We start from the raw sequence: 144,179 nt of genomic DNA on the forward strand, positions 1-144,179 counted from the left end.
CATTCTCATTTTAGTTGAGTGCATGGTAAGATATACGGGTCTAGGTTTAATCTTTGGCATATGGAAAGCCAGTTTTCCCAGCATCACTTATTAAAGAGGCTTTTTTCCAGTGAAGGTGTTTGGGTCCTTTGGCAAAGATAAGGTATCTGAGTATGCTTGGAATTATTTTTGCATCTTCTATTCTGTTTCCTTGATCCTCAGATCTTTTTTTTTTTTTTTCCAGTACCATGCTGTTTTTACCACAATAAATTTGTAGTATAATTTCAAGTTGGAGATTGTGATGCCCCCTGCCTTACCTTTTTACCCAGAATTGCTTTTGCTATTCTATGTCTCTTCTTCTGGTTCCATATACATTTTTTTCATCTTTTTTTTTTTTTGGTACCAGGGATTGAATTCAGGTCCTTGCAGTTGCAAGGTAGGTGGCGGAACCACTGAGCTAAATCCTGGGCCCCCCATATACATTTTAAGATTGTTTTCTCTACTTCTGTGAGGTTTTTCTGTTGGTATTTTGATTGTGATTGTATTAAATCTGTAAAACAGTTTTGGAAGTATGGCGATTTTCACTATATTAGTTCTGCCTATCCAGGAACAGGGGATATCTTTCTCTTTCTGATATCCTCTTCCATCTCCTTTTTCAGATTACTGTAGTTTTAAGTGTATAGGTCTTTTACTTCTTTTGTCAGATTGATTCCTAAATATTTCATTTTTTCTCAATGCTACTGTTAAAGGTGTGGTTTCCTATTTTCTCCTTCAGTGAGTTTGTTATTTGTGTACAAGAAGGCTACTGAGTTTTGAATGTTGACTTTGTATCTTTCTATGCTGCCAATTTTGGTTATTAAATCTAAGAGTCTTTTGGTGGAGTTTTGGGGTCTTTTATGTAGAGTATCATGTCATCAGCAAATAATGAAATTTTAACTTTTTCCTTTCCTATCCATATTCCTTTTATTTCTTTCTCTTGTCTAATTGCTCTGGCTAATGTTTCCAGAACTATATTGAACAGGAGTGGTGATAGTGGACATCCTTGTCTCACTCCTGATGTTAGAGTGAAAGCTTTCAGTTTTTGTCCATTTACCATGATGTTGGCTGTTGACTTGTTATACATGGCTTTTATCAGATTGAGATTGGATCTCTTTTGTAAGAACACTAAGCCATTCATAGGACCACTTTCTAAGACCATCACCTTGAAGGTTGGGATTTCAACATGCATTTCGGGGTGTCACAAACTTTTAGACCATAGCACCTTCTGCTACATGCTGGGACCGTTCTCACCTTAAACCAAGTTTATAGCTTGAGGTTCCCCCAGCCGTGTAGAATATGACTATAGGCACTGCAATCTTATGTGAATTTTGAACTACAATTACTGTCTCACAATGACTTTTTCCCCCCATTGCATTTATAACACAGCTATCTTTCTTAGTGTTGGAAAGCAAGAGGTTCAGTTTTTGTTTAGTCATATGTCAATGGCTTCATCCATTTGCTTTTCATTCTATGTGTTTCCCTGAAAAATTCTATCCATTCATTGTGAAAACCAATAATGAGTAACAATCAGATATAAATCCTTTTTCCTCTCCCTCCTCTTGATTGCTGGACTCTTGTTTCTAACCAATTTGTGAACATATCTATTTTGAGTTCACCGTTGTCCTCAACCTGAGTCATTTATTTTCTCCCCATCCTACCTTTTTCACTAACAATTTTATCTCCTCTTGTATTGCCAATTTGCTCACTACCTTCAGCATCCAGTTGGTTATTAAATTCTGTCTACTCTTATACTTTCCGTGTTTTTCCCTTTGATTTTTTTAGGCACTAGTGCCTAAGTTCAGCTTCATATAAATTACACAGCATAAAGGTCTATTTTCCATTTGCCATTCCAGAACAGCTGTCCCTCTGTCTCCAGAGTTCCACTGTACTCTCTTTGCTCTGGATACTGACATGTATGGAATATACAGGCCCCTTGTCCTCCAGTTCCTCATAGGCTTAGCCAGAGGGACACCCTGGTAGAATGTTGGGACATGGGAGGAGAGTGGGGGCAGCCTTTTATTCTTTTTCTCCTCTTCTTCAGGTTGCCTGTAGCCCTTTCCTAAAGACCATAACTCCTTGGAGATGGCGACTTTCTGTCTTCTACCTAGGTACTATGTTGGGTGGCATTCTAGCACAGGTGGAGGCCTTTTGGCCTATTTGAATCATTGTCTCTTTTGCCTCTTTAGACCAGGGGTGAAAGGAGCTCTCAGCTATTACTTTTCTAAGATTACTTTTTTTATCATTGTTATTTCCCTTAAAGTCATTTCACACATTTGTAAATCTTTTACTTACTCTCCTCAGTAATCTCCTTTAATTGGGGCATCTGGTTAACCCTGACTGATGCAGTGACACAAGAAGTCCTCTGTATGTGCTCTCATTTTTCATCTGTATACCTCACTAATTTCCTCCATCCATATAGCCAGCCACATGGGATATGCTGTTCCTAAGACACAAGGTGTTCTTTCACAACTCACTGCCTTTGCACATGACATTAATGTTCCTCAATGTTCCTCCTTTCTCCCTATGTATTTCTCTACCTGAAAAAACTGTCTTCCATTCTTTTAGACCCAAATCAACAGTGAATTCCTGAGGGAGATTTAATATTGTCAAAATTGTTGTTACTTCTCCAGCTAGGATCATTCCCAGAGGTTTCCACAATTCCCTGAAAGAAAATTGATATCAATCTTGTCTGTATGGATGCTTTGGTCAATAAAATATGAATGACAGTGATGGGTACAATTTCTTAGCAGGAGCTTTCAGGAGCATTGCATGGCTTTGCAGTCTTTCCTTTCTTTTGCTGTGAAAATTGTAATGACCTTGTCAGGGGTCCTTCTCCAGCCTTTGTCGAGAACCATTCTGTATAATTTTTTTTGGAAAAATCATTTTATAATTAAAGTATGACTATAGCTTTCTAAGGCCCAATGTCATCTTGCCCAAGAGTTAGCTATGGCATGTGAAAAACAACTCTGTGTACCTCCAGTCACAAGTTGAGGCCTTAATGGTCCTGTGATACTGTGAGGCTCAAGGGCAAGAGTACATCAACTGAAGACATCCTGGTTCTTTAAGAACCAAGTAATAATAAAAAAGAGAAAGGTTTCCTGTGGGAAAAGGACAAATTCTTTATTAGCCTGCTATCTGGTCCTACCTACTATTGTAAGAATGCTCTCCTTACCAGCCTCATCAATTTAAGATTATCACTCCCTCTGAATCCTAAGCCACTGGATACTCCCTCTAATTATTGTGTGCACCCAATAAATGATGGCTAGCTCCAGAGTGTTTTTGTCTTTGCCCACTCTGAGGCACTGAACTCCCAGACCCCCATGTATTATGAAATTATGTCTTTAAGGGACCACTAGGAGATGTGTCAAAGCTGGGCCATCTGTGGACACAATCCCCTCGTTTAGTGCAGTCACTCTATGGGGCTTCATTATACAATAATAAATCATCATAGACAATGATCCTTGTGCCACAGGGCCTGCAAGACCACCCAGAATGTTTTGTCTTACTATGTCTTAGTAAGCTGATAAAAACTATTCTAAGTGCTTTGTTGAAAAATAAAGCTGGGTTTCTGCTTTGTAATGTTTGCTTCACATATGTTCTTTTCTTTGGGAATCTCGCCTGACCAGGCCTCACTTCATCTCACCAGCCCTGGCAATGTCTCTATTGTCTTTCTTTAGCCATCGCTATCTCCCTTCTTGGCAGATTAGAGGACTGATCGGCCCCTGATAAGCCTTGATCCTGGAGGTAGAGCAGAGCTTCATCTAATCCATTATAAACTGACTATTGATGTGAATATGAGCAAGAAAACAAAGTTCCCCTCATACTTTGTTTTATAAGCTGCTGAATTTGTAATGTTTTTGTTATTGCAGCATAACTTGAGCTGAGCTGATGGATATACCTTCCCCATAATGAGAAAGATATGCAAGAATTTTTATTTGAGAGCTGTTCTCTGCCACTATTTTATATGCAAAAGGAATTTGGTTGAATTAACAAGATTTTTCAAAATACTGAATCATTTATCAATAGGACAAAGTACTAAAAATTTATTAAAAACGGAGTTTGAAGAATATTTAATTATGAAAGTGAAGTTTCATGATAATTATTAATTGAAAAGAACTTTACCAGGTAGTATATTCTACATGTTTAAATGCATATTTAAATACATAATTAAATGCATATTTCCTTTTCATTGTTTTCTACACTTTCCAATTGTATAATAGTCATGCATCTATTTTATGTGCAGAAATAATTTCCAATTTCAATATTACTTGGTTTCTAATGCCTTCCTCAATTTTCCTAGGCAATATTTAGTCTTCTTTTCTCTGAATAGATGCTGTTCTTTATCACTTTTTTGGCTTCTTGTTTTTTGAGACAGGCTCTCACTGTATAGTCTGGTCTTGAATCCATTATGTAGCCCAGGGTGGCCTCGAACTCATGGTGATCCTCTTGCCTCAACCTCCCAAGTGCTGCGATTATAGGTGTGTGCCACTACACCCAGCCTATCACTTTGTTTAGTGATACTATTTTATTTTTGCCTGTCAATCTCTCCCTTTAAACAAACCATCCATATCTAACCCATAATATAATTGAAAGTGTTAAAACTGATAATTCATGTAAAGGAATTAGCATAATGCCTTTATGTAGTAATCACTCAGTGAGTGTTATCTTTTTTAATGACAGATATTTATTTATTGTTAGAAATTTTTAGAAATATACTTTTTTCCCTTTGGAGACAAAAGTTTTTTGGCAGAATGATTTCTTTTATAATCATTGATTTCTGTTGTCCCTCAAAGTTGTCATCTCTTGTGCATGAATCCCCATTTTCTCATGTGGAGTTTCAGGGTCCAGATTCTAGATGTATACGTGTACTGTCTGTTCCTGACATGCTCCACTGGAAGGTGCTATTAGAGTAAAACTCATGACTACTTATAGGAGGCTGCTGTGAGATGTGTCAAAACCGAGGCATTTGAGGACGTCAGAGGGCCCTTGAGGGCAGAACTCTGTCATTTAGCTCAGGTACATGACAGACTTTGTTATAACAAATCAGCATGGATGATCACACATATATCACATGGCCATGCAAGTTCACGTGGCTGTTTTGTCTTACTGTGTCTCAGAAAGGCTGAAAAAGACATACAACTCTTGAGTGGTAGAGCTGCAGCTCCAACTCTTATGCTCTGATGTTGCCCTGATGCTGGAAATTAAAGCTTGATTCCTGCTTTTTTTTAATCTCTGCTCCATGCATGTTCTTTTCTGTGGGAACCTCACCTGACCAGATCTTCCTTCAGCCTACTGGCCCTGACACCACCATACAATTCATAGGAGATGAATCCAAAACATTGTATATATATGTGTGTGTGTGTGTGTGTGTGTGTGTGTGTGTGTGTGTGTGTTTTCAATGGTTTCTTTGCTATTCACTCAGGATAGATTTTTCTCCTACCACTGAATTACTTTTCTTCTAACTCTTACATAATAGATAATTTCAGTTTAAACACATTTTAAACTCAGAGAATTTCAGTGTGCCATCCAACATGAATCAATACTTTGTTAAGGAAAGGCTTCTTCATGTTCCTCCAAAATTAAGATGAATGCCTGACTTTGTAGATGGTCACCATGCTCACCACTTTTCTTCTAACAACCGTACATGCTACTTTTCAGACTCCACTAAGACTGGTGACTGGAAGGGAAGAAGAGGCCAAGAGACAGCATGGAAAAGTTCCCCCTATGTTGGTATCTCGTTTCTTTCCCGAATTTGTATTCTTTGACACAGTAGAGGATTAAAATGAATGTTTTCATGTTGGAGACTATTTAGTACTTTCCTGGGGTTCTTTCTGGGTCCCCTTTGATCAGCTACCATAACTTGGATGGGTCCTTTATTTGCTGCTCATGATTTTCAACCCTCTGTTTCTCTATAATCCACCCAGTATAGACAGCTAAGTTAGGCAGTCAGACAGGGGTAGGCCCTTGAGAATGTCAGTACAAAAGATGAAAACACATTACAACTATAGCCACGGATGCATTTTTTGGAGGCCAGGCCTCAAGATAAAGATGAAATGACCTGGCCTACATACTTCCCCAAGGGATAAGTGGTAATACCAGGCCCAGTAAAGTTTAGATAAATATCATTCACCCCAGTAGATGACCAAGACCTCTGGATCCATCCCTACCTTAAAATGTTCTTTGTTTTCCCATATATACTTGCTATGTGACCTGCATTACCATTCAGTCATTATTACCAAAGTGCTTATACTTACAATCTTATTGGTTGATCAGAGTTTTGTCCCATATTGTACCCACCCTGTGATTTTGTACCCACCTCATGATTTTGCTCTGTAAAATTTCCTTTGTGAAGTAAGGTCTGCAGCAACCTACTCAGGTCCCCTCTTCTCTCTCAGGAGCTATATCTGTCCTCCTCAACAAATATTTCCTACCCTTAACCTCTGTTGTTCCTTAGAATTCATTCTTCAGTTTTGGGAAAAGTGAACTCTGTGTATCTGACATCTAGCAGGTTGGGAGTTACATTTATTTCCCCTATATCATTTGGAGGTCCTATATCACACCAACTCAGGCTCTTTATAGTAGAGTCCCCTCTGTTTTGCAAGAGCTCACTTGGGCCAGACCAACTCCCCATGTGGCCCATGTTTAGTCTATGGGAAAGCTCCATGAATAACTAACTTCAATATGGGTGTTAACATAGTTATTTATGGGGAAAAGAAAGAATGGAAAGGAAAAATTATGGGAAAAGAAAACAAATGGAAACTAAGTCTTTGTAAATAGGGAAGGGTGGAGGGGTGAAGGGCACACAGGTAGTAGGGGAAAAATAAGAACCAAGATACATCATGTACAGGTACAAGCACCCAATGATAAATGTAAATGTATTGTATACCTAAAATGTACCAATAAAAGAATTTAAGCAATGCCCCCCCCCCCAAACCAGTTATTTATCACATGAGGTCCTGCCTTCAGTTCCCCAACTATAAAGAAGCTGTATGAGGCTCTTGGAGTAACTCAGGTCAAGGTCTGTTTTTGCTAGGCTTAAATTAAAGGGCCAGGAAGCCGCTGCATTCCCTATACTAGGAGAGTTTTATAATCTATTTTTTTCCATAATCCCCTTTTGAAAATTCTTTTCTACTCCCTGAGTACTTTTTAGTCTTGATCAAGCTAAGGGGTACCAAAAATATACAAATGTCTGTTAGCTTATTTCTTTGTAAATTATGCATTTTGGCCTACCACCTCTTCATTATGCAAAGATGATTATGTCTGGATAACGAGGTAAACATTTTATTGCTGACATTTTGTTAAACTAATTTTTAAGCAAATTTTGGAGCCCAGCAGTAAGATAGAATTGTTGAAAAGAACAGCACTCTTCCATTACTTAAAGCCAACTGGAGTTAGTATCCTTCCTTGTTAAAAGCAAATGTCTTAGAACTCAGAAAAGTTCTGCCACAGACTAGCTATAAATTTGAAAAAATAAAATCAACTTTAGGTTTGTCATCTATAAATTAAGATAGCAAGGTTATTTATTTTTTAGTTTGTTGTGGGGATTAAATGAGACAGTTCATCTAAAGAATATAGTACAATATCTAGCTTATAATGTGGTAATAAGCCAACTAAAAATATTACTAAAGTAGCATGATCATGATAGGAAATGATATAGAACCTCCAAATGACATAGGGGAAATATTGTAACTCCCATTTCTAGATGTCTGACATGCTGAATTTGTAGTAGCCAAAATCAAAGAATGAATTCTCGAGCACAGAGGAGGTGAGCCTCTCCCAGGGCAGAGGAGGAGGCATCTGGGCCATGATACCACCCCCACCAGTACAGAGGAGGTGAGTCACATGGTCACCAGCAGCAACCCCCATTGAAATGAGAAGACATGTAAACAAGTTTCAAAACCAGACTTCCAGATCACCTAAAACAACCCCAAAGGGAAAGGAGATGGCACACTGTGATACCCAATCACCTGGACTCCCTGAACTGGCAACAAAAGAAGATCTGGAAAAAATGAAATCAGAAATAATTTCTCAGATAACAGCAGAGATTGTGGCCATAGTGCAAGACATGATTAATAAATCTAGAGAGGACACAGATTAAAAAAATAGAGGAACTGAGGAACATGATGGAATCCCAACCTAGGAAACAAATGGAATCCATAAAACAGATGTAAACAGATCTCCAGGAGATTAAAAACTCCAACAAAAGTTTATTCAGCAGAATGAGCCAATGTGAGGACAGAATTTCAGATATAGAAGATAAGATTGCTATTAGTGACCAGGAAAAGAAAAATTTCTTTAAAATAGTAAGGAACCATGAGAAATCAATCCAGCAGCTGCTAGATGATGCAAAGAAGAATAACATAAGACTAATTGGAGTCAATGAAGAAAGAGGAGAGAGTGCAGATGACATAAAAAAACTGTTCACAGAAGTGATGGCAGAAAACTTCCCAAACAGGGGAAAAGAACTTGACATAAAGATAAGTGAGGCATATAGGACTCCAAATAGCCATGATCAAAAAAAAAAAAAAATCTACACATAAGCATGTAATATTTAAGAATCCAGAAACCCAACAGGAGAACAAAATTCTAAAAGCAGTTAGAGAAAAGAAACAAATCACATACAAAGGAAAGTCCATCAGAATCACAGCAGACTTCTCATTGCAAACCCTCAAGGGAAGAAGAGCATGGAGTGATGTATTTCAAGCCCTAAAGGAAAAAAGCCTCCAATCCAGATTGATGTACCCTGCAAAACTATCTTCAAAATTGATGGAGAAACAAGATACTTTCATGACAAAGAGCACCTTAGGAACTTCATGAATACCAAACCAGCACTCCAAAAAATTTTAGACAATATCCTACGAAAAGGCAATGAGGATCACAGCCACAGGGAGCCCAGCAGAATTAATCCACTGGGTGTGACAAGAAATAAATGCAAACGGGGAGAATCCAATAAACAGAAAATGTCATGACAATGAAAAGTCAATACGTATATAGCCATCAATGTTAATGGTCTCAATTCACCAATCAAAAGAAATAGACTTACAGAATGTGTCAAGAAGCAAAATCCAACAATATACTGCATACAAGAAACACATTTAATTAAAAAAACCCTCATAGACTGAAAGTTAAGGGGTGGAAAACAATACTCCATGTGACAGGAACCTGAAAAAGAAAAAGCAGGAGTAGCTATCCTCTTTGCAGATCAAGTGGATTTCAAATGAAAACCTGAAACACTCTGGTCACAAGAATTTCAGATAAGGGATACTCAACTTGTATGTACAAATCTATTGTGAAAATGTGTTTTCTTTCTTCTTAAGTAAAAATTTAAGAACAGACCTGTTGATTCTTAATAGTAATACAAGAAATTTTTATATTGTTTTCCAAAACGGTTTTATCATTTTACGTTCACATTGGCAGTATTAGTAAGTTCTGACTGGTTCACACCTAAGCTGACATTTGTTCTCTTCAAAGTTTTAACTTCATCACCCTAATGAGTGTATAATTCAATCTTGTTATTATACTGATTAGTATTTTTCTGATTCTAGTGTTGCACACCTTTCCTTGTGTTGTACTGGCTATTTATCATCTTCTTGTGTCTACTTTTTAATTGGGTTGTCTATTAATGAGCTGTAAGAATTCTTTATATATCCTGGACATAGGTTATATACATTATAAATATGGTCTGTTTAAGGACTATTTTTCATTTTCTTAACGATATTATTTAAAGTTCCAAATTTTGACAGAATCTCATTTGTCAATTTTTTTCTTTTATACATTATGTTTTTTATATCCTAGGAATTTCTTGCCTTCCCTAAATTCATAAACATTTTCCCTTATAATTTCTTCTTAAAGTTTTGTAGTTTTAGTCTTTCATATTTAGGTTAATAGATTCTTTCAAGTTATTTTTATGTGTGGATATAAATGGTTGAGGTTAATTTTTTACCTATGGATACGAGGTGTTCTGGTGCCATTTGCTGAAAACACTATCTTTTCCTCAGCTCTTGAATTGAGTTTATGTTGTATAAAATGTTAATGTTAAATGATCTTTCAAAACTCAGTGGACCATATATGTGTGGTTTTATTTCTAGATTCTCTGTTTTATTCCAATGATCTATATGTCTTTCCTTACACCAACACTGTCTTGATTACTGTAGATTTACAGGAAGTCTTAAAATTAGGTACTAAATGTCTCTTCCAACACTGTTTTTTCTTTTCCTTTTCCTTTTCTAGGTCTTTTGTAGCCCTACATAACTTTTAAATTTCAATATCCAATTCTTCATTTATAGCAAGTACACATAGACCTGAATTTTTATATATACCTTCAGTTTTCTAATCCTGCTAAATTCAAATAAAAGTTCTAGGGGCTCCTAGAGATTTCTTAGTATTTTCTCTGTAGATGATCATTTCATCTACATACAAAGATTTTACTTGCCAATCCTATCCTAATTGTGTCATCTTATTGCCAGACAATTTTGGTTTGGGCCTATGTTTCAAAGTTTAATAGAGAGATGAAGAGTGGGCATATCTGCCCTTGTTCCCCACCTTAGGGAGAAAGCATTGTATCGTCTCCATTCATATGAGGTGTTCTCACTGGCAGTATGGAGTACGTGTCTTTAATCTGTTGAGAAGGTTCTGTTCTACTTCTAGTCTCCTGATAGTTTTTACCATGAACAGCTGTGGAGTTAATCCAATACTTTTTCGCCAACTAGTGACAGGATCATATGGCTTTTTCCTTTCCTCGGTTAAAAGGATGACTTTTGGGGGCGGATCTTCCAATGCTGAACCAACATTGCCAACCCTATAACAAAACCACTTTCTACATACTGCCAGATCTGACTTCTAGTAGTTTGTTTTGTTAAACAAATTTCTATCTATGTTCATACTTTTTTCTTCTATTATCTTTATCTAGTTTTAGGATTAACACAATGAGGGGAGAAGTGTTCCTTCTTTCTTCTGCTTTAAATATCTGATATAATTTATCAGTTAAAATGTATATGAGCCTGTTGTTGCCATATAGGTAGGTTTTAAAGCTAGGAATATACTGTCTTTAATTGGTGCTATTCAATTTTATATTTCCTCCAGAGTTAGTTTCATTAATTTGTCTTCCAAGGTACTTCTTAGAAGTTGTCAAATTTATTTCAAAAAAGATTTTTGAAATATGCTTTCTATATCCTTTTAAATTCTGTAAAATCTGTGGTAATGTCTCCTAGATCTTGATGTTGTAATTTCAAAGATGTATAATTGATACTGTGTAATAGGAAGAAAAGGTCTAAAAGAGTAGGGGAAGTGGGAGGAGTAGGGGAAAGGAAAGAAGGGAAAAGGAAAAATATGAGAAAAGGAAAAAATTGGTAACAAAGTCTTTGCAAATAGGGAAGGGTGGAGGGGGTGAAGGGAGGGCATGAGAATGGGGAAAAAAATACGAACCAAGATACTCATGTAATGGTACAAGATCCCAATGATGAATGTAACTGTATTTTATACCTAAAATGTACCAATAAACTTAATGGAAAAAAAAAGAATGAATTCTCAGGAGCTACAGAGATTAAGAGTAGGAAATATTTATTGAGGGGAAAGATATAGCTCCTGAGAGGCAGGAGGGGGCCCAAAAGTGGATTGCCAAGGACTCCACTTCTCAGCTGACATTTTATAGAGCACAACCATGTGGGTACAACGTGGGTTACAGCGATGATCAAGTAATAAGGTTATAAGTATAATTCCTTAGATAACATCGATCCAATGGGAAAGCAAGTCATGTAGCAAGTATACACGGAAGGAATAAAGAACTTTTCAGGAGGGAATAAGTCCAAGGATCTTGGTCATCCACTAAGGTAACTGATGTCCATCTAGACTTCATTAGACCAAGTGTTAGCACTTATCTTAGGCCTGATCATTTTGTCTTTATCTTTAGGCCTGGCCTCCAAGAGATGCACCACTGGCCATGGTTTTAATGTGTTTTTACCTTTGCCCTGACACTCTCAAGTGCCTAGGCCTATCTGATGCCTATAATATTTCTGCCTCAGTTAGCTGTCTCTGATAATAGCTTTATGGCTTCAAAGCTATTTTAGGTGCATCTTAGGGCCCCACTCTGCCTGTTATATCCATGCCTCTCCTCCCATTGTTTTTCTGACCTTGTCATTTATACTTCTTGTCACATGGAATAAATTTGAACACTATAAGATGGATCCAGAATATAGACTCTTGTGTATGATGGACAAAGAATTGCAAATGTACATCAAATGTTTAAAAAAAAGCAGCTATTTTTGTTGAAGATCATGGGAAGATGTGCTCAGGGCAAGTTTGTGCCAATAAAAAAGTAGCATGAACAGAAAAGTGGTGCCAGAACTACAGAAAAATAAACAGCACACCATACACAGATAAATCAGTTTTTCAGAGTTTTAAGAAGTGCACCCAAGGCCTGGTGTTTCTCATTGGATCTCCAGGTGAGATTGACAAGAATGAATGACATGTTACTGAGTCACCTCAGGGGCTTTCAATGAGCGTGCATGACCCAGAGTTCACTTTGATTAAACTACATGTAGGAGACATAGTCTATATTTTTGAACCATTAATAAGGTTCCGGAGTGGGGAAAGCTTACTGAAGATCAGGCCAGGAGATCTAACCTGCTTGTGCTCTGGCCTGGAACTTCAGAGATTTTCTGGTTCTTTGTTATTTTATTTTATTTTCTTTCCATTAAGTTTATTGGTACATTTTAGTATACAATACAGTTACATTCATCATTGGAATCTTGTACCTTTACATGATGTACCTTGGTTCTTATTTTTTCCCCATTCCTCTGCCCTCCCTTCACCCCCTCCACCCTTCCCTATTTACAAAGACTTTGTTTCCATTTTTTTCTTTTCTCATATTTTTTTCTTTTCCCTTCTGTCCTTTCCCTTACCCCTCCCATTTTTCCTATTCCTTTAGAACTTTTTGCCCTATATCACATTATCAATTATACATCTTGATCCTTATTTATACTTTTAGTTTTTCACACCAGAGAAACTATTCGGCATTTACAGATGTGTGCCCTTACCTCTCAGAGCAATGGAAGTTAAGATTGGCCCTGTGGTGTTTCCCCAACTCGAGTGGGTGGAAAGCCTCCGTTGTACTGCTGGTCCTAAAAGCACTCCATTTAGTTTTCAGCCCGAGGTGAGACTTGAGACTTGGTATGAGTGTCCAGAGACTCATCTTGTTGTTTTATTAAGACCGTAATCTCCACATAAACACAATTTCCTATTTCAGACTGTCCCTCTGGCTATGATCTGTGCAATTCCCTTTGCAGCCTTGATGCTCAAATGACTTTGGATAACTTTTCTATCCTGCCTTTTTCTGCATTCTGTCTTCCTGTCTAATACAATGCCACATTGATTTTGACTAAGATGACAGCTTTGTCATTAGGAGAAAAAATTTTACATGTTTCTGTAATGCTCTTTATAAAGCACAAAGCAATTTTGCCATTAAGTCTTGAGTGCTCTCTTTAGCTGTATTTCAAGGTGGCTTTCCAGGCCCAGAAGAAAGTCTTCAAAATTACTTCTGACAACTATCAAATGACAATGACATTCTTGCCACCATGCTGTTTCTGATCTATTAGTAAGTGGAGACAGGCATTAAAAAGAGAATGTAACCATTTAAACTAGAGAATTGTTAATTTTATAAGGTTATCAAAACCTCAAAATCAGCATTTTGAGTGACTTTCATTCAAAATTTATACTATCTGACTTGTTTCACAGTGTATATGTATATTTATATTAGTTTCTCATCTCCAAATAATCAAGTATCTATTAACACTAAATTGGATTGCCCTATATTCAGTACACTGGTATTGCAAAGTAGCTTGTTTTCACTTTAAAAACTGTCGAATGGTTATTAGATATGATGGTTTGATTCTGTTTTTATATACTTGAAAAAATGTTGTCAAACTACTGTTCCCCTTCTATGTGACCCGCTAGAAATCTGCAAAATTTTGAATTTTACCTTTGTATTAAAGCACACATCTATATTTAGGATGTGTGAACTAGACCAAGCTATTTGGGATATTTTTTTCTATACTTTTTCATTGATGTTGTTGAGAGAGAGAACTTTGGGCATTTGGGTACACTACAGTTGTCTCTGTTGTATGCCTCAGGGTAATCAATGAAAAACTAGTCTATATTGGTACCACTAACCTCATAGAATTGAACAGAAGGCTTAAAGACTTGTAGAATATTAAATTTTTATAGAGCAGTCAATATTTTATAAATGAATGACATTATTTACCTAAATAATTGCTTACCTACAATTTGTGTAAATAATATGAGAAGTGTTGCTCAAAAGTCCTTAATATTTTGGGAATCTTGTTTTATCCAGCAAGGAACTGTAGCATTTTATCCTTAAACTTGTGTCTCTTTGGTGTGTGAATTTCTGCAAATGAAGAGAGGCAAAACAAAAGCCTGCAGAATTGAGTGGGAGTAATACATTACATAGCACCTTTTCTTTCAAGATAGTGACCCTTAATATGAGTAAAGATTTTTCTCTCAAATTTTATTTCACTCCAATATGCTTAAGTGTAGTTTTTAGGTTTTCATATTTACAGTGCTTAAGTTTTGTGACACTTTTTTTTTTTTATCTGGGGCTTGACGTTTTCCTTCATTTTTGGAAATTTCTGAGATGTTGTCCCCTCAGATATAGAACTTACCGCTTCCTTTGCTCCCTCTGGGTCCTGGGACTCCAAATATATTTTTCCAACATCTTTTTATTGTTTCCCACAGATCTCTATTTCTTTATAATTTCTAATCTCCTTTCTTTGTATGTTTTGATATGTGTCATTTTTCCTTGTTTGTGGGACAAAAATACCTGATATCCACCCTTCAGAGGAAGAGAGGTTTATTTTGGCTCATGTTTCAGTCTGGCTCCAAGGCAGGAAGGCATGGCAGAAGGGCATGGTAGAGGAGAGTTGCTAATGGTGTGGACAGGAAGCAGAGAGTGAAGGGAGGAGCCAGGGAGGAAGATAAACCCTTCTGGGCCACATATTCCAGTGACTCACCTCTTCAGACCATATTCCATTAACTAAAAGCAAGTCAGCTATAAGCCCCCATAATTCAATGACCTTCCCAAAGCCTGGCCTATGAGCATGTGAGGTTCTTGAGGACATCCAAGTATACCATAACATAGCACATTGGCCCCCCAGAAAACTTATGTACATCCCTTTATGAAAAATTCATTTAGTCCCTCTCTAAGAGTTGCCAAAATCTTAAAAGTTCCAGCACTACTGGAAAAATCCAAGTCCAAAGTCTTTTCTTAAGTCTTAACTCTTAAGTCAAACTCTTAGGTGTGAGCCCCTATAAAAATAAAGTTAAACACTTCCAATGTGTAATGGTACTGGAAAAACTTTCTTATTCCAAAAGGGAGAAATAGCCAGATAGAAAAAAAATCAGACTGAAACAAGACCAAAGCCAAGAAGGGCAAACGTAAAATCTTCTAGTTCCATGTCCAACATCCAGGGCAAGCTGTAGCAAGATGTGAATTCCAAAGGAATTGGAGTTCCACCCCTATAGTATTGCCAGTGATTGTAGCCTTCATGGCTTCTCTCTTCTCCTTGTAACTTTCCTCAGACATACCACATTCCTGGCTTCTCTAACTTTTTAGAGTCTCCACTGCACTTTCAGATTCACTGTTATAGCTTCATTCACTGCCCTCTCAGGAGCATGCTGCCTGACTTCTCAGGCCTTCTTAGGAAATCTGGGTGGAAGACTCCCTGACATACAGCTCTTGCATTCTTCATGCCAGTAAATCCAGCACCATGCGGATGATGTCAAGGTCTGCCACCAGGTTGAACAGTAGCCAGGCCCCCTTGAATTAAAGTTGCAGATGCTTCTGAGTGCTTGGATGGCTGAGCATTTTAAACCCAATCACAGGAAATCAATTCCCTAGGTGGCACTTCTCAGAGTAGGGTGCCCTGGGACTTCCTTCGCAAAGCAAAGTATACTATTTCACTTTTGTAATTCTGAGTCTGTGAAGGGTGAGGTCTTGCTGATTTCTCACATGCCGTGAAGGGATCTTCTTCTTGCCCTGTTGTAACAGCACATTTTTTTAAATGCTACTTTTCAGCAACCAATCTCCCCTTTGCTCCATCTTTGCAGGTGCTTCCTGTCTGGCAAAACTGAAAATTTAAAATCATTCACCTGTGCCATTTGTTCTGGATTCTCAATGTTGAGCTCACTAAAAGCCCCCAACAGTACCCAAGCCACATTCTAAATGTTGGACTGCCTTGAAATTTTCTCTGACAGATTGATTAGTTTCCAGCCCTTAATCTCCGTCTCCCAGAAAGTCTCAGGATATGTTCAAAATATAGACAATTTTTTTTGTAGAGCATAATACATATGGTCTTAAGTTCAACTGCAGCTGTTCCCAGAAGAAACCTGGCTTTGACCAGCTGCATTTCTATCTGTATTCTGATCCTCTGAGCTCTGACTAGAATAATATAGCACTCTAGGGCTTCTTCTCTAGCTGGCACCTTTGAGTTTTTCCAAACTCTTTCTGTGAATCACTTCTAAAGGCTTTTGAACTACATGATCAGATAATATCACAGCGATGACCCCACTCCTATGGTACCAAAATCTCACTTAGTCACTTTCTCGTCACTGAGACACAATTCCTGAGACCCACAACTAAAAGGAAGGGAGGTTTATTTTGGCTCACAGTTTGTAGAGGTTTAAATCCATAGTCCAATGGTTCCAAAGCAAGACAGCATGGCAGAAGGGCATGGCATAGGAATAGCTGCTCATGTCATGGTATTTGGGAAGCAGAGAGTGAAGAAAGGGGCCAGAGAGTGAGATAAACATTTCTAGGCCATACCCTCCAGTGACCTGCTTTTTTAGGCCACACCCCACTGTCTAACAGCAAGCCAGCTATAAACCTCCACAATCCAATCATCCTCCAAATGCCCCAGCCATGAGTGCATGAGGCTTTGAGGGACATCTAGATATAAACCATAGCAATATGCATATCCAGTTCACTGACCTCTTCTTTTTTCTTTTTTTTTTGTATATCCTTTTATTGGTACATTTTAGGTGTACAATATAATGACATTTATCATTGGAGATATGAACCTTTACATACTCTCTTGGTTCTTATTTTTCCCCCTTCCCCTGCCCTCCCTTCAAACCCTCCATCTCTCCCTATTTACAAAGACTTTGTTTCCATTTTTTCATTTTCTCATAGTAATTCCATTCCCTTCTTGCCTTGCCCCTAACCCTCCCACTTTCCCTTCCCCTTTGCCCCTTTTCTTCCTATTTCATATTATCTATTGTACCTTTTAGTCTTTGTGTACACTCTCAGTTTCTCACACTAGAGAAACTATTTGGTATTTACACATGTGTGTCCTATTTATTTCACTTAAGAGTATCGCCTCAATATACATCCATTTAGCAATAAATGTCTCTAATTTCTCATTTTTGATGGCTGAGTAGTACTCCATTTTATTAAAAAACCCACATTTTCTTTTTGCAGAAACGAATTTTAATTTTAAATCTTTAGTTTGATTTCAACATTGGTTTTAGTGTGATGCTGACACCAGCTGTGCAGAAAGGGATCTGGAGAGATGTTCATAGCAGCACACACCTGCAGCTCTTCTTTGGTTCTGGAGGTTCCAGGGCAGCCAATATTGCTTCATCAAACACATTTTTTAGGCCTTTCTGTGTGAGTGCAGAACACTCCACATACTTGATAGCCTTCAGATCTCGGGCCAGCTTTTCAGCAGTCTCTGGAGTGATAGGTTTCTGTTTGTTCTTGGCAAGTTTCTCAATAGTAGAGGGGTCATCTCTGAGGTCAATTTGGTTCCCAACAAGCAAGAAAGGAGTCTTTGGACAGTGGTGAGTTATCTCAGGCACCCACTTTTCTTTCACATTTTCAAATGAGGATGGAGAGACCATTGAAAAACAGACTAGAAATACATCTGTTTGTGGATAACTCAATGGTCATAGTCTGTCATAATCCTCTTGTCCTGCAGTATCAAAAAGCCCAAGAGTATATGGCTCTCCACCAATCATAATTGTAACTGAATAATTGTCAAAAACGGTTGGTACATATTCAGATGGAAATTTGTTTGTTGTATAAGATATCAGGAGACATGTTTTACCAACAGCAGCATCGCCCACAACAATGCACTTAATTGTCTGCATTGTGGAAATAGTTTAAATATTTCAAATTTGATGTTGACCTCAGCTTCTCTGCTGGGGCGTTGGCAGCAGTGCACTAAAAAAACCCCACATTTTCTTGATCCAGTCTCCAGTTGATGGGCATTTGGGCTGTTTCCAAGTTTTAGCTATTACAAACTGTGCTGCTATGAACATGGGTGCACATATATCACTGTGGTATGATTCTTTAAATTCTTTGGAGAAGATACCCAGCAGGGGAATAGCTGTGACCTCTTCTTTTTTCAAGAATTCATTCATTCATTTATTCCTGCCCTTGTGAAACTTACATTCTATAGAAGGAGATAGACTAAACAAAAAGATAATAAATAAATTTATTATGCGGTATTTAAAAAGTGTTTAGTACTGTAGAAAAATAAAGCAGAGTAAATGTGGTAATTTGGCTCATCAAGAAATTTACTTTTGAGCAGAGGATTTAAAACAGGTGATAAAGTGAGCTAGGAGGAGACAAACAGGGCAGAAATCTTGTGATCTCACAGGACCAGTATGTTTACTGTTGAGAAGCAGGGTCTAGACTGACAGCATCAAGCCTGATAGCCCATACTGAAATGACACCAGCGCTGTTGAGGGTGGAAGCACAGGGGCTTGTAAGAAGGCATTGGATTCTAGGATTATTTCTCTTGTTGGACTGACAGGATGTGTTAATGGACCTGACAGATCATGCAGAGAGATGCCAAGGGAAATTTTAGGCTTTTTTTCTAGTTGCCGCGATGAGGGAGAGATGAAAGGAAGTCATGAATTCAGTTTAGGGCAAGATTAGAAAACATTCAAATGCCAGTGTTATTAGGCAAATTATTGTATTGTCAACAACTGTATTCACTTTTATCACTCATGTTACCATGTTTTTTGCATGTTGTTTGTTGTCTGTTTCCCCTATTAGATTGTGAACTCTGAGAAAGCAGGAATATTTTCCAACTTGGGCACTATTAGATTTTAGACGAATGCAATTTTAAGATTTCTTATTTATTGGCAAAAAGTATGCATTTTATAAATACTTTTAAATGAATTAATGAATGTATATAGCTTTTCAAATTTGCAGAGATAAGACAAATTACTACATTGACACTTTTCCTGCATAGTTCTTCAGGGCAGTTTGAGGGTAAGATGTTATAAAAAAATACAAGAATATAAATACAAGTGCCTCTATGTATCTGTGACTTTTCGAGTTAATATAAGTGTTTATAAGACTTAAGAAGCAGGCTAGCATAACGATTAACAACACAGGCTCTGGAGCCAGCAAGACTTTGTTGGAATCCCTATGGAGCTAATTTCTAGTTGAATGACTTTGGAAAAATTACTTAATTTCTCTGTGCCTCCATTCTTCTATAACTTGGGAATAATAATATTATCCTTACAGGTTTGTTGTGATTATGTAATAAAATTATTTTCATAAAGGGTATGAGGGACACAATAAGTGCTCAGAGTTGTTATTCTGGTTGATATATAACTAAATATTTATAATGTTTCTAAAAGCACCTATTATATATTTCACTTTTTATGTCTCCTATGCAAACCTCATGTCCTGTCCATCATATCTTACTGTTTTCTACCTAGTGAATTCTTCTTTGCCACTAGCCTGTTCTTTTCAAAATTAACTCCATACTGCACATTTTTGGATTCTAATGTTTTCCAATGACTAAAGATTAATTGGAATGATATGGGAAATAGGAGCCAGATACATTAACAATAACATTGGACATCATCAATTACCTCACTGTTTAAACTTGCTTATAGGATCTTTTCATTTCAAAGAAGGTAACCCATTAGAATTCTTAAGGAAAAAGAAGTCTCAAAGGTGAAGTTCTGTCTTTATGGCTTCATACAATTACAGATGGGAAAATCAATAATGTGATATAGTAACTCAAAAAGAATTAATGCCACAGGACAGTCTCCTGTGATTGTATAGCTGGTAACCCTCCTCATGCTAATTCTTGGAACTCTGTCGGGTTAACTTTGTCTTTTGAACCTAGAATGAGTGAGTAAGAAAGAATGAAGGGAAGAAGGAGGGAGCAGGAAGTGAAGGTTTCTATACTGTCAAGGAGTAGCTAACTCTTCCCCATTGGGAGTCTGCAGAAAAGCACATTAGGGTTTTTTTCTGTGGGGTAAGCTATAAACCTGTAGGTACAGCTGCATTAAATGACTATCAACCACCTCCAGTGCCACCTTTGTCTTTTTGAAGGGAGATTATTTTTAGTTTAAGGTGTTGGGTAGTAAAATCACTCATAATGTGGTATGTAAATGAAGTAGTAAAACTGACTTTGGCATCCAACAGTTTGGTAGAAAGTAGTGAGTATTATAAATGTTATTTGGCACTTTATCTGGAAGGTCACTGTCAAGGGACTTTAGAATTCAAAAAAATAAAAAAGTTTAAATTCTCTGTGCCTCCATTTTTTCTACAATTTAGGAATATTATCTTAACAGATTTGTTGTGATTATGCAATAAAATTATTCTCATTTCTCATAAAGAATATGGGCTCAAGGTCAGAGTTATTCTGGATGATATATGTGACTGAATATTTATAATGTTTTTTAAAGGCTCCATTATATCCTTTTGTATCTTTCTCTGTCTCTTTAAATGGTATTTTAGTGAACTTTCTTGTGAGATTTTAAACACTTCTCAGCTGCCAAGGAAAACAGTATTAGGAGCTAGATACACTGTACAGCTGGGATGCTCCTGCTTTTAGTAGAGGGTGCTCTGAAGCTCTCAAAGTGTCTGTCCTTCAGACAGAAATGAAGGTGTCCAAACAGTGTGGGCTTCTAGAGTGTGGTAGTTTTTAAATAGAGCACCACAGAATGATACAACAGGTTGCATTGTGTCAAAGGACGACGTTCCTACTCTGTGGAGCAAAGCCTTGAGGGGTAGGTACATGGGGGAAAGAGAGCAAATGCTAGGTCGTTATGAATTTGTTGAACTTAACAGTCCTAGCGAGGAATAGAGAAATACAATGTGATGCCAGGAGAGAATTTTATATTCAACTTGGAATGGCTTGGCCTAGGTACTCAGTGATTTTGCAGGAAATAGATTAAGGAAGAGCTGCTCTGTTAGCCACTGCAATTCCCCACTTGTCCTTTTCCTTCCTCCCCCTGACCCCAATATGCCTCATCTTACTAAGACAAAGGGCATTCATATATGGGCCCATCAAGTTGGACACAGAAGTTACTGGTTTCCTGGCACTTCTGCTATTTATTTAGGGAAGTGATGGCTGGTGTTGGGTGGTTTCTGAGATCATGTTGTTTGGTTGGAAGAGATAAAATGATCATTATGCTGACTGACTCCTAAAGGTACTGAATATGATCCACTTGGGGTTGGGAACCCATATGTTTAGAGTTCTAAGAACCCTGTGAAATTACACACAGTATTTCAGTCTCTGTGCATGTTTGTGTTTTTCTGGAGAGGTTTTAGCTTTCAGTATATTTTCAAATGTCTCCATAAGCTGGTGAAGCTAATAAATCTGGTTTGGATATCTCCACTCCTCTTTCCCATCCACTCAAATCCCATCCATCTTTCAACAACAAATCCTATTGCTACGAGTTTTCTCTAACTGTTTTGTCTTATAAGAAACCCTTCTATGACTGAACTTAGGTAAAAAAAAAAATCATAGCTATAGAGAGTGTCACAAAAGGTGGTTATTTGTTGTGTGAGGGGAATTAGATGGGAAGGCAATATGGTGAAGAGGTAAGGAAAGGCTTCCTGAGGATGTGATGCAGGCTGGGGCTGAGGTCCAAGAAAAGAGAGCAAGAAATGAGTCAAAGAGGGAGAGGGAAGAGCTTGCTTAATATATACTTCTAATTGCCAAATAAAACTGATTTGTTTGTGGTTCTCTGAAGAAATTTCTCAGGTACTCATTATAATAATGTCCATTGCATTTGAGCATATGGAAACTAAGGCTAGAGTCTAGGTCATGACCAAGAGATCTTTGCCTAGAATTTTCTGTGAGGATTTTCCCAAACCAGGGTTATTTCTCATTCTAAAATTGAGAATATATTGCATGACCATATCTTTCTTTAGGTTTGTAGTTTCTTTTAAACAAACATCTAGACTCTGCTTCTGAGATTCTGTGTTGTTTTTCTGGATGAGAGATCAGATATTAATTCTTCCCCAAAATTTCTCAAGTGATTTTAAACAGTAGCCAATACTGAGACCTACTTTTAGAAAACCATCAAAAAAACATTAGCAGGATTTTTAAAAAATAATATTAAGTATGGAAAAAGGAATAGAAAATGGATAATCTTACATACTGCTACTGAGAGTTTAAAATCATTTGAAATTTCCAGAAGACCATTTGATAATACATTGCAAATACTTCAAAATTTTGACTATTTTTTCTTGCCCAGAATATTCTTAAATGGTCTATGCTTAAGAAACCATCGATATGTGGACCAAGATTTTATACAAAGTTGCTCTTCAGAGTGATTCTGTGACAAAAATGAATAGGAGCTAACCTAAAAATTTGGCAACAATCTAAGAGATTGGTTAATTTTTGTGTCACTTCTTTTTATGTGGTAAAATTTTTAGAGATAATATAGCAAGATGCTTACTGACATGTTAAAGTGCTTGTTTTGGCTTGGGTCTGGAATGTCCCTCAAAACTCTCAAGCATTCAGAAGTGGGGCCTTTGGAAGGTTGTTGGGTCATGGAAGGGCTGTACTCATTAGTGAGTTCATCTACCAGTATGTTCACCCACTGAGTGTGCTGCTGGGAGGTTTGGCTTGCTTGGAAGGGGCCGGTCTTTGGGGATATGGCTTGGAAAGGTGTATATTCCTTCCTGGCTCCTCCCTTCTTTTTCTGTTCTCTAGTCACCTTAACTGAGCAGCTTTTTGTCTGCCAGACCCTTCTACCATGCTGTTTCTGCATTTGAGCCTGCCTACCATGGACTGAAACTTCTGAAACTTTGAGCCAAAATTTATATTTCCTCCTTTAAATTATAGGTGTCAGGTACTGTGTCTCAGAGACAGGAAGGTACTAAGATAGTGTTTCAGAGATAAATCATGAAAAGTAGGTACAAAGAAATATGTAAAAAAAAGAAGTATTAAAGAAAAAAACTTAGAAAAAACATATAACAAAGTATTTAACTAGATCACTGTTAAACAGCACTGTGGAAATTTTTAGTTTTCTTTTGGCTTTTTTTAATTCTCTAAAAATCTTTCAGGCAACCATGCATTATTTTCATACAGAATTTTGTTTGTTGTTTGTTTGTTTGAGACAGAGTCCTGCTATGCAGCCCAGGCTGGCCTTGAACACATGGGCGTCCTCCTGCCTCAGCCTCTCACGTTCTGGGATTTCAGGCATGTGCCACCATGCCTAGCTGTTCATACAGAATTTTAATAAGAGAGCTGGGGATCTTCCCAAAAGAATTAAAAGAATCATAGCACAGTGATATATTCTCACCCATGTTCATAGCAGTACAGTTTGTAATAGCTAAAGCTTGCAAGCAGCCCAAGTGCCCACCAACTGGAAACTGGACAAAGAAAATGTGGTTTTTTAATAAAATGGAGTACCACTCAGCTGTAAAGAAAGAAAAACTAGAGTCATTTATAGCTAAATGGATGCATATCGAGGCCATACGCTTAAGTGAAATACATAGGACACACATGTGTAAATACCGAATAGTTTCACTAGCGTGAGAAACTGATAGTGTAAACAAGGGTTAAAATGATTAAAATGAATAACTGATAATTTGAAATAGGAAAAAAGGTCCAAAGACAAAGGAGTGAAGGGAAGGGAATGGGAAAGGAAAAGAAGGAAAGGAAAAACTATGAGAAAAGAAAAAAAGAAATGAAATCTATGTAAATAGGTAAGGGCAGAGGGGGTGAAAGGCTCACAGGTAATGGGGAAAAAAATAAGAACCAAGATATATCATGTACAGGTACAAACACCCAATGATAAATGTAAATGAATTGTATACCTAAAATGTACCAATAAAAAGTATCAATAAAATTAATTTAAAACAAAAGAATTTTAACAAGAGCGTTAATAAAGGAATTTAGGTGTTGTTAGACAGGTGCTTCACCTCATGAGATAGACCTCAGAGGACAGGGAAAAAGAAAAATCCCAGTGGAAATGAATCTCGGACAATCTGGGTGCTTGATAAACATACCAAATCCTATACTCCTTCTTTATTGAATTCTTCAGGCAGTTCCAATGTAAGCATTAACTAATAGATGTGGTGAATTCTGAGGAAAGTTTAGTACTGCAACATCTCTGTGGTCTTAATGTTCTTCCCTTTCCTAAGTCTCTCTTGTTTTTGGATATAGTCTCAGAGAATCTCAGTTAATGTAGTTTTATTTTAAAGAATGAGGGAAGGTAAGTCTCAAATCTTTGTGATTTTGAGTTTAGAGATAACTACACCATTGGACTTCTTGGATAAATAGATAGCCATGGGTACAAAAAGCATATGGAGTATCCAGGGCACCTTCCCCAGAAGCAGGTTCTGAGCTCTCTCTCCTGATTTCATTAAAAATCACTCAGTGCTCCCTTCATCCTTTAAATCAAGTATCTTCCACATCCTTCTGTCTTGTCTTCTTAAAAGCTTCCTTTTGCTTCTTCTCTTTGTTTTTTCTCCTCATATGTTTCTGCTATTTCTACTTAATCTCTTTCACCTTCTAGTACTGAAGGCTGGATAGTTACCCTGCCAGACCTCTCCTATACCTTATACCAGCCTAGACATATTTGCTTCTCGGACACTTTTTTATGGTCCAGTCCTGTGGCCAGGGCAGTGGGACCATATGTTACTCCAGTAGGCTATGCTGAAGAAGCTACAAATCCATTCATCCCATCCCATCCCATCTCATTCCATCCCAACTCATTCCATTCCATTCCATCCCATCCCATGCATAGATGTGTAATTGTGCAATCACTATGTGCCAGGTACCTCTCAGAAGCAACTGTAGCTCTGGAAAGTCCTCCAAGCATTTTAGAATTTTCTGTCCTAATGTCTTGTATCTAGGGTCAACATTTAGACTAAGTCTGTAAGGCTTAATTTATGGTTGCTGAAGAGAGTCACTTCTTAACTTTCTTCTCTCTCCTGTTGAGCTTCTGCTCTGAGGTCACCTGGTTCCTCCTGGGGAGAGACTGCTAAGCAACTTCCTGCTCATTTCCATCGCAGCCTAGTTTGATCCTGGGAACAAACACTCCTGTCTGCAGCGGCCTTCTTTCCGATACTTAGTGGCTTGATTATGGAAGCAATTAAAGGATTTTCCCCCTCTTGTTTGCCTACTTAGTATATTTTAATATCGTAATGCAAATAAGTTTTATTTGTTCATTTCCGTTCAGCTGTCTAACATAGGCCTAATCTGCTGGAAAGATAGGGCATTGTTTTTTCCTTTGTGGCTGTCAGGGCTGCCAGCATCAGTCATGTGACAGTCTGATGAAGTGAGAGCCCAGCTATGGAGGAAAGAGAAATTGCCAATGAGGAAAAGGTACAAGAGCCTTTGTTCTACTCTTATTCTACTCTTCCACTGCATTTGTGTGGGTCTTACTGACTCCTACTCTGGGGCAATGATACTCTCTTCATATCGCCGATGTGAATTGAATGCTTAGAGAATCAGTGTCTCATCATCCAGTGCAAAAGTTGTGCTGTTTGACCTTGAAGCTTGGAATCTTACTAGCTGGGCTTTCTGTTGCTCAGAGAGAGGATCCTGGGGAACCTGCCTTTCTTCTCTGACTTGACACTGCATTTGGCTGTGGTCCATGCAGCCCCAGAAGACCTCCTTGAGTAGAAGGCAGGGCCCAATTCCTCTTGCAGGAGTACAGAATGTGCTTTCTTTGTATTTTCCTTCTAAGCAATGGATTGGGAAATTTCTGGTTCTTGCTCAGATAATTGCTCTCCTTAGAGATGTGCAGTGAGGCATAGAGCTCAAAGAAGTTCCCAGGATCTTCTTTAGTGGTGAAGCTCTGGGAAGCAGGCAGAAGAAGAAAACATTATTCCAGCCATGCCTAGGAAAAGGTAGGTATTCAGTATAAAAAACATTAACACTTTAATCTGCCAGTTCTGGATTCTACTCATGCGTATTCCATTTACTACCTGGTGATCTATAGCATGTTATTAATCCATCTAAACCTAAGTTTTCTTAATTCTTAAATGTAAATAATAATAATGCCCCTCTTGGTAGCCAAAGAGATTGTCTATTACATTGCCTAGCAGCTAAGGAATGTGCAATAAATGTTAACTATTTTGTCACATAATAAAAGGTATTATGAGTCTTAACCATAACAACTATCTTCATTACTTCTACTTGCAATCAAGTGGTTTAAGAACCTTACTTTTGCCTAATTTATTTCATTTACTGCCTCAGCCTCAAAATATGTTCTTTGTTTAGGAATTTCTACCTTAGAATGATGTTTCACTTATTCACTAAAGCATATGCCAGCCACTGAGTCTAAACTTATCTCCAGGCATTCCTTTTTCTTTTCTTCCATATCTCTAAATTTACTTAGGACATATAAGTTCTGTGCACATACACTTGTTAATTGATTCATTGTTTTCCCCACAACAGAAAGCAAACTATAACAGACATGGGATCTAGTACATTTATTCAACACAGTGTCCACAGGTCTTAAAATGTTTCTTGTATACTTTAACTTGTACATTCAATTTGTGTTAAATGAATAAATAAGTGTATGACCAAACAAGAAAAAAACAAACACATGAATGGACAATACAAGGCCTTAATGTAAGTACTGTGGGTAAACAAAGGTTAATTTGATGGCTCCTTGTAAGGAGCCTGAAGTCTAGTAGTAGAGGTATGAGAAAGTATGTGAAATATTAGTAGAGGGGAACAGTGATGATTGCTGTAAAAGAAAGATAAGATTCTATAGAAATTCATGAGAGGAAAAGGTAACTTCCACCTACAGGATCACAGATTTCTTCATGTAGGAAAGGTATTTTTCCTTGTTTGAAGAGCATGAGAGCTTTGGACTTGAACAGGTAGAGGGGATAGCAGCAAAGAAATCAAGCAAGGAAGACTTAAAAGATATTCATGGATAGAAAATGAAACATGTCCCTTGTTATAAGGCCATCCTCATCTCCTCTCATCCCCACCTTTTGCACCTTTTGAGCATTCATTATTCTTAGTATAAGCTTAGCTGAAATTTCTCTTTCCCATTCTTAGCCTATTTGATCCTTACCTGATATAAATTTTTATCATTTTGTGACTCATTTAGAAGTCGCATTGTATATGTATTATTGCCACTTATATTTTTAGTGTATGTTATAGCACAGTAAACAGCTGGTAAGCTGTTGGAAGGGAATAAGGACCTCTTTCTGTGAATTCTAGCTGCATATATTTACATTTAATCATTACTCAGTAGGTAACTGCTGGTTGACTGATTGAGGAAACCTACTCATAAATCTTGCAAGAAGCCCATCTTTTCAACTTCTGCTTCAAATTATATGCCCTAAAAGTTTTAGGTGGACTTTGAAAATCAAGTCCCTTTAGACATAGACTACTTTAGAACTAGCAAGCTTTCCTTATACAGAAACTTATTTAATGGATAATAAAACTGAGGGTCAAAGAACTTGGTGCCTTCTTTATGTCCCAATGCTAATTAGAAGTTCAGTGTGACATTTTAGACTTGAAATCTTAGAAGAGATATGACTTGATGTTGTACTTTAGGCCAAGGAAATCTGCTGCAAAATAAAAACACAGTCTTTTAGAAACTCTTGAATATAAAGAAAGCTCTCATAGACCCTGCAAAAATGAATATTACTGAAATGGCCCTTTTGACTAATATAAGCTATTTTTGGAATTTGAAGCTAGAAGAGAAATTCAGGACAGAAATCTGAGTCATTCCCTGTTACTCTGGTTAATTACTACAGCTCTGCTTGAGGGAAACTGACTATGGCTAAGTAATAAAAATAGATAAGGCCCACAAAGGAAAGTGGGTAGTTGTTAGGAAACTTGAAGGCAGTAGGAAGATAAGACTGAGATGAAAAGGAAAATCTCACAGAAAAGAAAATCTAGTAAGAAAGGAAATACTCTGATATTCTTAATAGCCTACACTCAGAAACCCAACAAACTAATTAAAACAAACATCTTTAATTTATTTGCAATTTGACATTTATTATGATTCTATGTACATGAGTTCAAATACTTTAGAAATTCTGTTTGAAAGCTTTAAATTATTGCTAAATGATGAGACTTCCAAATGGAACAGGCCAATCATACCCAGTAAATTAATGGGGAAAAAAATTCACACCTTTGAATTACTTTCCAGAGTAGCTGTTATAATGGCTACAGTCACAGACCAACTGATTATGCCTTCAGAGCAAAACCCAAGAAGCTATAAGGACTTAAAACACTGAAGATCTGTGAACAATAGTTTATTTACAGTTAGTCTATGCTAAGAAATAACTGCAATCTGAATTGTGTATTCTTGTACTAAGACTTCAGAACTGTTGGATTTTCCTCTTTTTTAAAATCCTAGCTATTCTTTTGCTTTACTTTTATCGTTCTACTGCTAATTTTACCTACGATTTTATATGGATTTCCTTTTGTATTTTCCCCGTCTTCTCGAAACTAACATGACAAAATGGAACTTTGAAAGTTAAATTTTCTTTTTCCTTTAGAAACAACTTGTTTATGTATTGGGCATGACCATCAACCACCCATCCTCTCATCCACTCAGATGAATGACAAAATGTGTGGATTCTGGCCCCAGGAGGACAGGGCCCAGTTTTATTTCACAGGGAAAAAAGAGAGTGATAGATGGCTGAAAGTGATAAAGCAAGTGGAGTCTGGAGATATCTAGTGTCTCATTATATTCCCTTTTCCTCTCTTCCTTTCTATAAAAGAACCTTGCACACTTGTGCATGGTAAGATGTGAATTGAGGCAAGTGAGGCTACTCATTCTCTTCAGAGCTACCTTTGAATAAAGCTTTTTTCCTTTGGACACTTTGGTTTGGTCAGCAATACAAAAAGGTCCTGAGGTTAGGGACCGGTGTGGCTAGTAACACAAAATTTTTCTTACTCCTTCATTATATTTCCTTTATTAGTCTTTCATTTTCTTTTCCTTCCTCTTCTTTTCCCTTTAGCTGTAAAACTAAATGGTCATAAAAAGGTATATTTAGGCATTAATTATTTATTTAATGAAATATGATTTTCCATACTTTAAAATTTTAAATCATTTTACTTTATATTTTTATTTGGTTCCTATTTTTTGAACCTATAATTTTGTTAACTATTCGTGCATATCAAAGAACTTTAGGAGGCAGTACTATGCCTCAGGTACTGCACTAGTTGATGGAGCTAGAAAGATACAATACTTTATAGTCCCAGGCCTTGAATTAACCTGAGGATATTGAAGACTAAAGCTTGTGAGCTAATAATACAATGTGAGGATGTTACGTATTCTAAAACAGGGGTTCTCAGCCTCTGAGCCAAACACTGGTACTAGTCCATGGCCTGTTGGGAACTGGGCCTCAGAGCAGGAGGTGAACAGTGGATGTGAATGAAGCTTCCCCTGTATTTCCAGCTGCTCCCCATTGCTTGTCTCCCTACCTGAGCTCCACCTCCTGTCTCATCAGCAGCTGGCATTAGCTTCTCATAGAGCAAGCACCCTGCAGGGAACTGCCCAAGGGAAGCATGCAGGTTGTGTGGTCCTTTCAACCATCCTGACATTCCCCACCCTCATCTGCGGAAAATTTTTCTTCCATGAAACCAGACTCTGTGGCCAAAAAGGTTGGAGACTGTTGCTCTAAAATGAGTAAGATAGCTGATTGGGGAGAAAAAAATGGAGGAAATTTCCCCAGCAAAGAGGTTCTAGAGGGTAGAAAAGTCTTGAAGTAAGAATAGGGCTGTACATGGGAAAGAAAGAAGAGGCTATTAGTTTTTATTTCCTCAACAGATTTTTTTCTCAGAATGTTTGTGGTTTTTATAAATGGTGTCCTAAGTGATAAGCAGCTGAGACCCTTCAGGGACTTTTCCAGCCCATGCCTTCCGGAAGAAAAGATGAAAAGATGAGTTAACAAGTAAATACCTTCTGCCAGGATTAAACATTTGTAAATATTCTGTTCTGGGCTACATGGTAGCTACAAGACATCATGAAGACACAGAAAATTCTCAGGATCTCCTCTAAAGCAGAATTTCCCAAAATGTTTCAGAAAGATGTTAATAGACACTAAGAAAAGTGAAATTCTATAGTCAAACAGTTTTGGAAACAGTGAGGTTGAAATAAAGGTTATAAGTAATTTTCAGGACTTCTGGTAGGCTAATACAAAAATCTTTTACAGGGATAATTAGGTAGCATTTCCAAAAAGATTGGATCTTTGTCTTTTTTTGTTATTTGTTTTTTCTTTTTCATGAGTTGGAATTTGGGGTTCCTGACACAAAAACCAATGGGTTTTCCACTGAATGATGTCACTAGAATTTCCTCCCTGTGTCCTTCCTGGAAGTCTAGGTTTGAAATAAATACCAGTAGCTCCTCAACGGTGGGCCTGCCTGCTTTGCCCACAGCCAGAGAAGAGAGAGGAATAGAGTCTGAGTTGGTTTCCTGCTCCTTCCAAAGAATAATTGCTCAGCACTACATAGATTTAGACAACGCCATGCTAGGTGACCACAAACAAACCCCAGAACATCTCTGAATTTCTCTTCTTTGCTAGACACTCATCTAGGACATTTAAGGGAATGCAAGTATTACTAATAAACCCTGAAGACTACTTTTCCCAAGGACATTCAGATTTGCTTAGGAAGCTGGAAAAGCACATCTCCTAGAGATAGATCTTTAAGCATTTTGTCTGACAGGAAGAAGCTTGTTTGGAAATATATGGGATAAGAGGGATCCCCAAGTTCCCATAGATCAATTCCAGTGTGAACCTTTGTGACCTTCAACTGAATATTTGGGTGACTTTTGGTTTTCTACTCTCCTTTCTAGACATGGCTACCTAGGGTAGATTGAAGAGTCAAATGAGGACATAGGAATCCAATTAGTACTCACCCCTTCAGAAAAGGGCCATCTGGAGGTTTAATCTTGTTTCTTAAAAATTTGGCAGCTTTTTTCCTAGAAAACTACATTTGGCAGTATTTAAAGAATTTATCCAATGCAGCTTGACTTTTATGGAGTGCTAAACATTTGAGCAAAATTGGAGAAAATGGCAGGCTTAAAATGTTTCTGGGTAATCTCACAGCTATAGTTGTTTTCTTCCCGCTTCTGTGCCTTAAGGAAGAGTCTTCTGAGTAAAACTTGAAACATAGATAAACAATCAAAATAAAAACTTTGGCTTTGTGAAAAAATATACAGTGTTAGCTAAATGACCCATTTAAATTATTTAATACAGCTTATACATCTAAATTATGATGTAAGGTACCTATGACCTTCGTTGTATTGTGTCTCAGCAAGATAAGCTGGTAGAAAAATAACTTGGAGAGTTATAAATACTCGTGTATTTATAAGAATTCTTAATGGCACAAAAGCACAAGGGTCTTTGCTTTGAGGACAAAGGGTTATTGAGAGGTTATCTGCGTATTTTCTTAAGTCTTAAAAGTCCACTGGTGTAGTATTTTTCAGAGCCTCTGATTCATCTAGTGATCAATCTACAAACTCCCAGTTAAATCCAGCTTTGGTGAATAAAGTCCACTGTCAAGACCAGGAAGTTGGGGTGAAATAAAATGAAATGAAATAAATTTGAATGGAACACTGGTTTTACTTTGTTACTCTCAGAAATCCTCAGTTATCACAGAACTCTGAATTCATGGGCATTCCTGGACATTCATGTGTTAACTACATAGCACTGAAATCATGAAAGAAATTCCATCTACTTTCTTCAGATTTCTACTCCACAGCCTACTCTGGTTTCTAACTGTGCTCTGCATGAGCAGAGTACTTGGCTTCCCGAGAACTCAGTGTGTAGATGGAAAGGAGACAGAGGAGCTACATTTTGGGGGTTCTGCGGAGCTTTGTGCATTCAGCCAGGGAATATTTTATGTGTGAGGGGAGATGGCAGTGGGTGCTGGAGGGACTTGTAGGCCAGTAGCTTCACAGACGCACCCTTAGTGTCACAGGAAGATGAATGCTATTTCTGAGACTCCAAATCCATCAGATAACCCTGGGATGGTGGGAAACATGGGTCTCTTACACTTTACTCTAGGTTCTCTTTCTAACCACAGCTACCACGGCTCTTATTTCCCCTTAGCTCTTGTTGAGTGGTAAGGAGTTTAAGGAAAAGCTGTGCAGGGACTGGAGATACTGATTCTCTCTTCTTTCCTTACTTTTCTGAAATGGGAAGTCGAGTCCCTAGCGGGATGTAGGAACTGGGTAGGACGGACCTCATCACTGCCACAGGGCAGAACACAGGGGCAGAGTGCAATCAGGGTGCCGCAGGACCTAGACCTAACATGCCCTCGCGATAAGTGGCAATTTTTTTTTTTTAAGTTAAGAGCACAATTTGCTGTCCGTGAACTCTGACTGATGTGTTATATAAGCATCCAGATTTCTAAGAAGATGCCATGGGGCAACTGTATCAAAATATAACGGGATACATTTTAGTCATTATTGCTAGATAAGAAGTAAAGCAGTTCGTTTTGACTACCGATAAGAAAGAGTGCCATCTAGAGGCCTTGCGTAGAACTTCACTGCAATCTCAAGAAACCTTCATCGCGACCTTGAATTGTGTTTCTCTGCGACCCGCCTGCTCATGATTGAGAAAAGGGAAACAGTAGGGATTGCCATGTGGTGATAGAGTTAGGTAGAGTGAGGACTGGAATGTGTTAACACAGAATGAGGGCGTTACCTTACTTAATTCCTAAACAATGCCTTTCTATCTCTCCTACATTCTTCTAGTCAGTTGATAACTTCTATGGTTTGTTTTTAGTCTTTCTTCTTTAAAGTTATTTTACAGAATTAATATGCTGAATAATCATATTTCCTCTTTTCATTCACATTAAGAAAAAGTAAATTTGGGGGGTTATATAGATCATAAAAAACCAAAAAGGCTCCAAGGGAGAGGAATTGTGGAAAATAAAGAGTAATATGGAAGGAACAAAATCATCTCTAATTCTGCTTTGACTCTCTAACTTGATTAATGGCCATGTTTCTGAATCTTCCTGAGAATTAGTTTCTCTACCTGCCTGTTGAATCGCACTTTTCAAGAGTATTAAACAAAGCACTTCCCAACCTTATACTGATATTCACGCCCAATCTGCTGGACCACAGTAAGCCATATATGGGAACAAGACATCAAATAGAACTTTGAAGTCAACACAGCATGACACCATAATGTTGTAGATTTGTGCTAGTATTTTCTTAGAAAATTACTGAGCATATTGATGATTTCACCATCCTTATGAAAATATAATGGTTAACACCCGTGATTAAGGTGAAAAGTCATTTTCAAAGAAATTAAAATGAAGTTACAACAGACAGTGGAGCATAGACTACCTAGGAAACTGCTTCTAAATGGAATGGCTCTCTTCAAAAGAGAAAATAGGCACATGTGTTTGGTTTAATGTCTTATATTAGATTTTGTTGTTGTGATTTTCGTGTAAGAAGTTTGGATAAGGCTTTTGTTCTTTGAGAAAACTTGGCTCTTACAGTATATGTTTCTGGATTTGGCTGTAGCTGGTGAAATATAGTGAGGCATTGTGGACTCCAAAATCTTCAATGAAAATTTGTTCAGGATGACCCCCACCCAAGAGATGGCGATTAGTAGTATTCAGCTCACCAATGATGCAAAAAATATTATTATATCATTTGTTTCCAAACTTCAGTAACCGCTTGTAAAAGCTGAGTTTGTTTGCCTCATTCTTTCAGTTAATTAAAAAGGATTTTTTATAGCCTCAAGTGTAGTGTAATTTATAATTGGCCTTTCTCTCTCCTGCATTTAATTACCAACTTTGCATGGTGATTTTGGACCTTTTTCTTTTTATTGACTATGCACAGTTTCATGAGACTGGCTCTATGGCTGTTAATTAGAAAAGAAGTTTTATGTGTTGTAGTCACTTTCAGCTAGGCAGAAGAGAAAACCACTTGTTTGGGGTGATTTTCTCCTTCATTTTTCCCAAGTAATAAGGAGAATCTCCCCTACCAGATAATGTTTTCCTTTTCAAAGGATATTACGTACGAAAGTGTAAGAACACTGGAATGAAAGTCCAAATAGAAATTTTAAAATTTTCTTATTTTGGTTATTGCATGGAGAAGACAGAAATTCTTGCAGTTTACAATGCTTTCTAGCAGAGCTTTTGATGTTTCCAATTAATGGAGTGAGTAAATAAATATATTTCTTTGATTACTACTGATCAATATGATGAGAGGAACTAATAACAACACAATCCACTGAGGGGTGGAGAAAACAATAATTACTTAGACATTCTGAAAGCAGAGTTTCAAATAATTGAAACACTAGGGTAGATGCTTGGTATAATTTTGCACAATTGTTAAACAGATGTGCCCTATCAGTAGAAAGTATCACCAAAAACTTGTGTCATTGGCTTCTCTGCTAGCTTCAAGTGTAGAATTGGAGTTGGGAAAAGCTTTCAGAGTGGATAGCAGTACAGTGAGTCTAGGACATCAGGATGCAACTCTCTGATAGATACATGCTTTCCTCCTTATTCCTTCCCTCCCTCCCTTCCTTTTTTTCCTTTCCTTCCCTCCTCACTTCCTCCCTCTCACCCTTAGAAATGAAGAAGAAATTTTAAATAGCACAGAAGTTTGCTTTTAATCCTCACAGCCATCTCCAAGGCAATCTTATAAATAACAAGGTATGCTAATCTTTAAGTGATAAATGCATCTGATTACAGTATTAGAATCATATTGCCCACTTTGCAAGTTCCTCAGAGAAGCAACTGGGAAAATTACATTTTAATTTAATCATAACACTCTGCAGATACTTTTTTTTAATTTTAGAAATTAAAAATCTACTCAGTGAGTGACAGAACTAAGTCAAATCTGCTTTACTTACTTTCAAAGCCTTGTCTGTCCCCTTCTCTCACTGAAATGATAGGTGTGAGCGAGCTTAGGACACTTCCTTTTTCCTTGAGAGGTAAATCAAGTTAAGACTTCACCTTGCCTGAGATTTGCCAATAGTCTCACAAATGTGAATTCACAGATAGTAAGTGGAAATCTCTGGAATCCTCAAGGCAGGGCTGGATGGTTTGCAGTCTCCTTCCATGTGGATTTGTTCTACAGCCAGAGCCATGTGTGGATGGGAAGAACTTTCTGTCTCTTTTCTTTTTGCTTTTCCTTCCTTCCCTCCCTCTCTTTCTCTCCTTCCTTCCTTCCTTCCTTCCTTCCTTCCTTCCTTCCTTCCTTTCTTTCTTTCTTTCTTTCTTTCTTTCTTTCTTTCTTTCTTTCTTTCTTTCTTTCTTTCTTTCTTTCTTTCTTTTTTTCTTCCTTTCTTCCTCTCTCTTTTTTCACAGGGGTTGAACCCAAGGCCCTTGAACCGTCCAACATCCCCAGTCCCCATTTCCAAATTTTTATTTTGAGATAAGTTTTCACAAAAATGCTAAGTTGCTCTGACTGGGCTCAAATTTATGATCTGCTTCAGCATCCCAGAATTCTGGGAGGCATGCATCACCATGGTTTTACCAGATGACTTTATTCTCTACAGTATTGTTTATAAAGTTCTCATCTTCATGTTTTTATGAAGTTGTTTTCTGACATCTTGTTACTAACACTTTACTGATATCATAACTCTGTGCTTCTAATATCAAAGAAAATACAACTGAATTCTATCTGATGCCCCTAGGTTTTAGAGATACATTGAGAATGGCAATACATTATCTTTATAAACTAATTGGCTTTGTGGGAAGAAATTCTGGGGATAGGGTTTTTGTCTTGCCCTAGGTTCTAATGTTTTTGAACATGAATTTTAGCATCAATTATTAATTTCTCTAAAAAACAAAACCAAAAACCCACATTGGAATCTTGATAAGGATTATTTTGAATCTGAAAAACAACTAGAGAAGTGTTGTCATTGTCTCAATCTGCTCACATTGCTATTAAAAAAAAAAAGACACCAAGTGGTTTATAAACAACAGAAATTTATTTCTCACAATTCTGGAAGTTGGGAAGTCAATGACCAAGGTGCTGGTAGATTTGTTGTCTGATGGGAGCCTATTTTCTGATTCAAAGATGGCATTGTGTCCTCTCCTGATGAAAGGGTTAGTCAGCTCTCTGGGGTCCTTTTTATAAGGACACTAATCCCTCCCATGAAAGCTCTACTTTCATGACTCAATCACCTTCCAGAGACTTCAACTCCTAATAGAATCACCTTGGAAGTTACTATTTTAGCGTATGGATTTTGTAGGGATATAAAACTTTATACCACAACACTTAACAGTGATAAGTCTTTCAGTCCTTGAAAATGTACTGTTCTGTTTCTTTAGGTCTTCTTTAATGCCTTTCAACAATATTTTGCAGTTTTCAAATGTTTTACTTTTTATTCATTTTAAACTTAATTCATTTATTATTCTAGATGCCATTATAAATGGAATTGCTTTTTAAACTTCATTTTGGATTGTTCATTGATGGTACATTGAAATATAATTCAATATTCCATGTTAACCTTGTATACTACAACTTTTATACTAGGTTTTCCATCACTGGGACAAAATACCAACATCTGCAATTTAAAGACCAAAAAGTTTAATTTGGCTCATGGTCTTGGCATTTCAATTCATGATCAGCCAGCTTCAAGGTAGAAATGCCACAGTGGAAGGGCAGGGCAAAGAAAAGCTGCTCACTTCATGGTATTAAGGAAGCAGAGAATGAAAGGAGGAGCAGGGTAGGGAGATAGACCCTCAAAAGCATGACCATTTACACACCTATTCCAATTGGGCCTCAACTACTTACAGTACTTATACCCTGATGCATACAGTGCCCCACGATATAGTCACCTTCCAAAAGGGTTCACCTCTGAACATGTGAAACTTTTCAGGGATGTAAAGAGCCACTCTACATAAATTTTGGGGAAAAATCATTTCATAATTAAAGTATGACTATAGCTGTCTAAAGCCCAGTGTTGCCTTTCTCTCAAGATGCTATGGCAGGCCAAAAAACAAGTCTGTTTTGCTTCTGGTCACAGCTGAGGCTTCAATGGGCCCATGATGCTGTGGTGCTCAAGGGTAAGATTACATCAGTTGAAGACATCTTGGTTCTTTGAGAAAGGAGTAGTAATGCAAAAAGACAAAGGTTTCACCTGGGAAGGGACAAATTGCTTATCAATTTAACTCATCCCACCTACTGTTGTAGGAATGGTCTCCTTTCCACCCTCATCAGCATGAGATTCACATTGACACAGAATCATCGCTGCCCCCTAAGTCACCTGATACTCCCTACAATTATTGTGTGTACTCAATAAATAATGGCTACCTCTGAGAGTCCTTGACTTTGCCCACTCTGAAGCATTGACCTCCAGGCCCCCCTATATACTTTGAAATTATGCAACTTTTTATTATCTTTTTTCTTTAGCCCTAGGCATCCCTATTTCTAGGCAATTGGAGAACTGATAGGCCTCCAGTACAGGGACATTTTTAATCTAAACCTCACCAATCCACCATTGGCCCCTAAAAGGCTTATGCCCATCTCATTATGTAACATGTATTTAGCCCATATCTAAAAATTGCTACAGTCTTAACAGTTTCAAACAATGCTTAAAAGTCCAAATCCAAAGTCTCCTCTGAAACTCAAGGCAAACTTAGCTGTGGACCCTTGTAAAAATGAAAATGAAAGTTAAATACTTCCAACATACAATGGCACAGTATAGCTGTTTCTATTCTGAAAGAGAGGAATAGAGGGATAGGAAGGAATCAGAGTAAAGTAAGACCAAAACCCAGCAGAACAAACATTAAATCCTGTAGATCTGTGTCCAGAACCCAGGGCAGGTGATGGTCAGATGTAAATTCCAAGATCTTGGGTAGCCCTGGCTCTGTGATCTTACTGGCTGCAGCCTACATGACTTCTCCTTTGGGGTGACTATGCTCACTGCCTGTAACTTTCCTCAGCAGATTACCCTTATTCTTGGCATCTCCAATTTCCTGGGGTCTCTATTATACCCTTGGTTTTATTCCTTCAGCTTCATACATCGGCCCCTCAAACAGACTCCTGGCTGGCCTCCATCTTCCTTTGAAATCTGACTAGAATCTTTTGTGACACCACAACTCTTGTATTCTGCATGCGAGTAAAACCAGCCTCACCTGAGTGACACAAAGATCAGCTGCCAGCTCAAGCCATAGTTAGGCCCCCTTGGATCATGGCTGCAGTAGCTTCTGAGTGCCTGGATGGCTGAGCATGGTGGAAATGAATCCAAAGGGAATTAATTCTCTACGAGACTGCCCTAGAGCAGGAACTCTATTCTCAAATGAAATGTTGACACTTTTGCTTCCTTGAAACAGAAACTACTGGGGTCTTACTTATTTATGAAATGCCCTTGATGCATCTTTCTTTTTATCCCTGTACATAGTACTTGGCTCCTTTTTAATGGTGCTAATCTCTTCAACTAGTACACTTCTTTTGGCCTCAACTTTACACATAGTTCCTTCTCGGCCAAAATTTAAGTTTTTAAAATTTTTATGCTCTGCCTTTTCCCCCATTTCTCACTATAAATCTGACTAAACACAGTCAGCAGTACACATGCCAGAGTCTGAATGTTGGCTGTCTTGAAATTTCCTCCAACAGATAAATTAGTTCACTATCTTTAATATCAGTCTTCTGCAAAGTCTCAGGCACGGGCAAAATGAAGACAAGTTTTTCTGCCTGAGTGTAACACACATGGCCAGTAATCCAACTACCAATGGAGTCTTTGGTCACAACCGAAACCTCTTCAGCTTGACTTTTACTGTCTACATTCTTATTGGCACTCTGCTGTCTGGCCTTTAATCAGAATCACTCATCAAGCTGTGTTCAGAGCATTCTAGGGTTTCTCTAGGCTATATACAAATATTTTCCAAAGTATTTCTACAAACCATTTCAAAGGCTTCTAAACCACATGGTCAGCTACAGTTATAGCAACAGCCTCACTTTTTCAGTGCCAATTTTCTGTATTAGCCAGCTTTCCCATCTCTGGGACAAAATACTTAGCACTCACAGTTTAAAGGAAGAAAGGTTTAATCTGACTAATAGTTTTGGTTTTCAGGCCATAGTCAGCTAGCTTCAAGGCAGAAACAGCTTGGTGGAAGGGCATGGCAGAGGAAAGGTGTTCACCTCATGGCAGATAGGAAGCAGAAAGAAGGAAGAAGCTGGGAAGGAGATAAACCCCCCAAAGGCACAGTTCACTGATATATCTCTTTTAACCAGGCTCTGCCTTCTAACAGCACATTTAGATATATGCATTTAGACATCAGTGGAACAATCTACTTATGAGTACAGTGCCCCCATGATCTAATTACTTTCCAAAATCTTCACCTCTAAACACATGAGATTTTTGGGAGACATTCTAGATTGAAACCACAACAACCTTGTTGAACTCATACATGAGTTGTAATGATTGCTTTCTACAGATTTCTTAGAATTTTCTATATACAAGCTTATGTCATCTACTAATAGTGATGGTTTCTTTCCAATTTAGATAACTTCTTTTTTTGCCTAATTTTTCTGGCTAGCACTTCCAGTTAAATGTTAAATGTGAGTGATGAGAAGGGACATTCTTGGTTTTTCTCTGATCTTAATGGAAAGCATCCAGTCTTTAAACATTAAGTATGCTAGCTGTGGGTTTTTGTAGCAGCCCTTTGTCAGATTAAGGAAGTTTTCTTCCATTACTGTTTTATTAAGTGCTTTCATCATGAAATGATAAAACACTTTTAAAATGGATTTTGTCAAGTGCTTTTCATAGTCTGTTGAGATGATCATATACTTTTTGTCCTATACTAGCATGTATTGAATTGATTGATTTTTTTTTTTTTTTTGGTATGTGTGTGTGAAATCAACCTTGCATTCCTGAAATAAGTCCCATTTGATCATGGTGTATAGTCCTTCTTATATTTTGGTGGATTTGGTTTAATAGTATTTTGTTGAGGATTTAGAAGTCTATATTAGTAAAGAATATTGACCTGTAGTTTGTTTACTTTTTTTTTTTTTGGTACTGGGGATTGAACTTGGGTCCTTGCGCTTGAGCAGCAGGCGGCGAAACCACTGAGTTAAATCCCCAGCCCTAGTTTGCTTACTTTTTATGGTGTCTTGTCTTTAATATCATAGTAATACCTCCTGGGATCAGTTGATCAGTGCTCCTTTTATGTTTTAGAAGAGTTTGTGGATTGTGAGGTTGTTTATTCTCTAATTATAAGGTAGAATTCACCAGTAAAGACACCTAGGTCTAGTTTTTCTTTTAGGAAAGTTATTTTTTTGTTGTTGTTATTCTTATTAATTAAATCTCACTACTTGGAATAGGTCTATTAGGATTATTCTTTATTTTGGGGTAATATTTGGTACTTTGTGTCTTTCTAAGAATTTGTCCATTTCATTTTGGTTAATTTTTATTCCTACCACTGCCCATAGTATTTCTTTATAACCATATTTCATATCTGAAAGATATCTACTTTTCAATTCTTATTTTTGTGACTTGAGGGTTCTTGATTTTTTTCTTATTTAGTCTATGCTAGACTGATTTTACAACCCCTGAGTAGGTTTCAATTTGCAATTTGAAGAACATGCTTTGGGCACATTAAGTAATCTGTCTGGTCGTGTAGTTCCTTTTCATAACATGAGAGCCCCATTAAGGACCTTTCAAATTTTGACAGTTTAAGATTCTATGAGGTTTTATTTTGGAGTATTTTGAGTTTCTTGCTACCTTTCCCCAAAATAGATTCTGATTTAGGAAACTGATATGTCTAGAACTGTGATTCCCAAAATGTAATTCTTTCTCAGCAATATCGGTGTTAGAAATATTAGTTCTCAAAACTTTCCCCAGACCTACTTAAGTCAGGAACTCAGTGGAAGATCCTAACAATTGGTGCTTCCCGTTGATTCTGATGAGTTTGAGAACCTTTGGGCTTGAACAACTATTTCTTTAAAACGTATTCTCTACTTCTCCTTCTTCTGGTTTTAATATATCTGTTTCTACAGCAGTTCCTCCCTCCCCAGGACTTTTATGGGAAAATCTGCTCCAAAAATATCTGGGTGCCAGGACAGAACAGTGAGGCCCAGCTGACAAACCAGAAAGTAACTCCGGTTTACTGCAAGACACACAGTATTCCCAAATCCAATGCTGGTAATTTGAGGACATGTATATACAACTCAATTTGTCCTTCATGCTTTTTTAGAAAGATACTGTTTACCAAAAAGAAACTTCATCAATGTAGGAAAAACTATTTTCCTGTTTTTGTAAATGCCCCAGGGTCTTAGGAAGTTAACAAGTACAACTGAGAAAAGAGAATGTGGGCCCTCTAGTGGACAAAACCACAGTTTTTCTTCACTTTCTACACTGCACACACACGGGAATACTGAGTGGCCGTTTGGTGGTCGTAGTTCACAGATATGCAATGTCAGAATTGTTGCTTTTTGTTTCCATAACATTTAAAAAATTTTGTTACCTCAAGTCTTGCCATTGTAGGTATTTCCCCTTTCCCTGTTCCAGAAAAACCTCAAAATGTCTGTAACGCAAGCAGGATCCCTGGTCTAGGGCACAGTGGTAGTAAATCTTTGTGAGATTTTACTAAGACATGTTTATTATACTTCTCTGTGTCTATTCCCATTGCACTTCTTTTCCTTACAAGTATAGTGTATAAGTAAAATTTTTATAGTAAGCAATGCTAAAGAAAACAAGGAAAATGATTATATTTAGCTCACAATTTTTTTTTTCAGAAAAGGAGACTTGCGTATTCTGTAAATTTAGCTATTTTTATTTTTTAAAGGCGTATTTATAACTCTGTTCATAGCCCTATGGTAGTACTATAGAGTACAAAAAGTCAAGAGACCCAGATTCTAATCTGAAAACTAGAAAAAGGTAAATTAACTTTCACTCTTGAACAAATTGCAAATCATCTTTACTTTCAGTTTCTTTATCTATAAAATACAGATACTGCCTTCTGAAACCTACTTATAGTATTGCTGTTGGAAATTAATTAATCAACTAGCTCAATGCATATAATGCCTCTTTATATTAGGCAATAGGGATAAAACAAAATGTGGCACAGAGACCCTGTCTTTTTGGAACATATATTTCTATTAAGAGGAGACAGACAATAGAAAAATAGCAAGTTAAAAAAATAGACAGGACATCAATTGGTAAGTTCTAAGGAGGAGAAAACAATCTGTGAATTGGGATAGGGAATAGTTCAGGTAAGAGACCACTATGTTAGGGGCCGAGGATTTAGCTTAGTGGTTCTGCTGCTTGCCTCGCAAGCACAAGGACCCGAGTTTGATCCCCGGTACCAAAAAAAGAAATGAAATGATCCACTATATTTTTCAAGTGGATCAGCCATGAAATCCCCCTGAGGAAGTGAATGGGAACAATGACCTGAAGGACATTGTGAGACACCCCTTATCCTATCCAGGAGGCAAAAATTCCAGGTGAAGGGCAGAATGAGCCAAAAGCCCTGTGTTAGAGGCATGCTTGATGTCCTTGGAACCCGATAAAGGACTGGGATAGAGCAAAAGAGGAAGGAGTGTCAGCAAGTGAGGCCAAAACGCTGGCATGGCTCAGGACATTGATTCCTACTCCCAGAGAGGCAGGAACCACCTCAAAGTTGTGAGCAAAGGGCTGGCATAATTTGATGAATTCTCAACGATGATCACCCTATCTTCCTTGTTAGGAAGCAATGATTGGTGCACAAATATTGAAGGAAGAGAACAGTTGAAGGGCAATAGTGTTTTACTTCAGAAAAATAGCCAAGATAGTTGGCAAAGGCAGATCAGCTGCTGGGTACATCTCTGAAATTTGATTTCTGAGATTGGCTAAGTGATTTGAGGGTAAGAAAGGAGTCAAGGATGGCACCAAAATATAGAAGATGAACAGATAAGAGGATGTAGTTGTCTTTTTATTCCTGTCTTCTCCCTTAATCCCACAACTAACCCGAGCAGCAATCTAGATGTCTTCTGTAAAATGTTCTCATCTGTCACTTGTCTCCTTCCCTACTTCAGGTTTCCCTCACTAATCAAAAGCTTGCATCTTGGAGTACCAGTTTCTTAAGCTGTACAATAGAGCAGTGGCCACTTTCAGTATTCAACTAAGTGAGTCTGGGAAGTTCTGTGTTTTCTATCTGCTTGGAAAGCTTCCCAACAGGGGTCTGAGATCTGCAAAATTCACACCAAAACAAAAAGAATAAAAAAGATCACATTGTTTTAGTTAGTATGTCTTTCCTTTATTTAACTTTGAAATATCCTTGTTCACTTGCCTTCTATTTAAATTACAAAGAATATACTAAGATATGTATTGGAAAATGCTGAATTAGACTAGCATCACCTTTTAGACATCCTCTAAGACTTTCATTACCTGTAGCCACATTAAATTTTCTACCTGTCATTCCCTCTGTCATAGCTCCATGGAGGCCAGGCATGGTGGCACATTCCTGTGATCCCAGCACTCTGGGAGGCTTAACCAGGAGGATTGAAAATTTGACCTCAGCCAGGGCAATTTAGTGACTTAGTGGGACATTGGCTCAAAATAAAAATAAAATTAAATGGATGACTAAGTAAATGAAAAACTGGGTATGTAGCTTAGTTGGAAGGCTCTGAATTTATTCACCAGTGCAGTAAGTCCCTGCCTTATGAATGAGTTCTGTTTGAGCAGAACAGTTGTGAGTCAGATTTGTTTGCACATCCAACAGAGTGAGTCTTATACACCTTTGACACAAACACACAATGTAAAGCATAAAAAACCCAAACGATATACTGTAAATAAAATATTTTTACTTTTACAGTTACCTTAAAATGGTGGTACAGTACACTACAATTGTAAATAGACTATAGTACTGCAAAAGGAAGAAAGAAAGAAAGAAAGAGAAAGAAGGAAAGAGGGATGGAGGAAGGAAGGAAGGAAGAAAGGAAGGAAGAGAGGAAGGTTGATTTCCACGGACACCCCCTCTATGGAATTAACTCTGACTCCTCCACTGCACATTCTGCGATGTCATGGTCCAGCCCTGACACTGCTCCAAGTCCATTCCTGGGTGCAGGTGCTGTCAATGGCCTCCAGCTTCTCCAGATGAACTCTGTTCTTTTCTCTGTGCATTCTGGTGACCCTTCCCACAGCTTCTGCACTGAAATCATTTCTGCTCATCAACATAGCCCAGTGCAAGGGCTGTTTCTTCTAGGCAACTCTTGTGACCATTGTTGGCTGTGACAGTCTGCTATGGCACACCCTATGGCACACAGTGATCAAGGTATTCATGTGATTCTTAACATGCATTAGTGGTAAAGCTGTGGGCATTTTTCTCTTAAAATATGTGTCCTTGAGATTATGGATTATTTCTTGCTCATCTTAGTATCACATGATACTTAAAGTAGAACCACTATAAAATACAGGTTTAGAGACATTTAATGATTATTAGTAATTTTAAAGCAAATGATCTTGAATACGTTGTAAGAGTATGATAAAAAGAACTTACTATTTTCTAGTTTTATTATACCCCATATTCTGTCTCCTCCAGACTCATATTCTTTCATTCTGTGTGTGGTGAGCCTGTATAGATTTCACCTCACTCCAGAAAGAATGGCTGCTATCAAGAAATCAACCAATAACATATGCTGGAAGGGCTGTAGGGAAAAAGGAACCCTTCTCCACTGTTGGTGGGAGTGTTGACTGGTGCAACCACTGTGGAAATCAGTATGGAGGTACCTCAAAGAACTAGGACTAGAGTTTCCATTTGACCCAGCTGTTCCCCTGCTGGCTATCTTCCCAAAAGAATTAAAAGCATCATACCACAGCGATATATACACACCCATATATTTTTTTTAATTAAATTCTTTTATTGGTACATTGTAGGTATACAACACAATTACATTTCTCATTGGGAATTGTACCTTTACATAATGAATCTTGGTTCTTATTTTTTCCCCATTCCTAGCCCTCCCTTCACCCCCTCCACCCTTCCCTATTTACAAAGACTTTATTTCCATTTCTCATCATTTTTCCTTTCCCTTCTTTCCTTTCCCCTGCCCCTCCCACTACCCCTACCCCTTTGGACCTTTTCTTCCTATTTTGCATTATCGATTATTCGTTCTAATAATTGGTACATTTTAGGTATACAATATAATGACATTCATCATTGGAAATTTGCACCTTTACATAGTCTCTCTTGGTTCTTATTTTTCACCCTTGCCCAGCCCTCCCTTCCACCCCTCCAGCCCTCCCTATTTACAAAAATTTTGTTCCTATTTTTCCATTTTCTCATATTAATCTCATTCCCTTCTATCCTTTCCCCTAGCCCTCCCACTTCCTTCCCCTTTGACCCTTTTCTTCCTATTTCACATGACCTATTATACATTTAGTCCTTATTTACACTTTCAGTTTCTCACACCAGAGAAACTATTTGGAATTTATTCGTGTGTGTCCTATTTATTTCACTTAAGAGTATCACCTCAATGTGCATCCACTTAGCTATAAATGTCTCTAATTTCTCATTTTTTATGACTGAGTAGTACTCCATTTTATTAAAAAACCCACATTTTCTTTATCCAGTCTCCAGGTGATGGGCATTTGGGCTGTTTCCAAATTTTAGCTATTACAAACTGTGCTGTTATGAACATGAGTGCACATATATCACTGTGGTATGATTCTTTTAATTCTTTGGGGAAGATCCCCAGCAATGGAATAGTGGGGTCAAATGGGACTTCCAGTCCTAGTTCTTTCAGGTATCTCCATATTGATTTCCACAGTGGTTGCACCAGTCTACACTCCCACCAGCAGTGGAGCAGGGTTCCTCTTTCCCCACAGAGCCCCCCCAGCTTTTGTTATTGGTTGATTTCATGATAGCAGCCATTCTTTCTGGAGTGAAGTGGAATCTCAGCATTGTTTTCATTTGCATCTCTCGAATGACCAGTGATGTTGAACATTTTTTCATGTATTTATTTGCTATTTCTATTTCTTTGTCTGAGAAATGTCTGTTTGCAGATGCCCATTTTTCGATTGGGTCTTTAAATTTGTTAGGTCTGATCTTTTGAAGTTCTTAATAGATTCGAGATAGTAGACCTTTGTCTGAGGAAGAGCAGGTGAAGATTTTTTCCCACATTGTGGATTGTCTCTTCACACTGCTGGTGGTTTCTCTTGCTGTGCAGAAGCCTTTTAATAAGAAGAGATCCCACTTCTTGATTGTTTGTGCTAGTTCACAGGCAACTGAGGTTTTGTTCATAAGATCTTTTCCTACACTGATGTCTTCAAGGGTTCTACCTAACCTCTGTTCCAACTGGTTCAGAGTTTCTATTTTAATATTTAGATCTTTAATCCATTTTGGTTTTAGTTGAGTGCATGATGAGAGATACAGGTCTAGTTTTAATCTTTGGCAAGTTGAAGCCCAATTTTTCCAGCACCATTTATTAAAGAGGCTATCTTTCCTCCAGTGAGGGTGTTTGGCTCCTTTGTCAAAGATGAGATGGCTGAGTGTGTCTGGTGTTGTTTCTGCATCTTCTAATCTGTTCCACTGGTCCTCAAGCCTGTTTCTTTGCCAGTACCATGCTGTTTTTATCACAGTAGCTTTGTAGTATAGTTGCAGGTTGGGGATTGTGATACCCCCTGCCATGTCTCTGTTACCTAGAATTGCTTTTGCTATTCTGGCTCTCTTCTTGTTCCAAATGAATTTTTGGATTGTTTTCTTGAGGTCTATGAAGTATGCTGCTGGGATCTCAGTTGGATTTGCATTAAATCTATATAGCAGTTTTGGAAGTATGGCCATTTTCACTATATTAATCCTTCCTTCCCAGGAGCAGGGGATGTCTGTCCATTTTCTGATACCATCTTCAATCTCTCTTTTCAGAGTGCTGTAGTTTTCAGAGAAGAGGTCTTTGATTTCTTTTGTTAGGATGATTCCTAGGTATTTCAGTTTTTTGGATGCTATTGTGAAAGGAATTATTTGCCCTATTTCTCTCTCAGTGAGTCTTCTGTTTGTGTAGAGGAAAGCTATTGATTTTTGTGTGTTCACCTTGTAACCAGCTACTTGACTGAATTTGGTTTTTAAGTCTAGAAGACTTTTGGTGGAGTTCTTGGGGTCTTCTATATAGAGTATCATGTCCTCTGCAAATAATGACCATTTGACTTCTTCATTACTTATCTTTATTCCTTTTATTTCTTTCTCTTGTCTAATTGCTGTGGCTAATGTTTCCAGAACTATATTGAACAAGATACACACCCATATTTGTAATGGCATGTTTGTAATAGCTAAATCTTAGAAACAGCATGGGAGGTTTTCTGTGGTGTGTTTCTTCTCACAGAATGCTGATAAGATCATAACTTGACAAGACTGAGGCCTCAGCACCTTCAGATAGTGGGAAACAGGAGAAACCTGCAATCAGGAAAGAATAGATTTCTGGAGGAACTGAGGCACTAATAGTCCTGGTCTTTATGAAAAGGATAGCCAGTAGTTGTGTGCATGTATTTCTGAGGCTTGAAGACGCAGCTATTGTGGAGGTAGAAGAACTCACAGGAGGATTTCACTGGAAGGGATTGCAGAAGGGCTGCAGTAGTGAATAGTGCTTGATGTCAGATGAGCTGCCTGATGACTCCCTAGGACAGCAGGGATGAGGTTCCATCTATTCAGACCAGCTTACTTGCTAAGAACAAGGAATGCACGTGATAGGATTCAGCTTCCATGGGAGAGAGTTGCATGTGGTAGGCAAAGCATACCGGAGAAGCAGGCCCATTTGCTGCACCAATGAGGACTTGTACCCTTGGAAGAATCTCCATGTGCACAAACTGGACCATAGTAGCAGTTAAGAGTAGCAGGCTCCCAGGGCCCAGAGGCTGTCACTGGAGCAATTCATCATTAGGGCTTTGCAACCATCCAGGGAAGTGAGTCATGTACACCTGTACCTCTAGAAGACTCAGCTCCCTCCTGTTGCTAAATTGGTGAATTTGGAGTATTGGGAAAGGTAAGTGAAATAATGTATACAAAAAGCCTTACTCAGCAGTAGTTTCTAAGAGGTCATGAAGAAATATTTCTGTCCATTCCATGTATCTACTTGTTGGAGGACTGAAGCTTCTGTTGTAGTCAGTATTACTTTGAAAATGAATGTTCTGAGCTTTTAGTTAAAGTGTTTTTGCAACAATAAGGGCTGAACAGGTTTGGGGGAGGTAGGACAAAGAGATGAGATGTCTAGCTGGATATCAAGTCCTAAGTCCACCATGATTATTATATTCAAGCAAATGAAAGTGAGGCAAGTGAGCTGAAAAAGCAACCAGAGAAAGGAATAGTAAATGTAACACAAGTAACTAACATTTTTAGTGCTTACTAAGCAACAAGTACTTCTCCAAGCACTTTCCTTTCCCAGTAAATCTGCAGTAAGCACTGCATAGCCTCATTTATAGATGTGACACTGAAATGTTGGAAGGTTAGGAGGTTATACAGCTGATACATATTAGAATTAGGATTCAAAGAAGCAAGAAGAATTATTTGATTGTTTGGGATTTCGGACAATAGAAGATAGGACCAGAAAGATATTTAAAGCTTTTGGAGCCACAAAAAACTACTAGAGCTAGAGTAATTGAAGCACAATGCTGCCTCCAAAAAAAAAAAAAAATGACCTAAACCACTCACAGTTCCCACAAGCCTAGCCTTAGACTCTCACTCCCTCAGAATCAGCCAGCAATCTTTATAGAAAATCTCATAGTCAACCCTTATCCCCGGAGGCTGTAACTCACAAGGTACTGGTGGGCCCAGAAATCAGTGCTTCAATGCTGCCGAGGTGATTCTGAGAACAGCTGCACTTGGAAGCCCCAGAAACGTATAGATTTCCAAGTTACTGTTCAGGTTCCTGGCTCCTCTACACACATTTAACCTCAATTTTCAATTTAGAAAAGCAGGCTGTGAGGTTGAGTTATGCTCTGATTGGAATAATGATTCATTTTACCCCTGGTTAGTTTCTGGACCCAGAGCCTGTGGACAGAGAGCATTCTCACACTCTGAACCTCAGCAGTGCAGTAGGAGCCTAACATCTCACAGGTAGCAAGGCCTCTAGCTGACCACTGGATGGCATCCCTGTCCTTCCTTTCCTTGCAGGATTTTTGCTCAACATTCATAAGCTCTTGTTAGAGTGCTCCTGTGGCCTCTTGCCGGTGTCTGTCCTTAGAACAATGAAAAGCAGTGAGTGGAGCCCACCAAGCCCCTTGGCCATCTGGGATGTGGTTTCAGACCCAGGCAGGCCCTGTGTGAATGCGCAGAACAGCACTTTTTAAGATAAAAGAAGGTCTCATTTTCCAAAGACAACTTCCCCCGTTCCATTATGGGATATGTTTATAGGTCATGCTTTGAGTGATAGAGAATAAGAATACTAATCAGAGGCTAGGACAGGTGATCAAATAAAGATTTTCAGCAAATATCTGAGCCTATAATGTTGGTTAGTGGAAAAACAAAATCTGTTTATATTTGCTTTTATAAGCAATTGTGTTTGCTGAAAGAGGTCGATGGTTTACTTGTGTTTTATTTATTGTCCTGTGGTGGAAGCATGGTAGAAATTTAATTCTTAAGAAGATAGAGGGGAGAAGAGTCCAGTGGTACTTAGAAGATGCAGAGGGTTGCGAAGTTAGAACAAGATTTTTATTTGGAAATACTTTGAAATAGAGTCAGTTGCTTTGTTTGGAAAAACATTAAGCTGAATTTGTCATTGGGTTTAAATTTTTACACTATTCATATGATCAGAGTTCACAAATAGCTTGACTTTAGAAAATGTGGATGTTGGCATGTACTTGACAGAGCTATGATATCCACTTTCCAAGAGTTTTCATTTTGTTTAAGAATGAGCTTAGTGAATATATAAGAGTTTTATTTTATTTTATTTTATTTTTTTGGTACCGGGGATCAAACTCGGGTCCTTGCGCTTGCGCAGCAGGCAGTGAAACCACTGAGCTAAATCCCCGGCCCTAGAGTTTTAAGTTATTTTCATTTCTGATCTTTGTTTTTCCCCCCTCACTCTTCTCTTATTCTACTAAACTTTTCAGCTGTTTTACAAAGCCCGAAATATTCTTTTTTGGGCAACTTTGCTTTGCTGGAAAATACTATGATCATGCTGGTCTTTCTTTGAGGTTGCCTTCTGTCAAGCTGTAGCTCTTGTTAGAGTTTTGCTAATATGCTAGGAGAAAGGCCAAACCCAATTCCTGGAATTGAATCCCAGGTCTGCTATGGAGACATTTGGCTAAATCCTGGACTCAGAGGCAATTTTAGCACTGGGGACTGCATGGTGTGTTGGTGGGAACAGAGTTGGACAGCTCCCAGACCTGTTATCAATGGAGCATTTTATATTCTGCTGTTTTTGCTTGGTGTTTTCAGTTCTGGAACAAAGACAGAGCAAACACCTAGCAAGCAATGGGAAATATTTTATCCCTCATCTTTTCCCTTCCCTAAGCAATTTAAATTTTCTTGCCTTATCTTTCTCTCTCTCTCTCTTTTTCCCTCTTCCTTCCTTCTCTCTTTTTTTCTACTAAATAACTAGGGAGTACTGGGGAGTTTACTTATTTCCTTATAATACGCACATATGTATGGTATAAAAACCGATCTTGCTTACTGTTCCTTTAAGCAATGTAATCCATACCCTTTTTCAATGCCCATATAATCAAGTTACAATACAAATCCTATGGAGATGATAGAAAATAGGCATTAGTTGTTGCTGTGTCTATTTTCTTTCTGTGTATTCTTAGCTCTTGAAGCTCCAGACAATCTTATTTCCATATTTGTGAGGACAATAACTTACCATGTAGGAAGTCTAGAGATGGTCACTTTGATTGTGTCTCTGTGAAGACTAGTAAATTTGCAACTTCTTTGTAGCTCCCAGGTAACATTGGAAAACCCATAACATTTTTTCTTGTAATTTTTGTTGTTTAGGTGCCATTTATTTGAAGTCTCAGAAACTAAAATATTAACTAAATAGGACACTTTTTGAGGTTCTATTGTTGTGTAGTAAGATGTAACAGAAGAGGCCTTGCATGGATAATGACGAAGGGTTACTGCAGCCAGGTGGCATGTATGTGCTTGTAATCCCAGCACTCTGGGATACTCATCTGGGATAATTGCACATTTGAACCCAGCCTGGACAACTTAGTGAAAACCTGTCTCAAAATAAAACATAAAAAATAAAAGACCTGGGCATGTTGCTCAGTGTGAAGGTGTTGGTTTCCATCCAGAGTACCCCACCCCCCAAAATAAAATCCTCCCCACCAAAGAAAGCTTTCTTGAGCACTTGCTGTGAGGCAGATGCTGTTCCCATTTGATTTTCACCACCATTCTGCAAGGTGAGGCCCTTGAGCATATTTACCACTGTGGTAGTTCACAGCAGCTGTGTAACACAGAGAATCAACTCTATCCCTGCACAGAGAAGGACAACAGCCTCCGGATCTGTTCCTCACGTGGTCCCAGGCTCAGCTTCTCCACTCTGCACACCTTACCATTTGGAACAAGGAACATACTGAGAGCAGATCTGAAAAGGACTCCTGCTCACCAGGTGTGGGCATATCTACAAGTACAACCACACACAGCGCCAAGCGATGGTCCTTGGTTTCAGCCTGACACACATGTCATCTTCCTTGAAGCAACCTGTATGGGAAGCTATGGTGGAGGAATCTGCAATTGGTTCTAGAGAAAATTTTGATGATGTAAAATTGTTAAGGAAGCTCTGAATTCTCTCATCCACCATGACACTGGTCTTGCCAAACTCTCTGAGAATATTTAGATTAAAAACTACCACACCAATGTTTTTTTATTCCTCTTTTAATTTCCATTATATTTCCAACACTTCTGTTGTTCACATAATTTTTCTTCCAGTGGCTTAATGAAATTATTTAAATGTATGTGTTAAGTTATAATCTCATTTCAGCCTCACTTCACCTCCTTGAGGTTTCTTCTCTCCTTTCACTCCAGTTGGAGTTTTGGTTACTCCCTGATTCATTGCCACGTTTAAGAATTCTCTGGGTCTCTTCATAGATAGATGGCGGGCTGCAGAGGCATGGTATATGGATTTTGCTGCTTTGACTTTCATTGGCCCACTGTAATTTAAAGCTCTTAGGAGGTAACTCATGGTTTTCCCCATGTTCAAATAATGCCACTCTCATGCTATATATTCTGTCATGAGCTTATTATATAAGACAATGGTCTCTTTAAAAAAGAACAGTCTTAGGGGCCGGGGATTTAGCTCAGTGATTCCGCCGCCTGCCTTGCAGGTGGAAGGATCTGAGTTTGATCCCCGGTACCAAAAAAAAAAAAAAAAAAGAGCAGTCCGTTTTCAGAGCAGGCTGCTCCTGCTATGTTCTGGAAATCAGGAAGAAGCATTAATAAGGAAATCAGTTGTGTGTAGATTTAAATTAATCAGCAAACATTGAGAAACTAAAAACCTAAGGGGAGGAGAGACTCTGTCCTTGAAGGGAGAAAATATATTCCTTTCTCATTGAGAACACACACACACACACACACACATTTGTGGAGAAACAGATGGATAGTGTGGTCATAATCTTTCCTCTTTTGTAGTTTCTGTCAAGCTGTGGGAAAGAAAAAGTTTAAAGCTCTAAAAGAGGAGCTGCCACCCAGAGAGATGAATTCAGATTGGAAAGGATTGAGAAGGCTTATATTCACTACAAAGGCTTATATTCACCATTGTGATGAGAGTTCAACTCCAAGAGTACCGGGAGCTACATTCAAGACTCCAGATGAAATTAGTGGGAGCAGATACATAGAAGTAGGGAGGAAAGAGCGTGGAGCAGGAAGCAGGGACATTGGGGTTTGACTGTCACCACCAACACTGGCAAGGCCCTTTAAAGAAGTTGTACTGATGACAGCTAAGATAATTCTCACTTAGGAGTCCACCCTCTTTACCCAGCACATGTGGAGACTGAAAGCAATGAACATCTAACTGTAGGAGTTTGATAATAGACAAAGATGTATAAGTCTCTCAAAATTTGAATAAATTCTATGTAAGCCCCAAAAGGTTCAAGATAAATTAAAAAGCTGTGTGTTTTGAACTAAGCAAATTGACTGAGAATTGGTGTGACAATCAATTTATCTCCTTACTTTGTTATGAATCCTTTGACTATCATATTCCTAAATATTAGTACTTACATGTTAATATTAATCACTATTTTTTATTTTGAAGGCATGACTTAGTTGAAAAATAGGTGCTTATATCTTTGGACTTAGTTATTTGATACTAAGGAAAAATTTTCCTTATGAGTCATGAGAACATCACACAGTGGATAAATTATTGTTGGCCAGTGTACCAGAGAATCTGCATTCCAAGTCCACTTCTGTCCCTGACAGAAAAAGTTACTTTGTATAAATCCCCTCACCTTCTTGTGCCTCTGTTTTTTAGGAATAACTAGAGATTAGAAAAAAAATCTGCTTTATATGAGCCATAGGCTATTGTAATATTCAATTGAAGTCAAGTCAAATCAATTTAGAAGTGCTAGAACAATTAGAAATTACCCTGAAAGTGCAGTTTTTGTATTTGGCTGAAAAATACATTAACATTTTTTTTGATGCTCATCTCTGCGTCCATCTCTCTGGTCTTGGACAAGTTGCTTCTTTTAAATAGAATGATAAGATAGATCAGCTGCTGCTAAGCTAGCTCTGTCTGAGGGAGGAAGGAACTCTTCTGGCTGTGACACCTGCATTGTGCTCCAGGGCCACGCCCCCTGGCTCCAAGCTGCCTGGGAAGGTGTTGGTACCCTTGGGTCACCAGAACAGGTCTACTTTTATCTGATTTAATTGGTCTTCTCAGTAAGCTTTTCTTAATTGAAAGGATTCTACAGCTAAACAGAAGAATAATGTTTGGGGATGATTAGTTAATTTATCTTTTCCTTTCAGAAGTTCCTAATTGTATTTCTAAAATCAGATTTGCCATTGTTATTAATATTAAAGTGGAGGTGCCACCTCGTTCCTGGGAGCACACCTGAAGACCTTGACAGATGTGGGCAGGCCTTGGAAGGTTGGCTGGTTTTGCAAATCTAAATGAGCAGAGTGGTAGAAAACATCCCAACACTTTATTCAGGTTAAGCTAAATGTTGTAGCAAACGTGGGCCTTACTCTATTAAGAAGGTGCGTGTGAGTCAGCATGGCTGGTCATCAAGTGTCTGTGGTTGACCTCAGCGAGTCAGAGGGAACTTACTTTCCTAAGGGGAATCATCCTTCTCCAGATGGCATCACACTCACCTCTACATTCACTCCTCTCCCTGGCTTTACAACGCCAACCTCACAGTGCTGCTAAACTAACAGGACATCTTCTCATCTCTTTTGAAGACACTGACTTTACTTATGTTTGTTTTATAAAATTGTGAAAATCTAATTGTGGATAAAAGATTCCTGCCACGGCCCGAGCCTGAAGATGGCCCTTCATCTCCTCCCTACTCCCTTTCTTCTCCATAGATTAGGTTGTGTCCATTTGACTCCTATTGTAGACCCTGGATGGCACAGCCCGGGAGACAGTTACATTGTGTATCTTTCCCTGTTCCCTTCCTGCGCATGCCCTGATCACGAAACAATCTGCCTAGGCCATGTAGGCCATGTAGCACTATTTGCCCTGCCTTCTCTTCCTACTTGTCTTCCACTATAAATAAAGAGTGCGTAGTGCTCCAGGGGCCCATGGTTCCACCTGGTCCCAAACTTCAAGAATAATCTTGGTCTCTTTGTTCTTTTCTTCATCTCCCATCACTCTCCCTGGTTTCAGACCCTATGCTGGGTCGTGGCAAATTCCACAAACTAATGAGAAATCTGTGGTTAGAGACTGGTAATAAGAGTAAATAGAGATATGACAAGAGGAATGTTTATATCAGGTCCTATGTAACATGTATGATGTGTAATTGAGCTACACAAATATTCTTCATTAAAAAGCTGGGTGGAGATAAAGATTTCAGGGACAAAGGACAGCATGCATATTCCTTTATACCTGTATGCTGTCTCTCCTCTCTCTCTCTCTTTATATATATATATATGTGTGTGTGTGTGTGTGTATCTATCGACATCTAGATATCTCTATGTAGACATATGTGCATTTCTAGATATCTACATATGTTTATATCAATATATTGAGATATCTCTAAATATAAATAACTGTAGATGTCTAGGCAGATAGATATGAATCGAGTTAAAATAATGGTGGAGCAGTTAGTAGTTGAAATAAATCCATATATATAAAGAGAAGGTAAAACAATATAAACTTAGAGAGTAGTGTTACACAAGTTATTACTCCTTTTAGTCATATATCCTCAAAATATCAACATCATTTCAGGCTGGGGATTTAGCTCAGTGTTTCTGTTGCCGGCCCCACAAGTGCAAGAACTTGAGTTCAATCCCCGGTACCAAAAAAAAAAAAAAAAAAAAAAATCATTCCAGGTAGTATCAACCCTCTCAAGTCAATCATAGATTAATTAATATACTAAAATAGAATTTACTATTAAAGTGCCTCACTGAGTGAAATTACTCAGTACCAATTTAAAAATTCTTCAGCCTTCTGAAATCCTCCCCAAGGCTTGTGCCATTCAGACAGAATTCTTCTCCTTTAAGAGAGGATTTACCTGCATAAGACATGCCTTGTGGTTTTCCTGCAGATTAGCCTTCATAATGTTAACTGCTTCTGTTTCTCTAAATCCAGCTTCCTCAGGCTGTTGTAGACAGACATGACAAGTCTGACACTAATAATATTTGGAAACTGTTTCAATACCTTGTTAATCTGAACCACAATGAACATAAATGCAGTCAACATGTAAAATATATTTCATATTTTCTTTAATACTATAATTCAGTATCATATAACTATGTTGTGCTACATTGAAGGTCTTTAATATAGTTTTATCCAAAAAGATGCTAAACCCTTGGGTTAAAACAGTGACAAAGCAGGAGTTGAAATTTTCTTGTTTATTAATATTATGTTCTTATCTCTTTCCTGCAGTCCAATACAACATATAAGGCTGACATGGTAGTTATTTTAAATTGCTTCTTAGTGCCTCTTGTTCTAAGACTTGCAATATCTATTAAAAATCTTAATGAGGGGGATTATAAACCTTCTTGGCAAAGATAAACAATATAAATGTTTTGATTAAAATGGATAAACGGAAATGGGATTTAAAGCTGAGATAACAGCGGCCAGCAGGACAGAGATTTTTTTTTTCCCCTTTAGAAGACAAACTTCCACCATTTCAATGTAGTCTGGAGGCCTGGCCCCAGATTATCTTTAAGAAGTTCACAAGTTTCATTGGATAGTGGAAGCTCTTGGCATATGTCTCTCTAAGAAAGATAACTCCTGCGTGTTCTGAGTGTGGGGACTTTCATATTAAAATTTTGTTATTTCCTGCATTAGTCATATTTTGACTTACCCTGTGTAGGTTATAGGTTAGATGTTACCCCTCAATAATATGTAGGAAAAGTTTGTTTGAATCTCTCTGATCAGCTGTGACCACCATGGGGGTGATGCATGAGGCGAGCACATAAGGAAACCTAATTCATGCTCAGTATTTTTAAATTTTCCTTTTGATTTTATTTTAGGAGATAGTTTTGAACTACACAGTGTGAAAAACAGAGTAGACACAAGGCAAGATTTGAATACAACCTGAATTTTCCTCAATTATGTGTATGAATTATATTTTATATGCTATTTTATAACCTTCTCATCACTATTTTATGGGTTCTTTGCATGCCATTGAACAGAGTTCTGCATCACTTTTGTTTTTTGCACTAGATATTCAATAATTACTTTTCAGTTAAGTTTTAGAGGCAGTGGCCTATATGACTTAGGCATTGTTATACCTTAAAAGCGGGAACGTGTGTGAAATATGTGAACACCAATATTCTGAAACAAAGGTTTTAAAATATATGTACCATATGATATAAATAAAAACTTCTCTCTCTCTGTCTCTCTCTCTCTCTCTCTCCCTGTTTTTCTGTCTCTCTTTCTCTCTCGAAAGATCTTATCTAACACACATCTCATACATACATGATATATATCAGTTCTTATTCATATCAGAGCCATTATATATTTTTAATCAATGATAAATATACACTTTATGAAGTATAGTAAATACATATTTATATATTTATACTTATATCACTAGTACATATATGTATAATCATATAGTATAAATAAAAATTGACATATCACACAAGATCCTTGTAAATCTTTGTAGCACCCTTCAGCATTCTTTCATACCAACAATATTTTGGGATGTATTTTCTTGTACACATTTGGTTATTAGGTGGTTTAAAACCTTGTGAAGATTCAAGACAGGTTTCTGTTAGCATTTGTGGCAATTAGTTGATTAATATGTTAAGTTGTATGTGGATGCCTATCTCATTTTTAGTACTGACATATATTCAAAGAAATATAGAAATCAGGGAGGACATAGTTAAGTCCCTCTTGGGTGATGTGTTTACAGTATCAATGTTACCCATTCTCTAAGGCTCAGCTGATGTCAGATTTGTCAATCCTAGTGATTCTATCTTACTTTACTAGGTCCTCAAAGTCAGCAGTTTTGCTCACCCAACTTCTTTCTATGATATCTTCATGCTTTGGCTCTTGCATCATCATTATAACTACCTAAACCATGTGATTCACTTGGGTTCCATTTAATTCTAAATATTTGAAACAGCTACCTTGATATCTGCATGAGAGATCAGCAAGCTACAGACAGGTAAATGATTTGAACTACCATCTGTTTTTGCAAATACTATCTTATGAATATAAGGCAAAGTCATTCGTTATATATTGTCTATGAAATTTTTCAATGACAGAGTTGAATAGTTGGAACAGAAACCCAGAGATTGTATGGACCACAAAGCCTAAAATACTTACTTTCTGACCACTGATCACCTACCACTTTATGTTTTTCTTCTAGTTCACAATGAATTAAAATGAAGTAAGGGAAGATAAAGTTAATCTTAGAATGGAAGTATTTGATTGAACTATTTGGTTAAAAACATTATTTTTCACTTATTTTCTTCTCTAGATCTTCTCCTGTGCACTCCCCAAGCAGAGCAGCACATCACACTCTTTGTGCAAACATGATAGGGTGTACAAGAGTTTTGGGTGATTGGGCTTTTCATTTCCATACAGGTGCGGGCATGTCAATGCCCTGGAATATTGTGTGTCTTGATGTGAAGTCTAAAGACCCAATAGTAATGTTTCTTATCACAAATACTGAACTTGGAAGTCCTCTTGTTCCTCCTTTCTTCCATGACAGCCATTACTTTACAACATTTCTGGCTCCTGTGGTAGCCTCAATTACTTCAGCTTTAAATGAATTGATTATATCACAGCAAACCAACAAACCTGAGAAGTCCTTTTGCATGCTTGATGAGAATTAGATACTGAGCATATCAATTGTCCCTCTTACCAAAAGTAAGTATGAAGTTTATAGGAGAAATAATTAAAATCTAAACTGGGAAAATAACTGATAAATACACTCCTAATCAATGATATAATTCAACTAAAATTATAAATCCTTAGTCAATCCAAAAAATACCAAAAATGAGTTATCTCTGTTGGCAGAAACATTATGAATCTGTTTAAGAACTTCACTCAGATGTGTAATTTTTATATTTTTGAGAAAGTGGGGAATTTATTTTCATTGTATTCTCATAGTTTACACATATGATTATGCATTATGACTGTTGTTTTTCAGAGTTGTCTCACTCTTTACAATATTAATGCAGCATATCCACCATCACCATTTTCTAAAAATTGAGTATTTTCAATAAGTAGACCTAACTAAACAAATAGCCCTATATTCTTTGACATTTTTTCATGTCTTGGCAGAATTGAGAGCTTTATTATCTCCTTTTGATTTAAACAAACATAAAAGAAAGAAAACCGAAAAAACTAACCTGTCAACAAAAGGAACTAAGGTGTCAAAAATAAAAGCATTCTGATATTCATAAGCATTGTGGAAGCACTGAGGGGTGTTTAATTTAGAAGGCAGATATTTGGAAATGAAAAACCTCAGCATTTTGTGAGGATCACATTTGCCTTGTGATTTTCTTTTCTGTCTCTTTTCCTCTTGTACTTAAAGTGTTGAAGAACCCTCTGTGTTGTCAAGCTCTCCTTTCTGTGACTTTTAAAAAAATGATTCTTTTAGACAAATAGATGTGAGAAGTGAAAGCATTTAAGAAAAGAAACATTAGATCCAAGAAAAGATTATTAAAAATTGAGTTAATATGTGAAATGTATCAAAAATACAATTTGGAACAGACCTTAATCCTCCAGTTGTTGCCTCCGGTTCAAGTTTACCTTGCCAGGTTAGCCATAGTTTGCCTAGAGGCTGGCGTGATGGATGAGCTGGTACCCACCCAATGTAGTTAGGTAAAACCTAGGAGTTCCTGGGTTAGCACAACACATTCATGTAAGGCCATTTTGCCATTTGCCCCATTAGAGAGACTGATTGGTCCAAATCATATCCCACTTTTATCCTTGAAAGACAAAACAGAGTAATTTGAGGGCACTCTCTCAAACTTTGAACTCAATTCTTATTGAAGCAGAAAACTTTGAATTTCTCTCTTTAAAGCAGTATCAGAAACACATGGAGAATTTATAGTGAAGAATACTCTAGGCTCCAAATTCATTACAGACTTTCCCGTCTGGACTGAGATGGCAAATAGAATTGCCTTCATTTCATATGCAAGAAAATAGAGATAGAGAGAGAATAAATGATTTGGGCAAATTGGAAAGGGAGGAAATTGAGCTTCAGTCTCCTGGAATTTGTTTATCTACTGCAGAATAGTAAACTTTCAGGATTTGAAGATTTTTGTTTTGCTTTTTGTTTAGAGAACCCAGATGCCATTGAATGTATCCATTTTATCACATCCTTACATGGACATCAAATCAATAATTAGAAACCTACATTGGGGCAAACTGTTTGATATTTGTTTACTTTTGACTATAGGACTCCCTTTCATATTAAGTAAAATTTCTCTTTTATCTTCCTTTTAATAGTTCTAAATGGTCACTTTTTGGACCCATGTGGAAGATGTCTAGTATCTTCTATCAGAACAGTGGAAGACAGTGATCATCACATTCCCCTTGGATTGGAATGTCTTCAGTCCTTTCATGATTCCTCAGCCAGGGTGGTCTGAAAGCCCATTTTTTTCTGTTTATCTCCCTGGGTTATTTTCTGTTTAACAAAAATCAGTTTTAAATGAAGAATCCAAAGCAAAAATACATTTCTTTAGGAGCTGTCTAGAAGAGTAAACTTACAAATTTCTTCATTCTAGATTGTATGCTTTTATGACTGTAGCTTTGGCTTACTTTCTTTGGAAGGAGAATTACATTAATGTACTTAGTCAAACTCAGTTTGTTGTCAGTTAAGATCCTTAAAGGCTATCTTACATAGTGCTGCTGTGTGTACCTCATTTTTTTTCAGGTTCGGTTGCTTTTTCAGTCTAAAATCCATACACATTTATCTCTTATTTACTTCGTCTTATTAATCTCAAACTTTCATTCCAGTCTAAAAAACATTTTGCAGTTTGATTGTAATGTCTTGAATTTTTTTTATCCATACCAAGTTTTGTGTTCTCTGAAAATGTGAAGACCATACCTTTTTAATACACCATCCAAAAGTTTGAGAACCATTTTGTATAGTCCAGAACATAGAGGAAGAAGCCTTCCTTACTGATGTTTGTTCATTGCTTAGCATCATTTGGGTCTGGATATTTAAAAATTGTAATTTTCCATCTGAAGTATCCTGGTTTCCAATCCAAATCCCCCAATGTTTGATTAAGACTATTGTGACAACCTCATTAAGTCCCTCACTAAAGTCCAGGCATATTGTGTTTATGTTTGCCATGCTTTCTGCATCCTAAGGCTATCCTCTCCAATAATTCTTGTGAAGAAAGAAATTAGATGCATTAGCCATAACTTATTGATAATAAACCTAAATTGAGTCCAGTAGTCCTAACTCTAGTGAAAGTTTATGGAGGGTGAAATGTAGTAAAGACTGAGTAAAACGCATTGACTAGGGCTCAGATATGACCTTATGCTTTGAATTTTCAAGGATTACTCACCCAAATACTGAAATATTCTATTGCACATACTTTGATGAAGGAGAAAATTCAGCTGTAATACTTGTAATACAAGTATTTTAAATAATGCCAATGAAGAGCTCACAATTTTTCTGGGTATTGAAATTCTTTACACAGAAAATTTATTCCAAATATCAAGAAATATGACATCCAGTTCAGAAATTCTTTATACTGAGGAGTCCCTCACTCACCGAGAGAAGACAGGGGAAATCTGTGAAATTTTTGTGACCGATTGGAAGTTTGTCAAAGAATTTCCAGAAAAAAATAAAAGGAAATGTTTTAGGGTGGCCAGAGAAAGATTCTTATTCTGACTCTACATTTTTACAAGAGTAGGGAGGGTTACTGTTTTGCTTTCTTTCTTTTTTTTTCCTATTGAACTTTTTTCTGTCTTTGGGGATTATTTTTAATTTTAATTGTTATTTTTATTTAAAGTACATGTTTGCAGTACATAATGATTACATTCATCATGGAGAGTTTGTACATGTACATAACACATCTCAATTCTTTTTACACCCAGTTCCTCTCTCCTACCTCTCCTGTTCTTACATCTCTTGGTCTGCTTCCCATTTACAAAAGGTCTATCTCTGCAGTCCCTATTATCTATCTTTTATTTTCTCTTTTATTGATTTATATTTTGAGTTTCTTATATAAGAGAAACAATATTATATTTAAGCTTGTGTGTCTGACTTATTTTACTTAACATTGATTGCTTTGTTGTGTGAACATGATATGGAGAACAAAAACTAAGGAACCATATGAGTTTTGGAAAAATCCTTACAGATTATGAAATACAACTTTCAAATAAGATCATATCTCTCTCTACAATATCCCTGACAGCCATTCAGTCTTCACCTGTATATCTCTTGTAACAAGGATCTCATTGCTAACAAAGGAATTTCTCTTTTTAGAAAGTTTTGTGTTAAATGTTTAAAAAATAACAAATGAATATTTGTCTTTTTATAGATTTTGCCTTTTGTCTTTGGTTCTGCCTTCTGTATGAAGATATCATAAGGTTAGTCTTTCTTCTATTTAGCATCTTTTCAGATTTTGAAGATGACAATCTACTAAAGAAATAGTTAGCTATCAACCTTAGATATCTTTCTTCTGTCTGGGCCCAGGAAAAGAGAGAGGTGGGGGCATTGCTGCTCCCATAGGAAGGCGTAGAAGTAAGACAGCTAGCTGGCCCAGAAATTACAGGACTTCTAGCTCTTTCTTTGAATGTAGTTTCATCTCTCATCTGTGTATGCTTTCGTTTCAGGATCTGTAAAATGAGCCTCATTATATATTTTTTCCATTACAGATGAATGTTATTGGGATGTGACAAGAATGTTAAAGATCTTTAAAAATAATATGCACACTTAAAACTTAAGAGAAAAGGAGTAGATGAAGAGGCTGTATCCATGTATACACTGTGTTAATCATCAGCATGTTAAGTTTCCACTTCCTTTTGCTTTCTCAATGCACAGGATTTGTTCTCTCCAGTTCACTCTGTCCTAACTACCTCTCTTTCCTCAGTCTTTTCATCTCCAGGCTTCATTCAAGTTTTTCTTGAGCTTTGGCCAAGATAATTAGAGGCCCTTTTTAAATTGTTCTCTTCCTCCCTGAATCAGCTGTCATATATCTATAAGGCAAATTAAAAATATATATATATCAAATTATAATTACTGTTTTGTTCAGTCTCCTTTTGTTTTATTATGATTTTGTGTTCACAAATACAGTAAGTCCCTAATTAAGATAATTCAAAATAAAGCTTCTGTTGTGTTTTTCATACATTATCTTATTCTTTCTTCTCACTGCTTGCTCTTGCTCTATAATGCATGATCCAAATCCTTCTTTTAGAATACAAAAAGCCACATACCAAGCAAGGCCTTCCTCTGCTCAGATCTCCTTTCTAGTTTTTAAATTTTAGGCCCTGTAATTCCTCACTACCTAGATTCATTTTCAATTTAAGTCAGTCCTTCAATAAGGAAAATTCTATATTAATCTATATATATACAATGAAAATAACTAAAAAGGTTTAAAAAACTAAAAAGCTTTTAGAACTAGTGGAAAAAAGCATCAGTATGTTATAGGGTTGTGAGTCTCTTGCATAAGAAGTACTAAGTCTGGGTACTAAGATGAAATGTAGGGGTTGATTCCAAGTTACTCAAGTCTTACCATGATCATATCAAAGGAAGAAATAAAGTCCAAGGCAAAAAAGAAAATCCATATGTCCTAATAGCCAATATGTTTTTCCTCCCATAATATCATTACTGGTGATGGTAATTACATTGCTCTGCAAAGAAAACAGATTTCATTTTATTTCATGGTCATAATGAATAGATCTCCATTTATGCTACTACAAAGTTGTTTCAGGATATGGGCTCTTCTCTCTCAGAGTAGTTAGAATAATGGATGATCTTTTCTGCAATTACTTGGGTGTAATTAAATCTGTGGATTTTGCTGACTGCTCGAACAGTTGAGCACTGAAGCTTGTTCCTGGAGTTTTATTATATCAATTGAGTGGCAGCTTTCTTGCCCAATTCTGCCCCTATAGATGGATTTAAGAATTTATGACTCATAGTGCCCTTTTCAGAATGTACTGGATACAGTTGATATGAGTTAGAGAGGAAGGGGGAAGCATATTTCTACTGGGATAGATTCTAGTTGTATTTTTTCTTATATTTGAGAAAGACCTGGAGAGGTTTCATATAAGGTAAATCTGTTAGAGACTGAAAACGGGGGCACATCTTAGGAGAAATAAAACATCTGGGCATAGACTCGTAGACTGTAGCTGACCAAAAGCCACTGGTGGGCAGGAACTTTATCTTATTCATTTTTGTATCATTGCTATGTCACATGGTGATTGGCATATAATTAGTCCTCAGTAAGCAATTACTGACCTGAACAGGGCCTAGGAGAAGTCATGATGAAACTCAGCATCTTGATTCCTGTGAAATAATATAATTAAGGCCAAAAAATATATTTACCTTCTGAAATTGTCCTGGTATATTAATGATCACATGAATAAGGTACTTGTTTGCCACATTGATGGACAGTATGCCAATACTGATTTGGTCAGCTTTAATGTTCAATTTTTATCTTAATATTAACATTGGACTAAAAGATTTCCTGACTTCCATTTGGGTGAGTATTACTACATGAATCCAAAGGAAATTTCCTATTTTAGTCTCAAAAAACTTCTCTGAATACTCCTAGAACAGTAAATATTTCTAATAGTTTAACAATTGTTAATAACTAACCCAGAGCTGGTCCCAGCACCTGGAAGGAAGCTCCCCGCCTCCATCCCAGGCTCCTAGGGCAGAGAAGCTGAGCCAGTCCGAGCACCCAGAAGGAAGCTCCCCCTGCCTTCCCAAACTCCTAGGGCAGAGAAGATGAGCCATGTGGGTGCCAGAAGCAACCCCCACCCCGTGGAAATGAGAAGACACATAAAGAAGCCTCAAAAACAGACTTCTGGATCACCTACACCATTCCCAAAGGGAAACGAGATGGAGCACTCTGATACTCAACCACCTGGACTCTCTGAACTGGCAACAAAAGGGGATCTGGGGAAAATGAAATCAGAAATAATTACTCAGATAACAGCAAAGATTTTGCTCATGGTGCAAGACATGATTAACAAATCTAGAGAGGACACAGATAAAAAAATAGAGGATCTGAGGAATATGATGGAATCCCAACATAGGAAACAAATGGAATCCATAAAACAGATACAAACAGATTTCCAAGAGATTAAAAACTCCATTGAATGTCTGCACAGCAGAATGAACCAATGTGAGGACAGAATTTCAGAATAGAAGATAAGATTGCAATTATCTTAAGTGAGGAGGAAAAAAATGCTTTAAAATTGTATAGGAACACAAGAAATCAATCCAGCAGCTGCTAGATGATGCAAAGAAGAATAACATAAGACTGACTGGAGTCAATGAAGAAAGAGCAGAGAGTGCAGATGACATAAAAAACTGTTCACAGAAGTGATGGCAGAAAACTTCCCAAGGAGGGGAAAAGAACTTGACATACAGATAAGTGAGGCATATAGGACTCCAGCTAGATTTAATAAAAAAAACAAAATGTACACATAGGCATATAATAGTTAGGATTCCAGAAATCCAACAGAAGAATAAAATTCTACAAGCAGTGAGAGAAAAGAAACAAATCACATCCAAAGGAAAGCCCATCAGAATCACAGCAGACTTCTCAATGTAAACCCTCAAGGCAAGAAGAGCTTGGAGTGATGTATTTCAAGCCCTAAAGGAAAACAGCCTCCAACCCAGACTGATGTACCCTGCAAAACTATCTTTCAAAATTGATAGAGAAATAAGATACTTTCATGATAAAGAGCACCTCAGGAACTTCATGAATATCAAACTGGCACTCCAAAAAATTTTAGACAATACCCTAGGCAAAGACAGTGAGGATCACAGCCCCAGGAAACCCAGCAGAATGAATCCGTTGGGTGTGACAAATTAAATGCAAAGGGGGAGAATCCAACAAAAAGAAAAAGTCATGACAAGGCTTTTAAAACTTTTGACTTCATCTCCCTAATGAGTGTATAATTCAATCTTATTATTGTACTGATTAGTATGTTTCTGATTCTAGAGTTGCACACCATTCCTTGTGCTATACTGGCTATTTATCATCTTATGTCTACAATTTAATTGGGTTGTCTATGAATGAGCTCTAAGAGTTCTTTATATATTCTGGTCATAGGTTATGTGCATTGTAAATATGGTCTGTTTAAGGACTGCTTTTCATTTTGATGACGTCATTTAAAGTTCTAAATTTTGATGGAATCTCATTTATCAACTTTTTTCTTTTATACATCATGTTTTTTGTATCCTAGGTAGTTCTTGTCTACCCTGAATTCATAAATACTTTCCCTTATAATTTCTTCTTGAAGGTTTATACTTTTAGGCTTTCATATTTAGGTTCATAGATCCTTTCAAGTTATTTTCATGTATGGAAAAAAAGGGTTGAAGTTAATTTTTTATATACTGATACCAGGTGTTCTAGTGCCATTTGCTGAAAACACTATCTCTTCCTTGGTTCTTGAATCGAATTTATATTCTATAAAATGCTAATGTTAAATAATCTTTCAAAACTCAGTGGACCATATATGTGTGGTTCTATTTCTAGATTCTCTGTTTTATTCCAATGATCTATATGTCTTTTCTTACACCAACACTGCCTTGATTACTGTAGCTTTAGAAGAAGTCTTAAAATTGGGTGCTAAATGTCTTCCAGCACTGTTTTTGTTTTTGTTTTTGGCTTTTCTGGGTCCTTTGTACTCCTACATAACTTTTAAATTTTAATATCCAGTTCTCCATTTATAGCAAGTATACACAGACCTGAATTTTTATATATACCTTATGTTTTCTAAACCTGCTAAATTCAAGTACAAGTTCTCAGGGCTCCTAGAGATTTCTTAGTATTTTCTCTGTAGATGATCATTTCATCTACTTATAAAGATTTTGCTTCTGCATTGCCAATCCTATCCTAGTTGTGTCATTTTATTGCCAGACTATTTTGGTGGGGACTAGATTTCAAAGTTTAATGGACAGATAAAGAGTAAGCATATCTGCCCTTATTCCCCACCTTAAGGAGAAAGCATTGTATCTTCTCCATTCTTATAAGGGGTTCTCACTGGAAGTATGGAGGACATGTCTTTCATGTGTTGAGAAGTTTCTGTTCTACTTCTAGGCTCCTGATAGCTTTTACCATGAACAGCTGTAGAATTTGGTCCAATACTTTTTGTCCAGCTAATGACAGGATCATATGGCTTTTTCCTTTCCTCTGTTAAAATGATGACTTTTGGGGGTGGATCTTCCAAGGCTGAACCAGCACTGCCATCCCTACAACAAAACCACTTTCTACATACTGCCAGATCTGACTTCTTATAGTTTGTTTTGTTAAACAAACTTCTATCTATGTTCATACTTTTTTCTTTTATTATCATTATCCAGTTTTAGGATTAGCACAATGTTGAATTCCTAAAATGAGGGGAGAAGTGTTCCTTCTTTTTTCTGCTTTAATTGTTTGATATAATTTATCAGTTAAAATGTTTATGCACCTGCTGTTGTCATATAGGTAGGTTTTCAAGCTAGGAATATACTTTCTTTAATAGGTGCTATTCAAATTTTATATTTCCTCCAGAATTAGTTTCATTAATTTTTCTTCTAAGTTACTTCTTAGAAGTTGTCAAATTTATTTCAAAAAAGATTTTTGTAATATGCTTTCTATATCCTTTTAAATTCTGTAAAATCTGTGGTAATGTCTCCTAGATCTTAATATTGTAAATTTAAAAATGTATAACTGATATTGTGTAACAGGAAGGAAAGGTCTAAAAGAGCAGGGGAATTGGGAGGGGTAGGGGAAGGGAAAAAAGGAAAAGGAAAAAATATGAGAAGAGGAAAGAAATGGAAACAAGGCCTTTGCAAATAGGGAAGGGTAGAGGGGGTGAAGGGAGGGCAAGGGAAGGGGGAAAAAATAAGAACCAAGATACATCATGTAATGGTACAAGATCCCAATGATGAATGTAACTGTATTTTATACCTAAAATGTACCAATAAAGTTAATGGGGGGAAAAAAAAACTAATCCAGATTTGTTACCATATGTGTTCATCATTCTTTTTTGCTTTCACCTTTACTCCAGGAGAAAATGTTTTCCTGCAAATATTACACATGTAAAATTTCTTTACTAGAAAATAAACTATCTAAAAGACTTCTCATTTCTCTTCCCAACTTTTGGAGAACAACATAATCTAAAAACAGAAGATGGGATGATTAGAAATAGAATATAGGAAGAAGGAAGCGAGGAGAAATTAGGCATCTACATGACTTTCTCTTTCTTTGAGCTAGGTGAAAAGGAGAACCTTCCAGAACACTCAATATATGGTACCTTTCCACTCTCTCTGGCTGTATGTCTTTTAGAACAGTGATTGTCAAAGGCTTCCAGGCTCCTCTATTTCTGAGGCAACAGAGTATCAGTTTCTTCCTAAAAATTCCATCGCTATCATCATGCTCATCTTAAATAACAGTGAATTCTGCACATCTTACCTAAAAGGCCTAAAACAGGACAGAGAACACCACAAATATACTTCTATGTTCCTATATCATATATGCCTCGATTCACTGGCTTATCTCCAAATATTACCTTGCCAATTTCAAATTATGTTACTGACTACAGAGTAGACCTCAGTATACATGGGTAATTGTTCTTCAATTTGATTCATTTTTAAGAATTAATTTTTATCTTTATTTTTTACCTATTTTCAATGGTGGTCTAAGATTTTGACAAGAAATAGTACCTGCTCCCCTAAAAAAATGGGTTCCCACTAGAAAACTGGCCTTTTCCCCCCTTTTGCTAGATCTGATATTTGTATTTAGGTCACATCTGAAAGAGTATGATTTCTTTTATTGGCTATTCTCAGGTTTTATTTTTTAGGTAAGTAGGTAGGAATCACATAAAGGAATGGTAGGGAAAAAATTGAGCTTCGAGGGAAAGAGCTCTTATTTAATATCATTTACATGGGTCTTCATATTCTCTCACCTCTTAAAGGAAGATTGAGCAAGTGACTGACAAGCCTACTTTAAGATTACTCATAGTTCTAAATTTATAATAGTATTTATATTTTTTTATTGTTCCTACATTATGGTGGGAATATGAGAGAGGTCCAGAACTATAACATATCAAAATGAGGCCATTCTAGGCTATTTACAAGCCATACTTTTGGGGTACATGTTCTTGATGACAAAACATGTCTCTAGATCTAAAGTTCTCCATGTAGTACTTGGATTGCTGGTATCAGCAGCTTCGGAGAAATTGTTTAAAATGCCGATTCCTGGCCCTGTCTTATACCTCTCCGAATTAGAGATGTGAAGGTAGGGTAAATCTGGTGTGAGAACTGCTGGTCTGGTACAAGAGTCATTGTATAATGTAGTGCTGGATTTAAATAGCAGCTCCATCACTTTCAATCCACCTAACTTTGCATATATCATATGGCCTACTAGAGCCTTGGTTTCCTTACCAGTGAAAAGAGGATAATAACGACTATTGTTTTTTAACCAGAGTTGTTGTGAAGATTATATAACAAGGCAAAGCCAACATTTTATGTAGTTCGTACTGTGCACCAGGCATTTTTCAAAGGCTTTACATGTGATGATTCATTTATTCTTCACAACAACCTGATGAGATATGGCATTTTACAAATTAGGAAACAGAGACAGAGGGAAGCTAAATTTCTTGCCTAATCCAACAAAACTAGTAAGTGTAAAGCCAGATTTAGACCAGTCAGAATCTAGGGCTTTTGTTCAGAACCACTTTCTATTTAGAAAGTAACTGACACATAGTAGCGATTTAATAAATGTTAATACTCTTTCCCATTTGTCTTCTTGAGTTTCCATTATTTTAACTATGAAGAATTCATGTTACTAGTTCAGTCTGGTTATCTTAATAGGCAAAAATTAACTATAATTGAGTGTAAATTGAAAACCAAATCAATAGAGTTTCACATTAAAGCTTATAATATGAATAATTCTTGAGCATTTGGAGGAATCAATGCAAGGAGCCCTGTGATCTTGACCTTTTCTTTCTCTCTCCTTTCTGCTTCATGAGTTTAACACAGAGGAATTAGGTGGCAGGCTAAGTCAACGGTTTTCAAAATCTTGGCTCTGGGTACCCTCTAAACTCTTACAAGGTATTGAAAACCCCAAAGGACATTTCTTTGTAGAGGTTTTATGATTCATAATTTACATTTTTAGGAAGTAAAATAGAATTTGTTGAAATGTTTGCTTTATCTAAAAAATGACCGTGTTTTCAAAACAAAAATGTTAGTGAAAAGAATTGTAATTTTCCAAATTATTACAAATACCCTTACTATGGGGTTTAATGGAAGAAAACTGGATTCTCATACTCCTGCCTTCCATTTTTGTAGTATTACTTCAGGTAATCTGTGGAAAACTCCCTTATCTACTCATGGGAAAATGAAAGTGAAATGGTAAAATAATTCTAATATTATTATAAAATAATTTGGGGCTCACAAACCCCCTGACAGGTTTCTGGGACAACCAGGGGATATTGCATCACAATTTGAGATCTTCAGGGCTAGTTGAAGGTTGGATGGAGGTGCTCAATAAATACCGAATACTCATACTCTTAATCACTCATTTCCTCTTGTTAAAACTTTTGGGGCAGTGATTTATCAGTTAAGAAGTACTTAAACTAAATTAATATTCAGGGAACTATGCTAGGAACTCCAAAGAGTATGATATAAAATAATGTAGCCATCAAGAAAATGAGAACAATCTTTATTTTGATTAGATTATCATTATTAACTTTGACAGCTGAGTAAAACCAGTTAAAGTATCAATGGAAGTGGAGGAGAAATAAGATAGTAGAAAAGAGGGTAGATGAATTTTTAAAGCAAGAAGTAGGATTGTGTATATGTGAATCTGCTCATTGCTCACAAATGGTTTGAAATGACTGAAAAATAGCCCATGTCTGTGACATGTACTTATGCTAGAAGATCTATGAGTATTTAGTATTTCTATTGCTTATTTGAGTGGGTGCTTGAAATTGAGCTGAAGTTATGTGAGTTTACTATTAGTGAAGTAGATCTATTGCAAAGAGTAGTTATTTCAGTGCCAAGCTTTCTTTGCAAGCTCCCCTTTGCCTTCTAGGAACTTATTTTTGTCAACAGAGATGGTGCAAAGTGAGGATGACATGGTAAAGTAAAAGGAATGTTTAGCATCATTTGCTTTATGTCAAGGTGGTTTGCAAAGACATTTAAAGCAGTGATTTTTTTTTTCTGTCAGAGTAAAAACAGGTTTATTTGCATATAGGAGATTTTTCAGAGGATTTATTTATTTAGAAACACAGAATACAATCTGGGGTATTTCTCTTGTTTCTCCTGTGCAAGTGAAGTTGATCTTCTGAAACAGAGATGAGGTTTCTTAAGTATGGTATTCTTAAAAATCAATTAAAATCTTTTGTTTTTGCTTTTGGCTAAATGTTCAAAATTGACTGGTGTAAATATTTCAAACAACTAAGTTCAATAAGTATGTTCCAGTTGGTTGCCTTTAAAGGTATTTAAAAAGACAACTAATTGGCTTAATTTTTTAAGTACATGTTTGAATGACTACTTGGTTGCTAACATTGACACTCCATGAAGATTTAACTAAATTTTGCTAAAGCCCTTCTTTAGTTCTGGAAGTCTTTTTGTTATCTCATTGGGAGAGTGATACTGTTACCTCTATTTAGCAAATATGAAAACTGAGACGAAGGAGTGCCAGGGCAAAATTAGGAGATGGCAGAGCTGGTGTTTAAACCCTGGCCTTGTGACCCTCCGATTTTATCCTAATTCCACTGCAACACTCTAGCTACTTCTCAAACTGTAGTAATCATTTTTTTAAAAAAATTATTCTATTGGTATAATTTAGGTGTACAATATAATGACACTCATCATTGGAAATTTGCACTTTTACATAGTCTCTCTTGGTTCTTATTTTGCCCCATTCCCCTGCCCTCACTTCAACCCCTCCAGCCCTCCCTATTTACAAAGACTTTGTTTCCATTTATTCATTTTCTCATAGTAATTCCACTTCCTTCTTTCCTTTCCCCTACCCCTCTTACTTCGCCTTCCCCATTGCCCCATTTCTTCCTATTTCACATTATCTATTATACTATTTAGTCTTTATTTACACTTTCAGTTTCTCACACTAGAGAAACTATTCAGTATTTACACATTGTGTCCTGTTCATTTCACTTAAGGGTATCACCTCAATATGCATCCATTTAGCTATAAATGCTCAAATTTTTCATTTTTTATGGCTGAGTAGTACTCCATTTTATAAAAAACCCACATTTTCTTTATCCAGTCTCCAGTTGATGGTCAATTGGGCTGCTTCCAAGTTTTAGCTATTACAAATTGTTCTGCTATGAACCTGGGTACACATATATCACTGTGGCATGATTCTTTTAATTCTTTGGGGAAGATACCCAGGAGGGGAATAGCTGGATCAAATGAGACCTATAATCCTAGTTCTTTGAGGTATCTCCATACTGATTTCCACAGTGCTTGCACCAGTCTACACTCCCACCAGGAGTGGAGCAGTGTTCCTTATTCCCCACAGCGCCACCAGCATTTGTTATTGGTTGATTTCATAATAGCAGCCATTCTTTCTGGAGTGAGATGGAATCTCAGCGTTGTTTTCATTTGCATCTCTCGAATGACTAGTGATGTTGAACAGTTTTTCATGTATTTATTTGCTATTTCTACTTCTTTGTCTGAGAAATGTCTGTTCATTTCAGATGCCCATTTTCGGATTGGGTCTTTAAATTTGGGAGGTCTGGTCTTTTTAAGTTCTTTATAGATTCAAGATAGTAGCCCTTTGTCTGAGGAAGAGCAGGTGAAGATTTTTTCCCACATTGTGGGTTGTCTCTTCACACTGTTGGTGGTTTCTGTTGCTGTTCAGAAACTTTATAATAAGAAGAGATCCCACTTGTTGATTGTTGTGCTAGTTCAGAGGCAACTAAGATTTTGTCCATAAAATCTTATCCTACACCAGTATATTCAAAAGTTCTAGCTAACCTCTGCTCCAGGCGATTCAGCATTTCTATTTTAATATTTAGATCCTTAATCCATTTCAATTTTAGTTTAGTGCGTGGTGAGAGATCTATATCTAGTTTTAATCTTTGGCAAGTTGAAACCTAATTTTTTCCAGCACCATTTATTAAAGAGGCTGTCTTTCCTCCAGTGAGGGTGTTTGGCTTCTTTGTCAAAGATGAGATGGCTGAGTGTGTCTGGAGTTGTTTCTGCATCTTCTAATCTGTTCCAGTGGTCCTCGTGTCTCTTTCTTTGCCAGTACCATGCTATTTTTATCATAGTAGCTTTGTAGTATAGTTTCAAGTTGGGGATTGTGATGGTTCCTGCCATGTCTCTTTTACCTAGAAATGCTTTTGCTATTCTGGCTCTCTTCTTGTTCCAAATGAATTTTTGGATTGTTTTCTCAAGGTCTGTGAAGTATGCTCCTGGGATTTCCATTGGGATTGCATTGAATCTATGTAGCAGTTTTGGAAGTATGGCCATTTTCACTATATTGATCCTTGCTACTCAGGAGCATGGGATGTCTTTCCATTTTCTGATATCATCCTCCATCTCTCTTTTCAGAGTGCTATAGTTTTCAGAGAAGAGGCCATTGACTTCTTTCATTAGGTTGATTTCTATGCATTTCAGTTTCTTGGATGCTATTGTGAAAGGAATTATTTGCCCTATTTCTCTCTCAGTGAGTCTGCTATTCGTGTAGAGGAAAGCTATTGATTTTTGTGTGTTGACCTTGTAACCAGCTACTTGACTGAATTTGGTTATTAAGTCTAGAAGACTTTTGGTGGAGTTCTTGGGGTCTTCTATATAGAGTATCATGTCATCTGCAAATAATGACCATTTGACTTCTTCATTTCCTGTCTTTATTCCTTTTATTTCTTTCTCTTGTCTAATTGCTGTGGCTAATGTTTCCAAGACTATATTGAACAAGAGTGGTGATAGTGGACATCCTTGTCTTGTTCCTGATTTAAGTGTGAAGGATTTCAGGTTTTGACCATTTAGTATGATATTAGCTGTTGGTTTTTCATAGATGGCTTTTATCAGATTGAGGTGGAGACCATCTATTCCAATTTTTTGTAGGGTTTTTATCATAAATGCATGTTGGATTTTGTCAAATGCTTTTTCTGTGTCTATGGAAATAATCATATGGTTTTTGTCCTTCACTCTATTGATATAGTGTATTACATTGATTGATTTGCATATGTTAAAACATCCCTGCATCCCTGGGATGAATCCCACTTGGTCAGGGTGCATGATCTTCTTGATGATCTTCTGCATTCTATTTGCCAGTATCTTATTAAGGATTTTTGCATCTATGTTCATTAGTGAGATTGACCTATATTTCTCTTTTTCAGTTGGGTCTTTCTCTGCTTTGGGGATCAAGGTGATGCTTGCTTCCAGGAATGAATTTGGGAGTATTGCTTCCCTTTCAATTGCATTGAAGAGTTTGAACAGTAGTGGCAGTAGTTCTTCTCTAGGTGTCCTGTAGAATTCAGCAGTGAAGCCATCAGGGCCCGGGCTTTTCTTAGGTGATAAGTTTTTAATTACATTTTCAATTTCATTGGTTGATATTGGGTTGTTCAGAATTTTTAGGTCTTCTTCATTCAACTTTGGTAATTCATATGTATCTAGGAATCTGTCCATTTCTTCTGTGTTGTCCATCTTATTGGCATATAGGTTCTGGAAGCAGGTATTGATGATCCTCTGGATTTTTGCTGAGTCTGTTGTAATTTCACCCTTTTCATTCCTAATTGCATGTATTTGGGCCTTTTCTTTCCTTTTTCTGATAAGGTTGGCTATGGGTTTGTCCATTATGTTTATTCTTTTGAAGAACCTACTCTTGTTTTCATTAATTTTTTGTATCATTCTCTTCATCTCCATTTAACTAATTTCTCCTCTGATCTTTATAATTTCATCCCTTGTATGAGCTTTGGGTTTGTCCTCTTCTTTTTCTAGAAGCTTGAGGTTCAGCATCAGGTTGTTTAATTGAGTTCGCTCTGTTTTCCTAATGAGTATTCATTGCTATGAATTTCTCTCATAAGACTGCTTTCATTGTGTCCCATAGATTCTGATATGTTGTATTGTCATTGTCATGTAATTAAAGGAACTGTCTGATTTCTTCTTTAATTTCCCCTGAGACCCATTGGGTATTCAAAAGTGTGTTGTTCAATTTCCATGTGTTTATGAAATTTTTGTGGTTTCTTTTGCTATTGATTTCCAATTTCATTGCACTATGGTCTGATGATATACAGGGGACAAGTTTGGTTTCTTTGCACTTACTGAAACATGTTCTATGAGTGAGTATGTGGTCTATTTTGGAGAACAACCTATGTGCAGCTGAAAAGAATGTGTATTCTGATATTTTGGGGTGGAACACTCTGTAAACATCATTCAAGAGCTCAATTGAGTTCTAGTATTTCATTACTTGCTTTTTGTCTAGTTGATCTATCTATTTGTGACAGTGGGGTATTGATGTACCCCACTGCTATTGTATTAGTGCATATATGACTTTTCATGTCCGTTAGTATTTGTTTTATGTAGTTGGGCACACTAGTGTTTGATGCATAGATATTTATGATTGTCATCTCTTCCTGTTGGATTGTTCCCTTTACAAGGATGTGGTGTGCTTCTTTGTCTCTCTTAATCAGTGTTGGTTTGAAATCTACTTGATCTGCAAAGAGGATAGCTACTCCTGTTTTTTTTCAGGTTCCTGTCACATAGAGTATTGTTTTCCACCCTCTAACTTTCCATCTATGAGTTTCTTTTTGAATTAAGTGTGTTTCTTGTATGCAGCATATTGTTGGATTTTGCTTCTTGACCCATTCTGCCAGTCTACTTCTTTTGATTCGTGAGTTGAGGCCATTAACATTGATGGTTATAACTGATACATATTGACTTTTCATTGTCATTTTTTCTTTTTGTTAGATTCTCCCCCTTTACATTTAATTTCTTGTTGCACCAGATGGATTCATTCTGCTATGCTTCCTGGGGTTGTGATCCTCATTGCCTTTTCCTAGGGTATTGTTTAAAATATTTACGAGTGCTGGTTTGGTATTCATGAAGTGCTAAGGTGCTATTTGTCATGAAAGTATCTTGTTTCTCCATCAATTTTGAAAGATAGTTTTGCAGGGTACATCTCTCTGGATTGTAAGCTGTTTTCCTTTAGGGCTTGAAATACATCACTCCAAGCTCTTCTTGCCTTAAGGGTTTGCACTGAGAAGTCTGCTGTAATTCTGATGGGCTTTCCTTTGTATGTGATTTTTTTTTCTCACACTACTTATAGAATTTTGCTCTTCTGTTGGGTTTCTGGAATCCTAACTATTATATGCCTATGTGTAGATTTTTTTGATCAAGGCTATTTGGAGTCCTATATGCCTCACTCATCTGTATGTCAAGTTCTTTTCCCCTACTTGGAAAGTTTTCTGCCATTACTTCTGTGAACAGTTTTTTATTTCATCTGCACTCTCTCCTGTTTCTTCATTGACTCCAATCAGTCTTATGTTATTCTTCTTTGCATCATCTTGCAGCTGCTGGATTGATTTCTTGTGGTTCCTTACAATTTTGAATTTTCTTTTCCTGGTCACTAATTGCGATCTTATCTTCTATATCTGAAATTCTGTCCTCACATTGGCTCATTCTGCTGGGTAGTCTTTCAAGGGAGTTTTTAATCTCCTGGAAATCTGTTTATATCTGTTTTATGGATTCCATTTGTTTCCCATGTTGGGATTCCATCATGTTCCTCAGCTCCTCGATTTTTTTTGTCTGTGTTCTCTCTAGATTTTTTAATCATGTCTTGCAGTATTGGCACAATCTCTGCTGTTATGTGAGAAATTTTTTCTGATTTTATTTTTTCCAGATCCTCTTTTGTTGCCAGTTCAGGGATTCCAGGTGGTGGAGTATCAGAATGTTCCATCTCCTTTCTCTTTTGGGTTGCTGTATGTGATCTGGAAGTCTGGTTTTGAGACTTGTTTACGTGTCTTCTCATTTCAATGGGGGGGGCGTTGCTGTTGGCACCCACACAGCTCACCTCCTCTGTGGTGGGAATGGTGGAACAGTGGCCTGGTAGCCCCTTCCTCTGGGCTGGGAGTGGTGGAACAGTGGCCCAGAAACCCCTTCCTCTGGGCTGGGAGCCTTGGAATGGCTGGCCGGAAGCCCCTTCCTCTGGACTCTCAAACTGTAGTAATCTGTTCCTCTCCTGTCTTGAGCTGCAGAAGCTGGATCTCAGGGTTGAAGGCAAAACAGAAGCATGACGCCTGAAAGCAGTGATTATTTACTCTTTTCCCTTCTGCTTCTGCTGCATGTCACTTGGAATGGTACTATGTTAAGGAAAAAAAAAAAGTAAACAAATGTACCCTAACATCTTTGTTATTTCACATGCTAAGTTCTTTAAAGTTCATACTTTATATTGAATGCAACATGCTCATCAACACCAATTTTGATGTTCTTTAAAAAAATAGACTATATTTCATTATTGAAGTGCAGAAAAACTTCAGATGCTCTGTACTGTATATATGCATGATATCCCAATTCAATTTCAGTGGCACTGTAAAATTACAATAGGTTAAATAGAATAGCTTTTGCCATAATAATGCACAGTTTAGCCAGAAGTGGTACATAAAATACATACAATGAACATAATGTTTAGTATACTATAGATTATATTTGGTATGTTTGGTAGGTATTTTATAAGCATATCTGAAATTTTATATCATCTCTAGCAGATGGGAAATAAACAGTAACAGGAGTTGTTAATTTTTTTTATTGTACATTGGAAGAAGAGAAGTAATGATGTTAGGAAAAACATACTGAGGCTAAAAACTATATAAAATGTTTTTAAAACCCATTTAAAAATCTTGAAGAAAAAAGAAATAAAAAGTAAGTTGAAATGTTTCAACATCTGTTATCAGTAATGGCAGCTCTAAAAATCAGTCTTTGTCAGGTAAGAAAAACATTTTCTTGTTAAAACATAGCCAGATGGTTTTTGAGATGCTGGAAACAGGTATTTGCATAGTAGATGGACTAAGTGGAGAAAAATCTTAAAAACCAAAGTGATAAGCAAATTAGGATAAGGTTTGAAAATCTAAATACTAGTTTAGAATTAAAAGCCATTGGCAACATACACATGTAGTCTCTTCTGTGAGCAGGGCATTTTGAGGTGGCTTTGGATCTGGGTTGACTCCGGTAAGGACAACTTTCATCCTGCCACTTCTGCTGAGGAATGTTTCAGATTTTATCCTTCTGGTTTTTTTGCTACTTGCTCACTGCCTCCTAACTGGTGTACCAGAGCCTAGTCTTTTCTAGCTGTGACAAAACTTTCATATTTTCTCCACAATAATCCTCTTCAGAATAGAGTCACATCATCTGGAAGTTTATAAGCCTTTGTTGGCTGTAGTCACAGTCCACATTCAAGAACATTCCACTCTGTCACCCCTGACCCAACATTGTTTTAAGGCTTCCTTGACCACCCTCATTGCAACTGCTGATGGCCACTGCTGTTTTTCACTCTTCTCTACATACTAAACAGTTTTAAATCTCTGTGTCCATTGCATATGTTCTTGTGTTCTGGACAGATATGTTGTCCATGAAGTGCTCTCTTTATGGAGATCCTATTCAGTTTGTATGGTACTGGTCAATATTTCTTCTCAATATATCCAGAGTTCTCAGAGAGAGTCTTCTACCTCTAGTAGTACCTAGTAGCATTCTACTTACAACTTTGTGGAGTTGTTTATTGGATTGCACTTTCATTACCTGTTTACCGTTGCCTCTGCAGTGTAGACTTCATCTGGAAAGACAGTGTATTTTCATCTCTGTAGATTGGTGATTGAGAAATATCTGTTGATTAACTGGTAAGAATCTCTGAAATGCATGTAACAAATATAGAAGCTTATCATTCCTCAATTAGAAATGAGATTGACATGTAAATTCCCCAAAGAGAATAACTGGACTTGTGGTGGTGGTGAGTAGATTAAATTGAAAGCACAGGTCAAATACCTGCTTGTGAGCACTTCTAGCAAGAAGGCAGACAGAAGCCCAGATTCTTGGGACAAAGGGAAACAGAAGAGTGGGGAAAATTCAGCAAAAAAGGCAAGGCTGATGACAAGGAAAGAAAAAAAAAAGACCCCTTGTTTACACTAAATTTCTTTCTTCCCAAAGGACAACCTGATAAAAGCCTTCAGAATTACAGAGGAAATATTTTTTACATTTTGCTTAAATTTGTTAAGGGCCTTGTTTTTGTAAAAGGCAATGGATCTGAAAAAGAGTTAATGGCATTTTAGAAAGATGATATGAACAGATATCTCTAAATTTTCATCTGGGAGAACAGGGAGGGTTATTCAATGTGGAAGAGAAGCATTTGTGTATGTCAGGCTCATCTCTTGGCTTGGTCAGTTTCTCACTTCTGGCCACTGCTGCCTCCCATGATTGAAGACAGTATTTACTTGGTACTTGTCCCACAGAAAGCAAGAGGCCTGCACTGTCGCTGTAAGGATTTGAAAAAGCTCATCAGATCCCACTTTTAGGATTGACTAATACAATCCCTGGAGTGAAGGTGTGTAGTATCTTCAGTCCTCTGCAGGCTTTCTGCCACCCATCCCCAACCCCCAGCCTCTAGCCTCCTGCCTTTGTTTGGCTTTGTCTTCCCCCAAGGGGAGAATGAATGCACAGCTTCACCAACACTTGACCAAGTAACAGTCAACTGACAGTCAATTAAAATATCAGACTTAGTGTGTTGTGCTGATTATTCTTGATTGTCAACGTGACTGGATCAAGAGACTCCTGGAAAGCTGCCTGGATTGTGAGGACACTCACTCAACAATAACTGAATGGGCTACTAGGAGGTGAGGCCTGGCTGGAGGAAGAGGGTCATAGAGACATGACCTTGGAGACTATGCCTGGTCCTCGATCCCTTCTGTTCTGGTTTTTTCAAACCAACTCAGCTTTCTGGCCTTCATGAGTTAAGTAGCATTCCTCTACCACATCCTTCTGCCTTAATGTCTCTTTCTTGAAGCCAGCCAGCCAGCCATGGACTAAAATCTCTGAAACAGAAAGACAAAATGAACCTCTCTCGTAGCTTGTGGGTGTTAAGTATTTTGTCCCACCAATGGAAAAGAAACTAATCTATGTGTTCAATATCATTCCTTACAAACAAGTTAATCTCTCTCAAAGATGCAGCACTGAAGCTGAGTGTAGTGGCACACACTTGTAACCTCAACACTCCGGAGGCTGAAGCAGGAGTATTGCTCCAAGTTTGAGGTCAGCCTGAATTACAAAGTGAGACTGTCTCCAAAACAAAACTAAAAAAACAAGACAAAGCAAAACAGAACAACAACAAAACAAAACAAACAAAAAACCAGAAAAGATGCAGCACCAGAAAGGAAACAGAAAAAAAAAGAATGAAGTACAAATAATGGGCTGTCAACTATGAACTGTGGGAAAGATTTGCCCTCCAATTATACAATGTGGGTAGTGACTTAGGCATCTCGATAGAGGGCTGATGTTCACTGTCTTTGTATTATCTTTGCACATAGTTCTCATGGGTACCAAAAAGGATGAAAACCTGCTCTCATGTGGGAAAACACTGATCAGATGGAGCTGAGGTGAAATGTAATCCAGTCTCACATATCCAGGCTAATGGGATTCTGCTTAACTAGGGTGAAAAGTGAAAGCACATGAGCAACTCAGTCCACAGAGGGGGGCAGAGGTGGGCTGAACTTAGCATATGTGAGAGACTTATGGGCATTCAGAGCTTTGGACAAGGGGCCTCTGCCCATAGCCCTCTCCTCTCCAAGGCTGTAATGAAGCTCAGAGGGGCACAGCTTTGCACATCCAGTTAAGCTGTACCTCTCCCAACACTAATTCTTGTGAATCTACGAAAGGTAGCTGGGGAAGCAATTAGAGAAGAAAAAATTTTTTCAGTCTTATTGCTATTTGAACAAAATCAGGGTTTTATTTCTTCTGCTGTTATTTTTTTCCAGCATAGAGCCAAAGGAAATAAAGCAGTTCAAGGTTTTTACATCATATTTCTACTTTCAAATTGCCAGAAGAGAATATAAAGTACAGAAAGGGCTCACATACATACCCCAAACATACATATTTCAAATATTCATCATGTCACATTAGTTCATTTTAATTTGACAAATACTGACTACATTCTATGTACAAAACACTGACTTATAGGTATGAAAAGAAGAAAAGGAATTAGCCTGCAGAAGATCAAAAACCTCATGGAGAACAACTATACCTAAGTGTCTCTGATACAGGATTCAGCGGAGATGCATACTAATAATACTTTTAATAATGACAGTAATATAATAATTACAATAACAACAATAATAATAATAATAGTATAATAGTTATCCAGGATAGACAATTCCAAGGCATGTTTTACAATATTCTTCAGAAGGACCAGAGCAAACCATCCCCTGTCACTCTTACTGATGACCAATTGTGTCTTGCGTCCTTCCTTTACTCCTGCACACTAGTAGGGCTTCCCAAACGATGCATCTACCTGCACATAGATGGGGCTTTGCTTCTAGCTGTACTCTTGGGAAACCCAGGACAGGAAAATATTATTAATTAATACTGCTGAGTACTTCCCGAGTAACAAGCATTATGTTGTATACTATGTAGTAGCTCAGTGGACTTCTTGCAGATATCTCCTTAGGTAGAAGGAGCTGTTATTATTCCAACTTTACAAATAAATACAAATGTTTTAAAAGTTCAGTAGCCTTCACAAAATCTTACTGTTGGTAATAACACCAACATTTAGTGCAGGTTTGTTTAATCTTCATATCCAAACTCTCACAACAACAACAAAAAACCTAAAGATATACAGTTTATGTGATGAGCGTTGTGGTGCCCTCACCAGCATCTGCTCCACTCCTCTGTGTTGACCCATGTGGCTTGGGTGGGTTTGGCCTTGCCTCCTTCCCTACAACTTCTGAAGTGACTAAAGCTAATCCCATATTTCCCCCCATAGTGATTGTTTCAGACACATCAGGCCTCTACCTATCTGTACACAACATTGCCCAGGCCCCTGTGACTGGTTCTTGCATGGACATGTGACCCAAGATTCTTCTGCTGAAGGCAGTGAACTGCTTAACATTGGGGCTCAATCCTTGAACCTCTCCCTTATCTGAACTCATCTGGTGACCTCACCTACTCTTGTATCTTTAAATAGCATTGATGCACCATGGTCTCTAAATGTTTATGTCCAGCATAGACCTCTTCTTAGAACCCAGGACTGTCTATGGCCATACTACCCTGAACATACTCAATTTCAGAAGCCAAGCAGGGTAGAGCCTGGTTTGTACTTGGATGGAAGAACTCAGGACTTACAAGTATTTCGTCAATTACCTCTTGCAGTAGATATGTCCACTTGGGTACCTAAGAGATGTATAAAACTGAACATGTCCAAAAGCTAACTATAGACCCCATCTTTTCAGTTTCAGTTAATGTCAACTGCAGCTGTCCAGTTGATCAGAATAGAGTTTGTATTTATCCTTGACTATTTCTTTTTGCTCATATTTACTATCATTCATCCACAAAAGATTGGCTGCACCTTTAGAGTGCTAACAGAATCTATGACTCTGCCTTCTCCTACCACCACCTGCTGAAGCCTCCACAAGCTCATGCCTGGGTTCTTGCCAGCTTTCTCCTCTGCACTCCCACAGCCAGCCTCCCACTTTCATCTATCAGAGAACTTACCTGCTTTAACACCATTTTTATTCTTTGGAAAATGCCTCCATTATTCACACAGAATTTAGTGATCATGAATTCAAAGATGATGGCTAAGTTTATCCATGATTAGCATCTCAATTTGGGCTTTGCTGTAATATAGGGGGATTTTTTTGGGTGATTTTTTAAATGCTCTGGAGGGTTAAAGAGCAGTATTTTAAATAATATTTATGACAGGGAAAGGGAAAGCTATTACTTTCTTGAACTGATGCATATCTGCAGAAGTCAAATCATTTCTTGGGACAATTTTTGTGTCTTCACCTATAACTTGGGCACCTTGATATAGGGAAGGAGCTCCAAGGAACTAGTCAGGGAAGCTGATATTAGTTCTGCCTAATTAACTATTTCCCTTAGAGAAGTCACTTAAGTTTTTGAGTTATTAATCTCCTCATGTGTAAAACAGGATAGATAATAACTGCTTACATACCTCACAAAGTTGTTGTCAGTGGGAAATGTTATAATTTATCAATGAAACATTTTTACCTGGCTCCTTTTAAATCCTCCTAAAAAACACTAATCCCATCTCCAATTTTCCCACAATTGTATGTAAAATTGCCTCTATGTTATGTGCCTAATGCACATATTCCATTTTTATGGAAATAAGGTCCATAGTTTCCTAACACCCTGTTAAAGGGACCCATTACTCAGGAAAGATATGCTAGAGGTTCTTTGAAAACTGTAAAGACTGTTCTAATAAAAGCAGCATCTATTGGACTCATCCTCATCTTTATTTTTCTTTTGTATTAAATTCTTTTATTGGTACATTGTAGGTATACAACACAATTACATTTCTCATTGGGAATTGTACCTTTATATAATGCATCTTTTTTCTTATTTTTCCCCATTCGTAGCCCTCCCTTCACACCCTCCACCCTTACCTATTTACAAAGACTTTATTTCCATTTTTTCCATTTCTCATCATTTTTTCCTTTCCCTTCTTTCTTTTCCCCTGTGCCTCCCACTACCCCTACCCCTTTGGACCTTTTCTTCCTATTTTACATTTTCAATTACTCATTCTAATCATTGGTACATTTTAGGTATACAATATAATGACATTCATCATTGGAAATTTGCACCTTTACATAGTCTCTCTTGGTTCTTGTTTTTCACCCTTGCCCAGCCCTCCCTTCAACCCCTCCATTCCTCCCTATTTACAAAGATTTTGTCCCTATTTTTCCATTTTCTCATATTAATCCCATTCCCTTCTATCCTTTCCCCTAGTCCTCCCACTTCCTTCCCCTTTACCCCCTTTTCTTCCTATTTCACATGACCTATTATACATTTAGTCCTTATTTACACTTTCAGTTTCTCACACCAGAGAAACTATTCAGTATTTACACATGTGTGTCCTATTTATTTCACTTAAGAGTATTGCCTCAATGTGCATCCACTTAGCTATAAATGTCTCTAATTTCTCATTTTTTATGGCTGAGTAGTACTCCCTTTTATAAAAAAAACACATTTTCTTTATCCAGTCTCCAGTTGATGGGCATTTGGGCTGTTTCCAAGTTTTAGCTATTACAAACTGTGCTGCTATGAAGATGGGTGCACATATATCACTGTGGAATGATTCTTTTAATTCTTTGGGGAAGATCCCCAGCAGTGGAATAGTGGGGTCAAATGGGATTTCCAGTCCTAGTTCTTTGAGGAATCTCCATGCTGATTTCCACAGTGGTTGCACCAGTCTACACTCCCACCAGCAGTGGAGCAGGGTTCCTCTTTCCCCACAGACCTGCCAGCATTGGTTATTGGTTAATTTTATGACAGCAGCCATTCTTTCTGGAGTGAAGTGGAATCTCAGCATTGTTTTCATTTGCATCTCTCGAATGACTAGTGATGTTGAACAGTTTTTCATGTATTTATTTGCTATTTCTACTTCTTTGTCTGAGAAATGTCTGTTCATTTCAGATGCCCATTTTTCGATTGGGTCTTTAAATTTGGGAGATCTGATCTTTTGAAGTTCTTAATAGATTCGAGATAGTAGACCTTTGTCTGAGGAAGAGCAGGTGAAGATTTTTTCCCACATTGTGGATTGTCTCTTCACACTGCTGGTGGTTTCTCTTGCTGTGCAGAAGCTTTTTAATAAGAAGAGATCCCATTTGTTGATGGTTTGTGCTAGTTCACGGGCAACTGAAGTTTTGTTCATAAAATCTTTTCCTACACCGATGTCTTCAAGGGTTCTACCTAACCTCTGTTCCAACTGGTTCAGAGTTCCTATTTTAATATTTAGATCTTTAATCCATTTTGACTTTAGTTTAGTGCATGGTGAGAGATACAGGTCTAGTTTTAATCTTTGGTGAGTTGAAACCCAATTTTTCCAGCACCATTTATTAAAGAGGCTATCTTTCCTCCAGTGAGGGTGTTTGGCTCCTTTATCAAAGATGAGATGGCTGAGTGTGTCTGGTGTTGTTTCTGCACCTTCTAATCTGTTCCACTGGTCCTCAGGTCTGTTTCTTTGTCAGTACCATGGTGTTTTTATCACAGTAGCTTTGTAGTATAGTTGTAGGTTGGGGATTGTGATACCCCCTGCCATGTCTCTGTTACCTAGAATTGCTTTTGCTATTCTGGGTCTCTTCTTGCTCCAAATGAATTTTTGGATTTTTTTCTCGAGGTCTATGAAGTATGCTGCTGGGATCTCAATTGGAATTGCATCAAATCTATATAGCAGTTTTGGAAGGATGGCCATTTTCACTATATTAATCCTTCCTACCCAGGAGCAGGGGATGTCTGTCCATTTTCTGATATCATCTTCAATCTCTCTTTTCAGAGTGCTATAGTTTTCAGAGAAGAGGTCTTTGATTTCTTTTGTTAGGATGATTCCTAGGTATTTCAGTTTTTTGGATGCTATTGTGAAAGGAATTATTTGCCCTATTTCTCTCTCAGTGAGTCTTCTGTTCGTGTAGAGGAAAACTATGATTTTTGTGTGTTCACCTTGTAACCAGCTACTTGACTGAATTTGGTTTTTAAGTCTAGAAGACTTTTGGTGGAGTTCTTGGGGTCTTCTATATAGAGTATCATGTCATCTGCAAATAATGACCATTTGACTTCTTCATTACCTATCTTTATTCCTTTTATTTCTTTCTCTTGTCTAATTGCTGTGGCTAATGTTTCCAAGACTATATTGAACAAGAGTGGTGATAGTGGACATCCTTGTCTTGTTCCTGATTTTAGTGTGAAGGATTTCAGTTTTTGACCATTTAGTATGATATTGGCTGTTGGTTTTTCATAGATGGCTTCTATCAGTTTGAGGTGGAGACCATCTATTCCAATTTTTTGTAGGGTTTTTATCATAAATGCATGTTGGATTTTGTCAAATGCTTTTTCTGCATCTATGGAGATAATCATATGGTTTTTGTCCTTGGCCCTATTGATACAGTGTATTACATTGATTGATTTTCATATATTGAACCATCCCTGAATCCCTGGGATGAATCCTACTTGATCAGGGTGTATGATCTTCTTAATGATCTTCTGCATTCTGTTTGGCATTACCTTTTTAAGGATTTTTGCATCTATGTTCATTAGTGGGATTAGCCTATAGTTCTCCTTTTCGTTTGGGTGTTTCTCTGATTTGGGGATCAAGGTGATGCTTGCTTCCAGGAATGAATTTGGGAGTATTGCTTCCCTGTCAATTGCATTGAAGAGTTTAAACAGTAGTGGCAGCAGTTCCTCTCTAAATGTCTTGTAGAATTCAGCAGTGAAGCCATCAGGGCCCGGGCTTTTCTTAGGTGATAAGTTTTTAATTACGTTTTCAATTTCATTGGTTGATATTGGGCTGTTCAGAATTTTTAGGTCTTCTTCATTCAACTTTGGTCATTCATATGTATCTAGGAATCTGTCCATTTCTTCTGTGTTGTCCATCTTATTGGCATATAGGTTCTAGAAGTAGGTATTGATGATCCTCTGGATTTCTGCTGGCTCTTTTGTAGTTTCACCCTTTTCATTCCTAATTGCATGGATTTGGGCCTTTTCTTTCCTTTTTCTGACAAGATTGACTAAGGGTTTATCAATTTTGTTTATTCTTTCAAAGAACCATCTTTTGGCTTCATTGATTTTTTGTATCATTCTCTTAGTCTCCATTGCATTGATTTCTCCTCTGATCTTTATAATTTCTTCCCTTGTATGAGCTTTGGGGTTGTCCTGCTCTTCTTTTTCTAGAAACTTGAGGTTCAGCATTAGGTTGTTTAATTGGGCTTGTTCTGTTTTCCTAATATACGTATTCACTGCTATGAATTTCCCTTGTAAGACTGCTTTCATTATGTCCCATGGATTCCGATATGTTGTATTGTCATTGTCATTTAATTGAAGGAACTGTCTGATTTCTTCTTTAATTTCCTCTGTGACCCATTGGTTATTCAGAAGTGTGTTGTTCAATTTCCAAGTGTTTATGAAATTTTTTGAGTTTCTTTTGCTATGGATCTCCAATTTCTTTGCACTATGGTCTGATAATGTACAGGGGATAACTTCAATTCTTTTGCACTTACGTAAACATGTTCTATGTGTGAGTATGTGGTCTATTTTTGAGAATGACCCATGTGCAGCTGAGAAGAATGTGTATTCTGATTTTGTGGGGTGGAAGACTCTGTAAACATCTGTTAAGTTCATTTGTTCAAGAGTTTGATTGAGTTCTAGTATTTCATTACTTATTTTTAGTCTAGTTGATCTATCTATTTGTGACAGTGTGGTGTTGAGGTCCCCCACTACAATTGTCTTAGTGCATATATGACTTTTCATGTCCATTAGTATTTGTTTTATATAGTTGGGTGCAGTAGTGTTTGGTGCATAGATATTTATGATTTTCATCTCTTCCTCTTGGATTCTTCCCTTTACAAGGACGTAGTGTCCTTCTTCATCTCTCTTAATTAGTGTTAGTTTGAAATCTACTTGATCTGCAAAGAGGATAGCTACTCCTGCTTTTTTTTCGGGTTCCTGTCGCATGGAGTATTGTTTTCCACCCTTTAACTTTCAGTCTATGAGTTTCCTTTTGAATTAAGTGTGTTTCTTGTATGCAGCATATTGTTGGATTTTGCTTCTTGACCCATTCTGCCAGTCTATTTCTTTTGATTGGTGAATTGAGACCATTAACGTTGATGGTTATAACTGAAACGTATTGACTTGTCATTGCCATGACTTTTTCTTTTTGTTGGTTCTCCCCCTTTATATTTAATTTCTTGTCATGCCAGATGGGTTCATTCTGCTTTGCTTCCTGGGGTTGTGATCCTCAATGTCTTTTCCTAGGATATTGTGTAAAATTCTTTGGAGTGCTGGTTTGCTGTTCACGAAGTTCTTAAGGTGCTCTTTGTCATGAAAGTATCTTATTTCTCCATCCATTTTGAAAGATAGTTTTGCAGGGTACATCAATCTGGGTTGGAGGCTGTTTTCTTTTAGGGCTTGGAATATGTCACTCCAAGCTCTTCTTGCCTTGATGGTTTGTGTTGAGAAGTCTGCTGTGATTCTGATGGGCTTTCCTTTGTATGTGATTTGTTTCTTTTCTCTGACTGCTTGGAGAACTTTGTTCTTTTGTTGTGTTTCTGGAATCTTAAGAATTATATGTGTATGGGTAGATTCTTTTTGATCAAGGCTATTTGAAGTCCTATATGCCTCACTTATCTGTATGTCAAGCTCTTTTCCCTTGCTTGGGAAGTTTTCTGCCATTATTTCTGTGAAGAGATATTTTTATGTCATCTGCACTCTCTCCTGTTTCTTCATTGAGCCCAATCAGTCTTATGTTATTCTTTTTTGCATCATCTAGCAGCTGCTGGATTGATTTCTCATGTTCCCTTATAATTTTGAAGCAATTTTTCTTTTCCTGGTCACTAATTGCAATGTTATCTTCTATATCTGAAATTCTGTCCTCACACTGGCTCTTTCTGCTGTGTAGACTTTCAACAGAGTTTTTCATGTCCTGGATATCTATTTGCATCTGTTTTATGGATTCCATTTGTTTCTTATGTTGGGATTCCATCATGTTCCTCAGCTCCTCTCTAGATTTATTAATCATGTCTTGCACTAAGGGCATAATTTCTCCTTTTATCTGAGAAATTATTTCTGATTTCATTTTTTCCAGATCCCCTTTTCTTGCCAGTTCAGTGGGTCCAGGTGGTTGAGTATCAGAGTGTTCCATCTCATTTCCCTTTGGGGTTGCTGTAGGTGATCTGGAAGTCTGGTTTTGAGACTTATTTATGTGTTTTCTCATTTTGACTGGGGTGGGGGGCTGTTAGTGCCTTCAGGGATTACCTCCTCTGAGCTGGGTGAGGTGGGACTGGGGCCGGGAGCAGCAGTAGGGATGGTGGCCAGGAAGCCCCTTCCTCTGGACCAGCAGCAGTGGGATAGTGGCTCAGAAGCCCCTCCCTGTGGACCAGGAGCGGTGGGAGGGATGGTGGCCTGGAAGCCCCTTCCTCTGGGCCAGGAGCGGCGGGACAGAAGGTGGCCCAAAAGCTCTTTCCCCTGGGCTGGGAGCAGCGGGAGGGATGGTAACTGGGAAGCCCCTTCCTCTGGACCAGGAACAGTGGGACGATGGCTCAGAAGCCCCTACCTCTGGGCCGGGAACAGTGGGACTCAGTACCTTGGTCTGGTGCTCTGGTGTCCTCTGCGCCATGGTAATGTGGAATCAGGTGGCTGCCTGTCTGCAGTGGGGTTATTTGGTGTCTTACACGTGACTCAGGACCTCGGCAGGGTGTGGGCAGACCTGCCTGTCTGCAGTGGTGTGATTCGGCATGTTCCGCAGGACTGGGGACCTCGGTAGGGTGTGGGCAGACCTGCCTGTCCGCAGTGGGGTGATTTGGCATCTTCCGTGTGACTCAGGACCTCGGTAGGGCGTGCACAGACCTGCCTGTCTGCAGCAGGCTGATTCGGCGTCTTCCGAGTGACCTAGGACCTCGGTAGGGCGTACCTCATCCTCATTTTTAAATATCCTCAATGACTTTTTATAATATATAGTAACTCTTTTTTTTTTTATGGTACCGGGGATCGAACTCGGGTCCTTGCGCTTGTGCAGCAGGTGGTGAAACCACTGAGCTAAATCTCTGGCCCAAGAAACAACTTTTTAATAAGTGACTTTTGGCCTTCAAAGATCAATGATGAATCACAAGCTTTATGTGCTCATTAGCTAGTTGGCAAGATCAGGAAACACGACTTCACACACACACAAATATCTATATCTATAGATATAGATATAATTAAATATTATATATTACTTCAGCAATCTTGGTACTGTTTTAATCTAGACCTATGAAGTTCTGAAAGCAACTGAGGTAACTACCACTAAAATATCTGAATAGTTCTCCAGACAAAATAGGTCACTACATAGAAAACTTCCTTCTAACCTAGTCCAGTTCTCCTTTTTCTCTTTTCCTCTCTCCCTCTCTCCTTCCTCCCTACCATCCGTCCTCCCCACCCTTCCTCTTTCTGTTTCTCTTCCCAGGCATTGGGCAACACTGAGCTGGAATCAGTTCCCTGAGTAGCCCTGTCCTGTGAGTGAGGAAAGGGGACACACAGGTTCCAGGAAGTAAGTGCAGGATTGAGATTCTGTAGCCTGTCTGGGAGCCCGGTTCTGCTATTAAAATCACTTTGTGACCCTCTGTCGGTCACTTAACCTGCTGTACTACTATTTGCTCATCTGTAAAATTGCTCTCCCTCTTGGGCTCATTGTGAGGATAAAAGAAAATAATAGGTGGCAAAGTGCACTGAATGGTAAAAGTCTAATACTAAATCAAAGTATTATCATTTTAGAAGTTTATCCCTGAGTAGTGCTGACATTGACATACAGAAGTTAAAGCCGCAATTAGGGGCTTGCTTCATCTTTAATCCACCACATTAAGCGTTCTCCAAGCAGTGACCCAATTTCAGGTACCCTATGGTTATTTGCAACTTTTTCTTCTTAGTCTTGGTAGCAGTACAGCAACTCAGAATTTTTTAGGACAATTTCAAAATCACCTAGTCAGCAGCCTTGCTTCTTTGAGTTCAGAAAATGCATTAGTAAGTCTATTAGGGCCCTTATTAATTGGTGTAGGCCTGTGTGATGATTTTGTTTAGGTCAATAAATCTTGACTAAGGCTTGCAATATACTGGGCCTTGAAGATGCGGAGAAGGATAATGGATATCCTAGACCTGAGGGAGCTAACAGTCCAGTATGAGGAGACACATCAAGAAAATTTGTTCAGAGCAATGAGGGAATATTATTAAAGCAGCTCTTATTTTATGAATATGTACTACATGCTTGGCACAGTGCTAGAACTTTTCATAAGTTACTCTTTTAAAACTCCCAACAATTTAATGAGGTAGGCCATTTTACACTCAATTTTAGAGGCGGCACTTATATCTCAGAAATGTTAAGTAACTTGGCCAAAACCACACAGTTAATACATTTCCCCAAGGATGCAATATTTGGTCTGTCTGATTTATGGATACTATTGAAAACAGAAAAGCCTTAGTCTCCAGGGAGGACCAGAAAAGCAAATGTAGGTTTGCACTGGAGGCTAAATTGAGCAATGTATTTGATTAGTTCCAGGACATGGGATATGTTTGCTTTAATAGGAGCAGTTAGAGTGCACCTTGGTTTTGGAAAAAAAAAGTTAAATGTTAATCAAAAATGCTCCATCTGGATAACTCTAAGTTACAAAATGAACTAAGTAACTAGGTAACTCTAAAGTTTTATGGCACAAATTTGAAATCTTAAAAAAAGAGCACACCTTTTACTGTTTAAACCACACGTTCTTCAAGCCAAGCTAATTAAGTATCAGATGGATGAGTAGGTGCCTGTTATATATTCTACTCTGACAATAAAATTAACAAAGACAAGTTTAGGCCAGGACTCTCATTTTTATATTTCTTGCATTTATAATATTCTTTAGTAATAACTTCATGATTTGGAGAAATCAGAAATGTCACCTTATTCTTCTCATAATTACTTACTTTTAAAGTTCTACAGTGAAAGCTTCCTTCTTTTATGGAAGAGCCTTGGACTTTATTAAGTCATAAATGCATTCTGAGAATAGTAAACTTTTAAATTAGTGATTAGCAAACAATGACCTATGGGCACAATCTGAACTGCAACCTGCTTTTTTATAGTTTAAAGAGCTAAAAATAATTTTTATATTTATTTATTTTGATTTTTTGAGACAGGGTCTTGCTATGTAGTTCAGGCAGACCTTGAACTCACTATGTATTCCAGGATGGCCTCCGATTTCAAAGAATCCTCCTATCTCACCCTCTTCTGAGTACTGGGATTATAGATGTGGTGCCACTATGCCCAGCTAGTTTTTATATTTTTAAAATACTGTTTAAGGAATATGTACCAGAGACCATATGTGGCCTATCAAGCTTAAAATATTTACTAGATCCCTTAGGAAATTTTTTGACCCCTACTTTAAATTGCAATGAGTGATTTATTCTTAGGGAATGGCAAGAATAGCAGAGAGAAGCCTTTCAGCTCTAGTTATATATTTCCTAGTTTCTGAGGGGCTATGGGAGCCAGGGAAGTACATCACTCAGATCTCTCTTCAAAAGAGAACTTGGTATTGAAAAGTGTGCAGTTTGCACCTATGAGCCCTCTAAGATCTGCTCCAGTTTTGGCCTCAGGCCATGGTCTTCCTGGCAGCCTCAGTCAATATCTGACATTGAGGCAGGAGATTAGGGTGTGGCAAAACTGACTGGTGAAGTGGGTGTGACCTGCCATTTACAGAATCCCAGGACACATGGGCAGAACTATTCCCAAAACCCTGCACATGGACCCAGTCAGATAGTGCCATCTTCACTTCCTTTTGCAAGAACTCAAGTAAGTTTTTCAAATGATCTCCTAGACCCAGTACCAGCCTGAGGAGTAAAATATACAAAAAGACAATTGCCATTGAAATCTCCACTACTGTATTCTTTCACATGGTAGACTGCTCTCCTGCTATAGAGTGTACTTTTTAACCTACTTTTATTTGTTCTGCACAACTTGTTTCTTCATCTACCTTGAATAAACATAAACCTTGGTACCTTTTGCACTTTCTTGATCAATTCCTTGCTCAGGGCATAAAGAACTTAGAAATCAACCATAGGAGATTCCAGTTCCCCAATACCTGATCACATGTTTGGTAGAGCTGGCCAAGAGTTGAGGCCCTTTTGGAAATTTTTTTTCCCTCTCTCCTTTATATCTATGAAATCAAGCTGAAATAGACTGGATTAGTTTTTTTCCTTTTCTCTCTCTCTCCCGTAAGGTAGAACTCAAGAAGTTTTCTCATAACTCCAAGAACAGTTTCCTAGTGTGTACCATCATATGGGAGGAGGCAGGGAAAGTGCATGGCTTTTGTATTTTTCCCAACTAGTAAGAGTTCCACAGATCCACCTCAAGTTTGTCTCCCCTTTTTGCCCCCCCCCCCTTTTTTTTATACCGAGGATTGAACTCGGGTCCCTGCGCTTGCGTAGCAGGCAGCAAAACCACTGAGCTAAATCCTGGACTCTTTGTTCCCATTTTTGATAACTCATTGTAGGTAGGAGTCAGTTACCAGCTGCCAGAGAGCCTATTATTGACCCAGTTGCAGAACAGATTGTTCAGGTTTTATGTGTGCAAACTACAGTTTAGTATACCTTTTTGTCCTCATGTTTCTGTTAACTATGAAACTTTGCTCAGCTTCTTCATTCTTTTGGAAAATTAGCTATTTGTAACTTGGTCTTCTGCATAAATAGCTGACCCCTTTTGTGCTCAAAGTTGCATCTGTATTTTTCCCCTAGATGGCATTTTATCTGTGGGTGTCATTAGTGAGTGGCTTTTGTAAGGCCTTGTTTTATTCCAGCCCACCTTTTTGCCACGATTGTCAGCCATTTCAGTTTGTCACATGGGCTGGCCACATGAATTTGGCCATTTTATATGGTCATGTGAGTGGGTCACATGGTTCTGCCAAGTTTGTTTGCCATTTTCTTTTTCCAGCTGGCCTCATTTTCACCAGGAACTCTCACCCTTGCAGATAGGAGCTAAGCCTCTGATTTTATGGAACATATGAGCCTCTTTCCCTCTTCTTTCATGAATCACATTACACCCCCCTCCTTTTTGTGATACAATTAATACTTTTAGGCCAGGGATTTAGCTCAGTGGTGCCACTGCCTGCTTCACAAGTGCAAGGTCCCAAGTTCAATCCCCAGTACCAAAAAACAAAACAAAACAAAATACTTTTTAATCCAGAAATTTTATCCACATTTACAAAACTATAAACAATGCTAATTATACAAGCATGTCAGAAAACAACACCCTAGTATATTTGCAAATGAAAATTCAGGTAATTTAGAAACATATGTCAGACAACTGGAGATTAAAGGAACATCCAGTAAAGCTCAACTCAAGTGGTTGTGAGTTTGCAAAAGTAGAGCTATCCTTTTTCTTAGAACTTCTAAAGTATTTATTTTCCTTTTTAAAAAGAATTTTCTGTCTCTACTGCTTTAAACAAAGTACCAAGGTTTTCATTATCAGAGTAAAGGTAAGAGATACTATTTCTCAAGTAGCTCCACCCTGATCTCTTTAGAGTTTATTGTACATAAGAGAATCCCTAGATGAGGGCTCCTCCTTGATCTCTTAAAAGTATTTTAAGTGGCTAAGGGAGTCCTGGATGGGGAGAGGCTCACCCTGATCTCATGGAAGTTTCTCAAGGAGTGGTTAGAGCACTTTACCCTTCTTTCTACGGAGTTAGCAGACCATGGTTGGGAGAGTTCTAAGGCTAAGAGCCTTCAGTGGAGCTTGATTCTTCTAGCAAAGACACTGGTGTTGTAGGGACAGGGCCCCAAATGTAGGGAAAAGATAGGATGATGGCCTCCTTGAGCTTTGTTAGAAGTTAATGGAGAGATTTACTAAGGGTGGCTAGAGGCAGCTTCTGCAGATTAGGCTCAAGCAGTTAGAAAGACAAAGGCAGCTAGACTCAACTTGAAAGAAATGGCAAGAAAAAAACTAAACTTAGGAAGGTCCCAAGTAGTGATCAATATAAACCCCTGTACTTAATACTTAAACCTAAGCTACTTGTCCTTAAGCTACCACCCACAATCCTAGCCTCCACCAAATAACAGGAAAGGTCAAGGGAAAGGAAGAGATCTGTGGGGATGATCAAAGACATCCATGGAGCCAATCAGATTCCAGAAGCCTACATGGGGCAAGGAACTCAATAAAAAGGATGTACAGACAAGAATCCATGAGTATTTCATATTTGAATGCTCCCTACTCATCTAGAGTAGCTTTACTGATACTGGGTTTAAGATTGCAGACCAGAATCATGGGGTGACATGGCACAACATGCTAAGCACCCCTCCTCAGATGTTACAGTGTCACTCCAGTTTCAAGCAGACATCTGCGTAATGAGTACTGAGTCTCACAGGGATGCTTTGTGGACTCAGTGGGTCTCCTCCTTCTGCATGGAATGCCATCTGAAGGACCCACAACCTAGCCCGCCCATCTCTCTCTTTCTCTCAGCCCCAAGACAAGCCATGGGAAACACCATGAACAGCATGCCACAGATCCCACTGACCTTGCCACTGGTCTGTATCTTTGATCAGTGGGAATAGTTTGACCCTATTTGAAAATGACATATGGTTTAGCTCCAGTATGAACTGAGGAATGGGGAGGGATGGGAATAGGATGACAGTTTAAATTATGATACATTTTTTCAATTAAATTGTTTCTGCATAAAGTATAGAAGGTGGAGTGAAATTGGTAATGTTGAGGCTTTTGTGACCTTTTATCTCTGGGAAAACCCAGAAACTATGGTGTTTAGAGTGGTCCATGAGGAAGACAAAGATATCTTTGATCATCCTTTTCTCAGATCTCCACCTATTTCTCAGGGGTATATGAATTTCTCTCAGCCACACTGGGAGGTTGGCTTGTGTCTAGATGTCCCCACAAGAGCTTCATGCTGTCATAGATGGGTTTCTGGAGGTGGTTGTGGTATAGGAAATGATACCAGGACCTCCAATATGATATAAGGAAAATGTTATAACTCTCAACCTGTTAGATATCTGATACACCGAGTTAATGTTCTCTTAAAATATAAGAATGAATTCTAGAAACAACAGAGGTTAAGAGTAGGAAATATTTATTGACGGGGAAAAATACAGCTACTGAGAGGCAGGAGGGGGCCAGAAAGTGAGTTGCTGAGGACCCAGCTTCTCAGGGGAAGTTTAATAGAGCACAATCATGTGAGTACAATGTGGGTTACAGCTATGATCAGCCAATAAGATTATGAGTATAGCTGCTTTGGTAACATTGATCCAATGAGGAAGCAATTCATGTAGCAAGCGTACATGGAAGGAACAAAGAACTTTTAGGAAGGGATGAGTCTGAGGGTCTTGGTCACCCACTGAGGTGACTGATGTAGACACATCTAGACTTCATTAGACCAGGTGTTAGCACTTATTTTAGGCCAGGTGATTTCATCTTTATCTTGAGGCCTGGCCTTCAATAAATATGCCTCTGGCCACAGTTGCAATGTGTTTTTACCTTTGCCCTGACATTCACAAGGGCCAATCCCTGTCTGACTGCCTATAATATTCCTACATAACTTAGCTGTCTGTAATAGCTGGATCTAGGGTGTGTAAATGTGTATCAAGGATATGATATAGGATGAAGGCTATGTGGACTGGATTAGTCTACTGATTACTTTAGCATAGTTCTGGGTGTAGATAATGGAAAGGGCTCCCGAGGCATAAGTGGCACCACCCAAAAGGCTTGTAGCCTGGATGGGATAAAAGAGAAAGGGAAACTTGCTGCTGTGACTTCACTGTCTGCTGCTTTCTGCCTTCTACCTCTTGCCTGCTCTGCCATGGATTGTTTCTCCACTGTCATTCCTCTATGTCATGTTACCCTACCTTGGAGCTAGCCAATTATGGACTGAAAGTTCTGTAAACTATGACCTGAAATACACCTTTCCTCCTTTAAGTTGCGGGTATCACATATTTGTCTCAGCAAGGAGAAAAATAGCCAAGACAGATCTTGGTACTGCAGAAGTGGAGTCATTGCTGTGATGCTACCTGGCCTTGTGGTTTAGAAGCCTTTGGAAGTGGCATACAGAAAGAATTTGGGAGGTCTGGAGGTGGTAACTGATGTAGCAGCCCTAGAATGCTATAAGCTCAACTTGATGAGAGACTCTGGTCAGAACTGAGAAGACTAGAATGCTCATAGAAATGTATCTAATTAAGACCAGGCTCAGGAGGTTTCAGTTAGGAACAAAAGACTGAAGTATTGGCTATTGGACTCCAGACCATGTGTGTTATTCTTGGCAGAAAATTTGTTTGCATTTTGCTTCTGTTCAGACTTTGCAGAATACTGATATTAACTGTGGTGGGCTAATTAATTGGGCAGAAAAAATTTCAAGGCAATCTAATGTTGAAGCATGGCTATTGTTGGGGGCATCTAGCCAAATCTATGTTGAGACTCAAGAGCAAAGAGGCCAGCAGAATGATTTAATATATTTTGCATTTGTCCAGAAAGGAAGATCCAATAAAGTTATAGTCTGCATAGAAGGAGCAGAGGAGAATTTTGTTGCTGAAAAGTAATAGAACAATAGAAAAGATGGCCTGAAGGTATCACAAGAACCAGCAGGACTCTACCCTTTTCAGCCCCCAAATTGCAAAGATGAAAGACTTTGCTTTGAGGAAAGAGTGCCCCAGCGCACCATGTTCTAGAATGGTGGCTACCTAGGGAATTTGTTATTCAGGATTGGGTTCACAGCACTCAGAATCCAGGCACTCAACCATTAAACAGCCAAAAGAGTAGGAAGCCTGGCTACTGCTCCAGTTGGCAGCAAACCTTGCCATCATCCATGGCAAGGTGCATGCAGAATGTAAGAGTTGTGGGGTTAGGAAGACTTCCAATCCATTTCAGAAGAAGGCCTGGGAGGCCAGGCAGTGTGCCTCTGAGAGGGTAATGTGTGAAGCTGTGACTGTGAAGCTGAAGGTGCAATGGAGATCCCAGAAGTTTGTAGAAGCCAGGAACATTAATTGTCTGAGGAAAGCTGCAAGGAGTGAGCAAAGCCATCCCAAAAGGGAATCCTGAGAGCTACAACTACCAACATCATCAGAGGGGCAGAGTCAACCAAGCCCTTTGGAGTTCACATCTTGCCTCAGATCACCAGGACTCTGGACATGTAACTATGGGACTTCATGTTTGCCCTGCTGGAGTTTGTACTTGTTTTGGTCCCATTCCTTTCTATCCTCCCATTTGTACCTTTTGGAATGGAAATTCGTATCTTGTGCCATGGTATTTTTGAAGTATTAAACTTTCTTTTCATTTGTACAGGGGCTCAAAGCTAAGAACTTGCCTTAATTCTCAGAGGAGGCTTTGGATTTTGACGCTTTAGCAATGCTGAAACTTTTAGTACATTGTCAACTCTTAGAAATGAAATAAATGTTTTTCATTGTTTGTTTTAACTTCTTGGAAACCCTTCCTAGATTTATAGTCATAATTGGGGCTGTAGTGCACCCTATTCAGAGCTTCTTTACTCCTTCTCTGACATGTCACTTTGAAGGTAAAATGTTCAACCATCTGTTGAACTATCCCACCATTTCCTATTCCCTTTCTAGGAAGAGATTTACTATCAAAATTGGGGATAATTCCCCAATTCCAGCAAGAGCCAAAGCAGATTTTACTTTTTGGGATTATGCCAGGTTATGCTTCTTAGATACCCCTGAGGTTACTATAAAGGCTTGCACTATTCCTAATTCTGCCTCTTTGATGCCTATAGGCTCAGAGGTTCACCACTCTTATTAACAGGTGATATTCCAGACCTATGTAAGCAGGAAGGACATCAGTGTCCTATCCATCCATGATTCTGAGGTGGCATGGCTCAATGATTGAAGCAGATTTGTCCAAGAGCACATTGAAAGGTAGATTATGCAGTTACCTGTTAACATCAGGTCATTGAGGCAAAACCCTTTCCTGCAGGGACCTCTGCTCAGAAAAGCAGCACTCATAGCCCTTAGGTAGGCATTGACATGCCCATGCAGCAATTTTGACAGAAAGGGCCTGGCTAACTACTGAAATAAAGCACAATCAGGAAATTCTACAACTCATAGATACAGTCTATTTTCCCAAGCAGTTTACTGTCATTCATTGCAAGGAACCCCAAAGAGACATGTCTAAAGTTTCCTTGGGAAATCACAAGGCTGGTAGAGAGACAAAAAGGAAAGCGAGACTTTAGCTTTGCTGTCTGTTCCTGAGGAGCCATTCATACTGGATATTCTTCAAGAGATCCAGTGGAAAATTAGAATCCTACATGGAAGGTGAGCACAGAAGGAAACAATATTAAAATAAGAGAATTTTGGGATAGTAAATATAATTTTACCTCAACATTGTAAGACAGTCAATTGGATAAACTAAGAATTACACCCTGGATTACCAGATTCAAGAAATACAAATATAAGACGCCAAGTTAAATTAAAACTTCAGATAAACATCAAGTGATTTGGTACATGTACCTTTGTTATTATAAATATTTCCCAAAAGAGAGTGTTATAGTATAGATGGCCTTTTAGAGGAGTCCCACAGTGAGTTAAGACAAAAAAGCCTATGTATGTACAAAGTATTTACAGAATGAATGTACACTGAAAAATTATTCACTGTTTACATGAAATTCATGTCTAACTGTATATCCTATATTTTGTATGGCAACTTTACTTGTAATATTATCTACATAAAGAAGATCTATTAAGAAATAAATTATGTCTTAACTCGTCAGAAAAATGAATTTGTAAAAGTTGAATGGACATGTATCACTTTCTAATTTAACACACTTGTCTTTTTGATGAAGAAATTAAGACCCAGAGTAGGTACATATCTTGTTCTCGGTTGCAGAGCAAGGTTGCCTCAGAATTGCTTCTGTATCTGGACTGCTCTTGTCAATGGACTGTGTCCAAAGAGCTCCCCCTAAAGAAAAGTTGGAGAACTCAAATCCACTGGTGCACAGTTCTTGACACACTGTAGCAGAAATGCATTTTGCAAAACATTGGTGAAGGCATAGGCTGATTAGTCAGAGTTCAAAAGAGAGAAAAATACAGTAGGGACTTCAAACTTGAGGAACTGAAGGAGGAGCAGCAATGAGGAGGAAGATTGTACTGACCATCAACAAATGGAAGGACAGAGATTTTAAGGAATCAGTTTGAGCTAAGATCTAGTTGATCATTATCTTACCTGGTTTTGCAAGGTTGCTATAGAGATGTCCTTGTGACTTGTGGAGGCAATCAGTTTTCATAAGATGATCACTTTTGCTTGGGCTAGTCTCAGTCTGCCAGAATCCTAGGTAACTATAGATTTAGGGCAATGACTGGAGACTTCCAGGCATCCTCTGGTAGTTGAATGGCCCTGTAAATCTCTTATCTTGATGTCTTCAATCTTGAACTGGAATGCAATAGATTATGTAAATTTAAAGCTAGTGGTTTTATATTGTCAATTTTTAGACAGACACTTCCTAAATCAGTGGTGGGTAACCTATGGTATGTGTGCTGTAGCAGATTGTTCGTATCATTGAAAGCTCTAAAAAGTTTGGCATAATTGCCCTAAATGATTAACATGCTAATAGGCAGAGCTGATCTCAAACCCAAAGTTTTAAGGTAATAAGGGAAGCAGACATAAAATGAAAGTCAAGCTTTAGTCTGCTTTTAGTTAACCATTGGGCTTTTGTAGGCCCAAGTGAAGAGTCATTGCTTTTTAGGAAAAGCAGCTTTGAAGTCCCTAACTTCTTCAGAAGAAAACACAAATCATGCCTTTAATGAATAAGATATTAAGGGTCTAGGACTGTATCTACTCTCTGCCTGTTGGAATTCTTTCTATCTCATAACCAGTACCCTCCCCCAAAAGACACATTTCTGTGCCTCTGATAGAGCACTATTCTTTTCTTTTCTTTTTCTTTTTCTTTTTTTTTTTTTCCAGTACTGGGGATTGAACCCAGGACCTTGAGCTTGTGAGGCAGGCACAGTGCCACTGAACTAAATCCCTGGGCCCAGCACTATTCTTTTCAGCCTCATTTTCCTCTTCTTTTCCTATCCCTTTCCTTGTCAAATAGATCTTTATCATGAAGTGGCTTTTTGCTTTGTTTACACACAGAATTTTAGTCGTCAGTAGTCTTCAAAATATATTATTTGTGTCTGCTTGGATCTGTACATCTGTATCTATTTCTATTTTCAAGATCAAAATGTTGTAGACAATTCAAAAAACAGTAAAGAGCCCGAAGAAAAAAATAAAACCTACTCATAATTTTCCATTTTTGCAGAAAGCCACTACAAACATTGCATTGGGATCTTTTACTTTTCTCTATATAAAAAGAACAAGGTAGCATTCTTTATATATAATATATTCTGTATAAATACCCTTATATAAAATACATATTTTATACATTTTATTTTATATTTATATATTAGTATAATTAAATTTTATATTTTATTATGTGTATTATTATACATTTAAAATGATGTTTCTAATGTATAAAACTTGTCTATATATTTTGTATCTTGCTCGTATACATTAATAATATCCAAATGTATTCTTTTGTTATTATATGTTTTCTATGCCTGGATACCTAATGGCTGGATAGAGGCTCAATTTTTGAGATGTACTATATTTTATTCAACCACTTTTCTACTGAAATACATTTTTTTCTTCTCTGATAATGATTCACAAAACATTATTATGGACAAAACTTTGAACACATTACTATTTCCACATTTTAAGTGTAGATATGAACATTTGGGTTATAGAAGGAGCTCATTTTACAGGTTATTGATTTATATTACCAAATAATTTTGCTGAAAAGATTGGGCCTGTTAATACCTTACAAGGGATGTAAGAGTGGGCCCCTTTTCAGAATTTTTATCAAGCATGGTTACTGACTATTAGAGAGATAAAAAGGAAGCTTTCCTACAGAATTAACACAATGAGAATGGTGTAAGGTTATCTAGTTTTCCTTTCATTAGTTACAAAGAGAAGTAGAATTATTTTTTCTACGTTTATGGAGCATTTGTACTTTTTCTATAATAAATTGCTTACTTTTCTTTTTTGCACACACATATATATATTTGTTATTCAAATGTTCATTTTCTTACTAACTGGAGTTTAAAAAAATATATTAAGGTTCTTAATCTTTTTTAAATTGTATGCTAGCAGTATTTTTCTAGCTTCTCACTAGCCTTTTAATTTTATTTGTGAATATTTTTATTATATAAAAGTTCTAAGTCTGTATGTAATCAACTTCCTAATTTTTCTTCATAGCCTTTGAAGTTATACTGAGAAAATTATACTAAGAAAGTTAAGCCCTCCTTCATTTGCAAATATAAATACTCATCAGTACTTGCCTTCATTTTTTAATGAACAAATTGAAGCTTTTGCATTTAACTCTCTAACCCAGACCAAATTTATTCTGTGTGTGATTTTCTTCTTGATTTTTGCTATCTGAGCATTTTGAACATATTTAAAGAAAACATTGGTAATAAAAAGAGTATTCCACACAGTCATTTCCTTCATTCTTGCCCAGAAGTAAGTATGCAAAGTATGTGTAAATGTTATGACCCCTGGGGAGATCTCAGGAGAGAAGACTTCTTTAATGTCTTAATGCTTCAAAGGACCTGCTAACAAAGAAGGTTTTTCTCTTTCTATTGACCTATTATATTTGCATAATCTTTTCTGATGTCCCATGGAAAAAGTGAGTAGACTTGTTCTGGCATCAGAAGGCAGATCTAGGACAAATGGGTGAAAGTTATAAGAGACTTCAGCTCAATGCTACCTGAAAGTCAGTGACCTCATCTTCCTGCGCAAGTTTTCCTCATCAGCTTGCCTGGTATACTCTGGAGGTACCTTTAATAGGATACTCTGTTATTCTTTTATTAGGATGCTCTAGGGTGAAAGTTAGTGGACAGGCATCTCATCATCAAGAGTTTGGGGTTAAAACAAAGTCTTACAATTACATAATTTAATCTCATGGATGTTGTTATTATTTATTATCCCCAAATTGGGGACATACAACAACTATTTTATTTTGCTCATGATGTTTTTGTGTGTCAGGAAGGAAGGCAGTTTTGGCTTGGGAGATGTCATGGTGCTGCTGTTAGTTGTTGGCAGTTGTTGCTGGTGGTCAGCTGTGGCGCGGTTATCTGTGAGCTTGACTGGGCGGGACACTGTGGATGGTTCCCTCATGTGGCTGGCAGTGGATGCTGTCTATTGGCATGAGCTCAGCCCAGGTGCTGACTTGGGTTTTTGCATTTGGTCCCTCAAGTATGGCGTCTTAGGGTAACTGGGCTTTTTACAAGGCACCTGGCTTCCTTCAGAGTAGGTACTACAAGAGAATCAAGTAGAAACTAAATGGTTTCTCCTGATCTAGTCTTAGAAGTCATGTAGTATGGCTCTTGCTATACTCTGTACAGATTTGAGAAGAGGAAACATATAACTCCATCTCTTATTGAGAAGAGTAGGAAAAAATTGGAGAACTTTTTTAAAATATTCCTACACCTATTCAGATGTTTTCTAATACCCTGCCTCCTCTTTATCCTATGATTCATGGTTTGTGACTTCTCATCTATATGACTCATCTTTGTCCCAGTGCAGAAATACAATTGAAGGGTAGGAATTTGCCAAAGGGTGACATATAAGATTTTTGTTTGTTTACACAATCCAAGCATATTATCTAGAAAAAAATGTTTATTTAAATTTTGCACTGGGTTACTATATTTAGCTTTGTTGCACATCAAATATATAGTTACACCTTAATTGCAGTATATGTTCATTTATTTCCAGACAACACCTAACTTAGCTAGAGAGAGAGGGTGCTGATACATCACATTGTCCAGGCTTTCTTTACCTATTCTGTGCCAGGGTTTCAAAGTTGACCTTGATTCCTGGCCCACAACTTCCTTGAGTGTCAGGGTGAATCTGTTGCCCCTTCATGGATTTTTGGGATTGACCTTCTGTGATTCCCAGGCTTGGTTCAGCCTTTGGTCAGCACCCCTGGTAGTGAAATAAGAAATGCTACAAGGGATTTCTTTCCTGAGTGAAAAAATTAACTACTTGTCTTCCAAAATTCGAAATTCCTTATATTCTAACATTTGAGAGGTCAGATAGGGAAAGGCCCAATCATTTAAAGTGGAGAACACTGATTTGTAGATGAGTTTATATAATTCCTGTAAACGTTGCTTTGACCTTAAAGCTGAGGAATCAGGCAGGCAGCCCTTTCATTTACTGTCTGGCAGCGACTGCAGAGCTGTTGTGTCTGCGTTAATTAGGGCACGTTTCCAGCTCCAGGAGGGTATGAATGCAGCATCTATTTGTTGGTTTATGTCCCAATAACATCACAATGGCCTAGGGTTTATTTGCATCAACTACTCTGGGGAGTAGATGGCTTTTTGATTGTTACCTTCCTCTGCTCAGCCTGTCAGGGACTCACAGCAGTGGAATAGGGAGGCAGTGAAATTGTGTGACTGCAGTTACACAGAGCTGCAGTTCTGTGCTGCATCTTCAAAGGGGGTGGCTGCGGAGACCATGGGACTTTGTCTAATGAGACAGTGAAACTGGATACGTATGGTGAGTTAAATCTCCCCCTTTTTTTTGACCTGCTTTAGAGGCCATCCTGCTATTCAAGTTAAAAATAAAAGAATAAATGGGCTGGGCAGAAAATAGATATATCCTTCATAGGTTTAATTAACCATTTTGAAGGTCCATTTATTTCAATTGAAACATATATTGCCAGTTTTTTGCTTTATGATATGTAGTCATCATCTAGGGATTGGAATTTGCCTGTGTAAGCGAGAATCATCCTATTTACATTTTGGTTCCTAATCTAGCCTTTTGTTCTCATAGAATATCAAACCTAGCCCTCAAGCTATGCATATTTGGAAATTGGTTCATACCCTAAACAGAAAAGTTATCTAAGATCTCTGGCATTAACAAATATTGGGCTAACATCAGTTCCTTTTTCTGGGGACCTTCCATGACTTCCTGGGTCACAGCTACCCAGATTCCTCTCATGGCTTTCTGGATCAAAGGTCCCCAAACCTCCTTAGTTTCAAATGCTGATCCTGCAGTGGATGCTGAAGCATGCTCAGTACTCCTGTCCCTGCCTCCTTTCATGAGACTATGATTCTCAAGGTGCACTCAGAGGTAGCCACTGAATTCCACTCAGCTGTCAGGTGATTTTAGCATGGAGGAATTCAGGAATACTTTCTTACTAAAGTGTTGAAGAACAGAGTACGCTCTAGTACTGTGTAGAAGCCTGGGACTGGAAAAGATTTTTTATATCCTGTTGAGGTCTATAGTACAATGATTCATTTAACACATTTACTGAGTGCTTAATATGTGCAAAATACCAGGACATAGAAAACAAACTTTACATTATGAAAAATGCTATGAAGACATTTAGAGGAGGCAATGTGATAGAGTGACTGGGGACAAGAGGTTTGGAAAAGCATAAATTTGGTGGGCAGGAAAGATGGTTTTAGGATAGAGAAAGATGACAGGCCCAGATTTGGAGGAAAGACATTCTGGGTAGATGTCATGTATAAAGGTCCTATGAATGGGAGGATCCTAACAAGGGAAAATGAGAAGAGATGAGAAATGAGGTAGAGAGGTTGCAGGGAGACGTTGCAAGGCTTTGGAGGCCAGAGAGAAGCGGTCAGGCTATATCCATAGTGGATATACTAAGCCACTGGAAGGTTCTATGAAGGAGAATGGCATAGTCTTAATTTATGCTGAGAACAAGGCTGCAAGCAGAGAATCCAGCTAAAAGTCCAGAAGAGTTTTAAGGTAAGAGATAATGGGGACATTTGTGAAACTATAATGCCTATACTAGAAGGGAAGGGACAAAAAATGGATAGGACTGGGTGACTGGTGAGAGAAAGAGATTTGAGGATAGCTTCTAGGTTTTCATTTTGAGCAACTGAATGAGATGGCACTGCTTGCTGTGAAGGTAGGCTTCTGTGAGAAGCACATTTGGAGGAGTACTTGGAGTCTAGAGGAAAGGCCAGAGATGGAAATTTACCTTTATATATGGCATTTAAAGCATGGGACTAGAAGCCAAACAGTTCTTTGATTCAAGTGCTAGAAAAATTCAAGAGACAACGTAAGGAAATAATTTCCTAACTTAAAAAATGTCAGAGAAAGAGAAGAGCAAGGAAAATAAGTAGAAGAACAAGAAAAAAATTTTCATATGAAGTAGAAGGAATTTGTTGGAACTACACCGGCCCACGAACCACACTTGGCACCTGAAGGAAAACTGAAATAAACCTCATCATGACTTTTTGAAAATCACATATAGATGAACAACTAAATGCATGTACTGTGTGTATAGCTCACTACTTTTCACAATGTGCAAGTGTCTTCGTAATGCTAAAAATTCTATTTGAGAGACAACTAGACTAGGCTGGCTCTAGCATTTTAAATTACTACACCAAAGAACAAAAAAGTCCAATGTAAAAAGTAAATAATAATTTGAAACTTGCTATTGTACCAGAAATTGTACCAATGAGAAGCCATGGGCTAACCTTGAGCAACTTTCCACTCTAATCAATTAAAACTATTTTCTTTTTCTTGCTTTGCAACACTTTATAAAAATTTCCCCTCTTCCCTCACCTAGCAGAGTGCTAGCCACTTTAGAACTAGTGAATGCTCAATAAATTTTTAAAAATTTAAATGTGCTTCAGTTTTTCTGTTATCAATAATTAGATCAAGAAACATTTGCCAGAACCACAGAGCCGCCCATTAGTAACTTCAAGTAGCATAAATTAATTGTACCTATTTTTAAACTGTATACAGAAGGAATAATATACTAGTTCATACTCTTTTTTGCTTACCATCAATCCATGACAACTTTGTGAGATTGTTTCAGGTTAATGTACGAATACTCTTATTAATGAACTATATCCCGTTGAATAGTTATACTTATAACCATTCTAGTGTTGATGGGAATTTGAGTGTTTTCTCTTTGGGGGCTAGAATGAAAATACTATTATGAGCACTTAGTACATGTTTTTGGAGAGTGTATGTATATATTTCTGCTGGGCACATTAACTAGGAGTGGAATTGTTCTTTCATAGTGTATACTTATTTTCAACCTTAGTAGATACTGCCAAACATTCTCTAAGTTGGTTGTAGCAATTTCTTACATTAGCGGTATAGGAGAGCTAAGCTTGTTCCAAGGCCTCACCCAGCACTTGATATTTTTGTTTTGTTTTTTTCCATTGTAAGCATTTTGATGGGAACATAAGCAGCATCTCATTATAGCTTTAATTAGTATTTCCTGGATGATAAGTTAATCTGAGCACTTTTGAAAAATCTGCTCTTCTCTACCTGAGAAAAAAGCTTTATTTTTGTCAAAAACCAAGTTACTAAATATGTGAATTCATAGAGGTTTTCAACATCTAACTGAAGTATCCCCTTTCTTCCACCACGAGAAACAGATATTGTCAGGACATAACTTGGATGGATGTCTTCTAGTCCAGTGGTGCTTGAAGTGTGGTCCCGGCAACACCACCAGAACACAGGGCCTTGTTACAAATGCAAAGTTTATAGCCCTCCCGATCTCAGACCTACTCAGTAATAAACTATAGAAGCCCAGAATCTACATTTTAACAAATTCTCCAGAAAGTTTGGATATCTTCTGGTGAGCTTGTCTCCTATTTATAGATGAAGGTACTAAGCAAAAACTAAACAGTGACTATTGTTACTTTGGTCAACTAGTTAGAATTAACTCTGAATTTTATTTTTTTTTGTTTAATAATATGGAGTAAATTTAAGACCTTCAAAATATCTACCTTCCTAACCTGAACAAAATCATTAGTATGTTTAGATCCATATGATTTTTTTAATGAATGGAAAACAAGTAAAATCTTTTTTCATGAAACATTCCTAATACTGTTACAAGCCCTCAAGGTCTGTAGGGAAAATGCTACAATGTAATCAGAGTTCTGGGGTGCTCCTTAGAGAGATTCTTTCTAGATTCTTGTCCTGAACAAAGTTTTGGACAAGATGAGTGCAAAAGATAGCTAGGTTTTAGATTTATTAAAGTTAGAAAAAGAAATATGCTCTGTGAGTGAGTGGGAGGAGTTAAAATAAGAAAAGAAGGACACTCTGAAGTGTAAGAGTGGACCACTGTGAAAGAGCACAGTGACCCAGAGGTTAATGGCTGCTGTCCTTTGTATCTCTGCTCCTCAGACTGATGTCAGATCTAAGCTCTCAAAAACCTGTTTGGCTTCTTCTGAGATGAACTGAAGGTAACACTTTCTAATTTGTTCCTGGCGCAGGACTGTGGAAACTGTTTTTCTGTGCTTGTCCTTGATCTCTGATTGACAGGTCATGACAACTTGCACAGCTGGCTGGCCACACCCTAATCTCCTGCCTCACCAAGGCAGAAAAGTGAAGGTAGGGGAAAATTCTCCACAATATTTCAAGCTTTTGTTTATAAAATGCATCCACCTCTCTTGAAAGCTTTTTGAACCCCTTTTAGGAAATTTCATTATCCTTCTCTACCTATCTTAATATTAATTGACCGCAGGCCTTCCTTTCAGAGTCAGAGAGATTGAAGCACTCTTCCATGGTAGGGCTTGTGAGTTGTTGGTCTACTACACAGACCCATTATGATTATGTATTGAGGACCCCTGCTCAGGCTTGCCACCTGCACGGTGGTCACCTTAAGCTACTAAACTGAGCCATCACCTTAGGGACTTCTCATTTGGAGAAGAGATACAGCAGTTGTCTTAGAAAGGTCATACAAGTTATTAGCCACTGATTTTCTTTTTGAAAGCACATGGTAAAGTAGGTGCCTGTCACAAAAGCATTACCTTCTGGAATGTGGAATAAACAATCCAGGAATTCCTTCCAAAATATTTGTAAACTTCCACTGATTAGAATACTCATAGAAAAGAGCAGAGAGGAGTAATTAAAAATTTTCAAACTAAACTCAGTGTCTTCTCTGTTTGCTGGCCAACTGCTAATTTTGTTACTGATTTGCCTTACTCTTAAGCTGGAAAGACAATCTAGGGGAATATGTAATTGCACTGAAAAGTGCTGGGTTCTGGAACTCTTTCAACCTCTGTTTGAGAGTTGGGCCAATCATTAGCGTTATCTTACTTTCTTGTATAAAATTTTTTCTTCACACTTAGCCTCGAGGAGTTTTCTAAAGATAAATGAATATTACTAAGACTGCAAATGAAAAGGAGCCACCAGGTAGTACTAGTATTGTTATTAAATTTTAAATTCTTTTGAAAATTCTCTTTTCTCTGTTTGCTTCTGTTTTAGTATGTTATATTTTCATGACCTTCACATTGTTTGCAGACTAAGCAGAGTTAATGCTTCACACTTAACATAGGACTTTTCATCTTCAAAGAATTCTTCAAATGAGCTAACTGAACAGAAGCTAGAAGATGACTACAAAGTTAATGTAAAAGAGACCTCTAAATACAGACTTGGAAAGATAATGGAAAAAGGCAACTCCACCAAAAATATATTTATGAGAATAGATTTAACAGGTCTGGAGGAGAAAGAGAAAAAATCTGGATGGAAGTTTGGTGCCAAAAAGGACTATGTACATACATGTATGTGGCTGGGTGTATTGGACAGTGTGTGTGTGTGTGTGTGTGTGTGTGTGCATGCATGCGTGTGTGCACACATACTTGCACATGTGAGAATTCTATTGTTATTTACCTAAGTTCATGCGTTTAAACTTTGAAAACATTATTCCTGTGCTATATCAGTTTTTCACCCTCTGGCTATGTGTAGTCACAATTGGATAAATGGAGGTTCATTTTAAGAGAAGCCTTGAAGAACCTCCAAACATGACTTCCATAGAAAGTTAGTGCTCTATTTGGGTGCTCTATTTGATTTGGCTTTTGTCGTCACATCTGGCATTTCTGACTTACGACTTTGATTTTATTAGGAATTCTGTTAGCACCATTTAAAGGTATTTTCCAGCTCTTGATGGAGGGCAATAGCAGGAATAAGATGCCTCCAAAAACTTATAGGTAATATGGAAACAGATACCTTCACTGCTCTACCCTGGTGTCTAGCACAGGATTTCATTCACTGAATACATTCAGTAAACATTTTTTGAGTAGATAAATAAAGAAATCATTTTGCATGCCTTCTAAAGCTCTTGAATGGTGAATGAGAAAGGTACCCCAAACACATCTTTGGTTTGTCGCCCTTTTATTTTTATAGTTGTATTTTAGACAATATAATCCACTTAACATCTAGGTTTCTTCCTGTGTAACATAACAATGGGAAATTATGAATAACATCTATAGTTTGCTCAAATCTCTGTTTGCTTAAAGATTTCTTACATTTGGATACTATCTTCTCCCATCATGCACCAAGGAGAAGACCCATATGGCCTCAGTATTTATTTCAAGCCAGAAAATAAAAATCATCAAACAAGATTTACAAAGTCCAGGTGTGCTGCTAACTCTGTATGAAATATTGATTTTGCACAAGGGTGTCTTCCTTACCTGCAAATCATAGAGTTGTTTATTTTCATATAAGGAAAATAACATCTCATTAACAAAATCTAGATTCTCAGTGGTTAGTGATAATAGACAATGGGAAAAAATTTTTCTAGGCTATCACTTGTCTTCTTGTCTCCTGAATTTCACTTAATTCCTAAAGACCTCAAGTGAATTATTCCTGCTATCTCTATGTTACCCTTCTATGTAATTCTAAGTAGCATTCTGACCAAATGTAATAATCTGATTCCTTCTTATTCCACAATAGCTGAGGCAAAGCCAATAGGGAAGCATCTGTATCTTATGGTTCAGTGAGTTAAGAAGTGAATGTCTCTAGCATCAGCAAGACTTAAGTAAGTGTTCTGGCAATTTTTGGTGCCTGACTTTGGGCAGGTCACTTTATTCCCGAGTCTTACTTTCTTCATATATAATATATATATATATACACATATATATATATACACGCACACACATATATATATATATATATACACATATATATATGTATATATATATATCCAACTTATGGATACATATATCCAATTTCTTGGAACTATTATAATTCAAGGAAAATTTAGCATAGTCTTTTGCACATAGGAAGTACTCAGTACATTCCAGTTATTATTTTTGTTACAAAATACATTAGAAAGTAGTAAAACAAGATAAACACACAAAAAGGAATATGATATGGATAATTGGGTTGCAAGAAAAAATTTACTTCTTAGGTTTATAGAATTTGAACCACTCTTACCCTTGGTCTGCCTTCAAGAGGAGGTCAAAATCTGAGCACACAAAGCCTAGAAACCAGGGCCTAGACATAAGGGAGTGGCGCCAGAACATGACGGGACTTTCCTCTCCCTCCTGCCTAAGACTTTCCTTCCTAGTTTCATTCTTCCAACTGAAAAGCTTCCTCTTCCAAGATAATGGAAAATAGACCTCCCTTTGTCTCTAAAAGAAGAAAGGTCATGCTGATGTGGGAGAGGAATGAGTGTCCTTAGCAGAAAAATAACAGCATACAGCAAAACAAGCTTAATACTCATATAAAAGACACAAATAGCAACATTGGGACATTTCATTACATCTAACACTTGTTCTTATTATCCCATTATTTTCCCTATTACCTTCAAATGTACTCTCCCACACACAATTAAGAGTTATTTTGTGTTCCCTCTCTTTTTAAAATCACATTACCAGCTCCTTTCCTGGCAGTAGAGGTATTCCCTTTCCAGCACTAATGAAGAACCAGGGCAGAGCACTGGGCAATACCAGGAAAAGGCACCAGAGGGCATGTCGGGGGCTAGAGGGTAAGAGGGGAGTGAGAAGGAAAACGATGACAGCAGCAACCATTCTGGCAAACCATTGGACACTCCTGTTCCAGGGCCAGCCCTGAGGCTCAGGGTCTCTAAATAGAGGGAAGGCACTTCCTCTGGGTAGAGCAGATACTTTGAGGATCTTGAGAAATCCTCATGCCACTACCCCAGTCCAGGAAAGGTCAAGGCTATCACAGACTAGAATTCATTGGGAAACTTATTTTGTACCTACCTCAGGGACTACCATAGAAATGAGAAATTTTAGAAAAATAGATTTATGACCCATGGTGGGTTGTTCTACCCAGTCAGGCTGATTTGAAAGGAAGGCTGATGGAGAACTAGATTCCATCACAGTTAATGTCGTGAGTTTGGTTAGCAATGACCTGAGTTCTAACCTCAAAAGTGCTTCTTGTAGCTGTGTAATCTTGGGTACATTCTTTTATCTCTCTAAATTATAGACTTTAAAATGCTGATAGTAATGGTATTTACCTTATAAATTATTATAGATTATATGAAACAGAACATAGCCTCCTGACATGTTTTAGTACTCAATAATATTAATAATTTCTATTTACTTTCTGGAACCCAAATGAATTCCTAGCGGAGAACAGGAACCTTGAATAACTCAGATGCTGAGCGATTCAGCCTATGTTTTTTTCTGATACTAGGGATTAAACCAAAGGAGTATTGAGCCACATACCCAGGCCTTTAAAAATATATTTAAATTTTGAGGGGCTGGGGATTTAGCTCAGTGGTTCTGATGCCTGCCTTGCAAGTGAAAGGTCCCGAGTTCGATCCCCAGAAAAAAAAAAATATATATATTTAAATTTTGAGACAGTCTCACCAAGTTGCGTAGGCTGGCCTCAAACTTGCAATAATTGTGCTTCAGCCTCAAGTAATAGTTTTGATCTGCAAGTAGTAGCTCCAATCTGCAAGTAGTAGCTCCAGCTAGTGGTAGTAACTTCTCAACATACACCCAAATGTTGGTGAGAAAGACAGATATTTTGCTTTCCAATGTCTCCCCTCTCTTTGGCATAGTAATAATTTGAGTAATTTAATTTCTGAAAAATGTTTCAGGGCATGCTTTCAGACAGAATAAATAAACACAGGTAGATTCACCTGGTTCCATCCACGCAGAGAGACCCAAGAATAATTATAATATTTATGAGGTCAGGGTGACAAATGGCAGTTTCTTCTCTAAATAAGGCAGAAGTCATCCTCTGTTTGTGGCTCTCTGAGCTCAGATGTTGCACCTTACTTACATAGATCAGTGCAGCATTTTGCTCTTCCTAATTGTCTATCCTGAGTGTGTCAGGTTCTCATCTGCTAAATCCTTTGGCTGTACCTTCTCTTGGCTCCTCTTTTTCCACAAAGTCTGACTTAGTCAATGTGTCTGTCAGAGTTCGTTTTAGAAAGCAGAAATCTGTGTGTCTTTAAATCACATATTATTTAATACAAATACAAGCATTAGATGCTTTCCTAACCCTCAGAAGTCTGGGATTCTAAGGGATTCTATAAAACACTGGTATTGCCTCTGAGGACTCCACTAGAACACATTGGAAAGATTAAGGTCCAGTGATGAGGCATGTGACAGTTAATCTTGATTGTCAATTTGATTGCCTTGAGAGACTCTTAGGAGATCGGTGAAGCAAACTTCTGGGTTTTGGGGATGGGTGGTGGAGGCATGACCTTGGGGACTACATCTGGTCCATTGTCCCTTGTTGTCTGTGTTCTTCCCCTGTTCTGTTTGCTTTTGCCATCAACAGAGCAACTTTCCCCACCATGATCTTCCACCATGGCTTTTCTGTCTTAGAGCCAGCTGCCTTGGACTGAAACCTCTGCAACCACAAGCCAAAATAAACCTCTTCTTGAATTTATAGGTGTTAAGTATTTGTTCCAGCAACAGAAAACTGATTAACGCAGGGAAGCTGCCACTACAACCACTATTGCCATTGGTGAATGGCCCTTCAACACCTGGTGATGGAATCTGGCCCCTGCTTCCTTTGAAACTGCCTCCTCATTTCCAGGAACCTGAAGAATAGACATTGAAACAGTGTTATGAAAAAAAACTTGACATTTTCATGGGGTTGTTTGATTATCAGTAAGAATAGTCCCAGAGAACTCTATTAAAATCTCATCCAATGTTGTCTGTAAGGTGAACTGCCATGAACATCTTGTACCTTGGGATCATAGAAACTAGGAAACGTAGTAGCTTTTCAGCTTCTGAAATATAGAAAGAGACACCAAAAGAATCTTAAAAGGTAGTACAATCAAAAGAAGGCCGAAGGTTTGGGTAGACCAGTGATTGGGTTCAGGCTGTTCAACAGATAAAAAGAGAGAGAAGAATGATTGCCAAAGAAGAATGATTGTCCAGAGGGGAGGAAATCAGTCAACACCTGTTGAAAAATCAAAAACAAATAAAGAAAAATACTTTTGGGAAATTGAGTGACAGAGTTTATGAGGCTAGGCAAAAATGTCACAATTCAAGCCAACTAGAGAGAAGGTCCCTAGAGAGTATGCCAGCCAATCTTAGAACTATGAGCATCTGGTATCCTCTCTCTTCAAATCTTCAGCTTATGTATAGACAGGCTCATCTGCATGTAGAGGGACACAGGCTTATGCAGCTAGACTAGAGAAGGAGGAAGGCAGAGAGAAAAGCATTCTGGATACCAAGTCCAGATCCCACCTGCCTGTGAACCTCTCTGGCCTCCGTACTGAGCAGAGCAAATTGGTACTTGTAGCTGTACTCAACCCTTCTACTCTTTGCAGTGCTTCCTTTAGGATGCCAAGTCTTAAATATATGATAGTGAGGTCTGTATAATTATATAAATGTGGTCTAACTATATTTTGAGAATACTGGGAGAGGATACTAAAGGCTAGGGTTATATGTGCACCTGACTGATAACTTATATACTATGCAACAAAATATGTTATCCCCTTTACAAAGCATTGTTATGTAAAAATTTCCAAAGCAGGTAAAATAATTTATAACTATAAAACAATAGTAGATATTAAAATGAAAATTCAGGAGATAATTTTAAAAATAAATATATATTTATAAAAATTATATACATATATATAATACCACACAGATGTATACACATACTTGCATGCATCTGGGTGCATGCACACCCATACACATATACACAGAATTGGCCTCATATATACACATATGTATTTTAAGTGAAATTATTTCAAATGATGACAGAGAACAACAATAGAATTCTCATCACCTGATTATCAGGACATACAAGGTTAAAAAGTAGTGAGCAGTTCTCACATGCCAAAAATTACTTTCTTGGCAAAGAAAGGTCTTTTGTGAAAGGATTTTTTTCAGCAAACAGATTTTGACAATTGACACCCCATGAGTACCATTTGTGAAAATTTTTTTTTTTTTGCTGTGATTTGATAAAGCAGGAAGTGGGAATCGATAGGACATTGCCAAATGTGTTCTCTGCCGATCCCCCTGTCTTTCTCTCCTTTGCTCCTGTTCTGCAGTAGATAAGAGATAGGAGGGGCTCAGAACACAATATATGGATTTTTTTTTTTTTAAAAAAAAGCTCAGCAAAGGAAGCTACAGAATACTTTTAAACTCCAGAAATCCTTTCAGCACCCTGTTGTATATTTGCTATGTAGCAAAACAGTCTGATTTCAAGCCCTAAGGTGGGTTGGGAGTTTATACCATGCCCTAGAACTTCAGGGAGAACCTTCCTCACCAGAGTTTGCATCTTTACCTCTCAGCACTGCTGGTTTCCATGACAACCCGGCCAATGTCTAGTTCAGTTTTGCAAATACTTTCCAAAGCCCATTAGGCCTAAAAATCTTCTCTTTAGACTCTCAAATCCGCCTTACTCCCTCCAACCTTTTCTTTTTAATCTTCCTCATCCTGTGAGATGAGAAACACAAGATTTTATAGCAGCAAATATACCTAACAGCCATACAAAAAACAAATGCTAGATAAAACACAAGCAAGAGGGACTAATGTAGTTCCCAGGGTAGCTATACATTGGCTGCCTGATTGTTGCTTGGGGTCTCATCTTGTTTTAGACCCTGGAGTGCTGGTTCTAAGATTATTTGCTTGACTCTGAGTAGGTGCACTCTGGGAAAAAAGAAAAACTACGATGCAGTGCAGTAGCAGAAACGCTGTGCCAGGAGGGGTGACCTCAGCTCTGTGCCTGAGCTTTCGTGTCTGAGACCTTGGGTCATTGTAAAGTGGGATGGGAAAGAGGGTCTCTGGAGAAACTTCCTGGTTTTGTCATTTCATGATCTAGGTGGAACAGGACCCAGTCTGGCCACTTTTGCATAAATTGGTGTTTCTCTGATAAAATATTCTTCCTGCTATTTGGTGATTAGACTAATCCTAGTCTTCAATGAAACTATGACAGAAAAGTGATCTTTTAGTGCTTATAGATAGCACTTCTAAGAATGCTATCAGTTGGGCCCACTTTATTCCACAGTTCAGAGGAAGGATGGAGCTCTTGGGAGTGTCTCTAAGGATACAATATTTATTGGACATCAAGTCTGAGCTCAAATACATGCTGGCATTCACCTCATTTAAATATTTTAAAGTTATCCCCTATCTATGAAGTAGATTGGTCATAAAAATCCTTATAGAAAACTTTCTATGAAACAAAACCACTTTCAGTAGTTTGTTTAAAGTAAAAGTAATTTTATTCTCTGGTAGTTCTGTTCACTCTTGGACATGTCTGACTTTTTAATCATCTTTAGCTACTTGTCCAACTGGACAGCAAAGTCCAGTAAATGACTCCTTTGAACATTGGTCATTTATGCACACAGCAGAACATAGATAGCTATTCCCCAGGCTGAGGCAGGAGGATCGCAAGTTTGAGATTTCTGACTTCCCAGTTGTACTACATTATATGAAGGGAGATCATGAGAAATAGGCAAATTCTAAGTGTGTTTCATAAGACTTGCTACCTATGAGCACTTTGAGAATGTTGGTTTAGGAAAAATTGAACCAGTCCCTTTTTCTAAGCCTAGACTCCCATACTAGTTGGTAATTTGATGTGATGAAATTTTGAGTCTCCTTCCATTTTGATGTGCCGTGTTGCATCTGACAAAGTTACATTTCATCAATGGGAATTTTCAGTCAATGAGAATGAAGAGAGGTCAATAGATATAGCAGTAGCATGACGTTTGGAATCTGGGTGATACATAGACATCTTTTCATTTTGTTATGGTTTCCTGTATTGCCTGAGAATTAGCGGGCATTTTTGTATGCAAGACTAAGGAGTTATCTGAATGCTTCAATTTTTATTTGTCATGTTAGGTCATAAGAACAGCCATTTGATCACATTCAATTCAGTTTCAGTCAACTTTGATTAACTCCTCCCCACCTCCTGGCCTAAAAGTATGGTGCCTGCAGAGGTTTATTTCTAAGTAAAATGAGATCCTTAACAATTGAGCTAAAGGCTCAATAACAATAATGAGTCAGTTTTCAAACAATTGCATTAATCCAAGAGTGAAGCCTTTTTATTCCTAATGTCCCTGAAGAACAGGAGATGCTCAACATTCTGTCACCATCTTGCAGACCTTTGGCTTGGAAGGTACTTTCACAGGCTTTCTCAATGCGTTTGGAGAAAATTCAGAAAGAGGCTTATACATCAAAGTGCAGGAAATCCAATTTAAGCTTCAGAATAAATACCTAAATCTCTTATCTTCTCATATCAGTTACTTGCTGTAATCCTTTCAAAGTAACCTCTGATAATCAGGGGAGGGGCTGAGAAAATGAGGAGGATGGGAAACTATTGGATTTGAATATCTGATTAAAGACAAACAAATAGGAAAATTCTGACAGTCTTAAAATATGAATTGGAGAGTGAAAATATGTAGAGGAAAGAATAAAAGGGTTCAAAATTTGCATAAGCTGTTTGTAATAAAAACGTATCTCCCAGTGAGACCAATTTTCCACAAAGATTGCTATAATTTAGCTGATGGGTTCTAGTTACCATGCAGGAGAACTGGAGACTGAAGCCTTGTCATTATGTCCCTGTGTTTGTTGAGACAGAGTACCTACCTTATAGCTTTGTTTGTTTTGTAAAGATTAAATTTGGTTGAAATGCAGTGATTAGAATAGTAGCTGGTAGATTGTAAGTGATGTCTATGAGTTTGCTATTGTGATTACTTTGAATAATGATAAGTAACTAACATTTAATGATCCATTCATTAATTCAGGCTTTCTCAGCCTTGGCATTATTGACATTTTGAGATAATTCTTTGTTTTGAAGGGGTATCACGTGTGTGCATGGTAGGATAGTTAGTAGCATGCCTAGCTTCCACTCATTAGTTAAAAGTAGCCTTCTTTCCATCCTGTGTGTAAACCAGATTTCTTTAGACATTACTAAATGTCCTTTGTGAGGAGGGTGAAGTCACCTCCAATTGAGAAGCACAGCCTACAATATATACCAGGCTTTATTCCAAGCTCTTTTCCATGTGCTATTTACTTGGTAGGTACTATTTTAATCCTTATTTTACAGATGTAGTAAATGAGGTAAAGAAAGATTAGGTAATTTACCAAAGCAACACACTTAAAAATGGTAGAGCCAGAATTCACATTGACAGAATCTGATATCATCTACTATATTCAAATATGTGTGAACTCCTGGCATAGAAAGAAACAATAATTGTTATTATTTACAAAGTAATTTATTATTTTAACAGGGTATTGGTGTGGCACTAGTTGAATTGTATGAAATACGGAACAGTTTTTGTGTTGTGCTTCTTGGTAGTAAGAGGGTTAGCTAAAGTGCTTTACAAATAAAACTATGATATGCATGCATTAGAGTTCATCAAGTTTTCTGTTTAGTTCATTTGTCAAAATAATATTGTCCTGCTACAATTAAACTAACACGTGTTGAGCATCTAAAGGTATGAGACACTGTTTTACAAGTCCAGTGGTACCTTGATTCACCAACCTAATGTGTTCTAAGATCTTGCAAAAGATGGCTGCATTTGTGTTTGTGTGGGAAAGATGGCCACGGTTGTGTTTGTTACCCAATGCAGAGTTTGCTAACAAAAACAAAATTTAGCTGCATTGTTTGCAAAGAAAGGTTCATGAACCGAGGTACTGTTGAATTTTTTAAGAATGAGAATGGCTGATTCCTATAGTCTTTTCATTGATTTTGCCTAATGCCATCTTTGAAAATCTTTCACTTCCTCTAAATCTTGGTCTTTCTCAAGGGGGCCTGCATGGTAGTATGATGTGACCCTGCTTCCTGGAAAAGCCTGCTCCAAACTAGGGCAATGAGTTTAAAACCTGGTATTGGGCCCGGGATATAGCTCAGCGGTGTTGCACCTGCCTCACAAGTGCAAGGTCCTGAGTTCAATCCCTGGTACTGGAAAAACAAACAAAGAAACAAACAACAGCAGCCACAACAGCAAAAACCCTGCGTATTTAAATCTTAGGACACCAGTGAGCCTGTGGGGATGAAGACAGGAGATAGACTTTTGGGAAGTTAGTGAGATTTCTAATATTTTCTACTACATAGAGGGAGAACATCTGCAACACTGGAAACTAAACCTCATATACAGAGTAGAGTTTAAGATAAGTTACAGAGTCCTGGAAATTTCTAAACCTTGGGCTTCATTTATTTCTAAGGATGAGATGTACTCCTGAGCTTTAGACAGCTGGACTAGCCCACCTGTTCTGTGATATTCTGTGTCTATGAAGTCCCTCTGGACTGCTAGCCAAATGTCTCTTGTCCTTTGCAAACAGGAGAGTTCTAATTAGTATTATACCCATTATCTACAAGCTTATGGGGCTCGAGAGGTATATTGCCAATTATGGAGGGATTTGCATTCCTCTCATGAAACGAGAACCTGTAGAATCCTTTCACAGAGATTTGATAACTCTTGAAGCATTATGAAGGCTGGATTTGTGAAGTAATAGACAGGGTACTCAGAGACCTTTTGGAGACACTGCAGATGTTCAGGGAAAAGAAATGAAGTCTCATACTATAGGTAAGATCAACAAGGCCTGAAACAAATTGGAGAAAGTCAGACCATGTTGAATAAGAGTCTAAGTAACTTAGTGTGGTATAGGAATCAAGTAGTCAATGTTAATAGCTCTGTTCTTTTGGGAACTTGGGTTAATATAGTATTCAGCAAACTCTAGCATGACTGAAAGTAAGTTGAAAAATTTTGTTATCCTTAGACAGACAATGAATCACATTAGAAATGAGCATTTATTCATTTAACAATATCTATTAAGAGTCTAATACATCCAGGCAGTTTTCTAAATGTTTGGGTACATAAGAGGACCAAAAAGACAAAAATCTATGTTGTCTTGACATTACATTCTAACAGGAGGAGAAATAGTATACGAAGATTTAAAAGTATAAGGGGAAGATTTCAGGCAAAATTTGCAATTTTAAATCAGATAGGTCCCTTTGAAAGATAACATTTGTCTGTTTCAGAGTTTCATTTCTAACCAAGGCCCATGTAGACATCAAAAAATCTCTATTTTCAGCATAGCAATGAACAATTTCCTCATAATTTCATCCTTCTGAAACAGCATAAGAACCATTTCTATACCTAACAAGGAGAAGAGGCATGGAGGGTAGAGATGGGATCCCTCAGAGGACTATTACATTCTTTTTACTTTGTTCTGGAGACCGTTTCCATCTTCTGCATGTGAATTGCTACTATTTTCATAAGCGCTGAAGAGATTGGTCTTTATCATCTATCCTAGTACGAGAGTCCTCTTTCAGATTTAAAACCAGTAAGTACAAATAATCAGAATCACACAGATTTCACCTAGCAGGAGAAAGGGAGAAATCATCAAAGAAAACCTGGAATCCAAGTGTTGCCAAGTGTCTTGGTTTCACACATCAGGAATGCAGACAGGAGCACATGTGATGCCATAGACTGGTACTGCACAACAGACTTTTGCTGCAATGGAAATGTTCTCTATCTGTGCTCTTTGGTGCTGTAGCCACCATTCACAGGTGGCTGCTAAGCATTTAAAATACAGCTAGAGCCACCCAGGAACTACTTAATTAAAATTTCAACAGCTATATGTACCTAATAGCTACTGTATTGGCAAGTAGAGCCCAGACTCTTGATTTATACATGAAGAGTCCAGGATATTTTCTACTTCTAATTGTAAGTACTCTAAAATAATTTGCTATTCATTTCAAGATGAAAATTTCTGGGACCAGAATTATACTTTTAGACAACTAGAAGCATCTTCTACAATTGTGTTTCTGAACTGAATGCTGAGAAAGAATGGGATCATTTGTGACCCCCAATTTATGTAGCTGCTATAAAAGGAAACATGCTTGTGATTTTGCTGCCAGCAAAGTTGCGCTCTTGTAAATCCCAGTCAAGAAATAAGAAAGTCTTGGTCACACTTCTAGTGAGGCTAAATATACACTTCTGGAGGTTCCTATACAGAAAGTCACCATATGTGAGGGATTTATGTGAATAGTTGAAAAGCAGGGTCTGTCTTCCCTGCTAAGTTGCCACAGCCATCTCCCCTTGCATACAATAAATTCCTCTGCTTCCCTTTTCCTTTCTCCTCTTCCCCTAGGAGAGATAATTGGACTGTGTGATTTCTATTAAATGTAATGTACCACATGCAGATGAAACACAATAGCAAAATGCATTAAGGTAGAATCTTTTGGAAGAAATGGTCTAGATATTTTTGCATTTGTTAAAATTAGCTACCAAATTAATTGTGTTTTTGCACAGTTAAATGCAAAAATTTCATTTACTCTTTTTAAAGGTTATTTGCATTTCATAGTCCTGTGAATAAATTATCTTTTTATAAGAAAAATACAATTATATTCTGTTATGTTGTCATATATATATATATATGAAAAATATGTACACATTTTTACACACACACTAATAGACCACATAGTGGTGCTCTAAACCTGCAAAAATCACACATAAGAGCTTGGCAGTTGTTAGATGAAAATACAGTGAGGCTGATTGCAGTTAGAATTTTCTCTGAAATGGACTACTGATAAGTTTCCTTTAAAAATATGTCTTCTAGCATTCATCATTTTGCAAGATAGACCCTTTGTAAGTACTCACCAGTGAGGAGTTGAACAAATAGCACTAAAAGAGAAAGCCATTTGAGGAAGCACTGCCCCATCCATAAGCTGAAACAACCATGTCTTTTTCTTTCTGTAACTATCATATTATTAGGTTTTAATTAAGTTCATGCTATAGCTCAGTGGTTAGATTTAAGAATCATATCCTCTGGACAAAAGGAAAAATGCATTCAATAGTATCTATTTCAGGTTCCTTAGGTAATCAATCTCCTTGTCCCATCCTCAAACCATTTTGGCTGACAGTTGTACTTGGTGGGCTCTGACGCCATTCAGAATGTCAGTCTCAGAGCATTCTGGTACCAAGAGCTAGTATCAGGGATTAAACATTCTTCTGTAGTCTTTGAAGGTGCTTAGGTTTTACCAATTAGAGGAAACAAATTGAAATTTATAACATAGCACATGTTGTAAAAGTACAGTGTGATAAAAAACAATGCTGCTTTTTCAGCCAATTTGAAATGTGTGGGGAAATACCTTATGTTCCAAGCCAACTGTCTTTTTTTCATGACTGTCTTTAGCTATTACTGCTACATCCATTTGAACCACTATAATTCACATACCATTTAATTCTGTTTATAATCATGGGGATATATGACTGGGAATAGCCAGTAAACACACATTCTTCTGGAAATGTAGAAAAATGTAAGGAATTGTAGTGTGGTATGTATTGTACTTTGTATCTTGGAAAAGGTTTTGTCTTATACTTTGAATAGTTATAAATCAGATGATCTATGTATTACTTGTGTGCTGTCAAAATAAAAGCAAAACTAAGTGCCTCAAATGATAAGCATTTTGTGAACATGCAGGAAAGCAGGGTGGGTCTTTGGGGTGTAAGCAGGTCTGTCTAATCTTAGCTGGGCTCTCCACACACCTGCAGTTAAAAGCAAGTCAGCTGGCCAAAAGCTGTTTTATGATGGGGTAGCTGACTTTCCCCCAAAGTTGTCTCATATTTTCCAGAAGGGCAGGCCCAATGTGCCCAATGTAGTATTGGGTTTCTAGAGAAGGACAGAACAGAAGGATTCTATGCTCCAAGAACTTGGAAACTCTCACTTCTACAAGATTGTATTCCCTAGAACAGTGTCCCCAACTCCCTGACCATGGACTAGTACTGGACCTGGCCTGTTAGGAATAAGCCGCACAGCAGGAGGTAAGCACCAGGTGAGTGAGCTAAGTTTTATCCATATTTATAGTCACTCCTCACTCTGCATTACAGTGGAAGCTCCACCTCCTGTCACATCAGGGCAGCATGAGATTTTCACAGGAGTGAGGACCCTACTGTGAACCACTCAGGTGAGGGATCTAAGTTGTGTACTCTTTTAAAATACTGATGCTTGTGGTTTTTGCAAGACTAGTTAAATGTGAATCTCCACTGCACTGGGCCCAAGCATCAGTATTTTAAAAAAATTCTCTGGTGTTTCCAATGTGTAGCTAAGACTGAGAACCACACTTTAGGTGAATGATCCAAGATTGTGAGAATCTCATTCCAAAACCAATCCTGCATCCAATCCATATAAAAACATTTTTTCACAAAACTGATCCTTGGTGTCAAAGAGTTTGGGGATTGCTGCTCTAGAACAAGTCACAGGCTAGTCCAGATTCAAGGAATGAGAAAAGGGATGACACTGCCTGATAGAAGGAGAATCAGAGCCATATTTTGCAAGGAATTTACTATAACCGCCGTGTTTCTCACAAGGTAATAGAGAAAACTGGGCTCCAAAACCAAATTGGTACTACAGGGAAGTGGATGTAATAGAATTTCTTCCTAGTCCCCTTAAGTTAGCAGTTAGAGGAGATCCTGTAACAAAAGATAGATGCACAAGAGAAAAACAACCAAGTTTATTAATGTACGTAATACACAACAAGCAGGAGAAACTGCCTTGAAAGGTAACTCAAAGCATTGGCTTAGACCTCTGAATCCAATAGCATGTTCAGAAAGAACAACACATTCCGAGAGGTGACAAGACAAAGGGAAAGGACACTGAGTTGCTATGGGCAGCAGCTTGCAGGGAAGGCAGACAAATGGCAAATAAAAGTTCATTAATAAAGCTTGCTAATTTAAGTTCCTCTAGGGGCATCTCAAGGCTGATGGGGGTCTAAAGCTGACTTTATTGGTTAACTTTTGTTCTCCAATGAGGGGGAGAAGGATAAATTTTATCTCTGTAAATCTATGCTCTGCTTTTAGGCAAACAAAAGGAAGGCAGAGAGCTTTCTGCATCTGATTCTTTTTAATTGTCTTCAGCTCAACAATGCTTGACATTTTGGGGAGACATCTTCTGGACTCCCATAACACCAAGTTTACAGGAGGTGTAAGTATGGGATTTAAACCCTCCTCAGTACTATCATGATGTGTGGGATATTTAAAAGCAAAAGGAATGTTTACTTTGAATGAAAGACAGTGACAATGAAAGACACTAATCTATGTATTACAGTGGTCACCTTGAGTATTAAACTCGAACAATGTTTCTTTATATCTGCACTGTATTTCATAATATCTATAGGCTTTCTCAAAACCTTAGTGAAACCAAAGTATTAACTAGTGAAGATAAGAATCTACATGGTCAATTAAAACTGTATAATCATAATAATGGCTACTTAATTTGCCATGGCCATTCCACAAACAGGAAATCATTTAGCTAGAATATTTGCCATGAGAAACTTCCTGAAGAAATTTTAAGAACCTTATTGCTTCATACTTTATGTAACACAAAGTAAGATTCCTGTCATAATTTTTATACACTAACTATGGTACATTGAGTGATCGTAATAAAGAACAAGGTTAATCTGTGTGGCAGTTGTTAGTCCTGTTTGCCCAAGGAGAGAGCTTACTATTATATTCATTTCCTTTTTTATATTCATTTCCCTTCTGTTCTTAACACAAAACTACTAAAACTGCAACACAGGAGGAAAAACAAAACAGACAGTCTGGGCCCATCAAGTCTTTGTTATCATCCTTAGATTAGAAGTCTTTACATACAGGTTGCTAGAGACTAACAGGTACATGTGTGGGTCTCTCTCTCTCTCTCCCTCCCTCTCTATCTCTCTCTCTGCTATGATTGCTGAGTGTATAGAATAAAGACCAAATAGATTTCCCTTTGGATATTGGTTTTCAAATTTGATATCTTACGAGGTTCGCCCAAAGATCATTTAAAATACCAGTGTCTGAGTCTTGTGCAAGACCAGTTACATGTGAATCTTCAGTGAGGTGGGCCCAAGAATCAGTATTTTAAAAAATTTCCCTGGTGATTCTGATATGTAGCTAAGATTGAGAACCACACTCTAGGTGAATGGTCCAAAGGTATCAAATTAATTTGATGCAGGAACCAATCCCACTAAAGTACCCATGGGCTTTTCCTTATTTTTGTTTTAGTTTGCATGCATACTGCTGTTTGAACATCTAGATTAAAAGTTAAAAATCAAGTCAATTGTCTTTTTCTACAGGCAACTGTGCCTTTCTTCCTTTTCATCTAGGTGCTTAGGTCCTTAGAGACAGATGTCTAATATATCTTGTATTTCTGGTTACTTATACGTTCTTACTTTAGGAAGAATTCAGGAAGATTTGGTCTCTGAAAACTTCCTTTGAGAAGCTTAAGTGACATCTTACGTTAGGATTTGTAGGCTGTGTAGGCCCAGTCTAATAGGTGGTCCAGTCTAATAGGTTCTCCCTATTACTGCTCAACACTCCTAAAGATACATAAAGGGAAACAAAATCCACCAGCTACAGCTTTTTTTTTTCAGCAACTTAAGACAAAAAGTTTAAAAAGACCAGGAACCTGGAAGAAAAGTTTTCTTTATTTTAAAAAGCTTACCTTAAAACATTCCTCCTGACTGAGTCTACATGGGAAGGAATAACAGGACAATGTATGAGATAGGGCTTTGTTGTCACAGCAAAAAGTTATGAGATAGAAAACCGTACTTAACTACACCGAATTTTCCTAAGGCTGAAACAACAGCCAGTCTGGCAACATGTGAGTCCTTCTGCTTCCTAAGAAAATGGGTAGAAACTAATATTCATTGATTAAGTAAGGTGCTGAGAGAAGCAGACAAAGCCTTCTTGTAGGCTCATTATCTGATAGGTTTCTCAATACCTGGACAAACAGGTATTACCTCAGTATTTCTGTCCCTTCCCAAGCATTGGCTGTTTCTAGGTTGTTCAATATATTGTTTTATATCAATGAAAATCGAAAGTAACATGGAAATGAACAATACAGGCAGTCAAATAACTTTCTAGGGTTATTTAGTAACTCTTTCATCTGGTAAATACATTGGATACCTGAACTCATACTATTTAAAATCATTCTGCAATGTGGCAGGGTTGCATATGGAAATCTGATTCCATTTAAATCAAAGAAAATGTTGGCTGATGTGTGACTTCTTTCATGAGATTTTCATGGGCAATGAACATGGTTTAATGCAATGATGGCAAACCTTTGAGCGCTTTCGATGATGTGAACAGCCCACTGTGCCACATGTACCATAGATTCGTCACCACTGCTCTAAGGTTTACAGCATACATATATGGAAACACACACACACACACACACACACACACACACACACACACACACGCATATCTAAAAGGAATGAAGAATAATATATCCTTTCAACATTCATTATTCTTAGGTAAGGTTAAATAGGAAAATTTACTCATCTTAACATTTGTATAGAGGGATTTCTCCTTCTGTCTTTCTCAACACACACACACACACACACACACACACACACACGAGTTCATCACCTCAACCTTTCAGTCTATTAATATGACAAGAAAAGTTAAGTGATGCTGCTTTTATGGACACTCTGAACCTTTTCATTACATTTATTTTTATTTGTTTTCTCCAGCAATATGATGGATTTTCCTACACATGGATTCTATTTCTCTTACTGTTTTTGACTTTCAGAACTTGGAAGTTTGAAGAAGTTGCTTCAATCACATTATATAAAACTTGAAAGTCTACTTCTAGGCTTTTGGACACTGGAGAAGTTTGGGAAATTAATTCGATTTGGCATTTACTCTTTCTCTCTTTTTTTTCTTTTGGTAAAACTGGTGCCCAGTGAAATGTACTTGCACTGTTTCCCCCATAGCTTCAATACACTAAGGAATTCCTCTCAGTGACTCACACTTTTTCTCAGTTCTAAGGCAGACTCTTCTGATTAGATCTCTCTCCTGGTTTCACTTTGGGTAACGTGGATGGCCCATCATGCTAAGTTGAACTTCCTGAAACACAATTCAAGCAATGAGTTGTTATCACTTTGAAATTTGGATGTGTTTGCAAAATAGCAAATGTGTATTTTGGGAGCCAATTTTTGAAAGGTCAGTACATTGCATTTTTAAAATCTGTACTAGAGTTTTGTTTCTAAACACTTGTTCTGGCACATCTGGCTATTTGTAAGGGTAAGCAAAAGAGTTTAGCTCTTTTGCATATATATATATATATATATCAAGATATTTGTGTGATATATATATATGCCAAGGTATTTCTAAAATCCAGCATAGAAACTCTTTTGAAGAAAAAATATCAACCCAAATTGTGTAATAGCCAACCTTTATATGCAGTAGGACTGCTAGTGAGAAATCATTGGTACATATAACTTGGTGGAGCAGGAAATAGGCTTATTATCTATGAGCAGCTGTTGGACTAGCTGCATATCATGCCAAGTTTGATTCTTTTCAATGACCAGAATGTAGTTTCTCTATTGTACTGTAGCTACTTTAACTATTAGTACACTAAGATCTATTAAAGAAAATGATTACATCAACATGCATCATTTGATACAACAGAAATGAAGCTACTGTATTAGAACATTTTCTTATAATCAATTTGCCTCGACATTTACTTTCCACAAATGTCTAGCTTTACCTTGGCATTTATCTAGCAACAGGGAGCTATTATCTTATGACAGTGTTCCAGTCCAATGACATTACCTCTCATATGTATGTTTTGAAAAATATGCTCAGTAATGAGGAGCATATTAGGAAGAGACAAAAATATAAATGAAATAGCTAGGTCAATGACATCATTAAGATTAATATCCAGCAAGATAAAAACAAAGTAAAACATGAGATCTGTCTTGAAATTTACATTGAGAAATTTATCTAAATGACTTCCAGCACCTCTTATTTCAGCCCAAAATTTTTTTGCGTTATTCCTTACGTCTTTTTCTTGGTTAGCAACAGTGAAAACTATGTAAGTTTTAATAAAATTGTCAAATACTTAAGGATGAGTTCTTGAGAACTTGTGTCTGATTTCATACTAGATACTGTAGGGAAATGTAAACACATATAACTATTTTTGGAGAAAAGACTAAAAGTTTAAAGGTTGACTTGTTTCAAAGAGAAAATCTGTACTATCTTGGAAGGACAGTCAACTAAAAGGACTCTAGCTTTTACTCATGGATGAAGGAGCCTAGAGGCTGATGATAGTGTGATTGCTGTGTTCTAATTTTGTTTCAGTTTTGTCTTTAGAAAGGAAAAATTTCTATTTTATTTAATTTATTTATTATTATTCTATTTTATTATATTCTCATCTTTCTTATGGATTTTTATTTTTGTACCAGGGATCGAACTCGGGACCTTGTGCTTGTGAGACAGGCGGCAGAAACACTGAGCTAAATCCCCCACCAATATTCTCATCTTTGATGGTAATAAATTTCTTTTAGCATTAAAATAGTGCAAGCACTGTAAATATATGATATAAGTATCCCCCAACAAACCAATGTCAAGGAATATTTTAATAGATTATAAGGAGATGTAGATTATAATTCATATTCTACTACTCACATATAGTTGGGAAACTTTTGTACAAAAGATTCAACTCTTTGGGTTTCATTTTCCTCATCTATAAAATGGAGATGCCTAGTTTACTTGATATCTAAAGTCTTTCCAATGTTATCAGTCTTTGAGTATATGTTATGTTTCCAAAGGGTATTAAAATATGAAATTACAGTGAGTCAACAACATGGACATTCTGATAAAGTTAACTGTTATCTAGTGAACTTCCTTGTGTATTTCTGTATGTAAATTGGTGTATGTAGTCAGGTAACACCACGATTGTGATTGGACCAAAGTACAGTTTCTATCTCAGAGTGTCATTTTCCATTTTGTGATTGGATTCTCTATAAATGTTTCACACAGCTTTGTTTTGTCCTGTGGGTTATTTCCCATTTTTAAGTGGTCAGATTGCTGTTTCCTATTTTTCATGAATTTGATAGCTAGATATGTCCCTTCCTAAACAGTTTTAACTCATTTTCATAAATAAATGTCACTGAATAGATGAAGAATAGAATGAAACTCAGGATTTTGAAACCTTCTCATTTTTCATGCAGATGTTTAATCATTGCTGTTGGATGAGATAATCTGCCAAGTTGAAATAACAGTGCAGGTAATATTGATGGGCTATGATATGATTAATGTCATCCACGATATCAGGACATCATAAAATAAAAAGAAAAAGCATGCTGAGTTAAGCCAAACTTTTCACACATATTCCTTTAAGAGGATTATACTTTGAACCTTGGGTTTCTTTGATTAGATAGGAGTCATATACCAGAGGACTTAATCATGACTCATTAACACAAACTTTGGAAGAAATGATACTGGAGCTAGTGAAATTAAAATAAGAATCAGTTACACTTCTTTAAATGGAGGTCTTTGTTAACTAAGAGCCATTTCTAAAAGGATCAACTGTTTCAGAACTAAAAAACAAATGCTGAATAGAGCCAACTAATTCTCATTTTATTAATATAAATAATATAGCATTTCTATATTCCTCTAACACATATGATTCCATTGCGTTTATGTAATCAACCATATTTATTGAACTGTATACGTTGGTAGTCTCACAATTTATTTTAGGTGCAAAAACAATTAGAATATATTAATTACAAATTGAAACTATAGTAGTTCCTGATTATAAAAGAAGACTTAATTTACTCTGAGTTCAAATCCCCTCCTATTTGCTTAGTAATAATCAACAGAGCAATTCTGGAAAATAATTCTGTGGCTAATGACATTGGGGGAAACTTGAGGTGAATCACCTAATAGCCTAATTAGCTCAAATCACTGACAAAAGCCACATTCAGATTCTATGGCTTTCAGTGCCTTACTCACTAACTGTAAATAGAGACATAGTTCCCACAAACCGCCAAACCTTTTAAAATATGATTTGGTTCATTATTTTAGATAACTCGTTAATGATAATCAAATAAAGAATTATGTCTTTGAGCAATGTTATTAAGTTCAAAGAAAGAAAGAAGCTATTGTGTTCACCCACTAACTGCTCTGTGATGTGGTATATTATGGGGCATCTCAAGCTATCAAGAGGACAGTATAGGGAACATGTGATGGAAAACAGTTTAGTTCCATTTGACTCAACTTGGTAAATATTTATTATAAGCTTCTAGTGGCTTTCTGGATGGCATAAGATAGAAAATGTGTAAATTCTAGATCCAGAATTGCTAACTTGCTGTCAAGAGATGAGGCTTGGGTGGAGACGAATCACTGGGGTATGACCTGGAAGGATATATCTCTTTTCCTAGCTCCTAGTTTCTCTCTTTGGTTCCTGGCCTCCAGGACTGGAACAGCTTTCCTCGCCCCAGACCCTTCCACCCTGTCACCAAAGACTGACATTTTTGTAAGGTGAAACAAAATAAACCTCCCCTCCTTTAAGTTGCAGTTGTTGGGTATTTTGTCCCAGTGAGGATAAAGTGGCTAAGACATAGTGTATATGTTGATAGATGGCACAGATAATTGTATAGAAGGATGGGTTTGGAACTAACAATGCATAAATTTGTGATTATGACTGTGTATCCATAAAACTTTATTTATAAAAATAGTGGCAATCTACCCCACCCTGTGGGTTGGACTCTAGTTGGTCAATTCCTTTGGAGACTTGAAATATTAGTCAGTAGAAAATAAAATAATTTGGTCTATATTGATAAACATCCTAAATATTATATTGAAATATATTTAAGTCAATGATAGATATTAACAAAATTTTAATAATAGGATAAAACATTTCACTAATGCTTATTATCTGTGAGTGTTATGGCATGTACTTTCTAAATACAGAATTTAAGACAAAGTTGACTAGATAGTGGGAAGACTTTTCTTGAGTTAGCATCTTTCCAAGTGCCTTTTTATCATATATCATTAACAATAGCCTTATATATTGAAATTAAAGAATATCTCCTAACCTATTCACAGAATCTTCATAGTACATTAATATAAAATATATCAATTAAATGAGTATTTACAGTATTCCTATTATGTGCCAGATAATGTGGTGCATACTATGGCTAGATATGAACAAAAGCCCAGGTTTTGAACTTATGGTTTTGTAGAGCATAAAGTTATATAAATAAATGATTATGGCATTAAGTGGCATATAACAGAATGCACAAATTGAAATTGTATTACTAATAAAGAATGACTCTATTTAAGGAAGTCAATTTAAACATCACAGAAATATTATTTAATATAGGTACAGGAGAATATAGGTATTCCATGTCTCTGGATAACAGAAGTATTTCAGGCAGTGTACACAAACAAGGTATCAAGGTAGACTAAGCATGGCTACTACTTCAGTGCATCAGTCTGAATTTAATGAAAAAATTTAAAGTAGGAAAACAATTGTTAACTAGCTAACTGAAAAGAATAATAAAAGAGTAACATACTACACAGGCAATAATTGTAGGAATCAGGGCTAGGAAAATAACGGGAAGACATTGCCGTTATTAAAATTTAAATGTATCCAAAATAGGTGTGTGAGGCTGAGATGCATCCCAGGAAAAGGGTGAGATTGCTGGTACTGGCATCACCAAGGGAGGGCATTGTGAGGCCCATTCTATGAGCGGTAGGAAAATTGCAAACAGAATACAGCTGTTTTATAGAAGAAACTATAACTTGTGGGACTAGGAAGCATTGCAAGGGTTGATGCTCACGGAAATAGGAAGCAAACAGAAAGTAAATATAGACTGCACAGGAACCAAACAGAATGGACTGATAGTTTTCTGCTTTATTTCATCTTGCAACATCTATTACTGCCCCCTATTGGCTGGGTTTAGAAGTGAGATGTTGGCAAACTGATGTGCTACTTTCAGTCTGTCTCAGCTTTACAAACCTGAGAATATTGAAGGGTGTGTTTGTAACTGAGAGACAAATACTTCCTCACTGGAATGAATCTTCAATATGTGTAACATACACAGTATATATTGAACAATTAGGAAGTGTGTTAATCAGCTTTTTGTTACTGTGCTAGAGGACTTGAGAAGATCAACTTCAAAAGAGGAAAAATTATTTTGGCTCACAGTTTTGGAGGTTCCAGTCCATGATCAACTGGCCTATTGCTTTTGGCCTGTATGGAAGAAGTGTGTCATGGTGAATATGTGGTAGAGCAAACTGCTTCCCTCATAGTGGCTGGGAAGTGAAAGAAAGAAGGAAAAGGGGTTGGGGTTTCAATATCCTCTCAAGGAACAGTTCCAGACCCAACTTATTCCTTCTAGGTCCCATTTCTTTTTCTTTTCCCCATTAACTTTATTAGTACATTTTAGGTATACAATACAGTTACATTGATCATTAGGATCTTGTACCATTACATGAGTCTCTTGGTTCTTATTTTTTCCCCCTTCCCTTGTGCTCCCTTCACCCCCTCTACCCTTCCCTATTTACAAAGACCTTGTCTCCACTTTTTTCCTCTTCTCATATTTTTCCTTTCCCCTACCCCTTCCAATTCCCCTGCTCTTTTAGACTTTTTCTTCCTGTTACACAATATCAGTTATACATTTTTTAAATCATAATATTAAGATCTAGGAGACATTACCACAGATTTTACAGAATTTAAAAGGATATAGAAAGCATATTAGAAAAATCTGTTTTGAAATAAATTTGACAACTTCTAAGAAGTAACTTAGAAGACAAATTAATGAAACTAACTCTGGAGGAAATATAAAATTGGAATAGCACCTATTAAAGAAAGTATATTCCTAGCTTGAAAACCTACCTATGTGACATCAGCAGGCTCATAAACATTTTAACTGATAAATTATATCAAACAATTAAAGCAGAAAAAAGAAGGAACACTTCTCCCCCCATTTTAGGAAATCAACATTGTGCTAATCCTAAAACTGGATAAACATAATGGAAGAAAAAAGTATGAACAGAGATAGAAATTTGTTTAACAAAACAAACTCTTAGAAGTCAGATCTGGCAGTATGTAGAAAGTGGTTTTGTTATAGGGATGGCAGTGTTGGTTCAGCATTGGAAGATTCACCCCCAAAGGTCATCATTTTAACAGAGGAAAGGAGAAAGCCCTATGATCCTGTCACTAGTTGGAGAAAGAGTATTGGACTAAATTCTACAACTGTTCATGGTAAAAGCTATCAGGAGCCTAGAAGTAGAACAGAACCTTCTCAACAGATCAAAGACTCCATACTTCCAACAAAAATGCCTTCTATGAATGGAGACGATACAATGCTTTCTCCCTAAAGTGGGGAACAAGGGCATATATGCCTACTCTTCACCTGTCCATTAGACTTTGAAACATAGGTCTAAGCCAAAATAGTCTGGCAATAAAATGACACAACTAGGATAGGATTGGCAAGGCAGAAGCAAAATCTTTAAATGTAGATGAAATGATCATCTACAGAGAATATACTAAGAAATCTCTAGGAGCCCCTAGAACTTGTACTTGAATTTAGCAGGATTAGAAAACACAAGGTATATATCAAAATTCAAATCTGTGTATACTTGCTATAAATGAAGAACTGGATATTGAAATTTAAAAGTTATGTAGGAGTACAAAGGACCCAGAAAAGCCAAAACAAAAACAAAGACAGTGTTGGAAGATGTTTAGCACCCAATTTTAAGACTTCTTCTAAAGCTACAGTAATCCAGGCAGTGTTGGTGTAAGGAAAGACATATAGATCATTGGAATAAAACAGAGAATCTAGAAATAGAACCACACATATATGGTCCACTGAATTTTGAAAGATTATTTAACATTAGCATTTTATAGAATATAAACTTGATTCAAGAGCTGAGGAAGAGATAGTGTCTTCAGCAAATGACACTAGAACACCTGGTATCCATATATAAAAAATTAACCTCAACTCTTTTTTTTCCATACATGAAAATAACTTGAAGCGATCTATGAACCTAAATAAGAAAGCCTAAAAGTATAAAACTTTAAGAAGAAATTATAAGGGAAAGTATTTATAAATTCAGGGTAGGCAAGAACTACCTAGGATACAAAAACCATGATGTATAAAAGAAAAAAATTGATGAGATTCCATCAAAATTTAGAACTTTAAATGACATCATTAAAATGAAAAATAGTCCTTAAACAGACCATATTTACAATGTATATAACCTATGAGCAGAATATTTAAAGAATTCTCTCATTAATAGACAACCCAATTAAATTGTAGACATAAGATGATAAATAGCCAGTATAGCACAAGGAATGGTGTGCAACTCTAGAATCAGAAAAATACTAATCAGTACAATAATAAGATTGAATTATACACTCATTAGGGAGATGAAGTCAAAAGTTTTAAAAGCCTTGTCATGACTTTTTCTTTTTGTTGGATTCTCCCCCTTTGCATTTAATTTGTCACACCCAATGGATTCATTCTGCTGGGTTTCCTGGCGTTGTGATCCTCATTGTCTTTGCCTAGGGTATTGCCTAAAATTTTTTGGAGTGCTGGTTTGGTATTCATGAAGTTCCTGAGGTGTTCTTTATCATGAAAGCATCTTATTTCTCCATCAACTTTGAAAGATAGTTTTGCAGGGTACATCAATCTGGGTTGGAGGCTGTTTTCCTTTAGGGCTTGAAATACATCACTCCAAGCTCTTCTTGCCTTGAGGGTTTGCATTGAGAAGTCTGCTGTGATTCTGATGGGCTTTCCTTTGGATGTGATTTGTTTCTTTTCTCACACTGCTTGTAGAATTTTATTCTTCTGTTGGATTTCTGGAATCCTAACTATTATATGCCTATGTGTAGATTTTTTTTTGATTAAGGCTAGCTGGAGTCCTATATGCCTCACTTATCTGTATGTCAAGTTCTTTTCCCCTCCTTGGGAAGTTTCCTGCCATCACTTCTGTGAACAGTTTTTTTTTATGTCATCTGCACTCTCTCCTCTTTCTTCATTGACTCCAATCAGCCTTATGTTATTCTTCTAGCAGCTGCTGGATTGATTTCTTATGTTCCCTTACAATTTTAAAGCAATTTTTCTTTTCCTCCTCACTAATTGCAATCTTATCTTCTACACGTGAAATTCTATCCTCACATTGGTTCATTCTGCTGTGCATACTTTCAATGGAGTTTTTAATCTCCTGGAAATCTGTTTGTATCTGTTTTGTGGATTCCATTTGTTTCCTATGTTGGGATACCATCATGTTCCTCAGATCCTCTATTTTTTTATCTGTGTCCTCTCTAGACTTATTAATCATGTCTTGCACCATGAGCAAAATCTTTGCTGTTATCTGAGTAATTATTTCTGATTTCATTTTTCCCAGATCCTCCTTTGTTGCCAGTTCAGAGAGTCCAGGTGGTTGAGTATCAGAGTGTTCCATCTCGTTTTCATTTGAGGTTGTTGTAGGTGATCCAGAAGTCTGTTTTTGAGGCTTGTTTATGTGTCTTCTCATTTCCACGGGGGGGGGGGGCGTGTGCTTCTCGCACCCATGCGGCTCAACGTCTGTGCCCTAGGAGCTTGGGATGGAGGCGGGGAGCTTCCTTCTGGGTGCTGGAACCAACTGAGCTTCTCTGCCCTAGGAGCCTGGGATGGAGGCAGGGGAGCTTCCTTCCTGGTGCTGGGACCAGCTCACCTTGGCCCTAGGAGCCTGGGATGGAGGCAGGGATCTTCCTTCCAGGTGCTGGGACCGGCTGAGCTTCACTGCCCTAGGAGCCTGGGATGGAGGCGGGGAGCTTCCGTCCGGGTGCTGGGACTGGCTGAGCTTCACTCTAGGTCCCATTTCTTAAAGGTCCAACCACCTTCCAATAGTGCTGCTAACAAGTGGCTAAGCCTTTAATACACAGGCCTTTGTGGGACAGTTATCTAAACCGTAACAGGCATGATGTATAATCTGCTCCCAAGTGGTGGTCTAGACTTTGTCCTGTAGGCAATGGGAAGCCACTCAATAGTGGATGAGAGAATGAATATGTAACACCATTCCTAGTTTTATTACACAGTATATCCATGGTCTTGGCATATGCTTGCCTAGTGTTTCGGTCTCCAGAACGATTTGGTAATACTATTGAGTATTTTGTATATCCTTACAGAGTTACAGACTAATGAACAATGCCTGAGCTTGTCATAACAATGGCTTACTCATATGCTTGGAGCTGTCAGTTACTATAGTATTAAATTTGTTTTCACTGAGGGGAGACCAACTGCTGACTCACTGATAGATCTACAGAAAGTTTCTTCCCAATTCAGTACTTGTCCTTCTGTTTGTAATTTGAAGCTATTTTTAGTATAACAGTGTTTTTGAAATTGAGCTTAGTATTATGTATGCACAGTTCTCAGTGCTTTCAATGCACAGATTGGGCTGTGGTTTTTCTAAAACAGATTGGTGGACTAAAGAACAAAGAGCTAAGGAGCTGAGTGAGCCACAGCAGGAGAACTGAGCAGAACAGAGATGAAGGTGTGGTCCAGGAGCATCCAAAAACCTTTCATCTTCCCTTGTCTTCTGTAGAAAGATGATGCTGAACTAAGAAAGATTAAATGAAGATTTAGAAGACTAAGAATTGAGAGAGACTTGAAGGAGAACTGTTCTACATAATTCAGTAGATAGGGATAAATCCTACTCTCACTCATTAACTTGATTTTTTAATACCTTACAGACTTTGTATAACTTTAATGGAGACATTGAAATATGATAAGCTAGAAAAAGGTTGAACCTGATAAGTAAATTCAAAAATTTTCACATAAAGATACTGATGGTCTTTTTTAGTCTCAAATATTTTCCCTGTTCTTTTCTATGAAAAATCTTCTAAAAATAATTATTAATACTTCCAAATAATTTTAAAAGAACTAAAGAATTCTGAAGGAAAAAGATTTCTTTAGAATAGAATATTTTTCTATGCCCAGTGTGTCATAATTTAATGGACTTGATATTAATAAATTATTGCAATAGAATCTATTAACAGTGGATTCCTATGTGACAAGAGCAAATTTTCATTGAAAGTGAGAACACATATTATGATCAGAGACAGGGTACTTGAATTGAAGATCACTCTATTACAATAAAAAATAATGGAAATGGTATGTGAAAAGAAAAACATGTCAAGTAGAGGCATGCTATAAAGTATAGATTAATTTAAAAATTTTTTTCCATTAACTCTTCATCCTCCTGGGGATTTAATATTTCAACAGTTAGTTCTAAAATATGTGCCACAGCTAGTTAAGTAATACAGTTTGGAGGGATCATATGTAATTTGGCTTGCTTTAATTTAAAGCCAACACTTAAAAACAAATTCATAGCAAAACCCACAAACCCTAATTAATGTACCACAATACTAAGCTACACTATGAAGGAGGGTGTCAGAGCCACCACTGTCCTCTGAAATTGAGCAAGAAAATCAGGAGTGTAACCACAGTCCAGGAGACTTGACCATAATGTCAGCATGTTCTTGAGAGGAACACCAGAGGCAGGTGGGACAATGAGGTAGACACTTCTATGGAATTTCAGGTTGCTTTTGAGTGGCAATATGAAATACCTGTTACTTCAGGGCCCTGCATCTCTATGAGGACTTCACAAATGTTTCAGTGTAAATATTATTTCCTTCCTGGGGCCATTTCCCGTGGGCCTACTGCTGGACAGTGTAACAGAGGCTGAGGCAGCCAGTGTTCGTCATCTATCCCAGAGAGCAAGATTGGTTAGATGATTGTTGGGCTCAGTGAATAATGAAAACATGGGGCTCCTTGTTCAAAAATAAGAAATTCGGGATCATGGAACATCAAATCAAGTGTGGAGTCCTTCTAAGTGTGGGGTCCTGTACAACCATTGGATCACACGTCCATAAGACTGGCCCTATTGGGGATGTAATTAGGATTTGTACATTCATTTAATTAGTTCACTCATTTTATAAGCATTTATTAAACATCTGACATTGTGATCTGTGTTAGGGATGCAGCAGGACCAATACTGTGCTCTCACAACTATTTTGTGTATGTGGCTGGGAGGCTTTGATGAAGGGATTATGATCTTTCTCTAAACACATCAAAGTTGAAATAATATTGCAGAAGCCTTAAGATTACTACAGACAATACAAGGTCAAATATCTATCTATCTATATGGATATATATTATCTGCTTCAGCTGTACTCCTCTTCCATTCATCCACAGATCCTATAATTCTAGAAGCAAAAGAAAAAAATCCCAAACCATGCCTTATTTCTTGGAATCATCTGCATTTATTTACTTAGTCATTTGATACCAGATCACATGTTCCTTTTGGTCATCACAGCTCCCTTTTACAAATAGAATGAGAAACATATCACATTCATTTGGGCTTTAGTTTCTAGATTCCTGATAGTATTTGTATAATTGATTAGTCATTAGGGATTTTCCAAGCCATTGCATGGTGTCATGTATGGGGCTAACTACTGTGTGAGGCATTTAGCTAGTGAAATGTCTCTCAAGACATCGTGCTCAAGGGCCAGGGATTTAGCTCAGTGGTTCCACCACCTGCCTCCCAACGAAAGGACCTGAGTTTGATCCCTGGTACCAAAAAAAAAAAAAAAAAAGACATCGTGCTCAGATGACAAAATGGAATTCTAAAACAGGGAAACGTTTTGAGACGACATAATGCTGTCATGGAGCAGTGACCCTGTGCCATGGCCAGTCATAATCACTCTCACCTATCTTCAAATATTCAGTCTTCAATTCAGTGAGGTATTTCTTATGAAAGATGAGAGAAAAATACATTTCTCAAGATAGCGCAAATAACAGGTGCCAAAGTCACATATCTAAGTGCCAAGTGGGACATTGTTTTGAATTAGCTTACTTGGGAAAGTCTTCATGAACAAAGTGCCACCGATGCTGAGGGATGTTCCAATATTCTGAGAACTGCTCTTTTCACTCCCACCCAACGTGTGGCCTTGTAACCACTTTTGTAACAGGGGACTCCAGGTACCTTACCATGACCTCAGTGGCTTGAAATCTATATCTATATCTGTATCTATATCTATATCTATATCTATATCTATATCTGATCCACCTGGGCCCATTAGATTGTTTCTCTTGCACATCTATAATCTGCACCAATTTAATTAGCCTTTGTCCTCTGGGAAGTAATGTAAATAAAGTATAGGGATTTCTAGTTTGCTTTTGTGCATTTGGAAGCACTAGAGTAAGGATAGATAAGAGAGGAAGAGAGAGAGTCTGCTAAGACAGAAATAAGGAAGGAAGACAAGGCAAGAGATGCACATGCACAGATATACAAAGAAAAGCATAGAAACGGTCATAGAAAAGAAGCACCAAAGACACACAAACTCACATGAAAGGTACAGTAATTGAGAGGGAAGAAAGAGAGGAAAGTAGAAGTGATGCAGATCCTATGTGACTCTATTGTCAACTCTCCATACATTGAACAGCACAAGATTGTAGCATGGGACCAAGGAGTTATATCCATATCCTCAGAATTGTGGCCCATTATCCCTACTTACAGTCTTTTGAATTCAATTTGTGTTAATGATGTAGCAGTGGCTTTTTTCTTCTTTCCATATTTTTCTGTTCTGAGATAAACCTGCACAGCTGGTATTTATTTGGGTTTCTTTTTATAGCTTGAAAAATATTTAGGCATGTTTACCACAAGTGGGAATCTGGAGGCAGTTTATGTATACATATATATTGGCACATTTCTTTTTTGAACTTGATTTATAATAAACACATTGATTTAATTTTTAAAACACCAGCTAACTAATACACTATAGCTATTTTAAAGAACTCATTTTTTCTCCACCAGACTCTTCTTTTTTCCAGTTCCAAGTCCTTGAAAACTAATGCTGTCTTTTTGAGAGTAACATTAGGAAAATGTACTTAAAATATCTATGCAAACTCTTCATTTCTATGGAAATAACTAAGTAAAATTTAATTCCCTTATCAGGCACTAAAAGCTTAAAATGATACATACTAACTTGACAAATGCAATGGTGGATGCTTCTTATCAGAAGAATCATCTAGCTTTTGGTCTACCATCAGAATGGCTCTGCTTTGTGTTTGGGTGCATTTCCTTTAAGACAAAGAATACAGTTCTGCTCAGAACTCTTCATGGCAAGGAATATGAAGAAGCAATTACCTGGCTCCATATCTAGTAGAAAGTTGCTAGCAACATCAAGTCTAGAAAGATGGATGGATTGAAAAATCTCAGGACAGTGGTGTATAAGGACAGTATAAACTTTACTTTTGGCATTTCCCTGTGCCAATTGTGGTGGCTTCACTTTTACTCTGACCTTGGTAAGCATTTTGCTTGTTGTGCATTGTTGGAAATGTTCCACTCTGGAATATGGGTCCTCTTTATACTAAACATACTGTCAACATTTTTCAGAGGCATCCAATTAGAGGATTAAATGTTGATGAAAGAGCAGGCAGACCACCAGCTAAACAGGGAACCAATATTGCACCTGAGAGGAAACCCTAGAAGTCAGAGTGTTAGATAATAAGTTAGCTTGAAATTACTGACCAATGGTGATGACTCCAAAGTCAAATGAACTATCTCTGCATAGGGAATCAAAGGATAAGTACACCAAAGAGACATGTAGAACAGAAATATTAGACATGATTTTGATTTGCAGATTCAAGACTCTCAGAGCAGTTCTTTGTGCCTAAACTCAAGCAGCCCTTTCAAGCCACTGTTTTTCTCAAGCTACAGTTGTCAGATTTCAAGAGTTGAAAATGCTCTTTGGATAACCTTGAACATGGTATATAATCAAGATCTGTTTTGCCTCTACTTCATATTTTGTTTTTGGAATCTACCTTTTCTCCTTTTTAATAATCAGAAGTAGTATATTTTAGAATAAAAGCAAACTTGTTGATTGTATTTCCTTTCTCAAGAGATGTAAAATATTTATTTAAAGTTTCTAGTGATTTTTTTCCTTTCTTCTGTGTCTCTCTCCATCTCTCTTGCTGTCTCTCTCTTTCCCTCCCTCCCCATCTCTCTCTTTTTCCTTCCCTCTCTTTTGTCCCTCCCTTCCTCCCTCCTTCTTTCCATCCCTCCTTTCCTCCTTTAAAGCAGATGGTTTTATCGTACTCAGAAAGAACCAGAAACATAAATAAAACCAAGATTTATAAAGTCAGATGTGAGGAAGAAAAGGAGAGATACAGTAATTAGGTGAAACTTAATCATATTACTTTTCCATGTCTCTGCAAGTATTGCAATGAAGAACTATTAAAATTTGAAGAAGAATTAATCATTCTTATGTGGCAACTCCATCATTTCTTATCTCCCTAAACTTTGTCTGTGCTTCTCCTTCCGCCCAAAATTCTCATCCCCACTTGTGTGTCCTCTTAACTTTTATTCATCTACAAAAGTCATATTAATTGGTACTTCCTCTGTGAAGTCTTGCCTGAAATCCTCAGAATGTGGTGTCACTCTCCTCTGATACCAACAAATGCTTACATACAATGTGATTCAGATTATTAAGTATTATAGTGATACCTTTATTCCCTGAGTTCAAGATTTTCTTTGCTGTATATGTGCCTGTAACTTGTGCCACCGATGCACACTATATATTTATTCAATGACTAAACAAGGGATTGATTAAATTATGGTTTGGTCATTTAATAGAAAACATTGGTGCTATTAGGAATCATGTGGGAAATATTTCTAATGCAATATTAAGTGATGGCTGTAGGTGAGAAAACATCCTTTGTAATGTGATTGCAAGTGTGTTCATATATACATATATATGAGAAGAAAAAAGTCTGGAAAGTTATAATTACATTAAAATATTGCAGTAATTATTTCTTTGTAATAGTGTAAAAGATTATTTCATTTTTCAAATTTACTCCAAGCTGTTAAAAATAGGCCATTTAGGTCAAAAACTGGAATCCTTCACACAAAAATCAGGAAAAAGACAAGGATGTCCACTATCACCACTCCTGTTCAATATAGTTTTGGGAACATTAGACACAGCAATTAGACAAGCAAAAGAAATAAAAGGAATGAAGATAGGAAATGAAGAAGTCAAATTGTCATTATTTGCAGATGACATGATACTCTACATAGAAGACCACAAGAATGCCACCAAAAGTCTTCTAGACTTAATAATCAAATTCAGTAGAGTAGCTGGATATAAGGTCAACACACAAAAATCAATAGCTTTCCTCTACACGAACAATAGACTCACTGAGACAGAAATAGGGCAAACAATTCCTCTCATGATAGCATCCAAAAAACTGAAATGCATAGAAATCAACCTAATGAAAGAAGTCAATGGCCTCTTCTCTGAAAACTATAGCACTCTGAAAAGAGAGATGGAGGATGATATCAGAAAATGGAAAGACATCCCATGCTCCTGAGTAGCAAGGATCAATATAGTGAAAATGGCCATACTTCCAAAACTGCTATATAGATTCAATGCAATCCCAATTGAAATGCCAGCACCACACTTCCCACACCTTGAGAAAACAATCCAAAAATTCATTTGGAATAAGAAGAGACCCACAATAGCAAAAGCATTTCTAGGTAACAGAGACATGGCAGGGGATATCACAATCCCCAACTTGAAACTATACTATAAAGCTAATGTGATAAAAACAGCATGGTACTGGCAAAGAAGCAGGCTTGAGGACCAGTGGAACAGATTAGAAGATGCAGAAACAACTCCAGACACACTCAACCATCTCATCTTCGATTAAGGAGCCAAACATCCTCACTGGAGGAAAGACAGCCTCTTTAATAAATGGTGCTGGAAAAATTGGGTTTCAACTTGCCGAAGATTAAAAGTAGACCTATATCTCTCACCATACACTAAACTAAAATCAAAATGGATTAAAGATCTAAATATTAAAATAGAAATGCTGAACCAGCTGTAACAAAGGTTGGGTAGAACTCTTGAAGACATTGGTGTAGGAAAAGATTTTATGAACAAAACCTCAGTTGCTTGTGAACTAGCACAAACAATCAACAAGTGGGATCTTTTCTTACTATAAAGCATCTGCACAGCAAGAGAAACCACGAACAGTGTGAAGAGACAACCCACAATGTGGGAAAAAATCTTCACCTGCTCTTCCTCAGACAAAGGCCTACTAGCTCGAGTCTATAAAGAACTTAAAAAGATCAGACCTCCCAAATTTAAAGACCCAATCCAAAAATGGGCATCTGAAATAAACAGACATTTCTGAGACAAAGAAGTAGAAATAGTAAATAAACATGTGAAAAAAAGTTCAACATCACTGGTCATCCAAGAGATACAAATGAAAACAACACTGAGATTCCACCTCACTCCAGAAAGAATGGCTGCTATCATGAAATCAACCAATGACAAATGCTGGCGGGGCTGTGGGGAAAGAGAAACCCTGCTCCACTGCTGGTGGAAGTGTAGACTGGTGCAACCACTGTGGAAATCAATATGGAGATATCTCAAAGAATTATGGCTGCAAGTCCCATTTGACCCAGCTGTTGCCTTGCTAGGTATCTTCCCCCCAAAATTAAAAGAATCATACCACAGTGATATATGTGCACCCATGTTCATAGCAGCACAATTCTTTTTGTATATCCTTTTATTGGTACATTTTAGGTGTACAATATAATCACATTCATCATTGGAGATATGCACCTTTATATACTCTTTTGGTTCTTATTTTTTCCCCCTTCCCCTGCCCTCCCTTCAACCCCTCCATCCCTCCCTATTTACAAAGACTTTGTTTCCATTTTTTCATTTTCTCATATTAATTCCATTCCCTTCTTTCCTTTCCCCTCCTCCTCCTACTCCCCCCTCCCCTTTGCCCCTTTTCTTCCTATTTCACATTATCTATTATACCTTTTAATCCTTATTTACACTTTCACTTTCTCACACTAGAGAAACTATTTGGTATTTACACATGTGTGTCCTGTTTATTTCACTGAAGAGTATTGCTTCCATGTGCATCCATTTAGCAATAAATGTCTCTAATTTCTCATTTTTGATTGCTGAGTAGTACTCCATTTTATAAAAAACCCACATTTTCTTTATCCAGTCTCCAGTTGATGGACATTTGGAGCAGCACAATTTGTAATAGCTAAAACTTGGAAGTAGCTCAAATGTCCATCAACTGGAGACTGGATAAAGAAAATGTGTTTTTTTTTTCTAAAATGGAGTACTACTCAGCCATCAAAAATGAGCAATTAGAGAAATTTATTGCTAAATGGATGCACATTGAGGTGATACTCTTTTTTTGGTTCTTGGGATTGAACTTGGGACCTTGCGCTTGTGAGGCAGGTGCTAGAACCACTAAGCAAAATCCCCAGCCCTAAGGTGATACTCTTAAATGAAATAAATAGGACACACATGTGTAAATATCGAATAGTTTCTCTAGTGTGAGAAACTGAAAGTGTAAATAAGGATTAAAATGTATAATAGATAATGTGAAATAGGAAGAAAAGGGGTAACGGGGAAGGAAGTGGGAGAGGTAGGGGAAAGGAAAGAAGGGAATGGAATTAATATGAGAAAATGGAAAAATGAAACCAAAGTCTTTGTAAATAGGGAGGGATGGAGGGGTTGAAGGGAGGGCAGGGGAAGGGGGAAAAATAAGAACCAAGAGAGAGTACGTAAAGGTGCAAATTTCCAA

At 37.5% G+C, this 144,179-nt stretch overlaps 1 protein-coding gene across 1 annotated transcript; it reads right to left on the reverse strand.

The window, feature by feature from the left end:
* Positions 1 to 17,551: 17,551 nt before the first annotated feature.
* LOC101711269 (cell division control protein 42 homolog) lies at positions 17,552 to 18,243 on the reverse strand. The gene is given in 1 exon segment (XM_004864056.3): positions 17,552 to 18,243. A coding segment is annotated over 1 exon segment (576 nt). The 5' UTR covers positions 18,178 to 18,243; the 3' UTR covers positions 17,552 to 17,601.
* Between the last annotated feature and the right edge of the window lie 125,936 nt (positions 18,244 to 144,179).

The sequence above is a fragment of the Heterocephalus glaber genome, unplaced genomic scaffold (genome assembly GCF_053883595.1).
Source record: "Heterocephalus glaber isolate CG9 unplaced genomic scaffold, H.glaber_assembly_v1.0 deba00001662, whole genome shotgun sequence".
Classification (NCBI taxonomy): domain Eukaryota; kingdom Metazoa; phylum Chordata; class Mammalia; order Rodentia; family Bathyergidae; genus Heterocephalus; species Heterocephalus glaber.